Source organism: Heptranchias perlo, chromosome 7, assembly GCF_035084215.1.
Source record: "Heptranchias perlo isolate sHepPer1 chromosome 7, sHepPer1.hap1, whole genome shotgun sequence".
Lineage (NCBI taxonomy): Eukaryota > Metazoa > Chordata > Chondrichthyes > Hexanchiformes > Hexanchidae > Heptranchias > Heptranchias perlo.
The window spans coordinates 11545852-11667747 of NC_090331.1; the positions used below are offsets into that span (position 1 = coordinate 11545852).

Consider the following 121896-nt stretch of genomic DNA (forward strand, 5'->3'; position numbering starts at 1 on the left):
CAAGGGGGCAAGCCATACTAAATTTAGTAATGAGTAATGAACCAGATTTAGTTAACGGCTTAACTGTGCGCAAACATCTATCCAATAGCGATCATAACATGATCGAGTTCAGTGCAGTGTTTGAAAGGGAAAAAAGTGAGTCAGCTGCCAAGATTCTAGACTTGGGTAAGGCCGACTTCAATGGGATGAGACAGTAAACTGGGCAAATCTGTTAATGGGTAAAACGACTGATGGTCAGTGGGAAATGTTTAAAGAAACATTTAACGAGATACAGAACCGGTTTATACACCTGAGGGGCAAGAACTCTACTTGCCAAAAAAACAGCCATGGATAACTAAAGAGGTAAGGGACAGTATAAGACATAAGGAAAGGGCATATAAAAAGGCAAAAAATGGCACAGATCCTGGTGAATGGGAAAGATACAAAGATCAACAAAGTGTCACAAAACATATAGTAAGAGCTACAAAAAGAGAGTATGAAAAGAAACTTGCAAGGGATATCAAAACCAATGCAAAGAACTTTTATAGTTATATAAAGAAGCAGAGAGTTGGGATAAATGGTACATTCTCGGACTGGCAACCTGTAGCCAGTGGTGTTCCGCAGGGGTCGGTGCTGGGTCCCCAACTCTTTACAATCTATATTAACGATTTGGAGGAGGAGACCGAGTGTAACATATCAAAGTTTGCAGATGATACAAAGATGGGAGGGAAAGTAGAGAGTGAGGAGGACATAAAAAACCTACAAGGGGATATAGACAGGCTGGGTGAGTGTGCGGAGATTTGGCAGATGCAACACAATATTGGAAAATGTGAGGTTATTCACTTTGGCAGGAAAAATCGGAGAGCAAGTTATTATCTTAATGGCAAGAAACTGGAAAGTACTGCAGTACAAAGCGATCTGGGGGTCCTAGTGCAAGAAAATCAAAAGGTTAGTTTGCAGGTGCAGCAGGTGATCAAGAAGGCCAACAGAATGTTGGCTTTTATTGCTAGGGGGATAGAATATAAAAACAGGGAGGTATTGCTGCAGTTATATAAGGTATTGTTGAGACCGCACCTGGAATGCTGCATACAGTTTTGGTCTCCATACTTAAGAAAAGACATACTTGCTCTCGAGGCAGTACAAAGAAGGTTCACTCGGTTAATCCCGGGGATGAGGGGGCGGACATATGAGGAGAGGTTGAGTAGATTGGGACTCTACTCATTGGAGTTCAGAAGAATGAGAGGCGATCTTATTGAAACATATAAGATTGTGAAGGGGTGGATGCGGTAAGGATGTTCCCAAGGATGGGTGAAACTAGAACTAGGGGGCATAATCTTAGAATAAGGGGCTGCTCTTTCAAAACTGAGATGAGGAGAAACTTCTTCACTCAGAGGGTAGTAGGTCTGTGGAATTTGCTGCCCCAGGAAGCTGTGGAAGCTACATCATTAAATAAATTTAAAACAGAAATAGACAGTTTCCTAGAAGTAAAGGGAATTAGGGGTTACGGGGAGCGGGCAGGAAATTGGACATGAATTTAAATTTGAGGTTAGGATCAGATCAGCCATGATCCTATTGAATGGCGGAGCAGGCTCGAGGGGCCTATTTCTTATGTTCTTATGTTCTTATATTAGGAAAAAGAGGGTGGTCAGGAGCAGTGTTGGCCCCTTAAAACCTGAAAGTGGGGATATTGTCATTGACAATGGGGAAATGGCGGACATGTTGAATAATTACTTTGCGTCAGTATTTACAGTAGAAAAAGAGGATAGCATGCCGGAAATCCCAAGAAAACTAATATTGAATTGGGGACAGGGACTCGATAAAATTAACATAAGTAAAGCAACAGTAATGAAGAAAATATTAGCACTAAAGAGTGACAAATCCCCAGGACCAGATGGTTTCCATCCCAGGGTTTTAAAGGAAGTAGGTGAGCAGATTGTAGATGCCCTAACTATAATCTTTCAAAGTTCTCTAGATTCAGGAACTGTCCCTCTAGATTGGAAAATTGCACATGTCACTCCGCTTTTTAAGAAAGGAGAGAGAGGGAAACCAGGGAATTATAAACCAGTTAGCCTAACATCTGTTGTGGGGAAATTGCTGGAGTCTATAATTAAGGATAGGGTGACTGAACACCTCGAGAATTTTCAGTTAATCAGGGAGAGCCAGCATGGATTTGTGAAAGGTAGGTCGTGCCTGACAAATCTGAGTGAATTTTTTGAAGAGGTGACTAAAGTAGTGGACAGGGGAATGTCAATGGATGTTATTTATATGGACTTCCAGAAGGCATTTGATAAGGTCCCACATAAGAGACTGTTAGCTAACTTAGAAGCCCATGGAATCGAGGGAAAAGTACGGACTTGGTTAGGAAGTTGGCTGAGCGAAAGACGACAGAGAGTAGGGATAATGGTTAATTATTCACATTGGCAGGATGTGACTAGTGGAGTCCCGCAGGGATCTGTCTTGGGGTCTCAATTATTCACAATATTTATTAACGACTTAGATGAAGGCATAGAAAGTCTCATATCTAAGTTTGCCGATGACACAAAGATTGGTGGCATTGTAAGCAGTGTAGATGAAAACATAAAATTACAAAGGGATATTGATAGATTAGGTGAATGGGCAAAACTGTGGCAGATGGAATTCAAAGTAGACAAATGTGAGGTCATCCACTTTGGATCAAAAAAGGATAGAACAGGCTACTTTCTAAATGGTAAAAAGTTAAAAACAGTGGATGTCCAAAGGGACTTAGGGGTTCAGGTACATAGATCATTGAAGTGTCATGAACAGGCGCAGAAAATAATCAAGAAGGCTAATGGAATGCTGGCCTTTATATCTAGAGGACTTGAGTACAAGTGGGCAGAAGTTATGCTGCAGCTATACAAAACCCTGGTTAGACCGCACCTGGAGCAGTTCTGGGCACCGCACCTTCGGAAGGACATATTGGCCTTGGAGGGAGTGCAGCGTAGGTTTACTAGAATGATACCCAGACTTCAAGGATTAAGTTATGAGGAGAGATTACACAAATTGTGGTTGTATTCTCTGGAGTTTAGAAAGTTAAGGGGTGACCTGATCGAAGTTTATAAGATATTAAGGGGAACAGATAGGTTGGATAGAGAGAAACTATTTTAGGAGTAGGGGGCACAGTCTAAAAATTAGAGCCAGACCTTTCAGGAGTGAGATTAGAAAACATTTCTACACACAAAGGGTGGTAGAAGTTTGGAACTCTCTTCCGCAAACGGCAATTGATACTAGCTCAATTGCTAAATTTAAATCTGAGATAGATAGCTTTTTGGCAATCAAAGGTATTAAGGGATATGGGCCAAAGGCGGGTATATGGAGTTAGATCACAGATCAGCCATGATCTTATCAAATGGCGGAGCAGGCACGAGGGGCTGAATGGCCTACTCCTGTTCCTATGTTCCTATGTTCCAAACAGCCAATGAAGTACTTTTTTGAAGTGTAGTCACTGGTAATGTAGGAAACGCAGCAGCCAATCACAAACAACAATGTGACAATCACCAGATAATCTGTTTTTAGTGGTGTTGTTTGAGGGATAATTATTGGCCAGGCGAATGGGGAGAACTCCCCTACTCTTCTTCGAAGGAGCGCCATGGGATCCGCCTGGGAGGGCAGACGGGGGCCTCGGTTTAACATCTCAGCCGAAAGACGACACTTCTGCAGCACAAGGTGCCGTCTCTCCCTCAGTCCTAGATTCTGTGCTCAAGTCTCTGGAGTGGGATTATGAACCCACAACTTTTTGACACACAGGCAAGCATGCTACCGCTGAGCCATGGCTGACAGCGTGAAAAAAAATTATGCTGTGGACATTAGTTGTGGGCAGAATCAGACTTGCCTGTGATATCCTTCACAGGCATGGAGCCTGCCTACATGGGAATGAAAACGGGGAGAGATGTACAACGGGCAGCTGATCGGTTATCGCCCGTTTTACACTATCGCCAAAAGTCATAAATTATCCCCACTCTCTCAGCTCAAGTATGGCTTCTTAAGTAAGGTATCAGAGGGCTGGCAATACCCATAGACCAGTACTCCAGCAAGATCTGTTTAACGTCTTTCGGATGAGACGTTAAACCAAGGCCCCGTCTGCCCTCTCAGGTGGATGTAAAAGATCCCACAGTACTATTTCGAAGAAGAGCAGGGGCGTTCTTCCCGGTGTCCTGGTCCAACGGTTATTCCTCAACCAACATCACTATAAACAGATTGTCTGGTTATTATCATATTGCTGTTTGTGGGATCTTGCTGTGTGCAAATTGGCTGCTGCGTTTCCTACATTACAACAGTGAGCACACTTTATAAAAAAGTACTTCATTGGCTGTAAAGCGCTTTGGGACATCCCGAGGTCGTGAAAGGCGCTATATAAATGCAAGTTTCTTTCAAGAGTCAACATTTTCAGGAGAGGAGGGGAGAAATTTGGTGGAATTTTTTTTATTATTAAAAACCTCCAGAGTTTAGATTAATCTCTGAGGACCCAGCTCCTGACCTGCGCTCAGCTGAAGAAACTGCCAAAATCCCAAGGGAAGTGAGATCCGATCTAATCCAGCAGCAGCTCACATAAATTAATTTTATGTTTGATTAATGACAGTTTGCTATTCTTTTCCATAACTGCAGATGTTTTCTGTAACAGCTTCTGTCCTGAACTCCCTGAAGTCCTGAATTGGTATAATTAGAGAAGGAGAGCAGCCAGGCTCTTGATTAGATACAAAGGCAGACATGTAATTAAGGCAGAAAGAAAGAACTTTTTGCTCAAAGTATTCTCCTTTTTCTAAAAAAAAATAATGGCCAATCAATATTTTTATAGTTACTTTGGACAAAATGTATTTTTCCTAAGTTGGCCCCCTTTTAAATAACATTACTACCACGGGTACGGTAATGTAGTGGTTATTTCAGAGAACGTGAGTCCAATTCCTTCTATGGCAGCTTGAGACTTTGAATTCAGTTAAAAAAAAATCTGGAACGAAAAAAGCTGGTATCAGTAAAAGTGACAATAAAGCTGTCAGATTGTCGTAAAAACTCACCTATGTCTTTTAGGGAAGGAAACCTGCTATCCTTACCCTTATGTGACTCCAGTCCCACACCTACGTGGTTGACTCATAACTGCCCTCATAAGAACATAAGAAATAGGAGCAGGAGTAGGCCAATCGGCCCCTCGAGCCTGCTCCGCCATTCAATAAGATCATGGCTGATCTGATCCTAACCTCAAATCTAAATTTATGTCCAATTTCCTGCCCGCTCCCCGTAACCCCTAATTCCCTTTACTTCTAGGAAACTGTCTATTTCTGTTTTAAATTTATTTAATGATGTAGCTTCCACAGCTTCCTGGGGCAGCAAATTCCACAGACCTACTACCCTCTGAGTGAAGAAGTTTCTCCTCATCTCAGTTTTGAAAGAGCAGCCCCTTATCCTAAGATTATGCCCCCTAGTTCTTGTTTCACCCATCCTTGGGAACATCCTTACCGCATCCACCCGATCAAGCCCCTGCACAATCTTATATGTTTCAATAAGATCGCCTCTCATTCTTCTGAACTCCAATGAGTAGAGTCCCAATCTACTCAGCCTCTCCTCATATGTCCACCCCCTCATCCCCGGGATTAACCGAGTGAACCTTCTTTGTACTGCCTCGAGAGCAAGTATGTCTTTTCTTAAGTATGGACACCAAAACTGTATGCAGTATTCCAGGTGCGGTCTCACCAATACGAAGGCTTAGTTTATTTTCAGTTAAGTTTAGTTAGTAATCTAATAAATCAAGACATGGCAGGGCACGTCAATCCCGCCGAATGCACATCTTGTGCCATGTGGAAACTCCAGGACCCTTCCTGTGTCCTGGACAACCACAGGTGCAGGAAGTGTCATCAGCTTGAGGAGCTCGAGCTCGAGGTTTCGGAGCTTGAGCAACAGCTGACGTCACTGCAGTGCATCCGCAAGGTTGAGACCTTTCTGGAGGTGGTCACCCCGCAGCTTAAGAGAGTGCAGGCAGAGAGGGACTGGGTGACTGCCAGACAGGCAAGGAGGACCAGGCAGGTGGTGCAGGAGTCCCCTGAGGGCATCTCACTCTCCAACCAGTATTCAGTTCTGAATACTGGTGAGGAAGAGGGTTCCTCTCAGGAGTGCAGACAAAGCCAAGACCATAGCACCACGGGTGGCTCAGCTGTACATGGGGCGGGGGGGAGGAGAAAGGTCAGGAGAGCAATAGTGATAAGGGATTCTATAGTTAGGGGAACAGACAGGCATTTCTGCGGCTGCAGACGTGATTCCAGGATGGTATGTTGCCTCCTCGGTGCCAGGGTCAAGGATGTCACCAAGAGGCTGCAGAACATTCTGGAGGGAGAGGGTGAACAGCCAGAGGCCGTGGTCCATATTGGTACCAACAACATAGGTACAAAGAGGGATGAGGTCCTGCAGGCAGATTTTAAGGAGTTAGGAAAGAGATTAACAAGCAGGACCTCAAAGGTAGTAATCTCCGGATTACTCCCGGTGCCACGCGCTAGCGAGTATAGAAATAGGAGGATAGAGTAGGTGACTGTGTGGCTGGAGAGATGGTGCAGGAGGGAGGGCTTTAGATTCCTAGGATATTGGGACCAGTTCTGGGGGAGGTGGGGTCTGTACAGGTGGGACGGGTTGCACCTCAACGGAGCTGGGACCAATGTCCTCGTGTGGAGGTTCGCTAGTGCTGTGGGGGGGGGGGGGGGGGGGTTTAAACTAATTTGGCAGGGAGATGGGCACCAGGATGTACCATTGGAAAGGAGAAGCAAGGTGCACAAAGGATTGGGTGAGAAAGATAGAACTACAATAAGAAATAGTACAGTATTAGTATGAGCCCAGTCTCTGGACCAAGCTCGGGCCCAGACTCCGGACCGGGCTCGGGGCCCAGACTCCGGACCGGGCTCGGGGCCCAGACTCCGGACCGGGCTCGGGGCCCAGACTCTGGACTTACACTGCTAGTTCAGCATAAATGTGGAATGCAATTCGCTTTGCGCCAATACTAAACTTGCTGTGTAATCCACCCTTACAAAACAAGGAATTCTAACGGGGGAAAGTCCTCTTACAGTAATATTATTAAAAAGGGTTACTTACAAGACCCACTGGCTTTCAATCACTACTGGAATCATATGAACAGGAGGAGGCCATTCAGCCCCTCGAGCCTGATCCTCCATTCAATTAGATCATGGTTGATCTGAATCTTAACTTCATCTACCTGCCTTGGTTCCACAACACTTAATACCCTTGCCTAACAAAAGTCTTATCAACCTCAGTTTTCAAATTTTCCACTAACCCTCAGCCTCAACAGCTTTTAGGGGGAGAGAGTTCCAGATTTCCACTACCCTTTGTGTGAAAAAGAGCTTCCTGACATCACCCCTGAATGGCCTGGCTCTAATTTTAAGGTTATGCCCCCGTGTTCTGGACTCCCCCCACTAGAGGAAATAGATTCATAGAATCATAGAATGATACAGCACAGAAGGAGGCCATTCAGCCCATTGTGCCTGTGCCGGTTCTTTGGAAGAGCTTTCCAATTAGTCCCACTCCCCTGCTCTTTCCCCATAACCTTGCTAATTTTTCCCCTTCTCGTATTTATGCAATTGCCTTTTGAAAGTTATTATTGAATCTGCTTCCACCAACCTTTCAGGCAGTGCATTCCAGATCATAACAACTCAATCTACCTATCCTAGCAATTCCTTTAATCATCGTGAACACCTCAATTAGAGCACTCCTTAATTTTTTATACTCAAGGGAATACAAGCCTAGTCCATGCAACTGGAGTTAGTGATTGAAGCAGAAACCATGTCAACGTTTATAGAATAGGCTAGATAAGCTGTTCAAAGAAAGGGGGATAAAGGGACATGAGAACACGGTGGGCACATGGGATTAGGAATTACTGCACACGTGGAGGATAGACACCGATGTGGACAGGGTTGGGCCGAACGGCCTGTTTCCATGTTGTAATTCTTATGTAATTCATGGGTTTCGCTCCTGTTCTAGAGCCTCTCTCTACTAGGGCGGAGTGGAGAATTGGACGTGAAGGTCAGTCCATCTGATTCATGATGCTCCTGTTTCTCTGGGAATCGGGAGGGCTGACTGCCACACCAGATTTTCCAACCCGTGCTCCCGTCCAGCAGTCTTCCAAGAGCGAAACCTCAGAAAATCAGCCTTAAATTCCCAAATGCTATTTACCACATCAAACCACAAAAAAAAATCTTTGCAGAAAGAAAAATAGAGCAAAAGCAGCAACTGTAGAAGAAGGGAGTCCACCTAAGCTCTGGCATTAGCCTGTTAAACCCTCCTCCTATAAGGCCCTTCTTAAAACCAACCTCTTTGACCGAGCTTTTGGTCATGCCTCCTGGCAATAGCCTCAGTCGACAAGTCATCACTGGTCAATGGAGCAGAAGAGCTTAAAAGTGATGAAAGTAGAGAAGGTATTGGATAAATTAAAATTAAAATTAAAGACAATTCCAAGCAAGGAAAGAAGGGTTGAAAGGTTACTCGGGAAATAACACTAAAGAACTAATATCAGGCTCAGGACCTCACTACAGGAGCATTACAGAATACAGAGGAAGATGTTGGCTGGAGGAAAGAGGCGAGACAAGGAAGCAGACTCATAGTCGTTGTAGGAGATTTGTTGCTGAGAAAGTTGCATGGCCGTGTGCGTCACAAAGATAAAACCTACAGGGTAGCAAGTTGCCTACCTGGAACTAGAGCTGCACACATTGCAAAAACAATAGTAAAGATTACTGATGGGACCAAAAGCCGAGGTAGTGGCGGTGGTCCATGTAAGGGTTGACTACAATAGGGAGAATTAGCACAAAGGTCCTCAAGGACGTCTTTGCAAAGATAACCTCAAAACTTAATAGGGGACATAAAGTAATGTTGCCAGGCAAATTTACAGTGTCTGGAAAAAGAGATGAGTTTATAAGGAAAATAGACAATGTCAACAAATGCAAGTTCATTCTTTTGTTTTCTTGATAGATTGGCAGCTCAGAATAAGAGGAAGGGCATAGTGAAGAGACAAGTAGGATATGTGAAAACAACAAGGTTGCATTAAATGGGATTCCAAACTTGGGCATTGCCCAAGTGGCCTGGAGTCAGAACTGGTAATTGCAATGCATGATTGCCTCACTGAAATCACAAGTGGCAGTTCTCAGCTCAGTTTAGTAATGATAGTGACCTTGACAGCGTACAGCAAATGGAAGTCATGGTACCTCTGGATGATAGTGACCACAACCTGATTAAGTTTGATGTGACTTGGGATTTGACTCTGCCAACATCCAGGTATGCAGTTTCATAAAGAGTCAGCCATAAGGGTGTGAGGGGAGAGCTAAATTTGATTGACAGGTGAAAATTGTTTAAGGCCTCAGTTGAATATGAATGGAATATCTTCAAAGATATATCAAAGAGCATGGAGGGCAAATACATACCCAAGATTAGCAACTATAGACTCGAAAACATGGCTGTAAATGTATTAGCAAGATACCTTGAAGGGAAATTAAAGAAAACTGAGCTTCACAAAATTTGCAGAGAGGAATGAAGTATATAGGAAACTTCAGACAAATGTCAGAAGGTTGATTAGAGGTGCAAAGTGGGAACTGGAAATGAGTACAACTGCAGACACTAAAAACTACAGAAAGAAACACTTAGAACAAAGTACTGCAGATGCTGGAACTTTGAAACAGAAACGGAATAGGCCTGGATCTGTGAAAGACAAATCGGAATATTTTCTCAATAGGGAGAGACTAGGAACTGCGGAGGAGCGAAAGGAATTTAGGTGTCCATGTACCCAAATCACTAAAAGCTAGTGCACAGGTACATGAAGCAATCAGAAAGGCTAATGGAATGTTGGCCATTATCTCGAGGGGGGGTTGGAACACAAAGAGGAGGAAGTTATACTTCAGCTGTACAGAGACATGGCCAGACCCTATCTAGAGTACTGCGTTCAGTTTTGGGCACCGCACCTCAGGAAACATACACTGGCCTTGGCAGGGGTACAGCACAGATTCACCAGAATTATACTAGGGCTAAGAGTTAAATTATGAAGACAGGTTGCATAAACTTGACATGTGTTCCCTTGAGTTTAGAAGGTTGAGGGATGATCTAATCAAGGTATTTTAAATGATAAAGGGATTTGATCGGGTAGATACAAGGAAACTATTTCCTCTAGTGGGGAAAATCGGAACAAAGGGGCATAATCTTAAAATTAGAAATAGACCGTATAGAAGGGAAATCAGGAAGCACTTTTTCACACAAAGGGTAGTGGAAATCTGAAACTCGCTCCCCCAAAATGCTGTGGATGCTGGGGGTCAATTGGAGCTTTCAAGACTGAGAATCGATAGATTTTTGTTGGGTAAGGGGAGCAAGGGATATGGAAAAAAGGCAGATAAATGGTGTTGAGGTGCAGATCAGCCATGATCTAACGGAACAAGCTCAAAGGGCTGAATGGCCTTCTCCTACGTTCCCATGGAAACACTCAGCAAGTCAGGCAGAATCTGTAATGAAAGGAAAAACAAAGCATTTCAGGCATAACCTTTCATCAGAAGTACAGATGTGTTTCCAGCATTTTCTGTTCTTGTAGCAAGAAATACTTCCAGTACTATAAGAGCAACAAAGCAGTCAGCGGTGAGTTAAGGACCTTAAAGGTTGCTAGTGGGGTTGAAACAGATGTTAAGCAAAGAAAGTAAATATTCTCAACATTTTAGGAAGATTGTCAAGAACTTAGAGAGGGTGCAGAGGAGATTTACAAGAATGGTACCTGGGATGAGGGGCTTCAGTTATGTGGAGGGACGAGAGAGGCTGGGATTGTTCTCCTTAGAGCAGAGAAGGTTAAGGGGAGATTTAATAGAGGTGTTCAAAATCATGAGGAGTTTTGACAGAGGAGATGGGGAGAAACTGGCAGGAGGGTCGGTAACCAGAGAACACAGATTTAAGATAATTTGGCAAAAGAACCAGGGGGAATAAGAGGAGAAATGTCTTTATGCAGCGAGTTATTATGATCTGGAATGCACTACCTGAAAGGGTGGTGGAAGCAGATTCAATAGTAATTTTCCATAAGGGAATTGGATATATACTTGAAAAGGAGAAATTTGCAGGGCTACGGGGCTTTAGGGAAAGAGTAGGACTAATTGGATATCTCTTTCAAAGAGCTGTCACAGGCACGGTGGGCCAAATGGCCTCCTTCTGTGCTGTATGATTCTATGATTTACAAGTATTCATTAGAGATGACAACAGTAACATGCCCATCATCAATGGAAATAATTCAAGCAGATTTACTGACTAACATCAATAAGAAAGAGGCTCCAGACATGTGCTCTGGGATAGATAGTATGTTTTTTTTCAGGGTACCTAGAAAGTCTAGAGATGAAACTTATAGGGTGCTGACAACGATCACTTAATGCTAGGAAAAAAGAAAAAAAGGAAAGACTTGCATTTATATAGCGCCTTTCATGACCTCAGGATGTCCCAAAGCGCTTTACATCCAATGAAGTACTTTTTGAAGTGTAGTCACTGTTGTAATGTAGGAAATGTGGCAGTCTGTTTGCACAAAGCATGCTCCCACATACAGTAATGAGATAATAACCAGATAATCTGTTTTTAGTGATATTGATTGAGGGATAAATATTGGCCAGGTCAACTCCCCTGCTCTTCTTCGAATAGTTCCATGGGATCTTTTATGTCCACCTGAGAAGGCAGACAGGGCCACAGTTTAACATCTCATCCAAAAGATGGCACCTCCAACAGTGCAGCACTCCATCTGTACTGTACTGGAGTGTCAGCCTGGATGATGTACTCAACTCTCTGGAGTGGGACTTGAACCCACGACTTTCTGACTCAGGGGCAAGAGAGCTACCAGAGAGCCACGGCTGACATGAGCTAATCATAGTAGCCATATTCAAAAAACGGAACAAATCTAATTCAGACCCATCAGTCCTACATCAACAACTGGGAAAATAATGGAATCAAGGACTTTCTTTATGACAATAATCCAGTGAATAACAGTTAACACGGCTTTAAAATGGGAAGAACCTGCCTCAGCAAGCTCTTTAACTTTTTTTGTGGGAGTGAATATCCCAAGCGTATATGGTGAGCTGTATCCAGGTTTCCAAAAAGCCTTTTCACAAAGGGCTACTACTGATTCAAAAACTCATCGCAATTCAAAGCAAAACCTGGATGTGGACAAGAAATTGACCGAAAGAAGGAACGATGATAGGGTGGAGGTGGGGGGGGGGGGGTAGAACTTATTAAAGTGCCCCAGAGATTCATGCTGAAACTCCCATTGTTACATTATATATTACCAACATATTATTCATAAAGGCAACGCAAACTAGTCAAATGAGTGGGGTTGGAAGTGGCTAATGGCGTCCCACAGGGTTCAGTTCTAGGACCACTACTGGTCACGATGTATATGAATGATTTGGATCTAGGTCTAGAGGGAGTGGAGTCAAAATTTGCAGATGATGCCAAAATAGGAGGCATAGTTAATTTCTTAGAAGGCCAAAGGAAGCTGCAGAGGAATATTAATAAGATGGGGAAATAGGCTGCAAAGCTCTAAATGAAATTCAATGTCAGTAAGTGTGAGGTGTTGCATTTTGGTAAAAAAAAAGTAGCAGTAGGTAATTATATTGTGAATGGAAGTGGACACGGATTGTGGTGGAGCAGATGGATTCGGGGCTACAGGCTCCCAGGACATTAAAGGCAGCACCTCAGGTTGAGAAAGCTGTAAAAAAAAAACGAATGGAATTCTAAATCAAAAAAGCTATAGACTATAAAAGCCAAGTGGTAATGATAAGTCTAGAATAAAACTTAAATAAGACCTCGTTACCATGCTGTGTGCAATATTGGGTTCCACTCTAGAGGAAGGATATTGAAGCTTCAGAGGGTACAACAAAGATTCACTCAGATGATGCCTGGTATGAGGCAGTACGAATATGAAGAAAGACTTGACAATCTTTTTTTCATGTTAGAACATATTACTGGGCAATATAGAAGAACTTGCATTTATATAGTGCCCTTCACAACCTCAGGATTTCACAAAGTGCTTTATAGCCACTTGTGAAGTATAGTCACTGTTGTAATGTAGGAAATGCAGCAGCCAATTTGCACACAGCAAGGTCCCACAAATAGCAGTGAGATATGTGCTCAGATAATCTGTTTTATTGATGTTGGTTGAGGGATAAATATTGGCCAGGACTCCGGGGAGAAACGATAATCCGGGATAGAATAAGCAGTCACTTGGACAAGTGTGGATTGATTAGAGAGAGCCAGCACGGATTTTTTAAAGGCAAATTGTGTTTAACCAACTTGATAGAGTTTTTTGATGAAGGAACAGAGAGGGTCGATGAGGGCAATGCGGTTGATGTGCTGCATATGGACTTTCAAAAGGCGCATGATAAAGTGCCGCATGATAGGCTTATCATCAAGATTGAGGGGGCAGTAGCAGCATGGATACAAAATTGGCTAAGTGACAGGAAGCAGAGAGTAATGGTGAACGGTTGTTTTTCGGACTGGAAGAGGTGTACAGACCCAGGGGTCGGTACTAGGACCACTGCTTTTCTTGATATATGTTAATGACTTGGACTTGGGTGTACAGGGCACAATTTCAAAATTTGCAGATGACACAAAACTTGGAAATGTAGTGAACAGTGAAGAGGATAGTGATAGACTTCAAGAGGACACAGACAGGCTGGTGGAAAGGGCGGACATGTGGCAGATGAAATTTAACGCAGAAAAATGTGAGGTGATACATTTCGGTAGGAAGAATGAGGAGAGGCAATATAAACTAGAGGGCACAATTCTAAAAGGGGTACAGGAACAGAGAGATCCGGGGGTATATGTCGTTGAAAGTGGCAGGGCAGATTAAGAAGGTGGTTATAAAAGCATACAGGATATTGGGACTTATAAATAGAGGCATAGAGTACAAAAGCAAGGAAGTCATGATGAACCTTTATAAAACATTGGTTCAACCACAACTGGAGTATTGTGTCCAGTTCTGGGCACCGCACTTTAGGAAAGATGTGAAGGCATTAGAGAGGGTGCAGAAAAGATTTATGAGAATGATTCCAGGGATGAGGGACTTTAGTTATGTGGATAGACTGGAGAGGTTGGGGTTGTTCTCCTTGGAACAGAGAAGGTTGAGAGGAGATTTCATAGAGGTTTTCAAAATTATGAAGGGTCTAAACAGAATAGATTTTTTTTTATTTGTTCATGGGATGTGGGCGTCGCTGGCAAGGCCAGCATTTATTGCCCATCCCTAATTGCCCTTGAGAAGGTGATGGTGAGCCGCCTTCTTGAACCGTGTGGTGAAGGTTCTCCCACAATGTTGTTACGTAGGGGGTTCCAGGATTTTGACCCAGCGATGATGAAGGAAAGGCAATATATTTCCAAGTCGGGTTGGTGTGTGACTTAGAGGGGAACGTGCAGGTGGTGTTGTTCCCATGTGCCTGCTGCCCTTGTCCTTCTAGATAGTAGAGGTCGCGGGTTTGGGAAGTGCTGTCGAAGAAGCCTTGGCGAATTGCTGCAGTGCATCTTGTAGATGGTACACACTGCAGCCATGATGCGCCGGTGGTGAAGGGAGTGAATGTTTAGGGTGGTGGATGGGGTGCCAATCAAGCGGGCTGCTTTGTGCTGCATGGTGTCAAGCTTCTTGAGTGTTGTTGGAGCTGCACTCATCCAGGCAAGTGGAGAGTATTCCATCACACTCCTGACTTGTGCCTTGTAGATGGTGGAAAGGCTTTGGGGAGTAAGGAGGTGACTCACCCGCCACAGAATACCCAGTCTCTGACCTGCTCTTGTAGCCACAGTATTTATGTGGCTGGTCCAGTTAAGTTTCTGGACAATGGTGACCCCCAGGATGTTGATGATGGGGGATTCGGCGATGGTAATGCCATTGAATGTCAAGGGGAGGTGGTTAGACTCTCTCTTGTTGGAGATGGTCATTGCCTGGCACTTGTCTGGCACAAATGTTACTTGCCACTTATCAGCCCAAGCCTGGATGTTGTCCAGGTCTTGCTGCATGAGGGCACGGACTGCTTCATTTTCTGATATTCATTGTCTTATTATAGATAGAAAGAAACTGTTCTCATTGGCAGAAGGGTCAAGAACCAGAAGACATAGATTTAAGGTGATTGGCAAAAGAACCAAAGGTGACATGAGGAAAAACTTTTTTTACGCAGCGAGTGTTTAGGATCTGGAATGCACTGCCCCAGGGGGTGGTGGAGGCAGATTCAATCATGGCCTTCAAAGGGGGACTGGATAAGTACTTGAAAGGAAAAAAACTTGCAGGGCTATGGGGATAGGGCGGGGGAGTGGGACTAGCTGGATTGCTCTTGCATTGAGCCAGCACAGACTCAATGGGCCGAATGGCCTCCTTCTGTGCAGTAAGCTTTCTATGACTCTAAGATTCTAATTCCCCTGCTTTTTTTAAAATAGTGCCATGGGAGCTTTTATGTCCACCTGAGAGGCCAGACGGGGCCTCAATTTAATGTCTCATCCGGAAGACGGAACTTCCGACATTGCAGCACTCACTCACTGGAATGTCATCCCAGATTTTGTGCTCAAGTCTGTGGAGTGGGGCTTGAACCCAGAACCTTCTGACTCAGAGGCAAGAATGCAATCAACTGAGGCAGGGCTGGCATGTAAATTAGCACCTTATCACATCATTAAAGCAAATCAAAGTGCTTCACACAATGACTTACTTTTGGAGCCCAGTAATGTCATGTTGGTAAAATTGGCAGGCAGCACAGAAAAAGGCCATTTGGCCCAACAGGTCTGTGCCGGTGTTCATGCTCCATCCGAGCCTCCTCCCTCCCTATTTCATCTAATCCTATCAGCATATCCTTCTATTACTTTTGCCCTCATGTGTTTATCTAGCTTCCCCTTAAATGCATCTACGCCAGTTGCCTCAACTATTCCTTGTGGTAGCCAGTTCCACATTCTAACCACTCTCTGGGTAAAGAAGCTTCTCCTGAATTCCCTGTTGGATTTATTATGGTATTTATGGTCCCTAGTTCTGGTCTTCCCTGCAAGTGGAAATATCTTTTCTACATCTATCCTAATAAACCCTTTCATAATCTTAAAGACCTCTATCAGTCTTCCCTTTTCTAGAGAAAAGAGCCCCAGCCTGCACAATCTTTCCTGATAGGTATAACTTCTCAGTTCTGGTATCATCCTAGTAAATCTTTTTTGCACTTTTCTAGTGCCTCTATATCCTTTTCAATAATATGGAGACTAGAATAGTTCAAAGTACTCCAAGTGTTGTCTAACAAAGGTTCTATACAAGTTTAACATAACTTCTCTGCTTTTCAATTCTATCCTTCCAGAAATGAACCCCAGTGCTTGGTTTGTTTTTTTCATTTTACCTGAGGAAGGAGGAAGCCTCCGAAAGCTTGTGAATTTAAAATAAAATTGCTGGACTATAACTTGGTGTTGTAAAATTGTTTACAATTGTTTTTTTCAGGCCCTTATTAACCTGCGTCGCTACATTTAGTTATTTGTGTATCTGTGGCCCCAGATCCCTGTGCTCCCCTATCCCATTTAGACTCTGATTTTCCATAACGTGTGTGGCCGCATTCTTCCTACCAAAATGTACCACCTCACACTTATCTATATTGAAATTCTTTTACCAATTACACGCCCATTCTGTAAGTTTATTAATGTCTTCCTATATTTTGTCGCAGTCCTCCTCAGTATTAACTATACCCCCCAATTTGGTATTGTCCACAAATTTTGAAATTGTACTTCCGATTCCCGAGTCCAAGTCATTTGTGTAAATGGTGAACAACAGTGTTCCCAGCACCAATCCCTGTGGAACACCACTTCCCACCTTTTGCCAGTTCGCGTAGATGCCCTTAACCGCTACTCTCTGTTTTCTGTTTTGTAGCCAGCTTGCTAACCATACTTGCCCCCTGACTCCACATGCTCTGACCTTAGTCATGAGTCTACTATGTGGTACCGTATCGAAGGCCTTTTGAAAATCCAAATATATTACATCTACTACATTACCTTTTTCTACTCTTTATGTTACTTCTTCGAAGGATTCAACAAGATTAGTCTAGCATTTAGAAATCCGTGCTGACTATCCTTCATTATATTTTTGGCTTCAAGATGCTTTTCTATTACATTTTTGAGTAAGGATTCCATTATCTTTACTCCCACCGACATTAACCTCATTGGTCTATAGTTCCCTAGACTTATTCTATCTCCCTATTTAAATATAGGAATCACATTATCAGTCCGTCAGTCCTCTGGCACTATTACCTTTTCTAATGAATTTTTATATATATGAAATAGTGCCTCTGCCATCTCATCCCCAACTTCTTTTAATCTGTGTGGATGCAATCCATCTGGATCAGGGGTTTTATCCTCTCGAAGTTTGGTTAGCTTATCAATCATCTCACCCCTTTCTATCCTAAATGTCTTTTTTTAAATCTCTTCTAATGTCATGCCCACCTTGTTAGTCTCCCTGGTGAATATTGAGGCAAAGTAATTATTTAATATGTCTGCCATTTCACTGTCATTATCTGCGAGTTATTGTGTGTATCCCTTAGTGGCCCTATCCTTGTCCTGATTTTTCTTTTGTTATTTATGTGTCTGTAGAATACTTTACTATATCTTTTTGTATTCCTTGATAATTTAATTTCGTAGTTTCTCTTTGTCGTCCTAATTGTTTTTGTGACTTCTTTCCTAAGCTTTTCATATTCCCTTTTGTCATCCTCTCCTTTGTTGTCTATGTGTAGTGCTGAAGACTTGTGCTCCAGAACTAGCTGCACCTCTAGCCAAGCTGTTCCAGTACAGCGACAACACTGGCATCTACCCACCAATGTGGAAAATTGCCCAGGTATGTCCTGTCCACAAAAAGCAGGGTAAATCCAATCCGGCCAATTACAGTCCCATCAGTCTACTCTCAATCATCAGCAAAGTGATGGAAGGTGTCGTCGACAGTGCTATCAAGCGGCACTTACTCACCAATAACCCGGTTACCAATGCTCAGTTTGGGTTCCGCCAGCACTACTCGGCTCCAGACCTCATTATAGCCTTGGTCCAAACATGGACAAAAGGGCTGAATTCCAGAGGTGAGGTGAGAGTGACTGCCCTTGACATCAAGGCAGCATTTGACCAAGTGTGGCATCAAGGAGCCCTAGTAAAATTGAAGTCAATGGGAATCAGGGGAAAAACTCTCCAGTGGCTGGAGTCATACCAGCACAAAGGAAGATGGTAGTGGTTGTTGGAGGCCAATCATCTCAGCCCCAGGACATTGCTGCAGGAGTTCCTCAGGGCAGTGACCTAGGCCCAACCATCTTCAGCAGCTTCATCAATGACCTTCCCTCCATCATAAGGTCAGAAATGGGGATGTTTGCTGATGATTGCACAGTGTTCAGTTCCAATTGCAACCCCTCAAATAATAAAACAGTCCGTGCCCAAGACCTTGACAACATCCAGGCTTGGGCTGATAAGTGGCAAGTAACATTCGCGCCAGACAAGTGCCAGGCAATGACCATCTCCAACAAGAGAGAGTCCAACCATCTGCCCTTGACATTCAACAGCATTACCATCACCGAATCCCCCACCATCAACATCCTGGGGGTCACCATTGACCAGAAACTTAACTGGACCAGCCACATAAATACTGTGGCTACGAGAGCAGGTCAGAGGCTGGGTATTCTGTGGTGAGTGACTCACCTCCTTACTCCCCAAAGCCTTTCCACCATCTACAAGGCACAAGTCAGGAGTATGATGGAATACTCTCCACTTGCCTGGATGAGTGCAGCTCCAACAACACTCAAGAAGCTCGAGGACAAAGCAGCCTGCTTGTTTGGCACCCCATCCATCACCCTAAACATTCACTCCCTTCACCACCGGCTCACCGTGGCTGCAGTGTGCACTATCTACAGGATGCACTGCAGCAACTTGCCAAGGCTTCCTTGACAGCACTTTCCAAGCCCACGACCTCTGCCACCTAGAAGGACAAGGGCAGCAGGCACATGGGAACACCATCTGCACGTTCCCCTCCAAGTCACACACCATCCCAACTTGGAAATATATCACCGTTCCTTCATCGTCGCTGGGTCAAAATCCTGGAACTCCCTACCCAACAGCACTGTGGGAGAACCTTCACCACATGGACTGCAGCGGTTCAAGAAGGCAGCTCACCACCACCTTCTCAAGGGCAATTAGGGATGGGCAATAAATGCTGGCCTTGCCAGCGATGCCCACATCCCATGAACGAATAAAAACAAATGTACTTAGTGTGTGCCTTTTTCTTCAGTTTCAATTTTACCCTTATTTCTTTATTCATCCATCGTGTGTCTTTACTGGCTAGTTTGTTCTTGCTTTTTGGTGGGATATATTTCTCTTGGACTCTATTGATCACCATTTTGAATGTTTCCCTCTGCTGTTCTATTTCTTTGTTTGTGAGTAAATTTTCTAGTTTATTTTCCCCCAATTCCATTCTCATCCCCCTACTTTGGTCTTTGTCTTACTAATGTCCTTCTCAATCTTTATCTTAAAATTTATTATGTTGTGATCGCTATTGCCTAGATGTTCCCCAATGCTTACTTTTCTTATCTGTTCTGGTTCATTTCCCATCACTCGATCCAGCAGTTCTTCCTCTCTTGTTGGGCTTTTTACATATTGGGTAAGAAAGGAGTCCTTCACACATTATAAAAACTCCATTCCCTGTTCCCCATTACCTCCCTCTTCTTGCAAGTTTATTTGGGCGTAGTTAAAATCTTCCATGAATATTATTCTATATCCTTTACTCAATTCACATATATGTTTACATATTTCTTCTTCCACTGCCTTTCCACTATTAAGTGGTCTGTAGTATACCTCTATTAGCATGATCAATCCCTTCTGATCTCTTATTTCCTGTGGAGTTGAGGTAGAAGATCAGCCATGATCTTATTGAATGGCGGAGCAGGCTTGATGGCCCATATGGCCTACTCCTGCTCCTATTTCTTATGTTCTTATGTTCAATCCATATGGATTCTGTTTCTATCCTTCTGTTAGTCATGTCCCTTTTCTCTGCTGCCATTATATTATCTCTAATTAGTACAGCTACTCCACCCCCCACTCTTCTTCTTTCCCTATCCTTTCTGATTATGTTATAACTTGTAATATTTAGTTGCCAGTCCTGTTCTTTAAGTAGCCATGTTTCAGTTATTCCTACTATATCTGGTTCCTCGCTACGGATTATTGCCTCCAGTTCCCCCGTTTTATCTTGAACATTGCTGAACAGGCAGCTTGGTTCATATTTAACAGTTTTTCCTTTTACTTTATTTTAAACAGTGTTTTTATACTTCTGTTTTATAAGTGTATTTGTTCCTTGACCATTTATGTTATCTTTATTCCTTCCCCTGGTCTGACCTTTACACTCATCTCCTGTTTCTTTTATCTTTAGGCTTTTGTTACTGCTACCAGATTCCTCCCCCCCCCCCCCGCCCCACATCTTGCTAGTTTAAAGCCTTATTCACCGCCCTATTTATCCTTTCCGCTCGGACTCTGGTCCCATTCTGGTTCAGGTGAAGCCCATCCCAGTGGTGCAGCTCCTTCCTGACCCAGTACTGGTGCCAGTGTCCCATGAAATGGAAACTCTCCTTCCCGCACCACTTATTAAGGAAGTAGTAGCAGGACATTTGGAGACTCATAACACAATCAAGGAGAGTCAACATGGTTTTATGAAGGGGCAATCGTGTCTGACAAATTTATTAGAGTTCTTTGAGGAAGTAACGGGCAGGGCGGATAAAGGGGAACCAATGGATGCAGTGTATTTGGATTTCCAAAAGGCATTCGATAAGGTGCCACATGAAAGATTACTGCACAAGATAAGAGCTCATGGTGTTGGGGGTAATATACTGGCATGGATAGAGGGCTGGCTAACTAACAGAAAACAAAGAGTCGGGATAAAAGGGTTATTTTCAAAATGGCAATCTGTAACTACTGGAGTGCCGCAGGGCTCAGTGCTGGGGCCTCAACTATTTACAATATATATCAATGACTTGGATGAAGGAACAGAGTGTCTTGTGGCCAAATTTGCTGATGATACAAAGATAGGTGGAAAAGCAAGTTGCGATGACAACACAAAGTGACAGGTTAAGCGAAATGGGCAAAAATTTGGCAGATGGAATATAATGTGGGAAAATGTGAAATCATCCACTTTGGGAGGAAAAATAAAAAAGCAAAATATTATTTGAATGGAGAAATACTACAAAATGCTGTGGTACAGAGGGATCTGGTTGTCCTCGTACATGAAACACAAAAAGTCAACATACAGTGCAGCAGGTAATCCGGAAAGCAAACAGAATATTGGCCTTTATTTCCAGGGGGATGGAATATAAAAGCAGGGAAGTCATGCTACAACTGTACAGTGTGCTGGTGAGACCACACCTGGAGTACTGCATACAGTATACAGTTCTGGTGCCCTTATTTAAGGAAGGACATATTTGCATTGGAGGCAGTTCAGAGAAGGTTCACTAGGTTGATTCCAGGTATGGAAGGGTTGTCTTATGAGGAAAGATTGAACAGGTTGGGTCTATACTCATTGGAGTTTAGAAGAATGAGAGGAGATCTTATTGAAACATACAAGATTCTGAGGGGACTAGATAGGGTAGATGCTGAGAGGATGTTACCCCTCATGGGGGAATCTAAAACTAGGGGGCATAGTCTCAGAATAAGGGATTGCCCATTTAAGACGGAAATAAGGACGAATTTCTTCTCCCAGAGGGTCGTGAATCTTTGGAATTCTTTAGCCCAAAAAGTAATTGAATACATTCAAGGCTGAATTAGACAAATTTTTGATCAGCAAGGGAGTCAAAGGATATGGGGAAAAGGCAGGAAAGTGGATTTGAGGTAAAAATCAGATCAGCCATGATCTCTTTGAATGGCGGAGCAGGCTCAAGGGGCCGAATGGCCTATTCCTGCTCCTATCTCTTATGGTCTATTATGGTCTTTCAGCCACACATTCGCTTTACTGGTCTGCCTATCTCTAAGCCCATTAGCACGTGGCTCAGATAGTAATCTTGAGATTACCACCCGTGAGGTCCTTCTTTTTAACTTAGTTCCTAGCTTCTGATATTCCCTTAGTAGGACCTCCTCCTTGTTCTTCCTTTGGTCATTGGTGCCGACATGGACCATGACAACTGGATCCTCTCCTCCTTTTCCAAGTTTTTCTCCAATCGCTCTGAGAAGACCTTTACCCTTGTACCAGGTAGGCAACACATCCTCCTGGACTCTCGGGCACGACTGCAGAGGACGCTATCTATCCCCCTGATTACAGAATCCCCTGTGACTACAATCTTTCTATTCTGATCCTCCCCCCTTGGACTGCCTCATGCTCCACGTGCCATGGTTAGCATTCTGGGCATCCTCCCTCCAGCTTTCTTCCTTATCCTCAAAGGTATCAAGTACCTCGTACCTGTTAGATGGGACCGATGTCTGCAGGACCTCCTTCTCTACCTCCCGCTCCCTTATGTGTCGGAGTGACTCTGAGCCGGAGCGTCTCAAGCCGGAGACATTTACTGCAGATGTGGCAATCTGGGACAGTGTCACTGTCCACAAACTCCCACATATTACTGTCCCGTCCCACGGCCTGTACTGCCATTTCTAATCTTTATTTATTTATTATCTGTAGTTTATTTCTAGGACTAATAGAATGTCTTGAGGTCTAGATTTAGTAAATGGATTTAGCTTGACTTCAAAATAAGGAGTAATTACTTGGTCTTTTTTTATTTTATGTTTTTTTTAATTTAAGTTTTATTTTTATTTTAGTTAATAGTCCCTTGATTTAATTCACTTAGTATCTCCTTCCCCCTCTGCGCCTAATTCCCACACTCACCAAATTCCCAGTTGAAAGTCCTCACTCTGTTAGCAATTCACCCTGTTAGAAGTTCACTCTCTGTCCTCACCAACCTCTGTGCACAAACAGCACTGAGAGATGAGAGGAAGTCAGTTGCGTGCAATCAGATGAACTGGAGGCGTACAGGACAAAATAAAAGGACATCTCTTTAAGATAAATTCAACTAGATCTTTATTTAACGTTGTTTAAAAATCTTAGCGGTGCACCGTAAAATTAAACTAACCGCAGGAGGTCACCGCAGGCAGACTGCGTCGGAGTATTAATTACACTACAAACAACGGCTACAAGTTCACTGTATAAAAGTAATCCAAGAAAAATACAAAACACTTCCTCTAGAATGAAGTACAAAATAAACATTCTTAAATATATCAAACCTTACTCCTAAGACACATGAATGTAGAAAGTTATAAATACAGACGACAGAAGTTCTTTTCTGGCGGAAGTTCATAAAACTCCCGAACAAAAGTCTAACTTGAAGATCAAGAAATAAAATTGGAAGAATTTTGCCTACAATGAAATAAAATGCCATCTTTATTTAGACGTTCTTGGTTTCTTATTACGATTGTAGCCACACACTGAAGCAAAATATTTTAAAATAGGTTGCAGATTGTGGAGATTTAGAACTTTGCTCTAAGCAGGCCCTCACCAAGCAGATGCAGTGTCTTTAAAAGGCCTGGGCACATTCAGCACCACTTGCATCTAGCACGGGTTCTGATGCTACCCGTATCTGCTTCAGATATACGAGATACTTGAATATTGAATGATACAGATCTGTGACCTCAGCACCCCTAAAATATAAGCTTTATTATACGATCCACCTGTATTTTTTTTTATTCGTTCATGGGATGTGGGCGTCGCTGGTGAGGCCAGCATTTATTGCCCATCCCTAATTGCCCTTGAGAAGGTGGTGGTGAGCCGCCTTCTTGAACCGCTGCAGTCCGTGTGGTGAAGGTTCTCCCACAGTGCTGTTAGGAAGGGAGTTCCAGGATTTTGGCCCAGCAACGATGAAGGAACGGCAATATATTTCCAAGTCGGGATGGTGTGTGACTTGGAGGGGAACGTGCAGTTAGTGTTGTTCCCATGTGCCTGCTGCTCTCGTTCTTCTAGGTGGTAGAGATTGCGGGTTTGGGAGGTGCTGTTGACGAAGCCTTGGCGAGTTGCTGCAGTGCATCCTGTGGATGGTACACACTGCAGCCACTGTGTGCCAGTGGTGAAGGGAGTGAATGTTTAGGGTGGTGGATGAGGTGGCAATCAAGCGGGCTGCTTTGTCCTGGATGGTGTCGAGCGTCTTGAGTGTTGTTGGAGCTGCACTCGTCCAGGCAAGTGGAGAGTTTTCCATCACACTCCTGACTTGTGCCTTGTAGATGGTGGAAAGCCTTTGGGGAGTCAGGAGGTGAGTCACTCGCCGCAGAATACCCAGCTTCTGACCTGCTCTCATAGCCACAGTATTTATGTGGCTGGTCCAGTTAAGTTTCTGGTCAATGGTGACCCCAGGATGTTGATGGTGGGGGAATTCAGCGATGGTAATGCAGTTGAATGTCAAGGGGAGGTGGTTAGACTCTCTCTTGTTGGAGATGGTCATTGCCTGGCACTTGTCTGGCGCGAATGTTACTTGCCACTTATCAGCCCAAGCCGTTGTCCAAGTCTTTCTGCATGCGGGCTCGGACTGCTTCATTATTTGATGAGTTGTGAATGGAACTGAACACTGTGCAATCATCAGCGAACATCCCCATTTCTGACCTTATGATGGAGGGAAGGTCATTGATGAAGCAGCTGAAGATGGTTGTGCCTAGGACACTGACCTGAGGAACTCCTGCAGCAATATCTCAAATATGTGAAAGTGCCTAGCTGTATCCCAGTGGAGAGCACTCTTGACTCTGAATCAGAAGGTCATGGGTTCAAGTCCCACTCCAGAGACTTGAGCGCATAATCTAGGCTGACACTCGCGGTGGAGAACTGAGGGAGTGCTGCATTGTCGGAAATGCCGTCTTTTGAATGAGACGTTAAACGGAGGCGCAATCTGTCCTCTCAGGTGGACGTAAAAGATCCCACGGCGCTACTTCGAAGAAGAGCAGGGGTGTTCTCCCCGGTGTCCTCACCAATATTCGTCCCACAATCAACATTTAACACAGATGATCTGGTCGATAGCTCATTGCTGTTTGTGGGATCTTACTGTGCACAAATTGGCTGCCACGTTTCTGACATTACATCAGTGATTACACTTCAAAAATTATTTCATCGGCTGTGAAGCGCTTCGGGACATCCTGAGGCCAGGAAAGGTGCTTTATAAACGCAAACCTTTCTTTCGTTCTGATGAAAGGTTGCATCCAAAATGTCGATCCATATTTCTTTATCAGATGCTGCCTCACCTGCTGTGCATTCGGTATTTTTCATAGGATCATGGAATCGTTACAGCACAGAAGGAGGCCATTCTGCCCATCGAGCCTGTGCCGGTTCTTTGTAAGAGCGATCCAGTTAGTCCCATTCCCCACGCTCTTTCCCCGTAGCCCTGCACATTTTTTCCCTTCAGGTAATTATCCAATTCCTTTTTGAAAGCCATGATTGAATCTGCTTCCACCGCCCTTTCATGATGTGGAGATGCCGGTGATGGACTGGGGTGTACAAATGTAAGGAATCTTACAACACCAGGTTATAGTCCAATAGTTTTATTTGAAAATCACAAGCTTTCGGAGGCTTTCTCCTTCGTCAGGTGAGTGTCGGTTTCCTTGAAAATTACCGCATATATAGTCATAGAACAATGCCCGGTGATTACAGATAATCTTTCCAACTGCCCGTTATCAAGGCAATCAAAGGAATTGATTAGTGTTCAGACAGAGAAACATTAGATACCAGACTACTGAATATACAAATGGCCAGAACCAAAGACAGAGAGGGAGAGAGAGAGAGAGAAACATCCGAAAGGAAGAGAGAGAGAGAATGACCAGTTGTATTAAAAACAGATAACTCTTTTTTCGCTGGTGGGGTTACGTGTAGCGCAACATGAACCCAAGATCCCGGTTGAGGCCGTCCTCATGGGTGCGGAACTTGGCTATCAATTTCTGCTCAATGATTTTGCGTTGTCTTGTGTCTCGAAGGCCGACTTGGAGAACGCTTACCCGAAGATCGGTGGCTGACTGTCCTTGACTGCTGAAGTGTTCCCCGACTGGGAGGGAACCCTCCTGTCTAGCGATTGTTGCGCGGCGTCCGTTCATCCGTTGTCGCACCCTTTCAGGCAGCGCATTCCAGATCATAATTACTCGCTGCGTAAAAAACCTTTTTCTCATGTCGCCTTTGGTTCTTTTGCCAATCACCTTAAATCTGTGTCTTCTGGTTCTGGACCCTTCCGCCAATGGGAACAGTCTCTCTTTATTTACTTTATCTAAACCCTTCATGATTTTGAACACCTCTATCAAATCTCCTCTCAAACTTCTCTGCTCTAAGGAGAACAACCCCAGTTTCTTCAGCCTATCCACGTAACTGAAGTCCCTCAACCTTGGAACCATTCTCGTAATCTTTTCTGCACCCTCTCTAAGGCCTTCACATCCTTCCTAAAGTGCGGTGCCCAGAATTGGACACAATGCTCCAGTTGTGGCCGAACCAGTGTTTTATAAAGGTTCAACATAACCTCCTTGCTTTTGTACTCTATGCCTCTATTTATAAAGCCCAGGATCCCATATGTTTTTCTAACCACTTTCTCAACCTGTCCTGCCACCTTCAAAGATTTGTGCACATATACCCCCAGGTCTCTCTATTCCTGCACCCCCTTTAGAATTGTACCATTTAGCTTATATTGCCTCTCCTCGTTCTTCCTGCCAAAATGTGTCACTTCGCACTTCTCTAAATTAAATTTCATCTGCCATGTGTCTGCCTATTTCACCAGCCTGTCTATGTCCTCTTGAAGTCTGTTACTATCTTCCTCACTGTTCACTACATTTCCAAGCTGCTTTTCGTTCTTTTTCTTTTTGTGCTTTGTTGCTGTTCAATCGTAGGATATGGGCAGGGCTTGAAAAGGAAGATGTTGTTGTTCCTGGTTAGATAAGAACATAAAAACATAAGAAATAGGAGCAGGAGTCGGCCATACCGCCCCTCGAGCCTGCTCTGCCATTCAATAAGATCATGGCTGATCTTCGACCTCAACTCCACTTTCCCGCCCGATCCCCATATCCCTTGATTCCCCTAGAGTCCAAAAATCTGTCTATCTCAGCCTTGAATATACTCAACGACTCAGCATCCACAGCCCTCTGGGGTAGAGAATTCCAAAGATTCACAACCCTCTGAGTGAAGAAATGCCTCCTCCTCTCAGTCTTAAATGGCCGACCCCTTATCCTGCGACTATGCCCCCTAGTTCTAGACTTTCTAGCCAGGGGAAACAGCCTCTAAGCATCTACCCTGTCAAGCCCCCTCATAATCTTATATGTTTCAATGCGATCACCTCTCATTCTTCTAAACTCCAGAGAGTATAGGCCCATTCTACTCAACCCCTCCTCACAGGACAACCCTCTCATCCCAGGAATTAGTCTAGTGAACCTTTCTTGCACCGCCTCTCAGGGAAATATATACTTCCTTAGATAAGGAGACCAAAACTGTAGGCAGTACTCCAGGTGAGGTCTCACCAAAGTCCTGTACAATTGCAGTAAGACTTACTTACTCTTGTACTCCAACCCCCTTGCAATAAAGGCCAACATGCCATTTGCTTCCTAATTGCCTGCTGTACCTGTATAATAACTTTCTATGTTTCTTGTACGAGGACACTCAAGTCTCTCTGGACACCAACATTTAATAGTTTCTCACCATTTAAAAAATATTCTGTTTTTCTATTCTTCCTACCAAAGTGAATAACCTCACATTCCCCCACATTATACTCCATCTGTCACCTTCTTGCCCACTCACTTAACCTGTCTATATCCCTTTGCAAACTCTTTGTGTCAACCTCACAGCTTACTTTCCCACCTAGCTTTATATTGTCAGCAAAGTTGGATACATTGCACTCGGTCCCTTCATCCAAGTCATTAATATAGATTGTAAATAGCTGAGGCCCAAGCACTGATCCTTGTGGTACCCCACTAGTTACAGCCTGCCAACCTGAGAATGACCCCTTTATCCCTACTCTCTGTTTTCTGTCCGTTAACCAATCCTCTATCCATGTTAATATATTACCCTCAACCCCATGATCCCTTATCTTGAGTAACAACCTTTTATGCAGCTCCTTATCGAATGCCTTTTGAAAATCCAAATATGCTACATCCACTGGCTCCCCTTTATTTACCCTGCTAGTCACATCTTCAAAAAACTGTAACAAATTTGTAAAACACAGTTTCCCTTTCATAAAACCACGTTGACTCTGCCTGATCATATTATGATGTTCTAGGTGCCCTGTTACCACTTCCTTAATAATGGATTGCAGCATTTTCCCGATGACGGATGTCAGGCTAACTGGCCTGTCGTTCCCTGTTTTCTCTCTCCCTCCTTTCTTGAAAAGCAGCGTAACATTTGCACCACTTAGCAGCATGAAGGTGCTTTCTTACTTGTATGTAAACAGAGGAAATGGACGATAAGAGTTATCAAAGTTCCAGGATTTTAAGAAGGGGGCAACAATAACATTTAGCCTATTTTTGAAAACTAAAGCCCCTTATAATAAAGTGATGAGGTGCTTTCAGTTATCTGGAGAGACTGGAGAAGCTGGGATCGTCATCCTTTGAGAGCAGAGAAGGTTAAGCGGAGATTTGATAGAGGTGTTCAAAATCATGAGGGGTTTTGATAGAGTAAATAAGGAGAAAATGTTTCCACTGGCAGAAGAGTCGGTAACCAGCAGGCACAAATCTAAAATAAATGGCAAAAAAGCCAGGGAGCAGATGAAGAGAATTTTTTTTTTAAACTCAGTGAGTTGTTGTAATCTGGGATACACTGCCTGAAAGGGCGGTGGAAGTAGATTCAGTAGTAACTTTCAAAAGGGAATTGGATATATTCTTTAAGGGGAAACATTTGCAGGACTGGGGGGAAAGAGCAGGGGAGTGGGACTAATTGGTAGCTCTTCCAGAAAGCTGGCACAGGCACAATGGACTGAATGGCCTCCTTCTGTGCTGTGTAATTCTATAACAAGACCAAAGTTTTTTTTACATTGATGTCCCCTCCGTTTTAAAAAAATTGCATTAACCTTATGAGTAGGAAGAATGAGGAGAGGCAATATAAACTAAATGGTACAATTTTAAAGGGAGTGTAGGAACAGAGAGACCTGGGGGTGCACGTACACAAATCTTTGAAGGTGTCAGGACAAGTTGACAAGGCTGTTAAAAAGGCACATTGGATCCTGGGTTTTATTAATAGAGGCATGGGAAGCAAGGAAGTTATGCCATACCTTTATAAAACACTAGCCTCAGCTAGAGTATTGTATTCAGTCCTAGGCACCACACTTTAGGAAGGATGTCAAGTCCTTAGAGATGGTGCAGAAGAGATTTACTAGAATGGTACCAGGGATGAGGGACTTCAGTTATGTGGAGAGACTGGAGAAGCTGGGATTGTTCTCCTTGGAATAGAGAAGGTTAAGGGGAGGTTTGATAGAGGTGTTCAAAATCACAAACAGTTTTGACAGAGTAAATAAAGAGTAACTGTTTCCAGTGACAGAAGGGTCGGTAACCAGAGGACACAGATTTAAGATAATTGGCAAAAGAGCCAGAGGCAACACGTGGAAACATTTTTTTCCGCAGAGAGTTGTTATGATCTGGAACGCACTGCCTGAAAGGGTGGCGGAAGCAGATTCAGTAATAACTTTCAAAAGGGAATTGGATAAACACCTGAAGGGAAAAAAATAACAGGGCCACGGGGAAGGAGCAGGGGAATGGAACTAATTGGATAGCCCTTTCATAGAGCTGATAGGCACGATCGACTGAACGGCCTCCTCCTGTGCTGTACCTGCTATGATACTATGAAATGGAGACCCAGTAGAATAAATACCATCGCTATAGACTCAGCACCTCACCTTGAGGTTAGGAATATCCCTTCTGACAGTGAGTCACTCCCACCTCACCCAACACCATGTCACAGGCTTAGTTTTGTAAAAGTTAAAATTTAAGGATGTGGTGGTTGCATTGAGGTAAGTGCCAGCCGTGGCTCAGTGGGTAGCACTCTCGCCTGTGAGTCAGAAGGTTGTGCGTTCAAGGCCCACTCTGGAGACTTGAGCACAAAAATCCAGGTTGACGCTCCATTGCCAGTACTACGGGAGTGCTGCCGCCTTTCTGATGAGATTTTAAACCGAGACCCTGTTTTAAAATCAGAGGGGGAAGTTAATGTTAAAAAAAAACTTTGGTCTTGCGAGAGAATCATAAAATCAATCCTCTCAGCTAGATATAAAAGTTGTGACACTATTTCGAAGAAGAGCAGGGGAGTTCTCCCGGTGCTCTGGGCCAATATTTATCCCTCAACCAGCATCACGAAAAAAAAATTATCTGGTTATCACATTGCTGTTTGTGGGATCTTGCTGTGCGCAAATTGGCTGCTGTATTTCCTACACCACAACAGTGACTACACTTCAAAATTGTACTTCATTGGCTGTAAAGCGGTGTGGGACATCCTGAGGTTGTGAAAGGCGCTATATAAATGCACGTTCTTTCTTTTGTTCTCGTGGGAACCATCGTCTCCTTTGTGCAACTCTTCTCCTTCCCTTCTACCTCCCCACCCCACAACACATTCTATCAGTGAACTCAGTCAGCTGGTCAGGAATAACCCTTCTGACAGCGAGTCGCTCCCAAGAAAGCATTTATGGAAAGGGCCACCCTGCATTAAACACAATACAGAGAAGAGAAAAGTGCTGGTGTTTAACATGTTGCCGGCCAAAGTGGTAGGACGTGGGTTTACCCCTATTCGCCTACGGGGATCAGGCAGGAAAGCGGAGTTGAGGTCGAAGATCAGCCATGATCTTAGTGAATGGCAGAACAGGCTCCAGGGGCCGTATGGCCTAATCCTGCTCCTATTTCTTATGTTCTCTCCAGCCACCAGATGAATCTAAAATCGAGTCTCTGTGATATTAGTGTCTGATACGCTGCTGTGATATTCCTCAGTCCATTATTTGAGCAGAGGGCCGTTGTCGCAGATGCATTAATCCATTATAACAAATCTGTTAACACCTCTGGTGAAATGACAGTGGAATGTTACACTAAAGCGTTAAGCATTCATCTGCTAATACTGCAAACAGCAACTTCTCGGCTATATTTCTTAATGTTAACCCAGCAGAATATGAATGATCACCCACAGCAGTTAACTACTCAAACATTTACGAACGTACAAAAACGACGGGCAGGAAACAATGAACTGGTCCATCAAACCTGCCCCGCGCTCATGATGGCTGGAGCATTGTGACTAGGCACTTCCTACTCCCCTAGAAGCCACGGAATCTCCTGAGAGAGGCAAAAAAACCCAGGGGCCAATAAAGGGGGAAAAAAAAAATCCTCTCCGGCCCCCTCAGGCGATCGAAACCAATCCAGGAGATCACGTTGACCACACATACATTATCTGTTAATCTTTCTTTCTATATGAAGCAATCTCTTCCGTGCTAGTTTGCATTCAAGAGAATGAGGACTAATAGAGGCAATGATTATTTGCAATTTGTCTGCACTTAAATGTGCCCATCGTGTCATTCTCCACATATGACTCCTTGACCTGGCAAACGTGACCAGAATATTTGACAGAAAATGCATAGTAACCTGCCCCTGACTAATTTGCGAGGCGGGTAGTGAAAAAAAAAACGTCGGGAGGCCCACATCTGGCCAGCCTGTGGTTATCTCCTGGCACCTGGCTACGGGGGGAGGGGGCTGGTCGCTAACAGCAATCTGGGAAACGGCCAACCTGCTTGGTGATGGGAGTTAGAGTTAGATGAAGATGAGGGGATTAAATAGAAAATAAAGAGAAGGAAATAGAAGGAAACATGTCCATAAAAATAAACTTTAAAGAACCTTTATTAGACAGAGCTGGGGAACGTACATTTTTTGTATTGAATCCCTATCCCTCCCTGCGGAGATTGTGTGCTGTGCCATAAGGCCCAAGACAGATTGGTCTTTCACTCACGTGAAAGAAAGAGTTGCATTTCTATAGCGCCTTTCACGGCCTCAGGACGTCCCAAAGCGCTTTAGCGACCAGCCCCCTCCCCCCGTAGCCAGGTGCCAGGAGATAACCACAGGCTGGCCAGATGTGGGCCTCCCGACGTTTTTTTTTTCACTACCCGCCTCGCAAATTAGTCAGGGGCAGGTTACTATGCATTTTCTGTCAAATATTCTGGTCACTTTTGAAGTGTAGTCACTGTTGCAATGTAGGAAACGCAGCAGCCAAATTGCGCACAGCAAGCTCCCACAAACAGCAATGTGCTAATGACCAGATCTGTTTTATTGATGTGGTTTAGGGACGCCGGGGACAACTCCCCTGCTCTTCTTCAAAATAGTGCCATGGGACCGTTTACGCCAACCCGAGAAGGCAGACGGGGCCTCAGTTTAACGACTCATCTGAAAACTCAGAAATGCACCATCTCCAGCGCCATATCTCACTCATTCTGTGGGTTCTGGGGTTGATTACAATGGAAAAATGTTTAACCACCTTGGGATAAACATGAACCTTTATTCTGGGAATAATGCAGATGTAAAACTTGGCAGGAAAAAAAAGTTTTGAAACAAACATTTAGTTAATACACTCAGAACAGAAGGAAATGATGAGCCTGTGAAAAGCTTAATGCACCAGGACCATAATAAACAGTTGGCTCAAAAAACAAAGAACTTCAGTAAAAGCAGAGAAGCAGCTTTTTCTTGATTAGTTAAGACGTGATCTGATTATTTCATTAGTCACATGCAGAAATAAAGAATTAGAAAATAGTTTGACGTACAATTAAAACGTGCGTTAGAGCAGCTCCTCCATAAATTAAGGTAACGGCATGATTATTGACACCACTGCATCAGCCAATGAGTTGGAGGTGGGGCGGGACTTACAGAGAGTCTATTTAAACAGAGTCTCTACAAACTGCAGCAAACAGAACTCATGACCGAAACTACAGCAACTTCTCCCGATAAAAGCAGGCTTATCTCTCCAGCAAAATGCAGTGAGTGGAGGATAGTTACATAATGTAAATTGTCTGCGCAAAATCAATCCCAGTCACTTACAGCAGTGCGGTCTCCAGGTGTGATTGACGGGGGAATTACCCAATCATCTCCATTCTGGGACTTGTGGTGCCACTATCTGTAGCCTTAAGATAATTTATTTGGGAGAAACGCCAGCTTAGAAGGGATATGATTGAAGTTTTTAAAACAATAAGTGGATTGTACTGAACTGGATAGGGATGGTATCACTAGACTAAATGCCAGGAAATATTCCTCATCATAGAGAGTCATCTCCCTCTGGGATAAACTGCTGGGACATGTAGTGAGTATGGAATTGCTCGTCATTTAAAAGGGAACCAATTATAAATCACTGGTTAGAACTCAGCTGGAGTATTATGTCCAATTCTGCGAACCACACTTTAGGAAGGATGTCAAGGCCGTGGAGAGGGTGCAGAGATTTATCAGAATGGTACCGGGGATGAGGGACTTCAGTTACGTGGAGAGACTGGAGAAGTTGGGATTGTTTTCCTTATAGCAAAGAAGGTTAAGGGAAGATTTAATAGAGGTGTTCAAAATCATGAGGCTCCTGAGGGATGAGGACATTTCCAGGCATCGGGAAGGGATTGTTTTCAGTTGAGATTGCACTGATTTATGCGCCACCACAGTCTCCTGGAGCTTGCTCGATTGCCTTGGGGAGTCTCAGAGGAATTTTCCAGAGTTTTTTTTCCCTGAATTGGATACAGGCTCGTCTTTTTTTAAAAAAAAAAACAACTCCAAGTAGAGTTCACTGCTAGGCTAGAGGAGGTGGCTGGACAATGAATGAGATTGCATCATCAACTGTTTGGGAAGTACTCGAATACCTATCCTTGCTTTTTCCATATGCAATTCACAAGTTTTAATTGTAGTTAAATTATTCCCTTTTTAGCAATATATTGGCAAGGTCTTCGAGCAGAGTATTTATAATGTATCATATAACTTATGATTCAGAAACATGTATTTGGTGCAGGTGTGAGATGAGAAACTAATTCACTTTGTGGAAAATGGTCAAAATTTATAGGCTTTCCAGTTGCTAAAGTCCCAAAGATCTGGTAAATGTGAACTTCGAATTAGTGAAGCTGTGCAATAAACCTGCCCAAGCTCATAAAGAGTCAGCCACAGACACAACGTAATTCAGCAGAATTAATGCACAGTAGAAGAGTTTGTTGTTCCATCCAAAAAAGATTAACAAGTCACTTGGAAAGCAACAGGAGAGCTGGCGTTTTTCAAAACCCACGCAATGGCGGCAGAAACAACTGTTCTCTTTACCTACATTAGCTCCCGGTTAACCAACACCTCAACTTCAAAGTTCTTATCCTCGTGTTGAAATCCCTCTGTGGCCTTTCCCCTCCCTATCCCTGTGACCTCCTCCAGCCTCATAGCCCCCTGAGATCTCTGCATTCCTCCATTCTGGCCTCTTGTGCAACCTTCACTTTCACAGCAGTGCCTACAGACACCTCGGCCCTAAGTTCTGGAATTCCCTCCCCAAACCTCTCCGCCTCTCTACCTCTCTCTCCTCCTTCAAGACACTCCTTGAAACCTACCTCTTTGACCAAGCAGTTGGTCACCTGTCCTAATCGTAGAATCATTGAATGGTTACAGCACAGAAGGTGGTCATTCGGCCCATTGAGCCCGTGCCAGCTCTTTGTAAGAGCGATCCAGTGAGTCCCATTCCCCCGCTCTTTCCCTGTAGCCCTGCCAATTTTTTTCCTTCAAGTATTTATCCAATTCCTTTTTGAAACCCATGATTGAATCTGCTTCCACTACCCTTTCAGGCAGTGCATTCCAGATCATAACTACTCGCTGCATAAAAAAGTTTTTCCTCACGTCGCCTTTGGTTCTTTTGCCAATCACCTTAATTCTGTGTCCTCTGGTTCGCAGCCCTTCTGCCAATGGAAACAGTTTCCCTTTATTTACTTTATCTAAACCCTTCATGATTTTGAACACTTCTATCAAATCTCCTCTTAACCTTCTCTGCTCTAAGGAGAACAACCCCAGCTTCTCCAGTCTATCCACATAACTAAAGTCCCTCATCTCTGGAACCATTCTAGTAAATCTTTTCTGCACCCTCTCTAAGGCCTTCACATCCTTCCTAAAGTACAGTGCCCAGAAATGGACACAATACTCCAGTTGTGGCTGAACCAGTGTTTTATAAAGGTTCAACATAATTTCCTTGCTTTTGTACTCTATGCCTCTATTTATAAGTGTAAACAATTTTACAACACCAAGTTATAGTCCAGCAATTTTATTTTAAATTCACAAGCTTTCGGAGGCTACCTCCTTCCTCAGGTGAACGATGTGGAACGATGTGATTTCCACATCGTTCACCTGAGGAAGGAGGTAGCCTCCGAAAGCTTGTGAATTTAAAATAAAATTGCTGGACTATAACTTGGTGTTGTAAAATTGTTTACAATTGTCAACCCCAGTCCATCACCGGCATCGCCACATCATGTCTATTTATAAGGCCAGGATCCTGTATGCTTCTTTAATTGCTTTCTCAACCTGTCCTGTCACCTTCAAAGATTTGGGCACATATACCTCCAGGTCTCTCTGTTCTTGCACCCCATTTAATTTATTTTGCCTCTCCTCATTCTTCCTGCCAAAATGTATCACTTCGCACTTCTCTGCGTTAAATTTCATCTGCCACGTGTCCGCCCATTCCACCAGCCTGTCTATGTCCTCTTGAAGTCTATCACTGTCCTCTTCACTGTTCACTACATTTCCAAGTTTTGTGTCATCTGCAAATTTTGAAATTGTGCCCTGTACACCCAAGTCCAAGTCATTAATAAATATCAAAAAAGCAGTGGTCCCAGCACCGACCCCTGGGGAACACCACTGTACACCTCCCTCCAGTCTGAAAAACAACCGTTCACCACTACTCTCTGTTTCCTGTCACTTAGCCAATTTCGTATCCATGCTGCTACTTCCCCTTTTATTCCATGGACGTCAATTTTGCTGACAAGTCTATTAAGTGGTACTTTATCAAACGCCTTTTGAAAGTCCATGTACACAACATCAACTGCACTATCCTCATCTACCCTCTCTGTTGCCTCATCAAAAAACAAAGTTAGTTAAACATGATTTGCCTCTAACAAATCCATGATAACTTTAGAAAAATTAATCCACACTTGTCCAAGTGACTATTAATTTTGTCCAGGATTATCATTTCTAAAAGCTTCCGCACCTCCGAGGTTAAATTGACTGGCTTGTACTTGCTGGGTTTATCCTTACACCCTTTTTTGAACAAGGGTGTAACATTTGCAATTCTCCAGTCCTCTGGCACCATCCCCGTATCTAAGGAGGATTAGAAGATTATGGCTCATACCTCTGCAATTTCCACCCTTACTTCCCTCAGCAACCTAAGATGCATCCCACCCGAACTGGGTGACTTATCTATTTTAAGTACAGCTAGCCTTTCTAGTACCTCCTTTTTATCAATTTTTAGCCCATCCAGTATCTCAACTACCTCCACTTTTACTGTGATCTTCTTCCTTGGTAAAGACAGATGCAAAGCATTAATTTAGTACCTCAGCCATGCCGTCTGTCTTGATGCATAGTTCTCCTTTTTGGACTCTAACTGGCTCATCCCTCTTCTTACTACCCGTTTACTATTTACATACCTATAGAAGACTTTTGGATTCCCTTTTATGATAGCTGCCAGTCTATTTTCATTCTCTCTGCCCCTCTAACTTCCTTTTTCACTTCCTCCTCTGTACTTTCTATATTCAGCCTGGTTCTCACTTGCATTATCAACCTAACATCTGTTATATGTCCCCTTTTTCTGCATCTTACTCTATCTCTTTTGTCATCCAGGGAGTTCTGGTTTGGGCTGCCCAAGCTTTCCACCTACTGGGAATGTACCTAGACTGTACCCGAACCATCTCCTCCTTAAAGGCCGCCCATTGTTCGATTACAATTTTGCCTGCTGATATTTGATTCCAATTCACCCAGGCCAGAGGGTACGGTAGCCTAGTGGTTATGTTACTGCATTAGTAATCCAGAGGCCTGGGGACTAATAATCCAGAGTCATGAGTTCAAATCCTGCCATGGTAGCTGGGGAATTTAAATTCAATTAATTAAATAAAATCTGGAATAAAAAAGAACTTGTATCAGTAATGGTGGCCATGAAACTACCAGGTTGTTCTAAAAACCCATCTGGTTCACTAATGCCCTTATAGGGAAGGAAACCTGCCGTCCTTACCTGGTCTGGCCTATATGTGACTCCAGACTCACAGCATTGTGGTTGATTCTTAATCACCCTCTGAAATGGCCAAGCAAGCCACTCTGTTGTACAATCTCACTACAGAAAGTCACAATAAGAATAAAATCAGACTGACCACTAGGCACTGGACATGATAGAGGAAGTGAGAGACCTTGGAGTGCATGTGCACAGGTCCCTGAAGGTGGCAGTACAGGTAGATAAGGTTGTGAAGAAGGCATATGGAATGCTCTCTGTTATTAGCCGAGATATAGAATACAAAAGCAGGGATGTAATGATGGAACTGTATAAAACGCTGGTAAGGCCACAGCTGGAGTATTGTGCGCAGTTCTGGTCACCACATTACAGGAAGGACGTAATTGCTCTGGAGAGATTGCAGAGAAGATTTACAAGAATGTTGCCATGGCTTGAAAATTGCAGCTATGAGGAGAGATTGGATAGGCTGGGGTTGTTTTCCTTGGAGCAGAGGAGGCTGAGGGGTGACTTGATTGAGATGTACAAAATTATGAGGGGCCCAGATAGAGTAGACAGGAAGTACCTGTTTCCCTTAGCGGAGAGTTCAAGAACTAGAGGAGATAGATTTAAGCTGATTGGTGGAAGGATTAGAGGGGACATGAGGAAAAACTTTTTTACCCAGAGGGTGGTGGGTGTATGGAATTCGCTGCCCAAATTGGTGGTAGAGGGAGGGACCCTTAATTCTTTTTAAAAGTACCTGGACCTGCACCTAAAGTGCTGTAAGCTGCAGGGTTACGGACCGGGTGCTGGAAGGTGGGATTAGAATGGGCACCTGGTTCCCATTCGAGCCGGCGCGGACACGATGGGCCGAATGGCCCCCTTCTGTGCTGTATCTTTTCTATGGTTCTATGGTTCTATTTTATGAACCCTGCAAAGTCCTCCTCACTAACATCTGGGGACTTGCGCCAAAATTGGGAGAGCTGTCCTACAGACTAGTCAAGCAACAGCCTGACAGAGCCATACTCACAGAATCATACCTTTCAGCCAATGTCCCAGACTCTTCCATCACCATCCCTGGGTATGTCCTGTCCCACCAGTAGGACAGACCCAACAGGGCTGGCGATACAGTGATATACAGTCAGGGGGGATTGGCACTTGGAGTCCTCAACATTGACTCCGGACCTTAAGAAATCTCATGGCATCAGGTCAAACATGGGCAAGGAAACCTCCTGCTGATTACTACCTACTGCCCTCCCTCAGCTGATGAATCAGTCCTCCTCCATGTTGTGCACCACTTGGAGGAAGCACTGAGGGCAGCATAGGCACAGAATGTACCCTGGGTGGGGGACTTCAATATCCATCAAACAAGAGTGGCTCGGTAGCACCATTACTGACCGAGCTGGCCGAGTCCTGGAGGACATAGCTGCCTGACTGGACCTGCGGCAGGTGGTGAGCAAACCAAAACGAGGGGAAAAACCTACTTGACCTCGTCCTCATCAATCTACTTGTTGCAGATGCATCTATCCATGACAATATTGGTAGGAGTGACCACCACACAGACCTTGTGAAGTTCCGTCTTCACACTGAAGACACCATCCAACGTGATTTGTGGCACTACCACAGTGCTAAATGGGATAGATTCAGAACAGATCTAACAGCTCAAAACTGGGCATTCATGAGGCGCTGTGGGCCATCAGCAGCAGCAGAATTGTATTCCAGCACAATCTGTAACCTCATGGCACGGCATATTCCTCACTCTACCATTACCAACAAGCCAGGAGATCAACCCTGGTTCAATGAGGAGTGTAGAAGAGCATGCCAGGAGCAGCACCAGGCGTACCTAAAAATGAGGTGCCAACCTGGTGAAGCTACAACACAGGACTACATGCATGCTAAACAGCGGAAGCAACATGCTATAGACAGAGCTAAGCGATTCCACAACCAACAGATCAGATCAAAGCTCTGCAGTCGTGCCACATCCAGTCGTGAATGGTGGTGGACAATTAAACAACTAATGGGAGGAGGAGGCTTTGTGAACACCCTCAGAGGGTGGTAGGTCTGTGGAATTTGCTGCCCCAGGAAGCTGTGGAAGCTACATCATTAGATAAATTTAAAACAGAAATAGACAGTTTCCTAGAAGTAAAGGGAATTAGGGGTTATGGGGAGCGGGCAGGAAATTGGACATGAAGCTGAGTTCGGATCGGTCAATGCCCTGTGGGTGGCGGAGAGGGCCCAGGGGCTATGTGGCCGGGTCCTGCTCCGACTTCTTGTGTTCTTTAGATTTGTGGTTGGGATCAGATCAGCCATGATCTTATTGAATGGCGGAGCAGGCTCGAGGGGCCGATTGGCCTACTCCTGCTCCAATTTCTTATGTTCTTATGTTCATCCCCATCCTCAACGATGGTAGAGCCCGGCACATGAGTGCAACCATCTTCAGCCAGTAGTGCTGAGTGGATGATCAATCTTGGCCTCCTCCCGATATCCCCACCATCACAGAAGCCAGACTTCAGCTGATTCGATTCACTCCACGTGATATCAAGAAACGACTGAGTGCACTGGATATAGCAAAGGCTATGGGCCCCGACAACATCCCGGCTGTAGTGTTGAAGATTTGTGCTCCAGAACTAGCTGCGCCTCTAGCCAAACTGTTCCAGTACAGCTACAACACTGGCATCTACCCGACAATGTGGAAAATTGCCCAGGTATGTCCTGTCCACAAAAAGCAGGACAAATCCAATCCGGCCAATTACCGCCTCATCAGTCTACTCTCAATCATCAGCAAAGTGATGGAAGGTGTCATCGAAAGTGCTATCAAGCGGCACTTACTCACTAATAACCTGGTCACCGATGCTCAGTTTGGGTTCCACCAGGACCACTCGGCTCCAGACCTCATTACAGCCTTGGTCCAAACATGGACAAAAGAGCTGAATTCCAGAGGTGAGGTGAGAGTGACTGCCCTTGACATCAAGGCAGCATTTGACCGAGTGTGGCATCAAGGAGCCCTAGTAAAATTGAAGTCAATGGGAATCAGGGGAAAACTCTCCAGTGGCTGGAGTCATACCAACACAAAGGAAGATGGTAGTGGTTGTTGGAGGCTAATCATCTCAGCCCCAGGATATTGCTGCACGAGTTCCTCAGGTCAGTGTCCTAGGCACAACCATCTTCAGCTGCTTCATCAATGAACTTCCCTCCATCATAAGGTCAGAAATGGGGATGTTCGCTGATGATTGCACAGTGTTCAGTTCCATTTGCAACCCCTCAGATAATGAAGGAGTCCGTGCCCACATGCAGCAAGACCTGGACAACATCCAGACTTGGGCTGATAAGTGGCAAGTAACATTCGTGCCAGACAAGTGCCAGGCAATGACCATCTCCAACAAGAGAGAGTCTAACCACCTCCCTTTGACATTCAATGGCATTACCATCGCTGAATCCCCCATCATCAACATCCTGGGGGTCACCATTGACCAGAAACTTAACTGAACCAGCCACATAAATACTGTGGCTACAAGAGCAGGTCAGAGGCTGGGTATTCTGTGGCGAGTGACTCACCTCCTGACTCCCCAAAGCCTTTCCACCATCTACAAGGCACAAGCCAGGAGTGTGATAGAATAGTCTGTTTACCCCGTGTACAAAATTATGAGGGGCCTTGATAGAGTGGATTGGAAGGTCCTATTCCCCTTAGCGGAGGGGTCAATAACCAAAGGATAGAGATTTAAAGTGATTGGTGAAGAATTAGAGCGGAAATGAGGAAAACATTTTTCACCCAGAGGTTGGTGGGGGTCTGGAACTCACTGCCTGAGAGGGTGGTAGAGGCAGATACCCTCAACTCATTTAAAAAATACCTGGCTGTGCACCTGAAGAGCCGTGACCTGCAGGGCTAAGGACCAAATGTGGGAAAGTCGGATTAGGCTGGATGGCTCGTTTCTCAGCCGGTGCGGACACGGTGGGCCGAATTGCCTCCTTCTGTGCCGTAAATTTTGTATGATTCTCTCCACTTGCCTGGATGAGTGCAGCTCCAACAACACTCAAGAAGCTCGACACCATCCAGGACAAAGCAGCCTGCTTGATTGCCACCCCATCCACCACCCTAAACATTCACTCCCTTCACCACCGGCGCACTGTGGCTGCAGTGTGTACCATCCACAGGATACACTGCAGCAACTTGTCAAGGCTTCTTCGACAGCACCCCCCAAACCCGCGACCTCTACCACCTAGAAGGACAAGGGCGACAGGCACATGGGAACAACACCACCTGCACGTTCCCCTCCAAGTCATGCACCATCCAGACTTGGAAATATATCGCCGTTCCTTCATTGTCGCTGGATCAAAATCCTGGAACTCCCTACCTAACCACTTTGTGGGAGAACCTTCACCACACGGACTGCAGCGGTTCAAGAAGGCAGCTCACCACCACCTTCTCAAGGGCAATTAGGGATGGGCAACAAATGCTGGCATTGCCAGCGACGTCCACATCCCATGAACGAATAAAAAAAAATCCGTTCTCAACCCACTGAAATTGGCCCTCCTCCAATTAAGTATTTTTACTCTAGATTGTTCCTTGTCCTTTTCCATAACTAATCTAAGCCTTATGATACTATGATCATTGTTCCCTAAATGTTCCCCCACTGACACTTGCTCCACCTCATTCCCCAGAACTAGATTCAGCAATGCCTCTTTTCTCCTTGGGCCTGAAACGCACTGATCAAGAAAGCTCTCCTGAACACACTTCAGGAATTCCTCCCCCTCTTTGCCCTTTACACTATCCCAGTCTATATTAGGATAGTTAAATTCCCCCATTTTCACGGTTCTATCGTTCTCGCACCTCTCTGTAATTTCCGTGCAGATTTGCTCCTCTATATCCTTCCCACTAATTGGTGGCCTATAGAATTCACCCAGTAATGTAATGGCACCTCTATTGTTTCTTAACTCTAGCCAAATAAAGTCTCCTTCTTTGGCTCAGTGTCAGTTTCTGTCTGATTACGTTCCTGTGAAGCGCCTTGGGACGTTTTACTACGTTAAAGGCACTGTACAAATTAAGTTGTTGTTTATATTAGGAGGGGGAAGCATATGGTTTTTGGTCATGCTTCACCAGCAACAGAACAACAGCTGCTTATTAGCATGTAATATTTTTCTTCAGATAGGGGGCTGGGGTTAACTCAGATTTATTCTAGCTTGGGTTATTAGATACAGACAAGCTAGGTTCTACCAAGTGTTGGATTATAGTTTGCCTCCTGCTAAACTACAGAGATTCCCAATGCATGGACAAGCAGCAAGTTTTCAGGCTTGGCTCAGTGGTAGCACTCTTGCCTAGGGGTCAGATGGTTGTGGGTTAAAGTTCCACTCCAGAGACTGGAGCACATAATCCAGCAGCATTCTGAGGGAGTGCTCAACTGTTGGAGGTGTCAGATGAGACATTAAACCGTCTGCCCTCTCAGGTGGTGTAAAAATTCCCATGGCATTATTCAAAGAAGAGCAGGGTAGTTCTCCCTGGTGTCCTGACCAATATTTGCCCCACAGCCAACACCATCAAAATAAATTATCGGGTCATTTATCTCATTGCTGTTCTTGGGACCTTGCTGTGTGCAAATTGACTGCCAGGTTTATAAGAACATAAGAAATAGGAGCAGGAGTAGGCCAATCGGCCCCTCGAGCCTGCTCCGCCATTCAATAAGATCATGGCTGATCTGATCCTAACCTCAAATCTACAGTACAACAGTGACTACACTACATTTCAAAAAGAACTTAATTGGCTGTGAAGCACTTTGGGATATCCCGAAGTCGTGAAAGGCACTGTAGAAAGTTCGTTCTTTCTTTCTTTCAATTTGTGGTTCACATGAATAACTTTTTGAAAGCTATGATTTTTAAGCTTGGTCCATCTTACTGTATCGATTCAGAATGGAACTACTCAACCTGGATACCCATTTCAAATGTTGATCATTCTTTGTGTAAAGTGTTTCCTAACATCTGTCCTAAACCAGTTTCAACCTATGCCCCCCTGGGTCTAGTATTCTGGCACATCTTGAAGGGGTGCACTGGATTAATCTTTTCCATGTGCATTTCACTCATATGATGCCAACTCAGACGCCTTGCGTCTCTTCTCTGCTCTGCCTCCAATTTAACTGTTTTCCCTTTGTCTTGGTGACCAATACTGAACGTAGTCCTTAAGGTAAGGTCTGACCAAGATACTGTACAATGTCAGCATGACAGTTTGACAAACAGTCAAAAACGACCTGGCAATATCATTCAGCATTCTGTTAGTTTTATTCCTGCTTCACAGGGATATGACATGTTAAGTGCTGAATGTACAATGACCCCAGATCCCTTTCCACCATTACAGGTTATTTCCACAGTGTAATATGAAATCCCTTTCTCCCTTCCAATGCGCGTTACCTTACATTTGTTTGTATTGCATTTCATCTGCCACAAATGTACTCATTCGTTTTTTTCGCAATGATCTTTAACCAGATTTTTTTTTGAGAACGGATGAAAGTTAAAAAAGGGTCCAACAGATTGTAAGCTACCCCCACGTAAGGATCAATGCAGATGGGAATTATACCCGAAAAGTGGATGCTATTGCTCTCCACTGAATGGATTAGGATAGCATGACTACGTTGTGGAGCTTAAAAACAAAAAGGGGGCAAGCACTTTGATGGGAGTGTACTATCGACCCCCAAACAGTCAGGGGGAGATAGAGGAACAGATATGTCGGCAAATCTCAGAAAATTGTGCAAATAATAGGGTAATAATAGTGGGGGATTTCAACTTCCCCAATATTAACTGGGATACTCAGAGTGTAAAAGGCTTAGAGGGTACAAAATTCTTAACGTGCATCCAGGAGAGCTTTTTGAGCCAGCATGTAGAAAGTCCTACAAGAGAGGGGGCGGTACTGGACCTAATTCTAGGGAATGTGGCCGGCCAAGTGGAAGAAGTGCTAGTAGGTGAGCACTTTGGTGACAGTGACCATAATTCGGTGAGATTTAAGGTGGTCATGGAAAAGGACAGGGAGGGGCCGGAAATAAAGGTTCTAAATTGGGGGAAGGCCGATTTTAATAGGATAAGGCAGGATCTGGCCAAAATGGACTGGGATCAGCTGCTTGTAGGAAAATCCGCATCGGAGCAATGGGAGTCTTTCAGAAGGGAGATTGAGACCATACAATGGCAACATGTTCCCGTAAAGGTCAAGGGTGGTTCCAAGAACTCCAGGGAACCTTGGATGTCAGGGGATATACGAGAATGGATTAGGAAAAAAAGGAGGGCTTTTGGCAGATACAAAAGGCTAAAGACGGAGGAAGCCCTAGAGGAGTACAAAAAGTGCAGGGGGATACTTAAAAAGGAAATTCGGAGATCAAGGAGGGGCCATGAAAAAACACTGGCGAGCAAAATAAAGGAAAATCCTAAGATGTTTTATAAGTATATTAAGGGTAAGAGGATAACTAGGGAAAAAATAGGGCCCATTAGGGACAAAAATGGCAATCTGTGTGTGGAGCCGGAAGATGTAGGAGGGGTTCTAAATGAATTTTTTGCATCTGTTTTCACTATGGAGAAGGACGATGCAGACATAGAAATACGGCAGGGGGACTGTGATATACTCGAACATATTAACATCGAGCGGGAGGAGGTATTGGCGGTTTTAGCAGGCCTAAAAATGGATAAATCCCCAGGCCCGGACGAAATGTATCCCAGGCTACTGTGTGAGGCAAAGGAGGAGATTGCGGGGGCTCTAACACATATATTCAGAACCTCTCTGGCCACAGGAGATGTGCCAGAGGACTGGAGAACCGCTAATGTGGTACCATTATTCAAGAAGGGGAGTAGGGAAAAACCGGGGAACTACAGGCCAGTGAGCCTAACATCAGTGGTAGGAAAATTATTGGAAAAAATTCTGAAGGACAAAATTAGTCTCCACTTGGAGAAGCAAGGATTAATCAGGGATAGTCAACATGGCTTTGTCAAGGGAAGATCATGTCTGACTAATTTGATTGAATTTTTTGAGGGGGTGACTAGGCGTGTGGATGAGGGTAATGCAGTGGATGTGGTATACATGGATTTCAGTAAGGCCTTCGATAAAGTCCCACACAGGAGACTGGTCAAGAAGGTACGAGCCCGGTCAAGAAGGTACGAGCCCATGGAGTCCAGGGTGCCTTGGCACTTTGGATACAAAACTGGCTTAGTGGCAGAAGGCAGAGGGTGATGGTCGAAGGTTGTTTTTGTGACTGGAAGCCTGTGGCCAGTGGGGTACCACAGGGATCTGTGCTGGGTCCCTTGCTGTTTGTGGTCTACATTAACGACTTGGATATGAATGTAAAAGGTATGATCAGTAAGTTCGCTGATGATACAAAGATTGGTAGGGTGGTAAATAGCGAGGAGGATAGCCTCAGTCTGCAGGACGATATAGATGGGTTGGTCAGATGGGCGGAACAGTGGCAAATGGAATTTAACCCGGAAAAGTGCGAGGTGATGCACTTTGGAGGGACTAACAAGGCAAGGGAATACACAATGAATGGGAGGACCCTAGGCAAGACAGAGGGTCAGAGGGATCTTAGTGTGCAAGTTCACAGATCCCTGAAGGCGGCGGAACAGGTAGATAAGGTGGTAAAGAAGGCATATGGGATACTTGCCTTTATTAGCCGAGGCATAGAATATAAGAGCAAGGAGGTTATGATGGAGCTGTATAAAACACTGGTTAGGCCACAGCTGGAGTACTGTGTGCAGTTCTGGTCGCCGCACTACAGGAAGGATGTGATCGCTTTGGAGAGGGTGCAGAGTAGATTCATCAGGATGTTACCAGGGCTGGAGCGCTTCAGCTATGAAGAGAGACTGGGAAGACTGGGTTTGTTTTCCTTGGAGCAGAGGAGGCTGAGGGGGGACATGATTGAGGTCTACAAAATTATGAGGGGCATAGATAGGATGGATACTAAGGAGCTTTTTCCCTTCGTTGAGGGTTCTATAACAAGGGGGCATAGATTCAAGGTAAAAGGCGGGAGGTTTAGAGGGGATTTGAGAAAGAACTTTTTCACCCAGAGGGTGGTTGGAGTCTGGAACTCACTGCCTGAGAGGGTTGTGGAGGCAGGAACCCTCACAACATTCAAGAAGCATTTGGATGAGCACTTGAAATGCCATAGCATACAAGGCTACGGACCAAATGCTGGAATATGGGATTAGATTAGACTGGGCTTGATGGCCGGCGTGGACACGATGGGCCGAAGGGCCTCTATCCATGCTGTATAACTCTATGACTCTCGGTCCAGCAACGCCTCAAATTTAAAATGCTAATCTGTGTGTTTAAATCCTTCCATTGACTCGCCCCTCCCTATCTCTGCAACCTCCTCCAGCCCTACAACCCTCAGAGAACTCTTGGGCATCCCCGGTTTCCTTCGCCCCACCACTGGTGGCTGTGCCTTCAGCTGCCTAGGTCCTAAGCTCTGGAATGCCCTTCATAAACCTCTCTGCCTCTCTCTCCTCCTTTAAGACGCTCCTTAAAACTTACCTCTTTGACCAAGCTTTTGATCACCTGTCCCAATATCTCCTTACATGGCTCGATGTCAAATTTTGGCTAATAAAGCTCCTGTGAAACGCCTTTGGGCATTTTTACTATGTTAAAGGCGCTGTATGAATGCAAGTTGTTGTTGTTATAAGGCAGAAGACGCAATAGGTTGGTTTAATTAATATTCAGCACATTACTACAGGATTACATCACATGAAGCACCACCACTCTTCGATGAACTTCATATGGTACTTCAATGACACAAACAGTGTGTAATTTCCTGTCTTCACCACTATTTTCCCCAATAGCTTAAATCATTCTTATAGCACCAACTTCAGGATGTGATTTCATGGACTGAGAGCCAAAACCTTGACTCACTTATCTTAGGAGGTGTAAAAATTTTTACACCTCCTAACAGCCATGAACTATTCATCCTTTTAACACATTTTGGGGCAGTGAAAATAAGTCTTTCATCATCTGAAATTTCTGCTTTAAGAATCTGATTCCAGCCCAATTCATGGAAAAGCTCTAAAGAATTTAAACTAAAACCAGCTAATTCAGTTTCCAGGAGTAAATTTAACACCCACACATTATGCAAGTATGCCTGTAGGAGCCAGAAGGAGCAGTGGTTGGCTTTATAAAGCAAGTTCTTGGGAACGGTCTCCCTGCACCTCAGAGAAATAAAATTTAATGAGTACAGCCCTTTATTGGGTTTGAGATGACACATTTTAAGCGAGCAATTTAGAGAAATGATGAGGACGACTCGCATTTACACAGCATCTTTAATGTACAAAACATCCCAAGGCACTTTACAGTGAATTAGTAAGAGGAACGGAATAGCAAGCTGCAGGTGAGTTTAGGAGAAATGAAGGGTTTTGATGAGAGCAAATAGGGAGAAAACGTTTCCACTGGCAGGAGGATTGGTAACCAGAGGACACAGATTTAAAATAATCGGGAAAAGCCAGGGTTAGGGGGAAGGGGCGAAGGAGATTACTTTTTTTTTTAAACTCAGCGAGTTGCTTTGATCTGGAATGCACTGCCTGAAAGGGCGGTGGAAGCAGATTCAATAGTAACTTTCAAAAGGGAATTGGATAAATACTTGAAGGGGAAAAATTTGCAGGACTATGGGGAAAGAGCAGGGGAGTGGAACTAATTGGTAGCTCTTTCGGAGAGCCGGCACAGGCACGATGGGCCAAATGGCCTCATTCTGTGCTGTATGATTCTATTATAACTGAAGGCTTAGGCGAGAAGGCGGGTTTTGAGAAGGCGGGTTTTGAGAAGGCTTTTAAAGGAGGAGAGAGAAGTAGAGAGATGGCGAGGTTTAGGGAAGGAGTTCGAGAGAGCGGGCAGATGAAAGCTTTTCCACTAAAGAAGGGATGAAGGTTAATGGGTACACCACAGGTGATCTTAATGTTTTTTTTTAAGATGGAAGAAACAACAGGATTTCTTCAGGTATCTGCTACAGAGTGAATTGTGCTCACATAATAGCATGGATAACGTTGGATAGAAAGAGGGGCTAATTAGTAAGCAACCATTCTCCGTGCCACTGGAGATAACTTTTTGGAATGGATTCTGTTTTCAGCAAGAAGCTGGGATCCCTATGTTTGGGAACAGTTTTAGCAATAGCTTAGCAATCCCAAATAGCATTTGAAGTAAAAGTTACACTTGAATTTGAACCTGCGTACAAAAAGGAAGAAGGAACCTTAAAAGATTAAACTTCAATCGGGGTTGAAGGGTATTACTCTATGGGACCAGCCAGGGTTGCAGAATTCTTTCACAGTCTTGTACTTGCCTTGGTTCCTTGAATACTGTACGGACACCAAGTTAAAAAGCAGTAACTTCGGCTGCAATTATACAGCTAATCTCACACTGATGCCAAGTAGTTTTGCGTGGTCATTGACGCAAACATGGAAGTATTAACTCAACGTCGGGTCCTGATCAGACTCAAACGTACTAAAGCCCAGTGATGCATGACCCCTCCTCCCCCAAATCATTTGACAGCATGCTGAATGTGAAGTTGGGTTTTAAATTTTAAAAAAGTGCTCAGGAGGCCATTGGCCTCGACAGGTGCTTTATAAACTTACTGCACAGCCATTTTACGTTGTGATTTTTAAGGCATGAATGTGGCGATGCCAGCAAGGCAGCATTTATTGCCCATTCCTAGTTGTCCTGTGAAGGTGGTGAGTCTTCGTGTAGCAATTGTATTTAAACTGACTGGCTTGCTCGGCTATGTCAGAGGTCATTAAGAATCAATCATATAATGTGGGACTGGAGCCACAGGTAGGCCAGACTGGGGGTAGGGGTAGCAGGTTCCTTTCTCTGAACGACAATAGGGAACTGGTTGTTTTTCCCCCCCCCCTCTGGTGCCACCTCACATATTATCAGATTTACTGAAATTAATTTCACAACTTGCCATGGTGGGGTTTGAACTCAACCTCTGGGTTGCTAGTCCTGTACCACACACTATACGACTGGACCATTGGTGAAAGCAGATGCTCCCAATCATCTCTCCTTCAATGTTACAAAAAAATCACTGAGAGAGCAGAGCTCTTTGCATGCATGAACGTGAGGATGTGCAGAGCTCCCTCCTGGCAGGAGAAGCATGATGTGTAATAATACAACTCGGGTGCTGCTGGCTTGACATTGCAGTATATTGGCAACTCTACTCTCAGGAAGGCTGTAACTAGTGGGGTGCTGCAAGAAGCGGTGCTTGGGCCTCAGCTATTTACAATCTATATTAATGACTTAGATGAAGGAACCGAATGTAATGTATCCAAGTTTGCTGACAATACAAAGCTAGGTGGGAAAGTAAGCTGTGAGGAGGATACAAAGAGTCTGTAAAGGGATATAGACAGGTTAAGTGAGTGGGCAAGAAGGTGGCAGATGGAGTATAATGTGGGGAAATGTAAGGTTATTCACTTTGGTAGGAGGCATAGAAAAACAGAATATTGTTTAAATGGTGATAAACTATTTAATGTTGGTGTCCAGAGAGACTTGGGTGTCCTTGTATAAGAAACACAAAAAGTTAGCATGCAGGTACAGCAAGCAATTAGGAAAGCAAATGGCATGTTGGCCTTTATTGCAAGGGGGTTGGAGTACAAGAGTGAGGAAGTCTCACTACAATTGTACAAGGCTTTGGTGAGACCTCACCTGGAGTACTGTGTATAGTTTTGGTCTCCTTATCCAAGGAAGAATATACTTGCCATAGAGGTGGTGCAATGAAGGTTCACTAGACTAATTCCTGGGATGAAAGGGTTGTCCTATGAAGAGAGGTTGAGTAGAAAGGGCCTATACTTTCAGGAGTTTAGAAGAATGAGAGGTGATCTCATTGAAACATAAAAGATTATGAGGGGGGTTGACATGATAGATGCTGAGTGTTTAGAACTAGGGGCATAGTTGCAGGATAAGGGGTCAGCCATTTAGGACTGAGATGAGGAGGAATTTCTTCACTCACAGGGTTGTGAATCTTTGGAATTCTCTACGCCAGAGGGCTGTGAATGCTGAGTCGTTGAATATATTCAAGACTGAGTCAGATAGATTTTTGGACACGAGAGGACTCGAGGGATATGGGGATTGGGCGGGAAAGTGAAGTTGAAGTCGAACATCAGCCATGATCTGATTGAATAGCGGAGCAGGCTCGAGGGTCGTGTGGCCTAGTCCTGCTCCTATTTCTTATGCTCTTAAGACTGATTTCAGAGGCATGGCAAAATTTCAAACCATGAGGAAAGGAAGAGGTGGGGGGGGGGGGGGGGGGAGGGGAGGGGTTGTGAGTGGGTATGGTGGTGTAGTGGTTATGTTACTGGACTAATAATCCAGTATCATATGAGTTCAAAATCCCACCATGGCAGTTTGAGAATTTGAATTCAGTTAAAAAAAAATCTGCATAATAAAAAAGCTGGTATAGTTAAAGTGATCATGAAACTGTCGGATTGTCGTTAAAAAACTAACTTTAGGGAAGGAAACCAGCCGTTCTTACCCAGTCTATCCTATATGTGACTCCAGTCCCTCCCCAATGTCCTTGACTCTTAACTGCCCTCTGAAGTAGCCCAACGAGCCACTCCGTTGTATCAAACCGCTACGGGCAGTTCGAAGGTGATGACCCAACAGGGGTAACTCGGGATGGGCAATAAATGCCAGCCTTGCCAGCGACACCCACATCCCGAGAATGAAAAAGATGGGAAAAGAACAGCAGCAATCTTTGCAGAAGTGATTGGAATCTCAACCAGAAGGCAGCTTCTGCATTTCTAATTGCTAGCGATGTCTCACTAAGGTTAAAGGAGGCCTCTGGGATTTGAGTGTTGCACAGCCAGCCGAAGAAACGAACTGACATTAGTAGGGGTTCAGCTAATTTAGTGCTCAGCCAGGTGGCGAGAGGATGGAAAGATTAGAATTCTAATGAATTATGTAAAATTGCACAGATTTCTTGGCTGCAGATTAAATTAAAATGACATGTAACCAAAAACCAAGATGCTGAGGGTAAAACCATGAGGGTAAAACTCATGATTAATATTTGGATTGTCTGATCTTACCACAAATGGAGAAAATGGCAGCTGAGCTCAGAGGCAGCAGTTACCTTACTGAGATTTGAGGGTTTCACACTGCCCGACGGAAAACCCTCCCTCCCAGCAACGAAAACCCACTGTTGCATTTATTGCGTCAGAAAGGGAAAACTGCTCGCCTTGCAGGCAGCTTCCAGCTGCATTTAAGGAAATCCAACATGCCACTGAGGAGATTTCAACTTCAATTTTAGCACAAATGTTAACCCTTTTGGCACGAAACAGGAACTGGGTGGTAACAAGTGCAGGGACTGGTATCTCAAGTTGAAAAAGATAAATAGAAAATGCTGGAAACACATAGGAGAACAGATGAGTTACTGACCTGCTAACAGATGACGAATGACCCAGGCTCCAGACCATGTTGGAAAACCTCAAAAATTAACTTTTTTTTATTCATTCATGGGATGTGGGTGTCGTTGGCGAGGCCGGCATTTATTGCCCATCCCTAATTGCCCTCGAGAAGATGGTGGTAAGCCACCTTCTTGAACCGCTGCAGTCCGTGTGGTGAAGGTTCTCCCACAGTGCTGTTAGGGAGGGAGTTCCAGGATTTTGACCCAGCGACAATGAAGGAACGGCGATATATTTCCAAGTCAGGATGGTGTGAGACTTGGAGGGGAACGTGCAGGTAGTGTTGTTCCCATGTGCCTGCTGCCCTTGTCCTTCTAGGTGGTAAAGGTCGCGGGTTTGGGAGGTGCTGTCGAAGAAGCCTTGGCGAGTTGCTGCAGTGCATCCTGTGGATGGTGCACACTGCAGCCACAGTGCGCCGGTGGTGAAGGGAGTGAATGTTTAGGGTGGTGGATGGGGTGCCAATCAAGCGGGCTGCTTTGTCCTGGATGGTGTTGAGCTTCTTGAGTGTTGTTGGAGCTGCACTCATCCAGGCAAGTGGAGAGTATTCCATCACACTCCTGACTTGTGCCTTGTAGGTGGTGGAAAGGTTTTGGGGAGTCAGGAGGTGAGTCACTTGCCGCAGAATACCCAGCCTCTGACCTGCTCTTGTAGCCACAGTATTTATATGGCTGGTCCAGTTAAGTTTCCATCAATGGTGACCCCCAGGATGTTGATGGTGAGGGATCCGGCGATGGTAATGCCGTTGAATATCAAGGGGAGATGGTTAGACTCTCTCTTGTAGGAGATGGTCATTGCCTGGCACGAATGTTACTTGCCACCTATCATCCCAATCCTGGATGCTGTCCAGGTCTTGCTGCATGCGGGCTCAGACTGCTTCATTAGCTGAGGGGTTGCGAATGGATCTGAACGCTGTGCAATCATCAGCGAACATCCCCATTTCTGACCTTATGCTGGAGGGAAGTTATGCCTTTTACAGAGAATATACAACACAGAAACAGGCCAGTGTTTATGCTCCACACGGGCTACATCCTACCATACTTCATCTAACCCCATCTGCATATCCTTCTATTCCTTTCTCCCTCATTCCTTCCTCCCGGATTATCGTAAAAACCCATCTGGTTCACTAATGTCCTTTAGGGAAGGAAACCTGCTTTCCTTACCAGGTCTGGCCTATATTTGACTCCAGACCCACAGCACTGTGGTTGATTCTTAATTGCCCTCTGAAATGGCCGAGCAAGCCACTCAGTTGTAAAATCTCGCTAAAAAAAGTCATAAGAATAAAACAGGACGGACCATCCGGCATCAGACCACTGGGCACCGGACACGACAAAGGCAAACCAAGCTCAGTCGACCCTGCAAGGTCCTCCTCATGAACATCTGGGGACTTGTGCCAAAATTGGGAGAGCTGTCTCACAGACTAGTCAAGCAACATAGACATAGCCATACTCACAGAATTATACCTTTCAGCCAACATCCCAGATTCTTCCATCACCATCCCTGGGTATGTCCTGTCCCAACGGCAGGACGGACCCACCAGAGGTGGCGGTACAGTGATATACAGTCAGGAGGGAGTGGCCCTGGGAGTCCTCAACATTGACTCTGGACTCCATGAAATCTCATGGCATCAGGTCAAACATGGGCAAGGAAACCTCCTGCTGATTACCACCCACCGTCCTCCCTCAGCTGATGAATCAGTCCTCCGCCATGTAGAACACCACTTGGAGGAAGCACTGAGGGCAGCAAGGGCACAGAATGTACTCTGGGTGGGGGACTTCAATGTCCATCACCAAGAGTGGCTCGGTAGCACCACTACTGATCGAGCTGGCCGAGTCCTGAAGGACATAGCTGCCAGACTGGGCCTGCGGCAGGTGGTTAGCGAACCAACACTAGGGAAAAACTTACTTGACCTCGTCCTCACCAATCTACCTGTCGCAAATGCATCTGTCCATAACAGTATTGGTAGGAGTGATCATCACACACTCCTCGTGGAGACGAAGTCCCGTCTTTGCACTGAGGATACTATCCAACGTGTTGTGTGGCACTACCACCGTGCTAAATGGGATAGATTCAGAACAGATCTAGCAGCTCAAAACTGGGCATCCATGAGGTGCTGTGGGCCATCAGCAGCAGCAGAATTGTATTCCAGCACAATCTGTAACCTCGTGGCCCAGCATATTCCTCACTCTACCATTACCAACAAGCCAGGGGATCAACCCTGGTTCAATGAGGAGTGTAGAAGAGCATGCCAGCAGCACCACCAGGCGTACCTAAAAATGAGGTGCCAACCTGGTGAAGCTGCAACTCAGGACTACATGCATGCTAAACAGCGGAAGTAAATGCTATAGACAGAGCTAAGCGATTCCACAACCAACGGATCAGATTAAAGCTCTGCAGTCCTGCCACATCCAGTCGTGAATGGTGGTGGACAATTAAACAACTAACGGGAGGAGGAGGCTCTGCAAACATCCCCATTCTCAATGATGGCGGAGTCCAGCACGTGAGTGCAAAAGGCAAGGCTGAAGCGTTTGCAACCATCTTCAGCCAGAAGTGCCAAGTAGATGATCCATCTCGGCCTCCTCCCGATATCCCCACCATCACAGAAGCCAGTCTTCAGTCAATTCGATTCACTCCACGTGATATCAAGAAACGGCTGAGTGCACTGGATACAGCAAAGGCTATGGGCCCCAACAACATCCCGGCTGTAGTGCTGAAGACTTGTGCTCCAGAACTAGCTGCGTCTCTAGCCAAGCTGTTCCAGTACAGCTACAACACTGGCATCCACCCGATAATGTGGAAAATTGCCCAGGTATGTCCTGTCCACAAAAAGCAAGACAAATCCAATCCGGCCAATTACCGCCCCATCAGTCTACTCTCAATCATCAGCAAAGTGATGGAAGGTGTCATCGACAGTGCTATCAAGCGGCACTTACTCACCGATGCTCAGTTTAGATTCCGCCAGGACCGCTCGGCTCCAGACCTCATTACAGCCTTGGTCCAAACATGGACAAAAGAGCTGAATTCCAGAGGTGAGGTGAGAGTGACTGCCCTTGACATCAAGGCAGCATTTGACCAAGTGTGGCACCAAGGAGCCCGAGTAAAATTGAAGTCAATGGGAATCAGGGGGAAAACTCTCCAGTGGCTGGAGTCATATCTAGCACAAAGGAAGATGGTAGTGTTTGTTGGAGGCCAATCATCTCAGCCCCAGGACATTGCTGCAGGAGTTCCTCAGGGCAGTGTCCTCGGCCCAACTATCTTCAGCTGCTTCATCATGAGGTCAGAAATGGGGATGTTTGCTGATGATTGCACAATGTTCAGTTCCATTCACAACCCCTCAAATAATGAAGCAGTCCAAGCCCACATGCAGCAAGACTTTGACAACATCCAGGCTTGGGCTCATAAGTGGCAAGTAATATTCGTGCTAGGCAATGACCACCTCCCCATGACTTTCAGTGACATTACCATCGCCGAATCCCCCACCATCCATATCCTGGGGGTCACCATTGACTAGAAACTTATGGACCTGCCATATAAATACTGTGGCTACAAGAGCAGGTCAGAGGCTGGGTATTCTGTAATGAGTGACTCACCTCCTGATTCCCCAAAGCCTTTCCACCATCTACAAGGCACAAGTCAGGAGTGTGATGGAATACTCTCCACTTGCCTGGATGAGTGCAGCTCCAACAACACTCAAGCTTGACACCATCCAGGACAAAGCAGCCCGCTTGATTGGCACCCCATCCACCACCCTAAACATTCACTCCCTTCACCATCGGAGCACAGTGGCTGCAGTGTGTACCATCCACAGGATGCACTGCAGCAACTCCCCAAGGCTTCTTCGACAGCACCTCCCGAAACGCGACCTCTACCACCTAGAAGGACAAGAGCAGCAGGCACATGGGAACAACACAACCTGCACATTCCCCTCCAAGTCACACACCATCCCGACTTGGAAATATATCGCCGTTCCTTCATCGTAGCTGGGTCAAAATCCTGGAACTCCCTTCCTAACAGCACTGAGGGAGAACCTTCACCACACGGACTGCAGCGGTTCAAGAAGGCGGCTCACCACCAACTTCTCAAGGGTTGGTGGTGGGCAATAAATGCTGGCCTCACCAGCGACGTCCACATCCCATGAACGAATAAAAAAAAATGTAGTTATCTAGCTACCCTTTAAATGCATCTATGCTGTTCACCTAAACCACTTCACGTGGTCGCGAGTTCCACACTCTAACCACTTTCTGGGTAAAGACACTTTGTGCTTTACCATTGAAGGAAAGCGGGACGTGAATGAGCCAGAGTCAGCTTTCATAATTGAAATGAAGATTTACAACCAAAAAATGAGGCTGCTGTAGCAGTACTGACACTCCTTATAACATCAATATTACCACCTCCCAAACACTGGCTGCTCATGAGCTCTCATTACATTATCCTATTCCAACTTTGAGATTCTGCTTATAACTGTGCTTTTCTTTTTATACTCTCGCAATATATATAATAAAATTATTAGTTGGATGCAAGATTGGAAATCAAGCACAGCGATGCATCATTCATGCAACAAAATACTGGATTGCATTGGCACAAGCCCCAATCCATAACAACCCTTTCTCTGGTTTACGATTTAATTATACACCCCAAACGACCTGATCCTTATGCTGCTCACATCATAAGATATGAAGATAATATTTCACCTACCTGTTTCTTGTGTACCTGAGACAATGTCAGTGATTAGTAATGATGTGGAGATGCCGGTGATGGACTGGGGTTAACAATTGTAAACAATTTTACAACACCAAGTTATAGTCCAACGATTTTATTTTTAATCCCACAAGCTTTCGGGGGCTTTCCCCTTCCTCAGGCGGTGTGGAAAAGACCGCCTGAGGAAGGGGAAAGCCCCCGAAAGCTTGTGGGATTAAAAATAAAATCGTTGGACTATAACTTGGTGTTGTAAAATTGTTTACAGTGATTAGTAAGTGTGTGATGCAGTGGTGCAACACAAGAGTGGTACAACAGGCTTGGAACTGCTATTTGTGCACTGGATTTCTTGAATGGGAGCCTAGAGGAACTGTTTTAGATACGCCTTACCTACCGAAGAGGCCAATGACAAAGCAGAGGGCAGGGGATTATGCCCTGAACCATACCCTTGGATGGGGAGTGGCGAGAAGGAAGCAGCATAATCTGCAACCTGATTGATTATGGGTTAGATTCAGGATAATTAACTACAGCTTCCACAATGTCCACAAGTTTCTTCCAGTTTCCAAACATTTTATTTACACTTAGTCACATTTTGAAAACTTGAGTTATGATTTGTCCAGCAGAACACATACACAAAATGTATACTGCAATTCCTTAAGTTCAGTGAAATATACACGACTTTGTGCAACGGTTTAAAAACACTCATCTATAAGTCATTTTACAAATATTGTAACTTAGATGAAAGAAATAAACCTAGTCCACAGCTGCTCTAAATAGCAAATATTAGAACAATATCTAATGCAACTTCATTTTAAGGACACAAGACTTAAAAAACCTGTTAAAATTGTACTTTAGGAACCAATTACAAAATAGAACACCCATCATATAATGGAGGGGAACAGAAAGGCAAAGTCTACTTCTGATAAATGTTTTGTAAATTCATTGTAACGTTTGATTGGGAAAGGTTAGAATTCACACTTACAAAATGCTACATTTTACAATTCAGATGAGTCTCCAAACGCACATCCTGCTTTTACTGTTGGCATAGTAGGGACGACAGCTATGGTGGTACGCAATAGAGAGTTGCAGGGCAATAGAGAGTTGCAGTTACCACTGGATTTCTCCAGCTCACTCGAATACCTGCATCAGATTTAATGGCAATTGTTGGTCAAAGTTCCTGCTCACTCTCTAGACTTGGCAGGGGACGGGGTGGAAGGAAAGAGAACTGCTTTTTTCATGAGGGGTCGGGGAGAGGGCACGCGACATCTGAAAATAAGACAGCACGGTGAAGGACGAGAGATTTATTTGTTTGGGGAGACGCAAGACAAAGTAGCCACTTCCCTTTCATTAAAGACTTGCCAACCCGCAGTAGCATTCAACAAATGAAGTTTAAAAGCCCATGAAGGAAGGTATCGTCTCAGTCCGCAGTAACGCTCATTGTTAAGGGTGGTGCACAAGGTTCACATTTCCTAGAGCAGTCTCCCAGTTTTTGCACCGGGGTTACCAGCATACAGGTATATAATCCTTTTAAGAATACATTTCAGATTTCTCATCTTACATCCAAGATAGCAGCACTTGACATCATTTCTTAGGATTCACCACTAGTTTACAATACACATTCGAAACCTTGATCAGAACACCTCCTAATTCTGTAAACAAAACAAAGCTGCTAGTCTCTTACAGACCTCTCCTGTGTCGATTTGCAGTTCCAGGCTAGTGTCTTGCTCAACCAACTCTGATAGGAAAGAATTGCATTCTCTGGGACCTCGTTACCTGAGCTTTAACAGAAACTTTAGAAAACATTCTCAAGTAATTTTGCTTCTACTGTACTGGCACAGATAGGAGTTCCTTTTCATGGAGGATGGGGCGATGGGTAAGAGAACACGATTATTAGGAGAATACACAAGAGGACACCTACTGTAAAATCCGGCATTGTAGAAAAACAGCTACAGAATCCTAGACTTGGTATCAGTACTCCAAGCTGAATTAAGTAACTCGGGAATATTTATGGACCAGTTTGCTAAAATTTTTTTTTTTTTTACAAACACTGAATCCTGACAGTGACTGTAAGCACTCAATACTTTTGCAAGTGAAAAAAGAATCTCTATACAAGGTGATGTGAGTGAACAAGAGTAGGCTGTCAGTCTGAGTATTAACCTGTCCCTTGGTATCAGTGCACCTGGAATGCCCTCGTCTTTAAGCCATTTTTTCCATCACAATAGTTTAAGGGCATTAGTAGCTCGTGATTACTTGTCAGTGACAACTACACCAGACTGTGCCAAAAAAAATAACGCAAACTACAACTGACTGAGAAAATAAAAAATCCACATTAGGTTTGGTGACACGTGCCAGCGAGAACTGGCTAGATACAGCAATCTCTCGGAGATAATTATCAGTGTAAGCAGTACACAATATCTGAACCCATTTCCAAGAGCAACTATTAACTTTGCATTCAGTCCGTTGCTAACATCTGCCATTGGCAGTTCCAGTGTAATGCAATCTGCAGTAAGCACCTGTCTATACTGGCCATCTATTGGCAGGTCAGGACAGTAAATAGTTCAGACTTGAACCTGTTATGGGAAGTTGCCTGTGCCTCTTAAATAGAAGCAGGAAGAACGTACTTGATATCATCAATAAATATTTCACCACCAACTTTCCTCAATCTTATCAAAACACAATCCTTCACCAATAGCCTGTTCAGCTTCAAGAGCGGCATTTGCCACAATGAGATTGAGAGGGTGATTATTCAACCAAATGAGAACATCCTTAAATAGCCCCATCATTCACGGAACACACAAGTCAGCTTATTTTGTTTCACACACATCTCCAATTTTACAATGTTAATTAGCAATTCCAATTTCTTAACAGTGAGTTTGAATTAAAAAAACAAAAAAACCACTAGTGGAAAAAGCCACAGGTCCGAGTAATCCATTCCCTTCCTTTTTTAAAAATGTGCAATTCCAAGCAAGTGTGCTTTCCTATTCCACAAGGAGTTTTCAGTCTTTTCAAAATCCGTCCAGTCCCTCTGTCTATACAACATCAGACAGAGACTAAGACATCGAGGTAGAGTCTATCGTAGGATTCCCTGAATAGCAGAATAAGGAGGAGGCTGAACAGACATGATCCTGTCAGGCACCAATTCAACCAGTAAACATCTGAAAGACAAACAGAGAACAATGTTAGTGTCATTAAGGACCACCACCCAGCTCCTTGAGAAGTGTAAGTGCTTATACACGGAGTTAAATCTGGCCAGGACTTCTACTCAGCCACTAGATGAGGGCCATTTTATGAAAAGGATGGTGAGGGCAGGATTAGTCCCATGGACCAAATCCCTCAACACTCACTGTCCAAGCTTTGAGGATGTCCATTTGGGTGAGCTACCACAGGAATTCTGGCACCTTTGGAACTATATCAAAACATAAAGTTACCAACTACATGAGAAAGTAAGCAAGGAGAGAAAACAGGGGGAAGTTAACATTGCTGTAGTCTATTATTGCTTTTGAAAACTTTTTAAGCTTTCAAATTGTGCTGAAGCATTCTCCCAACAAAAAAAATGTTTCTTCCCAATATCTCGTCTTCTCCTTATCCCTACCCCACGTTTTACTTTTGGAGCCACATGATGCTGAGAAATGTGAGGGGATATATTTTGGGAAGAGTAAGGAGAGGACATGTACGCTAAATGGTAAAACTGCGATGCCTTGTGCATCACAATATATAGACTCCGTACCCCACTCGAAAGCCAGGTGATCTCCTGGGAGAGGCGAAGAACCAGATAAAAACCCAGGCCAATTTATAAAGGTGCGGAGAGACTGAAGACTTAAAAGTGAAGGACAAGTTAATAAAGCTGTTTTAAAAAAAAGGCATATGGGGTCATAGATGTTATAAAAACAGACATCAAGTACAACAGCAAAGAGGCGATGCCAAACCTATACAGGTTATTGCAGTCAGAATACTGTGCCCAATTTTGGGCGCTCTACTTTAGGAAGGATGTTGAGGCCATGAAGAGGTCATAGAAGAGGTTCATCTGATAACCAAGTTGCAAAGCTTTAGCTATGAAGAAGACTTAAGGAAATGGAGACTCTTTCCATTGGACTAGAAAAGGTTAAGAGTCGGTCTGAAAGAGGTGCTCAAAATTATGAGAGATTTTGACAAGGTAAATAAAGAAAAATTATTTCCACTGGTCAGCAAATCAGTAAAGTTATCAAAGGAATGAAGGGAGAGGATAGGATTTTTTTTTTTAATATAGAGGGTTGTTGGGACTTGGAATGACCCACCATAAACAACGGTCGAAGCAGAATCCATAATAGCTTTTAAAATGGAAATAGATAAATATTTGAAAAAGAAAAAATTTAAAGGATATTGGCAACAGGACTAAGTGATAGCTCTATCGGAGAGAAAGCACAGGCTTGATGGGCTGAAGAGCCTCCTGAGCTGTACAATTTTAATAATTCTACGACATGCATATAGAAATAGTTTATTTTTGATCTTACAACATCACACTGGAACAAAATGTTAAAGTAGTTACAAACCGTCTAGAATAGGTTAGTGTCACAACCAAGAAGCCATCCATGCTTTCTCTCCCTTTTGTTTTAAAAATTTCTCATTCTTCCTTTTATTTCACACACCATTCTAACTATAATGCAGGTAGTCTTAAGTTAAGCACTCAACTGATTGATCACCATTCTTGACCAAAAATCAACCTGTCCACCAAGTTGCTCAGAAATAGGGATTTGTAGGATCTCGAGTTATTCAGCTGAGATTGTGAAGGTGCACGAGGGGGGGAAAGCAGCCATGAATACCAAAACATACTGAGCCGCTGAGATCTTTAGACCAGGCGTTTATACAGGGAATGCGTGAAGGTTCAGAACTGTAGTGTACAATGGCTACACGAAGGATCAGGATCAAATCAAAAAGTTGAGACCTCAATTCAAAACTTCACCTAGAACCCTCTCTGATTACTTTCTGATCAAAACCCTAATGAATCTTGCCCTGGAACACTTTGCTCTGCAAGTATAGTAGTTTCAGCTCAAGTCATGACGAATGCGTTTAAGAAGAGAAACAGACACAAGAGTTGTTGCCCTATTTACTAAGATTGTAACTTACAAAAGGACGTTGATCCCTGCAGCGTTTAAATTAACTATTCTGCAAAGAGTGTACTGAACCTCAAATAGAAATCGAAGAGATTTATTTTTTCATCCACTATCCCTCAACCCTAAAATCCTCCCAAGTCAGCCTCTAACAAGCACACATATGATTCAATGGTCCAGCCTGAAGACACATGGACATAGCCATGGATATGGGTCCTCTCTCTCCCCCACTATTCCCCGCCAAGGCAAGGTCAGAGATAAGATCAGGTCAGGGCATCAATCAAGAATCCATTTGTGCTCTTTAGGCAAAACTCCTATAAACTGCGGAACTAGTCAGCAGTTACAGTTGTAATGTGCAGTTTAATCAACAGTCTGAATCTTTTAATGGTACAAGTCTACTTTAAGGGCAGGGGAGAGGGACGAATTGGATAGCTCTTTCAAAGAGCCGGCATAGGCATGATGGGCCGAATGGCATCCTTCTGTGCTGTATCATTCTATGATTTAGCTGGAATCCGTAATTAGCACTATTTAATGGTCTTTAGAATACTGAGGTATAAAAAATTGCTCATACGGTTCTTCCATTTAACCAGCTTTAATAACGCACTCCATTAACACGTCATTTCATTCTAGCTTTTGAAATCTGGAGCTCTGTTTACTTTAATGCTTTATCACTGCCATACATTCAGCGAAGGAATAACAATTTATTCAGACTTGGACATGACCTGAGTGAGCATTACTAGTGCATGCTAAACACTTCCTTCATGCCTAAATGATCAGACAGAAAGTTTCAATGCTGCCTTGGGAAATCCATAATGCATGAGATTGCAGTCGAAAGTTTCAATCTGGAGTTTGGAAGGGGGAAAAAAAAAAGGTCACGACACAGGTAGACAACCTGCAAATTAGTCTTGTGGGCTTAACTCTTTCAAGACTGATACTATACACCAGAAAATGTTGAATTATCCACAGCTACATTCCACATCTACTCCAATGCATCACAAGACAGATTTCCAAAAGCAGTTTGCAGTGAATCAAAAATTAATGGGAGCTTTAGAATTTATAGATTTTCATGCATGCATTGGAGCTTTGCCCAACGCAGATTTGCCTGGAAATAGAACAAAAAACATGCTCTGCACACAGAAATAGGAGATTTTTAATATTTTTTTTTAAAAAATGGTTCAGTATGCATCATTTGATCAAGTGGACATGAGCTTAGATACTCTGCATGCCATAACTTTATACGGGCGGCAGTGTGTAGATTAACAGGTGCACAGCCTCATGTCATGTGGCATGCGGCATGCTAACGCATCAATAAATTATTAATCTTCAAGACAGCAAATCTGCGTCAAAGAGATTCAAATACACGCCAACCCCGTTTATGTACCCAAAGCTACAAGCTACTGTTTCAAGACCATACATAACAAACAGAACAACCTATGCTTAAAACGTATTCACAAGTTTAAAGGAGCCATCTGTCTAGATAGGCCCTAAAACCAATTACTGCCCCCAGGGCATGCAGGCACAAATGGTTAGTCCCAGCAGCCGATGTACCACTCAATGGTGAGGAGAATTAATGAGATTCAATAGTGAGCCAACAGAGTCGGCCCGTGTACAAACGCCACCAGGTAACCAGGGTCAAGCAGCAAACAGCAGTCACTGCTCTCTACAATTGTACAGTCCCAAGATAGTGGGTGTAGAAGCACAACAACAACATTTTTCCTTTGAAAAATGCTTAATTTGTAACAAGGTCTGTAGAATCACCGTACCGCCAAGAACATTCTTAACAGGTTAGCTCCTTCGAAATGCTGAACAAAATCCTTGATCAATACAAGCTTAATTTAGTGTAAGTGGATTTATATTTTAACATAAATACATTTAAGTATAGGCTGTATTCTACAGCGTTCTGATACACTGTTAGAGACCGTCAAAGACAGGTTCTCATTGTTAGGGCAGTATACTGGTGCAACTCAACACTGTAAAAAGTGCCTTGGGATGTTTTACTACGTTAAAGGCGCTATATAAATGCAAGTTGTTGTTGTAAAAATCACAAATACTATCAGCAACTGCCTACCTAAATTCATTTGCCAATTGGCCAGCAGTGGTGAGGAGGGAACATTTACTGACCAATTTGTTTCTTGCAAGGTCAGGTGCTGGTCAACTTTAGATAGGCTGTCACTGATGTATTTACGCAGTCTTTATAGCAATGAGAGGTAGCAATATACGGTCTGAAGATGCCGGTGATGGACTGGGGTTGACAATTGTAAACAATTTTACAACACCAAGTTATAGTCCAGCAATTTTAATTTGAAATCTACAAGCTTTCGGAGGCTTCCTCCTTCCTCAGGTAAAGGTCTGAAGATGGAAGAGGTATGTTTTCCAAAAGTTCAACCCATGAGTTAGAACGCTAAGAGAAAACCCACCTATATTTAAATTACCCGTGCCTCATTTTACTTGTATATAAGTGACACATCATTAGACAACCCAAAGAATCTACCACAGATTTTCCGCACCTTCAAGCCTTTTCAGATATGTTATCAGCCACAACCAAATGGCACAAGACGAGTGCACAAAATTGCAGTAATTCATGAAATTTCTCTCCCTACTTTCTTTACCTACCCAGGCTTAGCACTGCCACTAGTGACAAAGGTGGGTAATTTGCTCCTTGGTCTTGGTCAATGTCACCGAGGAAGCAGCTGGCAATAGCCATTCCCAGCTGCTGCATGAGGAATTCAGTCGTGTGGAAATATCTAACCTTCACCACTACCCTGGGGCAGTGCCTTGAAGCTCCAAAGCTGTGTGTTGGCTCAATCCCAGTCAATGCTAAATGTTTGCCAATAATCTTCTTCCAGGATAAACTAAGCAAAGGCACACGAGACTCCTTCAAAATGTCAAACATATTATAGTGTCCATGATGTGGAGATGCCGGTGATGGACTGGGGTGGACAAATGTAAGGAATCTTACAACACCAGGTTATAGTCCAACAATTTTATTTGAAAATCACAAGCTTTCCTCCTTCGTCAGGTGTGTGAAGGTTTCCATAAAAGCACCGCATATATAGTCACAGAGCAATTGTTCTGTGACTATATATGCGGTGCTTTTACGGAAACCTTCACACACCTGACGAAGGAGGAAAGCTCCGAAAGCTTGTGATTTTCAAATAAAACTGTTGGACTATAACCTGGTGTTGTAAGATTCCTTATATTATAGTGTGCCACCTACTTTCCGAGCAGGTGTAACACAATCAACTGCAGAGGACAACTTTGAGTCTGCACCAACAACCAACCTCAAAAGAGCATCTCCCACGGAACCAGTGCTACCTTCCAATTCTTACATGATTTTACCAGTCAAGTTTTAGTCGTACACTCTTGGTACAGAAAAATGCTCATACTCTGAGGCATGAGGCTATTAAGGATTCAGTCAGTACGTTTTGTAATAAATGTCTTCTTGTCGTGACCTCCAAGTCAATAAACCAGAGTTTGAAAATCACCAGAGGGTTAGAGGTCATGACTTTGCGAATAAACGACAGGATGTAAAGAAAACCTGATGGAATTGTGGAAGCTTCCCATTTTGTCCGAAATGAACTTTGAAGCAATTCCAGATGTTGGAGATGCAGCACAGTAATCTTGAGTTACTGGAAGTGAGATCAGGTTCCTTCCTGGATACCTCCCCATGTTGTGCAGCAGCCCTATTGGGAAGGCAAGCAACTTGCTGCTGTCATCTGCTGTGAGAAGGTTTGTGCTCACCGTTTGTCCTTCTTTCAGATGAGACTTTAAACCAAGGCCAAATCCATCTGTTCAGGTGGATGTAAAAGATCCCAGGGCAGTACTCGAAGAGAAGGAGTGAGCTCTCCCAGTATCCTGGTCAACATTCCTCTCTCAACCAAACACCACCAAAAACAAGTTAACTGGTTATTTATCTCATCTGCTGCTTGTAAGAGCTTACTATGTGAAAATTGGCTGCTGCAATTGCCAACATAACACATCAAATGTGCTTCATTGGCTGTGAAGATCTCTGGAGTGCCCTGATGATGTCAAAGAAGGAACTTGCTTTTATATAGTGCCCAAGAAAGAATATCTCATCTTTGCTGGTGGTAAAGCCCCGAGCATTTTCTCAACATTGACAGATTAAGAATTTGACAGATTAAGAATTCACCAGATCAGGCATTCTGACATAAACCAACCACTGTGACAGATGGAGGAGGCCCTTCAGCCCATTTAATCTCATTATACCAGAATACAAACCCTATCGTCATAGCATCATAATAAGTACAGCATAAGAGGCGGCCATTCGGCCCAGCTTTGAAAGAGCTATCCGATTTTTTTCCCCCTTCAAGTATTTATCCAATTCCCTTTTGAAAATTACTATTGATTCTGCTTCCACCGCTCTTTCAGGCAGTGCATTCAAGATCATAATAACTCGCTACGTTAAAAAAATGTTTCCTCATGTCACCTCTGGCTCTTTTGCCGATCACTTTAAATTGGTGTCCTCTGGTTACTGACCCTTTTGCCACTGGAAACAGTTTCTCCTTATTTACTCTATCAAAATCCCTCATGATTTTGAACACCTCTATCAAATCTCCCCTTAACTTTCTCTGTTCTAAGCAGAACAACTCCAGCATCTCCAGTCTCTGCACATAAATAAAGTCCCTCATCCCTGGCACCATTCCAGTAAATCTCTTCTGTACCCTCTCCAAGGCCTTGACATCCTTCCTAAAGTGTGGTGTCCAGAATTGAATACAATACTCCAGCTGAGGCCTAATTAGTGTTTTATAAAGGTTCAGCATAACTTCCTTGCTTTTGTACTCTATGCCTCTAATAATAAAGCCCAGGATCCCATATGCTTTTTTTTAAAAAAACAGCCTTCTCAACTTGACCTGCCACTTTCAGAGATTTATTCATGTGAACCCCCAGGTCCCATTTAGTTTATATGGCCTCTCCTCATTATTCTACCAAAATGCATCACTTTACATTTCTCTGCGTTAAATTTCATCTGCCATGTGTCTGCCCATTTCACCACTTTGTCTATGTCCTCTTGAAGTCTGTTATCCTCCACATTGTTTACTACATTTCCAAGTTTCGTTGTCATCTGTAAACTTTGAAATTATACCCTCGATACCCAAGTGCAGGTCATTAATATATATCAAAAAGAACAGTGGTCCTTGTACTGACCCCTGGAGAATACCACTTGATACTTTCCTCCAGTCTGAAAAACAACCGTTCACCACTACTCTCTGCTTTCTGTCCCCTAGCCGATTTTGTATCAATGCTGTCACCATCCCTTTAATCCCACGTCTTCAATTTTGCTAACATGTCTATTATGTGGTACTTTATCAAATACCTTTTGAAAGTCCATATATACACATCAACCGCACTACACTCATCAACCCTCTCTGTTACTTCATCAAAGAATGCAATCAAGTTAGTCAAACACGATTTTCCTTTAACAAATCCATGCTTTCATTTATTAGCTTTTACATATTTTTCTAAGTGCCAATTTGTCCCGGATTATTGTCTTAAAGTTTCCCTACCACCAATGTTAGGCTGACTGGTCTGGAATTGCTGGGTTTATCCCTCTCCCATTTTTTGAACAGGGTGTAACATTTGCAATCCTCCAGTCTTCCGACACCAGCCCCATATCTAAGGAGGATTGGAAGATTGTGGCCAGAGCTTCCGCAATTTCCACCCTTACTTCCCTCAGTAACCCAGGATGCATCCCATCTGGACCACGTGACTTTTCTACTTTGAGTACTGCCAATCTTTTAAGTATCTCCTCTATCTATTTTTATCCTATCTAATATCACTACTAACTCCTCCTTTACTGCTACAATGGCAACATCCTCTTCTCTAGTGAAGATGGATGCAAAGTATTCATTTAGTGCCTCAGCCATGCCCTCTGCTTCCACAAGAGCATCTCCTTTTTGGCCCCTAATCAGTCCTATGCTTCCTTCGACTACCGTTTTACCATTTATATATGTTTATAAAAGACTTTTTTGGCTTCCCTTTTATGTTAGCCGCTAATCTATCCTCATACTCTCTTTTTGCCCCTCTTATTCCCCTTTTTTGGATCTCCTCTGTACTTTCTGTATTCAGCTTGGTTCTCTACTGTATTATGAACCTTACATTCGTCATAAATCTCTTTTTTCTATTTCATTTTAATCTCTATATCTTTAGTCATCCAGGGAGCTCTAGCTTTGGATGCCCTTCCTTTCTCCCTCATGGGAATCCGTCTACTCTGGAATGGGCTGATCTTAGTGTAGTTGGTGGATAAATCCTAAATCAGAACACAAAAGATCTGTATATATATGCAAATTATTGAGAACACGGTTTTAAACTTTACATGTTGCCCCTGAGGCTCCATGGAACATATCTGCATGGCACACAAAGACAAAAGCTTAGACAACCCCAGCCTAGAAAGTGAATTTGCACAGGCTATAAGACTGTGGGGGACCCCTGTTATTTTAATAAAATTGCTGGAAAACATTGAATAACCATTCTAGCAAATCACTTCTTTAAAACAAAAATTAGTTTAAGACACTTACAACATACAGCTTCTTTAGTGTCTAAGAGTGCATTTATGTGAAAGGCACCATATAAAAGTGGATCTTTTTTCAGAACCAAGAAAGAATCTCTCTCACATCTAACAACTGTGGCTGTGTGCACCGCAGTTATAGCATGAATTTAACCAGCCTCCGGAGTCAGGGCCCCATCTGACACCATAGCGAGAGGGAGAACTCCTGCAGGAGGGAGTCTCACCCTACTTTGCACTGGAGTCAGTTCAGGCCTCAATATCTGATTAACATTCCACAAGCTTAGTGCCAGTGCAAAGCCAAAGCCACAGCACATCGCAGCACGATTGAACTTGTAAGATCATAAGAGCATAAGAGATAGGAGCAGGAGTAGGCCATTCGGCCCCTCGAGCCTGCTCCACCATTCAATGAGATCGTGGCTGATCTGATTTTTACCTCAACTTCACTTTCCCCCATATCCTTTGACTCCCTTGCTAATCAAAAATGTGTCGAACTCAGCCTTGAATGTATTCAATGACTCAGCCTCCACAGCTTTTTGGGGTAAAGAATTCCAAAGATTCACGACCCTCTGGGAGAAGAAATTCCTCCTCATTTCCTTATTCTGAAACTATGCCCCCTAGTTTTAGATTCCCCCATGAGGGGTAACATCCTCTCAGCATCTACCCTATCGAGTCCCCTCAGAATCTTGTATGTTTCAATAAGATCTCCTCTCATTCTTCTAAACTCCAGTGAGTATAGATCCAACCTGTTCAATCTTTCCTCATAAGACAACCCTTCCATTCCTGGAATCAACCTAGTGAACCTTCTCTGAACTGCCTCCAATGCAAGTATGTCCTTCCTTAAATAAGGGCAACAGAACTGTACGCAGTACTCCAGGTGTGGTCTCACCAGCACCCTGTACAGTTGTAGCATGACTTCCCTGCTTTTATATTCCATCCCCCTAGAAATAAAGGCTGATATTCCATTTGCCTTCCAGATTACCTGCTGCACCTGTAAGTTGACTTTTTGTGTTTCATGTACGAGCACACCCAGATCCCTCCGTACCACAGCATTTTGTAGTATTTCTCCATTCAAATAATATTTTGCTTTTTTATTTCTCCTCTTCTACTGTGAAGACAGATACAAAATGTCTGTTCAATTCCTCTGCCATTTCCTTGTTTTCCATTATTATTTTCCCAGTTTCATCCTCTGAGGGACCAATGTTTACTTTAGCTACCCTCTTCCTTTTTATATACTTGTAGAAGCTTTTACTGTCAGTTTTTATATTTCTTGCTAGTTTACTCTCAATTTATTTTCTCCCTCTTCATTATTCTTTAGTCATCCTTTGCTGGTTTTTAAAGTTTTCCCAATCTTCGGGCTTACCAGTAATCTTTGCCATGTTGTATGCTTTTTCTTTTAACCTGATACCATCCTTGACTTCCTTAGTTAGCCATGGTTGGTTCACCCTTTTTGTGGAGTCTTTCCTCCTAGCAGGGATATATTTTTGTTGCGAGTCATAAAATATCTTTTTAAATGTTTGCCACTGCTTATCCACCATCATACCATCTAATCTGTTTACCCAGTCCACTTTAGCCAATTCCACCCTCATTCCTTTATAATTGCCCTTATTAAATTTAATACAGTAGTTTCAGACCCAAGATCCTCGCTCTCAAACTGGATGTGAAATTCTATCATGTTATGATCACTGCTTCCCAGGGGATCCTTTACTTTGAGATCATCAATTAATCCTGTTTCGTTACCCATTACCAGATCCAAAATGGCCTGTTCCCTGGTTGGTTCCCTGACGTATTGGTCTAAGAAACAGTCCCTAATACAATCTATGAACTCCTCCTCAGGGCTATTTTTGCCAATTTGATATGTCCACTCTATGTGAAAGTTAAAATCGCCCATGATTATTGCATTACCTTTTTTTGCAAACCCCCCCTTATTTCCTGATTAATATTTTGCCCTATAGTGTAGCTACTGTTAGGGGGCCCATATACTATTTCCACCAGTGATTTCTTTCCTCCACCCAAATTGATTTGACATCTTGGTTTTCTGAGCCAAGATCATTTCTCACTATTATACCAATTTCATCCTTTATTAACAGAGCTACCCCACCACCGTTACCATTTTTCGTATCCTTCCGAAATGTTAAATAACCCTGAATATTTAGCTCCCAACCTTGGTCACCTTACAACCACGTCTCTGTAATGGCCACGAGATCATACCCATTTGTTTCTATTTGTGCTGTCAATTCATCTGTCTTATTACGAATGCTGCGCGCATTCAGATAAAGGACCTTTAATTTTGTCTTTTTTACCATTCTTTCCTACCGCAGCCCCATTCGCTAGTGCACTCTTATGTTTGTACGCTCTGTCCCTTCCTGACACATTCTGTTTATCATCACCCCCATCACTTTCCTGTACTACTTCCTTGTCTTTTCTCTTTATCAATCTAAACTTCACTCCAACCTGAGCCCTCCCCCACTCTATTTAGTTTCAAGCCTTCTCTACCGCCCTCGTTATTCGGTTTGCCAGAACACTGGTCCCAGCATGGTTCAGGTGAAGCCCGTCCCAATGGAACAGCTCCCTCTTTCCCCAGTACTGGTGCCAGTGCCCCATGAATCGAAACCCACTTCTCCCACACATGTAATGGAAATTTATATTTTAAAAAAAAGTAGATTTTCAACTCTGCAGCTAAGTTTGATGCAGGGAGGTGTTCACAGTGTCAGCAATGTCCCTTTAGAATGGGCACTCACCTTGCGTTGTCCAATTAAAATGGATTTTTTTTTGTTGTAAATGTTTGATGTCATCCTATAAATGTATTTCTATTCATCGAGCCAGTCAAATGAAGAATGCATTTGTTAAATAATGCAACTGCTAAGATTCATCTGGAAATATCACTTCCACTCCAGTGAATTGTTAAGGCATGGGAGCACACTGAGCTATTGTTCCATGGTAATGCAGAGTAACAATTTTGTCACTCATTGTGTCTTTGGAACAGGTAACCAGCAGGGAAACTAGATCCTTTCCTCAAGGGAGGCAAAGCCTGTTTCTGTGTCAGCTGAAGATCAGGTAACCTGAGTGTTCCATCGATGTATTCAGCATGGGGCCCTAAGGCTACATTTAAAAAGGGAATAAAATCAACTCAAATGGCATCAGTATAGCAGCATACCAACTCTGGAAATAAGAAAGCTTCACAAGAAAAAAAAAGCATATGTACAAGTCATACTGAAGCCTAAAGCCTTTCAGACTCAGTCCATCCCCTTTGCACCAAGCTCTCATTTCCAAATACATATATTAATATAAAAACAGAAAATGCTGGAAACACTCAGCAGGTCAGGCAGCATCTGAATAGAAAAACAAAGTTAACGTTTCAGTTCAATGACCTTTCATTAGAACTACATAAACATATGAAGTAACGGAGAGGGTTGATGAGGGTAGTGTGGTTAATGTTGTGTATATGGACTTTCAAAAAGGCGTTTGATAAAGTAGCACGTAATAGGCTTGTTAGCAAAATTGAAGCCCATGGGATTAAAGGAGCAGTGGCAGCGTGGATACAAAATTGGCTAGGGGACAGAAAGCAGAGGTGAACTGTTATTTTTCAGACTGGAGGGAAGTATACAGTGGTATCTCCCAGGGGTCGGTATTAGGACCACTGCTCTTTTTGATATATATTGATGACCTGGACTTGGGTATACAAAGCATAATTTCAAAGTTTCTAGATGACATGAAACTCAGAAAAGTAGTAAACAGGGAGGAGGATGGCAGCAGGCTTCAGGAGGACACACAGACTGATGAAATGGGCAGGCACATGGCAGAAGAAATTTAACGCAGAGAAGTGTGACATGATACATTGACATGATATAATTACAATCTAAACAAAGGAAACTACGAAGGTATGAGGAATGAGTTGGCTATGATAGATTGGGAAGCTTCATTAAAAGGCATGATGGTGGATAGGCAATGGCTGACATTTAAGGAACGAAAGCATGAATTGCAACAATTATACATTCCTTTCTGGCGCAAAAACACAAAAGGAAAAGCAGCCCAACCATGGCTACCAAAAGAAATTAAGGATAGTATTAGATCCAAAGAGGAATCATATAAAGTTGCCAGAATAAGTAGCAAGCCTGAGGACTGGGAGCAGTTTAGAATTCAGCAAAAAAGGACCAAAAGACTGATTAAGAGGGGAAAAATAGAGTGAGAGTAAATTTGCAAGGAACATAAAAGCAGACTGTAAAAGCTTCTGCAAGTATGTAAAAAGAAAGAAGATTAGTGAAGACAAATGTAGGTCCCTTACAGTCGGAAACGGGAGAATTTATAATGGGTAACGAGGAAATGGCAGAGCAATTAAACAAGTATTTTGGTTCTGTCTTCATGGAAGAGGACACAAATAACTTTCCAGAAATGCTAGGGAACCAAGGGACTAGTGAAAAGGAGGAATTAAAAGGAAATTAGTATCATTAAAAAAGTGCTGGAGAAATTAATGGGACTGAAAGCTGATAAATCCCCAGGGCCTGATAATCTGCATCCAGAGTACTAAAAGAGACAGCCATGGAAATAGTGGCTATATTAATTGTCATCTTCCAAAATTCTATAGATTATAGAACAGTTCCTGCAGATTGGAGGGTGGCAAATGTAACCCCACTATTTAAAAAAGGAGGGAGAGAAAACAGGGAACTACAGATTGGTTAGCCTAACATCAGTAGTAGGGAAAATGCTAGAGTCTATTATAAAGGATGTGATAACAGGACACTTAGAAAATATCAATGGGATTAGACAAAGTCAACATGGATTTATGAAAGGAAAATCATGTTTGACAAACCTACTGGAGTTTTTTTGAGGATGTAACTGGTAGCATAGATAAGGAAGAACCAGTGGATGTAGTTATTTGGATTTTCAGAAGGCCTTTGATAAAGTCCCACATAAGAGGTTAGTGTGCAAAATTAAAGCACATGGGATTAAAGGTAATATATGGCATGGACTGAAAATTGGTTAACAGACAGGAAACAGAGAGTAGGAATAAATGGATCTTTTTCGAGGTGGCAGGCAGTGACTAGTGGGGTACCATAGAGAACAGTGCTTGGATCCCAGCTATACACAATATATATCAATGATTTGGATGAGGGAACCAAATGTAATATTTCCAAGTTTGCTGACAACACGAAACGAGGTGGGGGTCATGAGTTGTGAGGAGGATGCAAAGAGGCTTCAAGGTGATTTAGACAAGTTGAGTGAGTGGGCAAATACATGGCAGATGCAGTATAATGTGGATAAATGTGAAGTTATCCACTTCAGAAGGAAAAACAGAAAGGCAGAGTATTATTTAAATGGTGATAGATTGGGAGCTGTTGGTGTACAAAGGGACCTGGGTGTCCTTGTACACCAGTCACTGAAAGCAAACATGCAGATGTAGCAAGCAGTTAGGAAGGCAAATGGTATGTTGGCCTTCATTGCAAGAGGATTTGAGTACAGGAGCAAGGATGTCTTACTGCAGTTATACAGGGCCTTGGTGAGATCACACCTGGAGTACTCTGTGCAGTTTTGGTCTCCTTACCTAAGAAAGGCTATACTTGCCATAGAGGGAGTGCAGCGAAGGTTCACCAGATTCCTGGGATGGCAATTGATGGATCTCATTGAAACATAAAATTCTGACAGGGCTAGACAGATTGGATGCAGGGAGGATGTTTCCCCTGGCTGGGGCGTCCAGATCGAGGGGTCACAGTCTCAGGATACGAGTAGGACATTTAGGACTGAGATGAGGAAAAATTTCTTCACTCAGAGGGTGGTGAACCTGTGGAATTCTCTACCACAGAAGGCTGTGGAGGCCAAGTCACTGACTATATTTAAGGAGGAGCTAGACAGATTTCTAGACACAAAAGTCATCAAGGGGAGAGAGCGGGAACATGGTATTGAGATAGAGGATCAGCCATGATCATATTGAATGGCGGAGCAGGCTCGAAGGGCCGAATGGCCTACTCCTGCTCCTATTTTCTGTTTCTGTTTCTGGAAGGATGAGGAGGCGCAATATAAACTAAATGGTACAATTTTAAAGGGGGTGGAGGAACAGAGGTTGATAAGGCTGTTAAAAAAGCATAAGGGATCCTTGGCTTTATAAATAGAGGCGCAGAATAGAAAAGCAAGGAAGTTATGCTAAACCTTTATAAATCACTGTTTAAGCTTCTGTTGGAGTATTGTGTCCAATTCTAAGTACCACAGTTTAGAAAGGATGTCAAGGCCTTGCAGAGGGTGCAGAGGAGATTTATTAGAATGGTACCAGGGATGAGGGACTTCAGATACGTGGAGACACTAGAGAAGCTGGGGTTGTTCTCCTTAGAGCAGAGAAGGTTAAGGGGAGATTTAATAGAGGTGTTCAAAGTCATGAAGGGTTTTGTTAAAGTAAACAAGGAGAAACTGTTTCCAATGGAAGAAGGGTCAGTAACCAGAGAACACAGATTTACAGTAATTGGTAAAAAAGCCAAAGATGAGGAGAAATTTTTGTTACGCAGTAATTGGTAGGATTAGAGGGGAGCTGAGGGGAAATTTTTTAACCCAGAGGGTGGTGGGGGTCTCACTGCCTGAAGGGGTGGTAGAGGCAGAAACCCTCCACTCATTTAAAAAGTACTTGGATGAGCATTTGAAGTGCTGTAACCCACAGGGCTACGGATCAAGTGCTGGAAGGTGGGATTAAGCTGGATAACTCTTTTCCCGCCAGCACGGACACAACGGGCCGAATAGCCTCCTTCTGTGCCGTAACTTTCTATGATTCTATCTGGAATGCATTGCCTGAAAGTGTGGTGGAAGCAGATTCAATAGCAACTTTCAAAAGGGAACTGGATAAATATTTGTAGGGGAGAAAAATGCAGGGCTATGGGGAAAGAGCAGGGGAGTGGGACTAATTGCATAGCTCTTTCAAAGAGCTGGCACTAGCACAATGGGCCGAATGGCCTCCTTCTGTACTGTCCAGATTCTACGATCCTATATCAGCACAAGCAGTGTTATTCCTGCCTCTATGACTGCACCTGTTGTGATTTACTATAAATGCTGGCCTTGCCAGCAGCACCCACATTCCATGAACGAACAAAAAAAAAGTAAATTTAAAATCAGAGGGAGAATATTGCTTCTCAGTTTCTTTATGTTGCTCAATGTTGTACATTTTCACTGGCTATTATACATGTGATGGAGTATTGAGATTTTTGATTTATTAATATGTTTATTTATTTCCTAAGTAAACATTGGTTACAGTCTTTGGAGAGAGTTAAGCAATAAGCAAGTGAAAATATAGATGGCCGTAATCAGCACAGAAGCTGGACTCCAGTGGTTGCTCTAAGGATAGAAAGAGTTGGAGGAATGCAAAGGGGGTACTAATGGGCAATTAAATTTCTAATAGTCTAACACAACAACAACTTTAGTTCAGCAAATAATGGCCAACTCTGCATGCAAGCAGCAAAGTTCACATCTGTGGAGCACTCCCAGATGGTGAAGCTTCATCATTAGCTTTCCACATGGGCTTTGGCTTAATGCAGAACAGAGTTTAGCAGCAGCTCTTGTGTACTTGCAATAACAAGGAAGTACAGTCTAAACTCGAAGTCCCTTTCGAGGACTGAAAGCTCAGCCATCTCAAAAGCTTGGAGGTAACATTCCAGTGCTTTTACGTTTCACAGACATCTGCGGAATCAGACACAGACACAGTGGCACAGGATGATAAATTAACGCTGCTCATCTGAGCGCCATTTTGATTCCAAACTCAACTTCAACTCCATTATCGTTGTATTATGAGACTACCAGGATGGTAGAGAGCGAACTAGATGGACCATGGGTCTTTTCTCATCTAGCAATTCCTATGTAATCAATAGAGGTACAGTACACATCTCAGTTGGAATCAGAGACCTGCACAATCAAAAGCATAAAACCTAATTAGGGTTTGCGGATGAAGCAGTAAGTAATTGAAATGTCAGCCTTGGCCCAGTGGCAGCACTCTCGCATTCAAGTCTGAAGGTCATGGATTCAATTCCCATTCCAGAAACTCGAGTACATAACCTGGGTAGTCACTCCAGTGCAATATTGAGAGAGTGCTGCACTGATGGAGGTGTCACCTTTTGGATGAGATGTTGAACCAAGGTACCTCCCGCACTCTAAGGTGGAGGTAAAAGGTCCCGTGGCACTATTAGAAGAAAAACAGGAAATTTTCCCACTGGTCAATATTTATCACTCAACCAACACCACCAAAAACAGATTATCTAGTCATTCATCCCATTGCTGTTTCGGGACCTTGCTGTGCGCAAATTGGCTGTTACATTCCCCTACTATAGGGGAATGTCCTGGCCAATATTTATCCCTCAACCAACATCACTAAAAAGAACAGATTTGGTCATTATCAAATTGCTGTTTGTGGGACCTTGCTGTGAGCAAATTGGCTGCCTATATTACAACAGTGACTACACTTCAAAAAAATACTTCATTAGCTGTAAAGCACTTTGGGATCTCCTGAGGTTGTGAAAAGCGCTATATAAATGCAAGTCTTTCGTTATTACAACTCTTCTTTGTTGCCTTTTCTGCAATGTCATTTTCATCTGCTGTTAACACTCTGTGGCCTTCAGAGTGTGAAATGCTAACCTTCACAGTATATTTCCAGACTGTGCCAGCTTTGGCTAAACGTTCCCAGGTTGAGATGAATGTCACACCCCTTAAGTCTGGACTTCGGGTGGTTATGCTTGAAACATTTCCTCTGACCGACTTCTGTCCTTTTTCCAGTCATCAGCTAGCTGCAGAATATGGCCTTCAGAAGCGGTTCATCTGACTTGTGGTAACATAGTATTTGACCCATTGAGCCTGGCCTGTATAACCATGACTTTAATATTACTGGCTTTTGCTACCTAACTTTTTGAGGTTGTGCATAACTTTCGTGGAATCTTTCTAGTCGCGACGGAGAGGGTTGATGAGGGTAGCGCCGTTGATGTTGTGTTCACAGACTTTTAAAAGGCATTTTGTAAAGTACCACATAATAGATCAGTTGGCAAAATTAAAGGGATAATGGCAGCGTGGATACAAAATTGGCTAAGGGACAGAAAGCAGAGAGTAGCGGTGAACGGTTGTTTTTCAGACTGGAGGGAAGTATACAGTGGTGTTCCCCAGGGGTCGGTATTAGGACCAATGCTCTTTTTGATATATGTTGGACTTGGGTGTAGAGGGTATAACTTCAAAGTTTGCAGATGACACAAAACTCAGAAATGTAGTAAACAATGTGGAGGATAGTAACGGACTTCAGGAGGACATAGACAGACTGGTGAAATGGGCAGACACATGGCAGATGAAATTTAATGCAGAAAAGTGTGAAGTGACACATTTTGGTAGGAAGAATGAGGAGAGGCAATATAAACTAAAATGGTAAAATTTTAAAGGGGGTGCAGCAAGAAAGAGAAAAGCAAGGAAGTTATGCTAAACCTTTATAAAACACTAGTTAGGCCTCAGCTGGAGTATCATGTTCAATTCTGGGCACCACACTTTAGGAAGGATGCAGAAAAGGTTTACTAGAATGTTATCAGGGATAAGGGACTTCAGTTATATGGAGAGACTGGAGAAGATGAGGATGTTCTCCATAGAACAGAGAAGGTTAAGGGGAGATTTGATAGAGGTGTTCAAAATCATGAGGTGTTTTAATAGAGTAAATAAGAAGAAATTGTTTCCAGTGGCAGAGGACAAAGATTTAAGATGATCGGCAAAAGAGCCAGAGGCGACATGAGGAAACATTTTTTTATGTAGCAAGATATAACAATCTGGAATATACTGCCTGAAAGGGTGGTGGAAGCAAATTCAGTAGTAACTTTCAAAAGGGAATTGGATAAATACTTGAAGGGAAAAAAATTACAGGGCTATGGGGAAAGATCAGGGGAATGGGACTAATTGGATGGCTCTTTCAAAGAGCCAGCACAGGCACAATGGGCTGAATGGCCTCTTCCTGTGCTGTAGCTACAATGATACTATTATACCAATGGTAAAGAGCTCTGATTTGACAGCCATATAAAAGTGTAGAGAGTGTACAACTATACTGTACACAACCATGTCTCATTGATGGCAGGTGATTGTATGCTGCACTGGCCTCTGATGCAGGCTGTGGTTGCATTGCTGCCACAGCAATCTACTTTCGAATGGAAGGGGAAGGTTCATGAATCCAGTCTACTGCATTGCAGAACAATTGCAATTTCTTACGTAACCACATTGAGGTTTCAATCCAAATTCCATTACATCATGCTAAGTAACTGGGTCTGTATTTAAGATTTCATCAATATATACTGCAATTTAACTTCATGAATTTAATAGCAAACCAGAAATATCACAGCACGCCATTGCACAGATGCTTAATGTGAAATCCTGTGATACAAAACCTATTCACCATGTAAGTCTAAACTCCTTGCATCCAGAATACTTTTAATAGTGGTAGAATCATACATGACACACAAAAATTCATGATGCATTTTTGCTCAGATTTCAAAAGAGCACACTTTATAGTCTGGAAAGCATCAATACACACAAAAACAAATTATCCATAAAAGAAAAGGTTTAAAGTTACCTTTGTGATAAAATGCCAGGAACATTAATAGTAATCCCATGAAGACGTTGCTTAAGGTGGTCACAAATCCACAGGTTATCCCCTCTGGCACTGGGTATACAGTCTCCACAAGAAGTTCAAAGAAGAAGGGAACACTGCTGATTATGAATACTCCAATTAATATGCACGATGTATATAAAGTTGCTGCAATGTCAAATAAAACCAGTTAATAAAATGATCATGAAACAGCAACATTTACCATTTACACTAGAGTGACATGAACATGCTGTCACTGAACACTGCAGCAGACATGTAGGTTAGTTAGTGTAGTGATATGCCACTCCTTGCTATCATTTCTCTTCCTCTCCCATGAAGACCTGTGCTGCAAATCAAGGAGGTTGGGAGGGGAAGAGAAGAAATAAAGAGGGAAGGGGGAAGAGTGTGCAAGCAGGCGGAGGGGGGTGGGTGGGGGGAGCAAAGAGAGGGAGCCAGCAAAGAAAGAGAAAGTAAGAAAGAAAACGAAAGAAAAAAAAAGAAAAATAAAAGCTTTAATATTTACTTTAGCCACTTTAGACCGTAACTTCCCTCTCTTCCCCACCACCCTCCCCACCCTTGCCCCCCGTCCCTTGTTCTGTTCCTTTTCAAACGCTGTTCATCTATAATATCTTCCAGTTCTGAGAAGGGGTCTTAAGATGTGTAATATGGATTAACTGATTTTTCTTCTCCCATGGATGATATCTGGTCTTCTACTTACTCAGTTTTTGTTTTTAGGAATCTGACTGTCATATACTGAAATCCTATGTCACAAAACAAAGATGGTGCACAAAGTTGTATTCAAAATGAGAAACAGAAATGCCTACATTCCATTGCCATGTTGAAGCAGTATAGAATAAAATGAGGTGGGGTGGAGGGGGGGGGGTGGGGGTGTTCCCAGGGTGATAAAATATCCTATTGTGTTACTTCTCTGTGGCCCGACAAGGGAAGTGTTTAGCAACAAACCGAAAGCATGATCAACGTGCTCTCCACGCTGAAAAATTAGGATTTAAATACAATTTAAGAACAAACTAAAACCCTTTTAGTATAAATCATGCAGATTTTAAAATCTGGAAATGTAAAGTACAGCTTACATAGGTCAGTAAAAGGAAGCTTGGTCTCTGAAGAAACCCGAAATGAAATTTATCTGAATACATTATGCATAAGTACCTGGTGTTACAGGCAGGTGAGTGACACTGTTAAAGCAGGTGAGGGCAAACCATGCAGATGCCAGTGTGGCTCCAGAGAACAGCAGCAGCAGGATAAGCTTTAACATTCCTCTGAAGAAGTCTGCAAACCTGCAATAACAAACAGAAAAGATGAGTCTCTCTAGAATTACTGAATCAAATTCGGCACAAGGGAAATGTTAAAAAGTAACACTCTTGTGCAGTGAAGAACTTGTATTTATATAGTGCCTCACCATGTCCAAAAACATCTTTAGAGTCAATGGATTGCTTTTGAAGTGCAATCATTGTTATGTAGGCAAACATGGCACCCAATCTGCACACAGCAAGGCCCAACAAACAAACGATCAGATAATATGTTTTCGGTGACAATGCTTGAGGGAGGAATGTTGGCCAGGACACAGAAGAACTCCCTCCTCTTCTGTGAATAATGACAGGCATCGGTTTAACGTCTCTTTCGAAAGACGGTACCTTCGACAATACAATACAGCCTCAGTACTGCGCTGAAGTCCCGGAATAGATTGTGTTTTGGGGACAAACCACATCCTCTGACTCAGAGGTGACAGCGCTACCAAATGAGCCTGGCTGACACAGTACTCCAGTGATATTAGTCATAATTGACGCTTCTTCCTCTCACTCTACAGAAAAACTTCAAAACTCTACTGCAAAGTTCAAGCATTTTAAAGAGCTAGGTTAGAAAAAAAATCTTTACGCACAGCAAGTGGAATTCTCTGCCACAAACCACTGCTGATGCAGAGTCCATAAATTAGAACCATATAGCACAGGAGGCGGCTATTTGGCCCATCATGCGTCTGCTGGCTCTTTGAAAGAGCCATCCAAGTAGTCCCACTCCCCCGCTCTTTCCCCATAGCCCTGCAATTTTTCCTCCTTCAAGTATATATCCAATTCCCTTTTGGAATTATTTTTTTTTAGGAGAATTAGATAGTGAGCTGAAAGAGAGAAATATTTGTGTGCATTTACACAACAACTATAGTGTCAGCACCAATTCTTCAGCCGTAGTCAATGCAATCTGGTATCAGGGCCCGACCTGACGCTGGAACGAAGCAGAGTAAGACACTCTAGGGGAGGAGACCTCAATCTGCTTTGCTTCAGACCCAGGTTGGACATCAACAACCAATTTATATTACGCAAGCTTAGAGTCAGTGGAAGTCCGTAGGACAAATGCTCCATAAACTTTCAAGTCCCACTCCAGAGACTTGAGCACCTAATACAGGCTGACACTACAGTGCAGTACTCTCCACTTGCCTGGATGAGTGCAGCTCCAACAACACTCAAGAAGCTCGGCACCATCCAGGACAAAGCACCCCGCTGGATTGGCATCCCATTCACCACCCTAAACATTCACTCCCTTCACCACCGGCGCATCATGGCTGCAGTGTGTACTATCCACAGGATGCACTGCAGCAACTCACCAAGGCTTCTTTGACAGCACCTCCCAAACCCGCGACCTCTACCACCTAGAAGGACAAGGGCAGCAGGCATATGGGAACAACACCACCTGCATGTTCCCCTCCAAGTCACACACTATCCCGACTTGGAAATATATCACCGTTTCTTCATCGTTGCTGGGTCAAAATCCTGGAACTCCCTACCTAACAGCACTGTGGGAGAACCAACACCACACGGACTGTGGTGGCTCACCACCACCTTCTCAACGGCAATTAGGGATGGGCAATAAATGCTGGCCTTGCCAGCGACGCCCACATCCCACGAACGAATAATGAAAGAAGTACTGAGGGAGTGCTACACTGTTGGAGGTGCCGTCTTTCAGATGTAATATTAAACCGAAGCACCGTCTGCCCTCCAAGGTGGATGTAAAAGATCCCATGGCACTATTTGAAGAGCAGGGGAGTTCTCCCCGGTGTTTTGGGCCAATATTTATCCCTCAACCAACATCACTAAAAAAAATTAACTGGTCATTATCACATTGCTGTTTGTGGGCCCTTGCTGTGTGCAAATTGGCTGCCGTGTTTCCTACATTACAACAGTGTCTACACTTCAAAAGTACTTCATTGTTTGTAAAGCGCTTTGGGCATCCTGAGGTCGTAAAAGGTGCTATATAAATGCAAGTCTTTCTTTCTTTCCAAGCATATGGGGAGCAAGCAGGAAAGTGGGATTATTTTAGGTTAAATAGAGAAAAATATTGATGTAGATGTGATGTGTTGAATGGCCTTTTTTTGTGCTGCACCCTTCTTTGATAGTAACAGAATTAGAAAATATTTCTACTACTCCTACTACATGTATATGTACAGCACCTTTTATGTAATTAAACATCCCAAGGAGCCTAATATAGGAGAGAACGAGCCAAGTGGTAGTAGCAGCATTTGGAAAGTTGACCGAAAGCACGATTGAGAAGATTAGTTTTGATGAGGCTTTTAAAGGTGGGGAGGGAAGTAGCAATGAGATGAGGTTTAGGGAGGGAATTCCAGTGAGTTGGATGTAAACAGAAAGTTCCACTGGCAGATATATTGAAGAAGGATAACATGTCATCTTAGATGTGCTTGGGGGACTTTGACCAGGCAGATTGGATGCAGTGGTAAGGGCAGAAGCCTGAATGTAGGCATTCAAAGAGAGAATTTGGAGAAGCGAGTGTGAAGATGGATGGCAACAACACATTCAAAGGCCTTGGAGAGAAAAGGAAAGTTAAATGGACAGTAGAATACAAGTTAACAGCAGTTATGCTAAGGCTTCACAACATACTGCCCAGACCAACAAGTACCGTGTACAATTTTAATCATCACACAAAATAAATGTATTGGAGAGACTGCAGAGAAGAGCAACAAGAGTGATTCCAAGTGCAAAGAGAATAAGTTATGAGAAAGAGCAGAGAAACTGGAGTTTCACAGTAGGGAAAGAAGAGACCTCATCAAAATATTAAATATTATAGATAAAAGGTCTCTGAAAAGGTGCCTCGTCTCCAATTGTCATCAATAACAGAAAGATACTACTGGGGTAGTTTCCGTGTGGAGGATGAAGATTTGCAGCTGATTATTATACAGTTCAGAGTGATGAAGCACCAATCTTTAATTATGCATAATGGACGTAATTGATAATATATGATGGAGTGTTGTTTTGGGCAAAACCAGGGCATGGAAATTAAAAAAGATAACTGGAAGCTACAGGATCCCATGCTGAAGCTGAGGAATATCTGCCTTCACACTTCATCTTGTAAAAGAGAGAATTATCTTATAAAACAGATGCCGAGCCTCAAAGGGAAATGGATCTGGATAGGGATTAAAAAAAAATTGTGCAAATTAAATAGCTCATTCATCTGAAGGTCCAATCTGCCTAATTGGTCCCAAAATTATATATTTTGTCCATCCACACTTGGGCTGAGAGCATGTTTTGAGCTGTGCGGTATACTTATCCCATACACAATGTTCTTAAAGTGACAGCATCCTAGAAAACTTTACGCTCACATGAACAGGTTTGAAAGTGAAACTGGACAGTATCCATGTATCTGTGTTATTAAAATACATACAAGTCTCTTAGTTAGGTAAATGCAAATAGAACTGACCTTGCAATCACTATTCCAACAATACAGCCACCAATTACTGACCAAAATCCAATCCAGCCAGCATCAACCTAAAAAGAGAAGTTAAAGAATTGCCAAAGAACGCAATGAACTGGTTTACTTACTACTGCCTCTTTCAAAACAAGATATTGTTCAGATATCTCTATAATGGACTGCCCCAAGAACAATAATGTTGGACTCTACAATTACAGGTGGTGTTCTAGTTGAAAAAGGCATCTGTTGCATAGGAAATATTACCCTGAAGTATAGGATCGAAACCTATTTTTAGACCCCCTTGGGTCTCTGGGCCGTGGGCCATTCAGAGAGGGTGCAGCAGGTCACTTGCTCCCGGGCTTCAGGGAATGTAGTTCTTAATCTGTTCACTAGGAGACACATCAGGACCACCCAAGGTGACTGACCACTAAATGTGACCTTGCTCAATAAGCGTTCTGCACTCCTGTAAGGCTAGAGTACATAGCACCAATGGTTTTTAAAAGAAACATTCATCTATTTGCTTTCGTTCATGTGACTTAAAACTGAGAGTTTACAAATTTCAGGACGACCTTAAAGACAGATGCCCACATAAACAAGGGAATGAAGATAATCCTGAAGTAACGACCTGGACAATTACATCTGGCTAATTCTTCGAGGTAACCTAGGCACATTACTCTAAGGAGCGGTACCTGCACTCTGTAGAGGAGTTGGTTATATTAGAATTGTTTTAGAGAATGATTTCTGACCTATTGATCAAAGGGGAATCTTGAAAGATTCCAATTTCTTACCTGGCTCACTTTCAGAGGTGTTACAATTACGTCCAGTACTCCTGACCAGCCTGCTAATATTCCCAGAGGCACAGCAAAGGCCAATGCAATCATCAGAAACCTGAAATTGCTGTAGTGGCAAAAAATAGAAAAGAATACTCAAAACATTATTTGCAAGTCAGGCCTGTGTATTATTTGACACTGAACCAAACTTGCATACAACAACTAAGTTGCCTCTTACTGTAGGGAGTTGTTTGAGGTTTTATCTTTATGACATTTAGAAGCCTTACTAAACAAAATGTAATCAGTGACAAATGTTCTTTAAGGGGATCCCTTATTATAAAGAATACATGTGATTTCAGAGAAAGCCACAGACCCAATGGCTCAGTGGGTAATCACACTGCACAGTATGTTACTGAGCCATACAGACCAGGAAGCTTCTAGGTTTGATTGCTCCATTAGCTGATCTCAACCACAGCAGCAGATGGGGACCCCTGGGTGGGGTGTCAGCCAGGGTTCCTACTTATGATTATTAGACAGTGAGTCAAGCTAGAAAGTGCATACGCATGGACAGAATGGGTTTGGCTGCTATGTCTCCTCCTATTGGGTCAGGAGAGGAGTGATGAGAAACACTTTCTCAGGAGGTGTAGGGAAATAAAGGGAGTAAAATCAGCAAGAACGTGAGATGGTTTTCTGAATGCCACAACTGCATTCACCATCTTCTAATGCCATATTTAGCACATTAAGATTCGGGCGTTCAAGTGACTAATTGAATTTTTCTTGAAAGATCATTCAAAAGGAAAAAAAAAATCTGAAATATTTTTACAATGATATGGTAGTGTACAAGATTAAACCACAAAGTTAAAATGGATAGAGATTTAATAACAAAAGCAAAATATAAAGGAGTTAGGAAGAAGCTCACAGCCAGCTTTAATTCCGATTCTGGATTCAATAACCGATGTGCACAGAGCGCGTTTCAATTTAAATATTTAATTACACAATCTTCAAGACTGATTAACAGTGTAGTCACAGAAGCATGTTCAGAATATATCTAACCTGACAGCATCAAGGGATATTTCAGAAATGTTTCTAGGTGCCTGAAGGAATGATTTTTCCCCCATCAGTAATGATTTGTGGATAAAGTTACTCTACATTTCAACAATGGCACAAGGCTCTTGTCAATCACAGATCACCTGGAGCTACAAAAGCTCTGCTCATCAAGATCTTAACAAGATCTGACTATGTCTCGTACACAGAATTCTCAGCACAACAGACTGCGCTGCCTGAATGTAAATTACCCAACACTATGCAGGACAAACTTACCCAAGAAGTCTGCAGATGCTACTTCTGTAGTTAAGCCTCTGGCTTGCAGCAGCTATACTGGGTGGAAGAGGAGGGTGAGATGGGAAGTAGGCTATCACAACAGCCAACAGCAAAGCACTCACACCAAATTCTGGAAGAAGAAAAAAGTTGGGAGTGACGTGAAATACACCGACACTGATTGGCGAAATCCATTCTCATGGAATGAATAAGACTTGGTGATCAAATCTAATTTGGACAAAGAATCTTAGCATCAGCATGCTAACCACACTGCTGCACTGTTAGTATTACTCTGCCTCAGAAAGTATATCCTTTCTTCCTCCCATGTTAAAAATAAAGTTTTCTTGATGTTTAGATTAAAGAAGTAGCAAAAACATGTAGCTCCTAAATGATATTAACGACAAGGTAATGCAAACACTTGAAACAGGTTGGTTTATCCAAATCACACTGCATTATACTGACGGCCAGGATACTCTTCTGGAAATATTTTCTCAAGAGTACCTACTCTGCCAAATGCTCTGCACAAACCATTCTCCTCCTCCTCCTCCACCTACAATTCCCAACTCCCAGAATTAAGAGCTTTTTTTAAAAAAAAAGATGAGATCTCATCGCAAAAGGTTGCAAATTAAGATCGACAGCGATAAATTCAATATTACTGTACAAGCTATCAGAAGGGTGCTGGCTGACAATACCAATTTATAGATACAGCTAACAGATCAAGAAGTCTTGATGGTGCTCCCTCTTTGAAGACAAGAAAATAAAAGTTAGAACCAAATAAAAGCTTTCCCCCCCCACCCCCGCATTTAATTTGATAAAGTTAAATATCAAATGTGGGCACGAAGGCAGGTTATAGAACACATGGTGAGGAACCTGCTGAAATAGAGCTGTAACCCAGGCTGCCACAACAATCAAGTCATTTCAGTCGCAATTATTGTTTCAGCAACCATGCACGATTGGCTTGGCAACTAAGACAGCCCGGTTGTCTTTAACACTTGCCTTTCAAGCAAGAGAGATATTCAAAAGGAGAACGGCACTGTTTCAGGAACTCTGTTAGCTGATTAGAAGAACTCAATTTAAATTAATGACAGTTCAGCTCTGATTCTCTTGCTCTGCAGAAGTGGACATTTAAGAGCTTCACATTAATCACCCACTTAATTTCCCCATTAGGGTTTCAGTGGGAGTGCAATTTTTGGCATCATGAAAACGTATAGCAAAAGGACTACTGGATCTTGTTCAAAAATGTGGCAGTTTTAGTAGAACTGCAACTTCGGAATAGACAGCACAAAGAGCATTTAAACATTTGAGAGCGCACGATGCAATCAGCGCAGAACACAATCAGTTCAGAAGAAAAAAGTTGCGGTTGCTAAGCTGAACAGACGTTCCTTTCCAGTAAGCCAGCACATCCATATACTAACTGCTTAAATTGTACAAAATTGCTACTGAGTAACTATTCTGATAATGACCTTAGTAAAAATGGGATTTAAAAAGAAAAAGTTTGGTCATAGGGCATGGATTGACAGAACCTATTACAGGGCCACGAGATACAACAGTGAGGTGAGATTGAAATAAATTGTAGGAATACATAATGGAGGAAGGGCTTTTCACCGAAAGGGCTTTTGAGTCAGTTATTGGCACTAGCAAGCTCCATTAATGCCATTAATTTGGGGCATGAAGGACTGCTGTCAATAGAGGTGTTCTAATTGAGGTGATTAAAATGATAGAAGGATTCAAGAGAGTAGATACCGAGAAGCTATTCTCTGGTGGGGAAATCCAGAACAAGAGACACTTTTTCACATAAAGGGTAGTTGAACTGTGGAACTCCTTCCCCCCCGCTCTCCCACCCACCCCCAAAAAAGACTATGAATGCTGGGTTAATTGAAATTTTCAAGACTGAGATCAATAGATTTTTATTACGTAAGGGCATCGAAGATATGGATCAAATGTGGGTAAATGAAGTTGAGGTACAGATCAGCCGTGATCTATTTGAATGGCGGAACAGGCTCAAGGGGCTGAATGATCTACTCCTGTTCCTATGTTCCTAAAAAGAGACAATGACGAATTCCATGATACAGTAATCATACATAAACTCTGAATGGAGCAAGATTTGTGGACTGAATGGATTTTCACTGTTGCCGACTTAATGTTATATTCCAATTATTTGGGACAGTACACAACTGTGCACATCATATGTGCACAAATTAACATCTACTACATTCAACAAGATCTGAAGTTTATCCAATAAGTGGTATATGTGTTCAGTCAGTTAAGTGTATAAACTTGTCAGCAAGCACACCATGAAAAACAGAGATGCATGGAACCAGCAGACATGCTATTAATTTATATCCAAAGCCCCGGTCTGAAACAAATTCCCTTGCATGCCAAAAGACCTTAGTGTCTGGAGAAGCCACTTAAGACATTTGCATGATATACATGACTAGGTAATAACTTCCAAAATACTAGAATGCCTAACAGAAAGGGGTGGAAAGAGATAAGAGTCAAAAAGCAACAGAAGTATTCACTAACTAAGTTTCAATTTATTCATTAACTATGCTTGGTTTCTTTACATGTTATAACCTAGAAACATATGTTTTGTACCAACAGGGAGGTATGGAGAGTGTTTCGCATGATAGATATGGAGGAGGAGGGTTGTTCGGACAAGGAAAAAACAATTTAGTTTTCCCCTCCCTCCACCCACCAACAGCTGTTTTGTAAGTGATTCCAAGGTTCCTTTAATCACTCTGCATAAACAACTTCCTGACAGCAAGAAGTTTAAACCTGTCCACTTGTTTTATTGTCATTGTTTAACTTGAAATAGTGTTCCAGATATAACTTTTCTATACTGTTTATTCCTTTACATACTTCTATGAGCTTCCGGTTTTAGCTGGTTTATTTCAAGACTGAAGGTTTACATACGAACATACGAATTAAGAGGAGTAGGCCATTAAGCCCCTCGAGCCTGCTCTGCCATTTGATAAGATCATGGCTGATCTGACTGTGACCTCAACCCTACTTTCCCGTCTAACTACTATAACCTTTGACTCCCTTGTTAATCAGGAATCTATCTAGCTCAGCCTTAAAAATATTCAATGACCCTGCCTCCATCGCTCTCTGGGGAAGGGAGTTCAAACAGACTCACGACCCTCAGAGAAAAAATTTCTCCTCATCTCAGTCTTCAATGGGAGACCCCTTATTTTTAAACTGTGGCCCCTGGTTCTAGTCTCTCCCACAAGGGGAAACGTCCCCTCGGCATCTAACCCTTCAAGTCCCCTCAGGATCTTATATGTTTCAATAAGATCACCTCTCATTCTTCGAAACTCCAGTGTATATAGGCCCAACTTATCCAACCTTTCCTCATAAGATAACCCCTGCAGCCCAGGAATCAGTTGAGACAAGCTTCTCTGAACCGCCTCCAAAGCAATTATGCCCTTTCTTAAATGAGGAGACCAAAACTGCACACAGTATTCTAGACGTGGTCTCATTAATGCCCTGTACAACTGTAGCAAAACACCTCTACTTTTATATTGGCACTTACTCACCAATAACCTGCTCACCGATGCTCAGTTTGGGTTCTGCCAGGACCACTCGGCTCCAGGCCTCATTACAGCCTTGGTCCAAACATGGACAAAAGAGCTGAATTCCAGAGGTGAGGTGAGAGTGACTGCCCTTGACATCAAGGCAGCATTTGACCGAGTGTGGCACCAAGGAGCCCTAGTAAAATTGAAGTCAATGGGAATCAGGGGGAAAACTCTCCAGTGGCTGGAGTCATACCTAGCACAAAGGAAGATGGTAGTGGTTATAGGAGGCCAATCATCTCAGCCCCAGGGCATTGATGCAGGAGTTCCTCAGGGCGGTGTCCTAGGCCCAACCATCTTCAGCTGCTTCATCAATGACCTTCCCTCCATCATAAGGTCAGAAATGGGGATGTTCGCTGATGATTGCACAGCGTTCAATTCCATTCGCAACCACGCAAATAATGAAGCAGTCCGAGCCTGCATGCAGCAAGACCTGGACAACATCCAGGCTTGGGCTGATAAGTGGCAAGTAACATTCTCTCCAGACAAGTGCCAGGCAATGACCATCTCCAACAAGAGAGAGTCTAACCACCTCCCCTTGACATTCAACGGCATTACCATCGCCGAATCCCCCACCATCAACATCCTGGGGGGGTCACCATTGACCAGAAACTTAACTGGACCAGCCATATAAATACTGTGGCTACAAGAGAAGGTCAGAGGCTGGGTATTCTGCGGCGAGTGACTCACCTCCTGACTCCCCAAAACCTTTCCACCATCTACAAGGCACAAGTCAGGAGTGTGATGGAATACTCTCCACTTGCTTGTTGGAGCTGCACTCATCCAACACTCAAGAAGCTCGACACCATCCAGGACAAAGCAGCCCGCTTGATTGGCACCCCATCCACCACCCTAAACATTCACTCCCTTCACCACCGGCACACAGTGGCTGCAGTGTGTACCATCCACAGGATGCACTGCAGAAACTCGCCAAGGCTTCTTCGACAGCACCTCCCAAACCTGCGACCTCTACCACCTAGAAGGACAAGAGCAGCAGGCACATGGGAACAACACCAACTATACGTTTCCCTCCAAGTCACACACCATCCCGACTTGGAAATATATCGCCGTTCCTTCATCGTCGCTGGGTCAAAATCCTAGAACTCCCTTCCTAACAGCACTGTGGGAGAACCGTCACCACACAGACTGCAGCAGTTCAAGAAGGCGGCTCACCACCACCTTCTCAAGGGCAATTAGGGATGGGCAATAAATGCTGGCCTCACCAGCGACGCCCACATCCCATGAACGAATAAAAATAAATTATATTCCCCTTGCAATAAATGACAACATTCCATTTGCCTTCCTAATCACTTGCTGTACCTGCATACTAACTTTTTGTGATTCACATATTAGGACACCCAGATCTCTCTGTACCTCAGAGTTCTGCAATCTCTCTCCATTTGAATAATATACTGCTTTTCTATTCCTCCTGCCAAAGTGGACAAGTTCACATTTTCCCACATTATACTCCATCTGCCAAATTTTTGCCCACTCACTTAACCTATCTATATCCTTATGTCCTCTTCACAACTTACTTTCTTACCTACCTTTGTGTCATCAGCAAATTTAGCAACCATACATTCGGTGCCTTCATCCAAGTCATTGATATAGATTGTAAATAGTTGAGGCCCCAGCACTGATCCATGTGGCACTCTATTCGTTACATCTTGCCAACCTAAAAATGACCCATTTATGCCTACTCTCTGTTTCCTGTTATCTAACCAATCCTTTATCCATGCTAATATGTTACCCCCTACACCATGAGCTCTTATTTTGTGTAGTAGCCTTTGATGTGGCACCTTGTCAAAAGCCTTCTGGAAATCCAAGTACATCACATCCACAGGATCCCCTTTATCCACGTTGCTCATTACTTCCTCAGAGAACTCTAATAAATTAGTCAAACACGATTTCCCTTTCACAAAGCCGTGTTGACTGATTGCATTGAGATTTTCTAAGCACCCTGCTATAACCTCCTTAATAATAGATTCTAGCATTTTCCCTATGACAGATGTTAAGCTAACTGGCCTGTAGTTTCCTGCTTTCTGTCTCCCTCCTTTCTTGAATAGAGGAGTTACATTTGCTATTTTCCAATCTGATGGGACCCTTGCTGAATCTAGGGAATTTTGGAAAATTAATACCAATGCTTCTACAATTCCTCACCATCACAACTAGGTCCACATGAGAAAGCACAGAGCAGAGGCTAGGTCTTCTCATAAGGAGGTAATACTGGAAGATATATTGCATACACCTCTGGGTATTGAGCCACACACCAGCAAAGATCAAGAACAAGGAAACAAAGAATTTTTAATGTTAATGTTATTCACCTGCGTAGAGTAGAGCTTGAATACGATCCTTTATAGAGTTAATGTAATGGTTGGAGGCAGTAAGCAGGGGCGTAGTACCATTGGGTGCCGGAACTATCAAAGGGCCTACCAAAAATGCACAAGCCCCACCAAAGTAGTTGAACAGCGATGCAATGGCAGTGGCTGTAGCCCTCTGGTCTGGAGGGAACCAGGTTGTTGAGAGAAACGGAGGAGCGTTCACAATGACAGGCCCAGCTAATCCATTGAGCAGCTGGCCAGTGTGGATCAACCTAAAAGCGCAAAACAAAAATTACAGTGAATAGATGCTAACATCTACTATGCATTTAACACCTATGAAATTTCATTCAGAATAATGTTCAAGAATCAGATTTTCAACAAAAAAAATGAAAGGCAATATTAAATTAAAACAAAGACTGTACAAGTGAGTAAAGCCAGCTATGAAGTGAACTTTGAAATTAGCAGCTCTTCAGAAGCAACAAATAACTCTCAGACCAAAGCCAGAAGGTGCTCCAGTCTAGTCCAGTCGGGACTAGCTATTCATCCAACAGGTTTAGTATCTTATGCTTGTAATAATAAAGAACTGTCCAATAAAGACACGGTGCATTAAAGTACGAAAGCTCCTTTGTTGAAACTACCTTCGCCATTGTTACCAAGCCAAATCGTTGACATAGCATTTTTGGAAACATTTCATCTTGCACGATGCCAAGAACATTTTCAAAAGGCTTCAGTCATCCTTGGTTGGCCAGGACAATCGCAGCTTTGTCATCCCTAACAAAATGGCTACTCAATAATGCCTTAAACCCCATGACAACATGTTGACAAATCAGTAGATTACTGAAGCAGTGATGAAAAATCTTACAGAACATACTCCACTACAGTCCGGCATTGCTGGGGAATGCACTCAACGCTAGGTACCACTGACATTTCTTTTCAAGCTCCCATTCACAAAAAGAAAGGAGCCTGTTACTGCAACTAGAACATCTCAATAAATTCACTGACCAAAAGGCATACTAGTATACCTGAAAAGGGACAAAATTCTTACTTTTTAATTTGCTAGTACAATTTGTAGTCGGAAATGGAATCTACCATCACAAGGATTACCAGCATCTCACAACAGAGCCCACTAAAGAAAGTGATGTACACAACACTATGGATGTTGGGGTAAGGATTTACCAGAAACGTGAACAGAAAAATAATTCCATCAAACAATAAGTTTGTGGAATTCCTTAAGAGAATGCGAGCTGTGCACACACAAAAATAAAACAAGCATCACAGAAACTGAAACTTGCCCGTGCAATTTGCAGAATGGTGCAATTCCTTTATATACTTGAAATTTTAGTTACAAGATGCCAGGACAATATGTTGGGTTCAGATAGCAGTTGGCAATATGAGTGGGCCAAGTGATTTGTTATGGCGAAATGTCCTGTGAATTTCCATACTTACTGGGTTTTGTGTAATTGCTGCCCAAATCCTTGCAGCAGTGAAAATGCTGGCATCTGAGTGCATTTGTGCAATAACAGATCACTTGCCACTGCAAATCATTTCCTCTAACAACAAACGTCAGGTGCTAATTAAAATAAGCACTTGTAAAGTAATGCCGTAGGCCAGGTGCCTGACAAACACAGAAACAGCAGAGGCTCTGACCATCATTTTCCAATCCTCACTGGATACAGGCACGGTGCTGGAGGATTGCTAATGTTGTAACATTGTTTAAAGAGGGAGCAAGGGATAGACCGAGTAATTACAGGCCAGTCAGTCTAACCTCGGCGTTGGGCAAATTATTGGAATCAATTCTGAGGGACATGATAAACCGTCAATTAGAAAGGCATGGAGTAATCAAGGACAGTCGGCATGGATTTGTTAAAGGAAGGTCATGTCTGACTAACTTGATTACATTTTTTGAGGAGGTAACAAGGAGGGTCGATGAGGGTAGTGCATTTGATGTTGTCTACATGGATTTTAGCAAGGCTTTTGACAAGATCCCACGTGGCAGACTGGTCAAAAAAGTACAAGCCCATGGGATCCAAGGGAGAGTGGCAAGTTGAATCCAAAATTGGCTCAGTGGCAGGAAGCAAAGGGTAACGGAACACGGGTGTTTTTGTGAATGGAAGGCTGTTTCAAATGGGGTTCTCCATAGGGCTCAGTACTAGGTCCCTTGTTTTTTGAGATATATATTAATGATTTGGACTGAAATGCAGGGGGCATGGTTAAGAAGTTTGCAGATGATACAAAAATTGGCCGTGTGGTTGATAGTGAGGTAGAAAGCTGTAGACTACAGGAAGGTATCAATTGACTGGTCAGGTGGGCAGAAAAGTGGCAAATGGAATTCAATCCGGAGAAGTGTGAGGTAATGCAGAGGGTACAGAAGAGATTTACTAGAATGATTCCAGGGATGAGGGACTTTAGTTACGTGGATAGACTGGAGAAGCTGGGGTTGTTCTCCTTGGAACAGAGATGGCTGCGAGGAGATTTGATAGAGGTATTCAAAATCATGAAGGGTCTAGTCAGAGTAGATAGAGAGAAACTGTTCCCATTGGCAGAAGGTCAAGGACCAGAGAACATGGATTTAAGGTGATTGACAAAAGAACCAAAGGTGACATGAGGAAAACCTTTTTTTTTTACAAAGCGAGTGGTTAGGATCTGCAATATACTGCCCGAGGGGTGGTGGAGACAGATTCAATCATGGCCTTCAAAAGTGAACTGGATAAGTACTTGAAAGGAAAAAATTTACAGGGCTATGGGGAAAGGGCAGGGGAGTGGGACTAGCTGAATTGCTCTTGCATAGAGCTGGCATGGATTCGATGGGTTGAATGACCTCCTTCCGTGCTGTAACCTTTCTATGATTCGAAGTGACGGACCTTGGAGTGCATGTCCACAGATCCCTGAAGGCAGCAGGACAGGTAGATAGGTTGTTGAGAAGACATATTGAATACTTTCCTTTATTAGCCGAGGCACAAAATATAAGAGCAGGGAGGTTATGCTGGAACTGTATAAAATACTGGTTAGGCCACAGCTTGAGTACTGCGTACAGTTCTGGGCACCACATTACAGGAAGGATGTAATTACACTAGAGAGGGTGCAGAGGGAACTTACGAGGATGTTGCCAAGACTGAAGAATTTTCGCTATGAGGAAAGATTTGATAGGCTGGGGTTGTTCTCTTTGGAACAGAGGAGGCTGAGGGGTGATTTAATTGAGGTGTACAAAATTATGAGGGGCCTAGATGGAGTGGATAGCAAGGACCTATTTCTCTTAGTGGAGAGGTCAATAACCAGACGGCACATATTTAAAGTGATTGGTAGAAGGACTAGAGGGAAGCTGAGGAAAAATAGGGTACGGGTCTGGAACTCACGGCCTGAAAGGGTGGTAGAGGCACAAACCCTCAACTCATTTAAAAAGTACCTGGATGTGTACCTGAAGTGCCGTGACCTACAAGGCTACGGACCAAGTGCTGGAAAGTGCGATTAGGCTGGGTGGCTCATTTTCGACTGGCCCGGACACGATGGGCCGAATGGCCTCCTTCTGTGCCGTAAATTTTCTGATTCTATGAAACCCTTTACTATGCTTAAGAATCAACTGAGAAATCAACATCGGTAGGGTTCCAGTTTTTTTTGACAAGGCGTGCACACACGGCCTGTAGAGAGAGACTCCACTTGCCTAGGTCCAGAGAGCTGAGGCGCAGGTTGGCAACAGCCAAAACCTTAGGAGCTCCAAGTGTGCATAGGGCTCCTGTCTGTGTTTCACCAGCTAAAAGTAGGTGGAAGAAGCAGATTCAATAGCAACTTTCAAAGGGAATTGGATAAATACTTGTAGAGAAAAAATTTGCAGGGCTATGGGGAATTGAATAGCTCTTCCAAAGAGTTGGCACAGGGCACGATGGGCTGAATGGCTTCCTTCTGTGCTGTATCATTCTATGATTCTATGAAAAGCTTCCGGCTTAGCACACAAAACACTGGTACTTATCCTGCTGGATGTCCCTACCAGTTAGCTTGCAGAGTTACCTGGAGCCAAAGTGGAAACGGGTCTTTCCCTCCAAGTCCCGTTAATGAGCCAGATTAGCTGGTAAACCACCAACAGCACCCTAGACTACAGACAGAGGATTGTCTTGATTCCAATCTTACAGGATTCATCAGAAATCATTTCTTTTTGTTTTAAATAGATGAGGGAGGAAAAGAGATCAATGTAAAGTGTCTAATCTTTTTTTTCCCCATTAGGTGAGGCACCAAGAAAGTCTTTTTTGGGAGTGGTGGACACACTTTGAATTAAGGCTAAACAAAGAGACCCACATTCAGGGTCTCACCTCAGAAATTGTGGTCCGGATGTAGTGAGTTTTAGATTAAGGGGAAATCAAAGTTTGGGAATGTAATTTATATTCAAAGTTCTGCCCCTTAGATGAACGTTGGCAGGTCTTTGACAGTGTCTGTACCTTGCTGGGCAGTCTGATGACATCATTGGAGGGGTGCTTCCCAGAACGGCTTCTTAGAAGACTGAAGGCTCCTTACTATCTTCAATTTCCCCAAAAGAAGCCATATTGTCTTGGATTCAAGAAGAGCAAATCCAGTGGTCTCTTCATATTACAGTTATTTAAGTGCAAGCAGAGATCTTTATTTTTTAAAGAAAATTGGAGTGCCTTGAACAAAAACAATCCAAGATTTTCCTTCTCGTCGAAATACACGAGAGAAGATATTCCTTTGCTACAGCAGTGGCATTGGATGGAAATTGAGGTGGGGAGCCTATCACTGGATCTAAGCATGAAAACTGGTGGCAGAAATTTAATTGACAGCATGTGACCTAAGGAAACTAGCCAATTTCCTTGCTTTCCCAATGCAGTCCTGCCGACACCAGGTAGCACCAGAGGAGGGACGGCGGAAAATGTTGAGGCAGCAGCAGGAAGACCACTGATGGCGGGAGAGGGCCTGGTCGATCATTATACAAGTCATAAAATCAATCATGTTTGTTCTTAAGATTACAGAGTCCTTTAAACAGACATAATTTAATATTTAAACATTTAATGATTTTGGTTAAATCCAAGAACAATTGTCTAATAAACTGTAGTTTTGTTCTATACTACAGATTTCCTCGCCTTATACAATCAAATTATAAATATTCCTACAGATTAAACATCACCATCTACATTCATGTTGGTGCAGATAAAAAGGGACATTATTGGTTTTGTTTAAAAATCAAGTCAAATTTAATTCAACACATTGCACAAAAGTAAATATAGAGACTTTGGTTTTTAATATACAAGATTATCATTCTTGTTCGACTATGTGGAACTATAATTAGGTTTCAAAATCCATTTACTTTAAATATGAAACCTCGGTGCTCAACTGAAGGTTTGCCAGTTCGACTAGATTTGTTGAAAGGTTAAGTTTCAGATACGTCAGAAGTAATATAAAAGGTAAATTCTTATTCCGAGAAATTCCAAATTCCAGGATGAGCCTGCTCTGTCGATTCTCCATCTTTTTTTCCTATATGGTATTACACAATTTCATTTTTTAAAAAAAGTTTCTAAGACTGTCAACTGTTAGTTTTGCACTCAACCTGTGATGTTTCAATGTTGTTAACTCTGACTGAGGCATCCTCCAAGCATGCATCTGAATGTACTTATAGCACCCCAAAGTTCACTTATGTCTCCAGATGAGCCTAGGTAGTTGTGCTCATGTGTTATTGTGATACAATACTCACTGTACACTTTACTTTAGCACTAAATTATGTAAAATGCCAGGATTGCCTTTGAGAATGTTCTAGAAGCCCATACCTTTCCCTCACGTTAAATTGTCAACTTAGAAAAGAATATTTGGATAGGATACAGAAGGGGTAATTCTGCACCCGTGCTCGCTGTGGGGAGCTATGCTCGCTGAACCAGGGTTACAATGTAATGGCCCTATCTGGAAGCCATGCTCCCCCGCTAGGAAGGTAGGTTGGAGAATTACCCCTATAGACAATTTGCACAAATTTTCCATAAAGATAGTTACAGGATAGACAATACTGGTGAACTAACCCACATCACACAAATAGCCAATACTATTTCATTCAGTACCAACTCACCCAACCCAAAGAAACTCTTACCATTTTTTAATTGTTTGGTTATTGATGGGGATACACCGAAGCAAGGCACCAGCCGTCATAAATAAGGCAGTGAGAACCACGGTTAGTCGCAACCCTGTGAAGAAAGCACAGTAAAAAAAAAGCTCAATCGCACTACACAACACTTTACAAAAAAACAGAATGGAGAGCACTTAATGAGGGGGGGGGGTTTCCAAACAAAAAAATCAATTCCTACCACCCCCCCCCTCCCACCGATAGTGGGAGTGAGGAGGAAATGCATTAACTTTGTAAATTCAAGAGAAAAACAGAACAAACCCTGGGGAAAGTTAAGAGCTACGTGCAGCTCATGAACCACAGCTTGCAAATGACCTCCCCAATATATAGTGGCAGAAGACCAGTTTCCCACACATGTTACACTATGAGAAGCATTTTCATCTACTATATCTATTTGTAGATCTCCAGAAGGACCAAGATATAAATAAAGCGCTCCATAAAAGAAAAAGAGGAGCAAGTTCAACATTTTCCATCTATTTTTTGTGTAGAAGTTCGATAGATGCTTTCTCTACTTGGTGCAGATAAGAATCATAGAATTTTCAGTACAAAAAGAGGTTATATGGCCCATTGTGCTAGTACTAGAGCTTCATTGGAGCTACTTGCTCTAATCCAAATTTTCAGCTCTTCCCCAAAGCCTTTGTTAATTACTTTCCTCAGGTATTTATTCAATTCCTTCTTAAATGTAATGATTGGCTCCGTTTAACAACTACACGCATTTATAAAAAGGACCGCTAACATAGCAAAACATCTAAAAGGCAAAAGCAAAATACTGCGGATGCTGGACATCTGAAATAAAACAGAAAATGCTGGAGAAGCTCAGCAAGACAGGCAGCATCTGTGGAGAAAGAAACAGAGTTAACGTTTCAGGTCGAAGACCTACTTGCTCTGTACTTGCTTAAAAACTGTTAACTCTTTAACATCTTCCAATTCTGACGAAAGGTCATCGACCTGAAATGTTAACTCTGTTTCTTTCTCCACAGATGCTGCCTGACTTGCTGAGCGCTTCGCCAGCATTTTCTGTTTTTACATCTAAAAGACACATCACAAAGGTGAAAATTGATATTTCAGTGTGGGAGGTAACTGCCTGTATTTATCCTGCCCTAATTCCCACCCCCAATCACTCCTAATCTTGTCAACCTTCATTAGCTCCTCAAACCCAATTGCATTGATTAAGGCATTATTGTCCTCGTTTAAAACTTCCTCCGTATGGGAGGTAACTGAAAGTACGGTCAAAAGGGCAGGTTTTGAGGGGGACTTTGAGTTGGGGAAGGGAAGTAGTAAGACAAAAGGGTTTAGGGAGAGTGTTCCAGAGTGAGAGGCCAAATGGTTGTGTGGAAGTGCATGAAGGGATACTTGACCATATTAACTCTTTATTAACTCACATAATAGGTTTAGCTACAGCACACATAGAAGCACAATTGTGTAATTACGTTTGAGCCTTGGTATGTTGATAATTAAGCCTAGTACAGCCTGGCCTCCCTTGAGATAAGGATGTAGCTGACTACAGAATATAATAAGAATAGAGTTTGTGAACGGCCATGTAGCCTTGAGACTGGCTTCAGCCTTACTGATAACAAGAAACAGGAATGTAGAGAAAAGAGATAACTGACATCTGCTCAGGCCTACGTGCAAGGTAACAAGATGGCTATGGATGTTCGGGGGCAGGCTCACTACTTGATTGACCAACTACCTGAGCCAATAAAGAATGTACGTATACGCCCATATTCTGTAACAGGTGGGCGTTGTCTACTGAATTGTATAAACATGAGCTATTTCATTGACTCGGCGAAGTTGTACCCTCAACCATTGTTTGAGGTGCTCTTCCACTTGTATACAAGTTGGGGTTCAATAAAGTTTCTCTTTGTACTACTTTGTTTGGGTGTTAATGCATTTGTATAGTGTTAAGTTTCGACAGTTGAAGGCTCGATCTCTAAAGGAGGATTGAAGGGATGGAGTATGCAAAAGGGGTCATTGCGAGCAGAGTGGAGGCTGCATGTTGGCATATAGGCCAGAGGAGGTTAGCGGCGAGGAGCAACAAAGTCACTGAGGAAGTTTTAAATGAGGACAATAATGTCTTAATCAATGCAATTAGGTTTGAGGAGCCAATGAAGGTCAACAAGAATAGGAGTAATTGGGGTGGGAATTAGGACAAGATAAATGCAGGCAGCAGAGCTTTGGACAAATTATCATTTTATGTAGGATGGAACTCCAGAGTGAAGTTAAGCTTGAGGTGACAAAGGCATGGATGAGGTTTTCCATGGCAGTGGAGGCAAGGAAAGGATGGATGAGGGAGAATGATGTAGAAAATTAGTACAGCCACACGCAGTCACAAGTCAAAGGGGTGGGGCTAAGGGTAGCTGTGTTTTGGGGAGTTGATGTACAGGGTGAGTTCAAGTGAGTACAGAGAAACTTGGTAAGGGTCCAAGGGAAATTTAAGTAAAAGTTAAAATCACTAAGGATAAAGGAGTCACCCTGTGCAAAGGCTGAGGAGAGAAGACTTCAGTGACAAAGCTGCCAGCGGACTTGTAAGAATAAGAGGTCTGAAGATGAGGTGGTAGAGTGTGAAATGTTCAAAGGAAAACAAAGTGTTGCAACAGTACAGGAACAGGCCAAGATGGAACCTGGCGATGAGAACTATGCTGCTGTCCCAACAACTAGGGCAAAGCACAAGGTGAAACATGCAACTAGGCAGGGGGGCTCAGCAAGGGGGAACAAAAATAATTAATAAAACTACTGGAATAGAAGCAGAAGGTTTCGTTGAAATAAAGTGAAAAATTCTCAAGAGAAGAAATGGAAAGAGGCCATGAGTTAGAGAGATCAAAACACTGCTGTATTTTTGATATTCTTTTTCTTGTAAAAGAAGTGATAAATATCAACATTCTAAAAAATTGGAGTCTGGATTGAGTACTGTGTGTGTGAATGTACAAAGTATTTGAAACAAAATTGAAGCCTTAATAACTATGAAGGGACAGGATATAGTGGGTGTAACAGAGATGTTGTTGGCCAGAGGCTGCAGAAGACTGCTGAGCTGAATTCGAAGTGCTAACAAAGACTCTGACCTTTTGAACTGAGGTGACCTGGAGTTCAGTCACTGGTCTGAACTGGCCAGAACCGGTTTGAATTTGTTCCGCTTCTTACAGAGACAAAGGAACGGTGATGCTACCTGGGCCCTTGGAACAGAGCCAATCAGGGGATGACATCGGTCACTCCAGCAACTTTGAGCCAACCGGAGAAGACAGCATCGTTCGAAAAGACAGACTTGGGGAATAAAAACTGAAGAGTTGCTGGTTTGGTCCGAGTGTGTGTCTTTGTTTGTTTGTGAGCAAGAGAGTGAGACAGTGTGTGTTTTTGTTGGTGTGTGTTTGTGTCTTTGTTTGTGAGGGAGACTCTGGGAGACTCTGGAGACTAACCCTCGTGGAAGTGAATACCTTACGTCAGGGACGTAAAGACTGCGTCAGGGACGTGGAGACGACGTCGGGAGTAAGAGGGAGAATTGCCTGGCCAGCAGCGTCTCTCTTTTCCGGGTAATATAATATCCTTTCTATTCTGGGCCCACTCCGGGAGTGTTGTCAGGAAAACCTAGTGGGTGTGCGTTTAAAGCCTAATACTCGGGGAGTATTACTAGAGAAACCTAGTGGGTTTGCGTTTAAAGCCTAATACTCTGGGAGTATTACTCAGGAAACTTAGTGGGTGTGCGTTTAAATCGTAGTTAAACGGAGTATAAACCTGTATAACCTGCTGTAAACTACATGCCTATATCTAACTAGACGTATAAGTGGTGTGTACATGATCTAATAACGTTAATAAAGCGAATTGAGAATTAAGAGAGAATTGACTCTTCCTCTGTGTACTAAGCCAAAACCGTTAACCGGTGACTTCCGGTCAACAACGTTATTGGGAAATAGCAATCACAACATAGGTCGATGTAATAATAGAAAAGGACAATGATGAGGCAAAGTTCAATTGAGTTAAGAAGGTATCAGATCCAAAGAGACTGGGCAGAGAAGTCAGCAAACAGGTCGATGGATCAGCAGCGGGAAATCTTCAAAAGTGAAATGGTTAGAGTACAAAGTAAATCTATTCCTAAAAGGCAAAAAGGGGGTGCATTAAAAGATTAGAGTTCTGTGGATAAAGAGAAAGAATATTAACTACACAAACTTAAAAAAGGAGGTATATGATAAAGTTAGGACTAACAATACTAAAGATAATCTTAGGGTACAGGAAGTGTAGTGGGAAGGTTAGGAGGGATAAAAGAAAAGGAAATAGGTTAGCAGGAAACAGTAAGGGCTTTTATAAGCATATAGAAAGTAAACAAATAGTTAAAGGGAGGGTTGGACCACTTATGGATGAAGGAGGGTGTCATGGCAGAGAATTTTTTTTAATTTGCATTGGTCTTTATAAGATGATAGAAGTGACAATGTAGACGTATTAGAGGAAGATACGGAACAATTTTTAGAGATAACAGTAGAAAAGGAATTGGTTCTAAAAAGAAAATCAGAACTCAAGCTGGTAGTTACTGGTATGATAGTGTAGTGGTTATGTTATTGGACCAATGATCCAGAAAACACAAGTTCAAATCCCACCATGACAGTTTAAGAATTTGAATTCAATTGTTCTTGAAAATTCCAAAATAAAAAACTAGTATCAGTAAAAGTGACCATGAAGCTGTCGACTGTCATTAAAAACCCAACTGGTTCATCAATGTTCTTTAGGGAAGGAAACCTGCCGTCCTTACCTGGCCTATGTGAGCCCAGTCCGTAATTGTTCTCTGAAGTGGCCTAGCAAGCCACTCAGTTGCATCAAACCGCTATACTGCAGCAGCTCAAGAATAAGGCCCACCACCTTCTCAAGGTGTCAGCAGTGGCTCAGTGGTAGCAGTCTCGCCTCAGTCAGAAGGTTGTAGGTTCAAGTACCACTCCAGAGACTTGAGCTCAAATCCTAGTCTGCGCTTCAGTGCAGTACTGAGGGAGTGCTCCACTGTCAGAGATGCTGTCTTTCAGATGTGAAATTAAACCGAGGCCCCACCTGCCTTCTCAGGTGGGGGTAAAAGATCCCATGGCATTATTTCGAAGTGCAGGGGAGTTCTCCCTGGTGTCCTGGCCAATATTTATCCCTCAACCAACATTACTGAAACAGATTATCTGGTCATTTATCTCATTGCTGTTTGTGGGAGCTTGCTGTACATAAACTGGTTGCCACGTTTTCCTACATTACAATACTTCATTGGCTGTAAAGTGCTTTTGGATGTCCTGAGGTTGTGCAAGGCACTATATAAATGCAAGTCTTTCTTTCTTTCTTTCTTTCAAGACAACTAGGGGTGGCAACAACCCATTGCATGAAAAAACTTCTTCCCTCCTTACGCTTCTAATAGTAATCCTAAATTTATGCCCTTTGTCACTGATTCACTGACATGTATTTCATTAGTCCCCTCTCAACATTTTGCAAACTTCCATTAAATCTCTCTTTAATCTCTGTGCTCCTGTGAATACAGTGCTAGTTATTCAAGTATATTGTAGTTACATCCTCTTATTCCTATCATCCTAGTGAACCTACAATGAAAGAATATCTATCAATATTCACTAAATTATCACATTTAGGCAGTGTTGCTAAAAATATATTTTGGTAGCGGAAGATATTGCAACACAAGGCTTGTGAAAGTCCAACGAGAGTCATGCGAATATTTTGTTATTACACAATTCAACACGTGATGTATGAGGCTTGGAGAAATTGGTACGGCCCGCCTAGTGTCTCTTGCAAATAGTCAGTTTTCATTTTTTCTCCCACATGGTTTTAGTGTGTTGTAAGTGTTAGAAACAGGAAGGGGCAGGCAGTTACACGGTTTCACAATTAGAAGTGGTCCTTCGGGGAAAAAAAAAGACCAAGCATGTCATTTTCATTATGTGAGCAGGCCTATTGCAAACAAGAGATGCATCCACGGTGCATCGATTTCAAGAAAGAATGACATTTTCGACTATTCAGTGAGCTTCAGTTATTGAAGATAAATAAAATGAAAAAGTGTGTATATTTTTTGAAAACACATAATGCCTGATTTTCTATGAAGGCCCACCACCACCAACAAGGATGGGCAATAGATGCGGCCTTCACAGCATTGTCTACATGTCGAGAACAAATAAAAAAAGACTGGTTATAAAGCACTTTGGGACATCTTGAGGATGTGATAAGGTGCTTTCTAAAAGCAAATTCTTTCTTCCTTCCTTAGATGCCATTACACTAGTCCTGGGTTTGAACCCGGCAGTCAGATGTGGCACTGAACATGCACTTCTAGCAAGGGTCATTGGATAGCAGTTAGGAATGGCAAACGGGGCTAATTCCCCTATGCTGGTACTACTGAGGTCAAACGTAACAACCGCACTGTTACACTTGACGCACCCCCACCCCCCCCAACTCCCTTCCCCCAGCCACACAGAGCAATGATCAAATCTGGAACATTTCTGGTCTATACAGCTCAAAACCATATCATGTAGGGAACTTCTTTGCTGAACTGTCTAATTTTTTAAGCCCTTTCTTAACCTCTTCAAAATGTTAACTGGTTATTTGTAGAAGCTGAAAATGTCAGGAATACAACTCAAGAGCCACATGTGACATTTATAATGATTCGACTGGTATCAATTATGGGTGTTCCTCATTTGTCTCGCATGCTAAAGGCAAATGCTGCAGTATCAGCAACCTGTTCAGAGTGAATCCTGAATTAAGCTGGGTGTTTTACAGATTCCCGTCACGCGATCACAGACACACCCCTTTCATGGGCAAAACAGAATGGTGCAGGAGAGTTTTTTTCCACTCCAGTCTATTTAATTACCCAACCTAGGTATATGGCACAAGTTCTTCTATATTTCATTACGCAGAAGGTATTTAATCAGATGGCGTAATAGAACAAGACAGCAGGAACTGTCAACACAAAGGTGCACTGTTGTACCTTATGCATATACTGGTACCTATAAAAACTCATGAAAGGTTCTTGTGCATAGGGGAAAGTAACCTGTTGGCACTGGCACCTATTCACTAATCAATCCATCAAGCCATTCATATTGCCAGTGTAAAAAATTTCCACACCGAGCTTCGAGTCCCTACATTGTAGCATGAAGTTGTATAACTTGGGCAGGTAGGTGGGGAGAGAATGGAAATAAAAGTCAGAACCTCTGGACCTGGGATCTCTGTGGACAAAGTCAGCTCTCTCTCTTGGGAGTTGCATAGGATCTTTATGAAATATGTTTGTGCAGTGGCAACGTATGTCTCCATTGTTGCAGATTCACAGTATAGTTGGTGCTGGTCCATGATATAAATTAGACAAGTCAGAGGCCATATGGAGTGCTGGTGTAGGAAAGAGAGAAAAATAAATGATACCAGTGCAGTTGTATGGGGTACTTTGTGGTTGAATGTTAAGGGTATGCTTTATTTTAAATTGATGACCAATAATAACCCACTTCTCAACTGTAGAATATAGGAATTGCCTTTTCACCCCATCAAAAACTCTTCATATTTTCTACTCACCCTATCAAAACCCTTCAGAATTTTAAAAACCTCTATTAAAGCTCCTCTTAGTCTTTGCTCTAGTGAATATAGCCCCAGCATCTCACGTCTCTGCACATAATTATACTTCATCATCAAATAGTACCATGGGATCTTGGACATTCACCTGAATAGACAGCTAGAGCAGTGGTTTAACGTCTCATCCAAACCACGACACCTTTGACGATGCAGCACTCCCTCCGTACCGCACTTAAGTGATGGCGTAGATCCACAGAGCAGCTTGAACTTACAACGTTCTACTCAGAGGCTACCAACTGTGCTAAGCTGATACTAGCATTAGAACAGGACTTGTACTGTACAGGTATTGGGCATCTCCACTTACATTGGCTTTTGAGGTAACCATGCTTACCTTGTTCGCTGTACAAACACTGGATTAATCAGATTCACATGCAAACTCTTGCATCCACTTTCCTATCACTTCATGAGTTCATCCTATTTATGCCATGGTGCAGTTTCATAATCCATCACAATAGGAAAGGGTACCATTCCCCTCAACTCCCATGCAGTGGTTTTCTCCTAATCAATGTGCATAAAGGCAATAATAAAGGGCTGGAAGAATTTAATTGTCCATGCATCACTTGCTCAATTAGAAGGGCAGTCATCCTCAATCTACACTCTCATATGCATTGAGCAGAAATCTGGAACCAGACTGCCGGTGGACACCCTTGTGTAGTTTGGAGGAGGGGGGTGGGTAAAGAATAAGACAAAAGCCTTTTTAAAAACTTTTTTTTTTGAAATGACCAAAAACTATTAAAATAAGGAGTAATGAGAGTCCACATTTTTAAAAGTTAAATTTTAGTTGCTTGGCAGTCATTAAGACTTACCGCACTGTTAAAACTTAGTTTAGATCTGTATTTTTAAGCATACCTGTTCGGTGGTCTAATTAGTTACTTTCCAGCTGGGCAGATAAGCAAGTTTGCACTTTTTCAATGATCTCCCTGATTGCAGCAGGCGATGGCCCTTTAATTTGAAGCTGGCATATCGCTGGCGAACCACTAGGAGTAAGTTCCGGATTTCGGCATTTCACTGTGCATGTGCAAACGCCACTAACAACGGAGAGTGCTGTTGAGCTCTCCGTTATTTTGAGAGCGATTTCTGTCCCAATGTGTTTGTATCAAATTACCTTTTCCATTATTTTAATAGAGTTGGCAAACCATTTAAAACAAACAGGTTAATTCCACCATTAAAATAGTAAAGATGTGAATTTGATAAGAGTTTGCATGATAACATAATTTCCAAGCTCAAGAATTTATTCTGTTTAAGATTTTCACTGTTAATTGTGTCACTTTTGTGATGGTGTGGGAATTTAAATTCTTGCATCCCTTTATTATTGCCTTTGTGCACATTAATTAGGAGAAAGCCACTGCATGGGAGTTGAGGGGAATGGTACCTTCTATGTTGGGATTATGAAACTGCACCATGGCATAAATAGGATCAACTCATGGAGACAGGAAAGTGGATTCAAGATGTAAGGATGTTGTTGCCAAGTTCCCGAATGTTATGTTGCACTACTGGTCTGAGACCAGTAGCTGCAGAGAGCTGCTTGTAGTTGGCAAAAGATGACAGACCTCCCCCCTGCCCTTCCTTCAACTGCTTTCAAGTCTCAGCTTGGTTCAGTTGGTTAGACTCCTACTTCTTTGTCAGAAGGTCGCAAAGTCGAGGTCCACTCCAGGAGTTCAGCACATAATCCAAGCAGATCCTCCAATACAGTACTGAAAGAGTGTTGCTTTGTTGGAAGTGTAGTCCTTCAGATAAGATGTTACACCAAGAGCTCATCTGTACAGGTGGATGCAAAAAATCCCATAGCACTATTTAACAACAACTTGCATTTATATAGCACCTTTAACTTAGTAAAACATCCCAAGGCGCTTCACAGGAGCGATGCGTCAAACAAAATTTGATACCAAGCCAGATAAGGAGATATTAGGACAGGCTTGGTCAAAGAGGTAGGTTTTAAGCAGTGCCTTAAAGGACGGGAGAGAGGTACAGAGGCGGAGAGGTTTAGGGTGGGAACTCCAGAGTTTAGAGTGGAGGCAGCTGAAGGCACGGCCGCCAATGGTGGAGCGATGAAAATCGGGGATGCGCTCCTCCAATTCTGGCTTCTTGCGCAGAGATTTCAGAGGGTTGTAGGGATGGAGAAGGTTACAGAGATAGGGAGGCGAGTTCTCTCAGTGCCTTGGCCAACATTCCTTCTTCAAACTCCAAAAATATGTTTATTGATCATTCATATCATTGTTGTTTCATGAGGCCCTGTGTGGAAAATGGCCGGCAGCTGCTGTATGTTGCCATTATAATAGTAACTGCACTTCAGAATAATTTATTGTGCGTGACGAACTTTTGAGATGTTTCGGAGAGCCATGTTGAGACACCATGTAAATGCAAGTTCGTTCTTTCTCGGACTTGAAAAGTATTAACTCCACTATGGTGTCAAGCCAGCTCCTAAACTGGACCTCCTAGCCAGTTAAAAAACATACTTCTGTTTAAGTCAAAGAAGAAATGTTTTGAATGCACAAATGCTTCTACCTACCTTCGCAGAAGATTTAAAACCCACTCGCCTGCCAGCACAGGTCTGCAAATGTGTTTAAGCGCGTGACGGTGAAACTGCAAATCACAACAAAGAGCATCCTGCTGTATAACATGGGTCTTACCAGCTGCAAACTACGTGCTTCTACTGGTCTCAGACACTAACACAGTATAACCACAGCCTTTAGGAGGAAATTGTCAACTCAAACCGAGCTTCCTAAAATGCTGACGTGATGACAAACAAGAGGTGCCCTTGGGGCATCTGACCAAGTTCTACTGAGTTATATAGTTTCGAATGAACTGTTGTACAGCAATTTTTATGAATATGAATTTTATTTATATCCTAGTTCTCATCCCACCCCCACAGTGCATTTTATTTTTAACTTGCCTCATATTTACATATTTCTGGGTAAGTAAACAACAGGTTACTTAAATTGCTCAGAACACAATATAACAGGTATACAGGGGTATTTTTTTTTTTGGGGGGGGGGGGGGGGGGGAAAGAGGGGGGGGGGGAGAGGGGGGAGTTAAATTCACTCATGAAAGATCTGCCTAAAGCCAAGGTTCACTGTTATGTTCCATTTTAAATAGATTTATTTAATGATTTTTTTAAGTAGATAATTTGAAAAATTATAGGACCAAGCTGATATTAAATTACACTTTCCACAGAAACCCCCACAGAAGTGCTTCAAGCAACCACATTTTGTCTCAGAATGCTCTGGAAACTTTATTTCAGTTGTCAAATTACAACAATTCCCAGGAAAGAGATACAGAAAAGGGTTACTGAATTAATCATGCAAAGTAAGATATGTAACAGATCACTGAACAATGAAGGCCATTTTGAAAACATGTACCTCTTCCCCCTCACCCCAGTACGTCACAGGTGTCACACCATATTTATAGTAGAATGGACATCATAATCTAAATGGTTCATCTTCAGAATGAAGACGATGAGGTCTCTATTAACAAAAACTTACAATTATATAGCGCCCTTAATGGAGTAAAACGTCCCAAAGTGCTTCATAGGAGCATTATCAAACAAAATTTGACACTGAGCCATACAAGGGGATATTAGGACAGGGTCACAGAGGTAGGTTTTAAGGAGTGTCTTAAAGGAGGAGCAAGAAGTAGGAAGACAGAGGGGTTTAGGGTGGGAATTCCAGAGCTTAGGGCCCAGGCACCTGAAGGCACGGCCGCCAATGGTGGAGAGATGAAAATCGGGGCTGCGTAAGAGGCCAGAATTGGAGAAACATCGAGATCTCGGAGGGTTGACGAGCTGGAGGAGGTTACAGAGATAGGGAGGGGCAAGGACATGGTGAGGTTTGATAAAAAAGGATGAGAATTTTAAAATCGAGACGTCGCTGGACCAGGAGCAAATTCAGGTCAGCGAGCACAGGGGTGATGGATGAACAGGACTTGGAGTGAGCTAGGATACGGGCAGCAGGGTTTTGGATGAGCTCAAGTTTACATAACTTAAGCAGGCAGAATCCCATACCATTCAACACAGCACTCCCCCTCCCAGTTCTCAGTAACTTTTGATGCAGCAGTGAAGGGAAGAAAAATAAAAACAACCAAGGGTAGCTCCTGATCACTGCACAGTTCTATTTGTATAGATTGCTCCATCAGCCACGAGTGAAGTCCAAGCACCAACAAGGTAGGATTGGCATCCATTTAAATTAGAGGGCGCAAAGGAGCCTGAACCACTATTTTCTAGTGTATTTTAAAAGGAGCACTCTCTTCATGAAAGTGTTTGCAAACCTGTTACCAAATTCATTCTAAATACACAACACACTTCACAACACATCAGCTGCATGACCGCCACAACAAGAAGTCTCACAACTCTTCTCAACGCTAAACTTCAACAGGTAAGGCTTGCAACTTGCTTTTTCAATACCCTCACGCTCCTCTTTCTGCTGCATGATTCTCTCTTTCCCTTTCCTTCCCCAACTCAACAACACCAAGACACAGTGATTAGCATCTTGCATAAAACCTTTTAGTTTGAAAACATAGCAGAAGCAGCAACTCAAGTTCCCAGAAGTCAGGTTACCACCTGCAACCCAGGGTGTTCTACAGAAACTTATATATTTTTTAATTACTTTTGCCTTCATGTCTTATTAAAATTGAAATCCATTATTTCAGTTGGCTTATGTTGGGGGGGTAGTGCTTTAAGATCTTTTTGGTTGATTTTCACATGGGAGATGAAATTTAGCATTGAGAAGTGTGAAGTGATACATTTTGGTAGGAAGAACGAGAGGCAATATAAACTAAATGGTACAATTTTAAAGGGGGTGCAGAACAGAGTGACCTGGGGGTATAAGTACACAAATCTTTGAAGGTGGCAGGACAAGTTGAGAAGGCTGTTAAAAAGGCATATGGGATCTAGGCTTTATTAAGAGTACTAATCCTTTACAAACACTGGTCAGGCCTCAGTTAGAGTATTTTGTTCAATTCTGGGCACCACACTTTAGGAAGGATGTCAAGGCCTTAGAGAGGGATTTATTAGAATGGTACCAGGGATGAGGGACTTCAGTTATGTGGAGAGACTGGAGAAGCTGGGATCGTTCTCCTTAGAGCAGAGAAGGTTAAGAGGAGATTTGATAGAGGTGTTCAAAACCATGAATGGTTTTGATAGAGTAAATAAGGAGAAACTGTTTCCAGTGACAGAAGGATCGGTAACCAGAGGACAAAGAATTAAGGTGATTGGCAAAAGAACCAGAAGCGACATGAGGAAACATCCTTTTTTACGCAGCAAGTTATGATCTGGAATGCACTGCCTGAAAGAGTGGTCGAAGCAGATTAAATAACAACTTTCAAAAGGGAATTGGATAAATACTTGAAGGGAAAAAATTTACAGGGTTATGGGGAAAGAGCAAGGGAGTGGGACTAATTGAATAACTCTTTCAAAGAGTCAGCACAGGCACGATGGGCCAAATGGCCTCCTTCTGTGCTGTATCCCACTATGATACTATGAATTAAGAGCAATACACCTTCACGTTATGATCCCAACACCTGCCCCCACAGCTCTAAGAAAAAGAATTGCATTTATATACAGCCTTGCACAACTTCAGGACATGCCAAAACACTTTACAGCTAATGAAGTACTTTTGAAGTGTAATCACTGTTGTAATGTAGGAAACGCAGCAGGCAATTTGTGCACAGCAAGGTCCCACAAACAGCAATGAGATAAATGACCAGATAATCTGTTTTTAGCGATGTTGGTTGAGGGATAAATATTGGCCAGAACACCAGGAAGAACTCGCTCATTCCCTTTCCCATCGCCCTCCCCCCCCCCCCCGCCCCCAACACAATCGCCCTCCCTCCAGCCGCCCGACCCCCCCACACAATCGCCCTCCCTCCAGCCGCCCGACCCCCCCACACAATCGCCCTCCCTCCAGCCGCCTGCACCCCCTGCAACACAATCGCCCTCACTCCAGCCGCCTGCCCCCACCCCATCGCCCTCCTACCAACCGCCTGCACCCCCCCCAACACAATCACCCTCCCTCCAGCCGCCTGCACCCCCCCAACACAATCGCCCTCCCTCCAGCCGCCTGCCCCCACCCCATCGCCCTCCTACCAACCGCCTGCACCCCCCCCAACACAATCACCCTCCCTCCAGCCGCCTGCACCCCCCCAACACAATCGCCCTCCCTCCAGCCGCCTGCCCCCGCCCCATCGCCCTCCTACCAGCCGCCTGCCCCCGCCCCATCGCCCTCCTACCAGCCGCCTGCCCCCGCCCCATCGCCCTCCTACCAGCCGCCTGCCCCCGCCCCATCGCCCTCCTACCAGCCGCCTGCCCCCGCCCCATCGCCCTCCTACCAGCCGCCTGCCCCCGCCCCATCGCCCTCCTACCAGCCGCCTGCCCCCGCCCCATCGCCCTCCTACCAGCCGCCTGCCCCCGCCCCATCGCCCTCCTACCAGCCGCCTGCCCCCGCCCCATCGCCCTCCTACCAGCCGCCTGCCCCCGCCCCATCGCCCTCCTACCAGCCGCCTGCCCCCGCCCCATCGCCCTCCTACCAGCCGCCTGCCCCCGCCCCATCGCCCTCCTACCAGCCGCCTGCCCCCGCCCCATCGCCCTCCTACCAGCCGCCTGCCCCCGCCCCATCGCCCTCCTACCAGCCGCCTGCCCCCGCCCCATCGCCCTCCTACCAGCCGCCTGCCCCCGCCCCATCGCCCTCCTACCAGCCGCCTGCCCCCGCCCCATCGCCCTCCTACCAGCCGCCTGCCCCCGCCCCATCGCCCTCCTACCAGCCGCCTGCCCCCGCCCCATCGCCCTCCTACCAGCCGCCTGCCCCCCGCCCCATCGCCCTCCTACCAGCCGCCTGCCCCCCGCCCCATCGCCCTCCTACCAGCCGCCTGCCCCCGCCCCATCGCCCTCCTACCAGCCGCCTGCCCCCGCCCCATCGCCCTCCTACCAGCCGCCTGCCCCCGCCCCATCGCCCTCCTACCAGCCGCCTGCACCCCGCCCCATCGCCCTCCTACCAGCCGCCTGCCCCCGCCCCATCGCCCTCCTACCAGCCACCTGCCCCCCCGCACAATCGCCCTCCTACCAGCCGCCTGCCCCCGCACAATCGCCCTCCTACCAGCCGCCTGACCCCCCGCACAATCGCCCTCCTACCAGCCGCCTGCCCCCCCGCACAATCGCCCTCCTACCAGCCGCCTGCCCCCCCGCCCCATGACCCTCCTACCAGCCGCCTGCCCCCGCCCCATGGCCCTCCTACCAGCCGCCTGCCCCCGCCCCATGGCCCTCCTACCAGCCGCCTGCCCCCGCCCCATGGCCCTCCTACCAGCCGCCTGCCCCTGCCCCATGGCCCTCCTACCAGCCGCCTGCCCCTCCTACCAGCCGCCTGCCCCTCCTACCAGCCGCCTGCCCCCCCGCCCCATGGCCCTCCTACCAGCCGCCTGCCCCCGCCCCATGGCCCTCCTACCAGCCGCCTGCCCCCGCCCCATCGCCCTCCTACCAGCCGCCTGCCCCTGCCCCATGGCCCTCCTACCAGCCGCCTGCCCCTCCTACCAGCCGCCTGCCCCCCCGCCCCATGGCCCTCCTACCAGCCGCCTGCCCCCGCCCCATGGCCCTCCTACCAGCCGCCTGCCCCCGCCCCATGGCCCTCCTACCAGCCGCCTGCCCCCGCCCCATCGCCCTCCTACCAGCCGCCTGCCCCTGCCCCATGGCCCTCCTACCAGCCGCCTGCCCCTCCTACCAGCCGCCTGCCCCCCCGCCCCATGGCCCTCCTACCAGCCGCCTGCCCCCGCCCCATGGCCCTCCTACCAGCCACCTGCCCCCGCCCCATGGCCCTCCTACCAGCCGCCTGCCCCCGCCCCATGGCCCTCCTACCAGCCACCTGCCCCCGCCCCTCCTACCAGCCGCCTGCCCCCCCGCCCCATGGCCCTCCTACCAGCCGCCTGCCCCCCCGCCCCATGGCCCTCCTACCAGCCACCTGCCCCCTCGCAATCACCCTCCCTCCAGCCACCTGCCCCCCTCCCCACCCCTCCCACTTTACTCTTACCTTTTTTGTCCATCAGCCACATGAAGATGAAACAGGGCAGGAAGCCAATGGGACCCCACAGCACCAGCAGCGTGATGTCCAGCGTGGTGAAGCCCAGGGCCTGCTTGGCCGAGTTCTGGATGGGACCCCACGAGTTCCACACCAAGCCCTGCAGGAAGCCCAGCAGGGAGAAGACGGCCAGGATCAGCCAGCGGCGCCCGTACAGCCGGCTGCCCACACAGGCCGCGGCCGGGCCCAGCAGGGGCTGCCTCTCCTCCTCGGGCGCCCACATCACGCAAGCCAGCGAGGGACCGAGCACCCACTTTCCACCAACCCAACAGGCCGAATCAGCCGGACTGTTGCCTAGGTAACCCGCTTCCCCCCACCCCCTCCTCCCTCAGCTGACCGCTCCGCTCTCACAAATCAAAACAACGTCCTTGCCGACCCTCCGAGCATGCGCGCCACAGCTACGCACCATCGCCGCCTGCTGGACCACCACGCATGCGCGCCGCCTGCTGGACCACCACGCATGCGCGCCGCCTGCTGGACCACCACGCATGCGCGCCGCTTGGCCAGGGGGTGGGTTGCAGCTCAGAATCTTTGCCCCCCCTCTCCCTTTTTTTTTTGTTTAACTTCTTTCCAGTCTCTCACCTACGCTGTAAAATTCTTCTTCACGTCAGGAGTGATCAGGATGTGGAATGAACTTCCAGCATTGGCAGCAGCAAAAAAAAAAATCCCTGCAACCAGGAAACAACTGGATGCTTTTTTTTTTATATATTCATGGGACGTGGGCGTCGCTGGCGAGGCCGGCGTTTATTGCCCATCCCCAATTGCCCTCGAGAAGGTGGCGGTGAGCCGCCTTCTTGCTTGAACCGCTGCAGTCCGCGTGGTGAAGGTTCTCCCACAGTGCTGTTAGGAAGGGAGTTCCAGGATTTTGACCCAGCGACGATGAAGGAACGGCCGATATATTTCCAAGTCGGGATGGTGTGTGACTTGGAGGGGAACGTGCAGGTGGTGTTGTTCCCATGTACCAATGGGATGGCCTTAGGATCTATCTGGGGATAGAAGAATCAAGATGGGCTGAATGTTTTTTTTCCGCATAGCCCTGTACCTTCCTTTGAATGAAAAATTTTCCCTTAAAAGATTGCAATGGTTTCTGCTGCAACCACTCCCTGTGGCAAAGCATTCCATGCTCGAACAACCCTCTGTATAAAAGGTTTCTCTTAACCGCTCTCCTGGCTCCTCAGTGAGGATTTAAATTGATGACCCCTCATCACTGACTGTCCATGCAGAGGAAATAGTTTTGCCCTTTTCACTCTTTCAAAACCCATCATAAGTTTAAAAACATCTATTAAATCTCCAAGCCTCCTCTGCTCCAGTGGAAACAGTCCTAGTATCACCAGCCTCTCCTCATAACTTTAGCTTCTCATCCCTGGCACCTTCGTGGTAAATCTACGCTGTATATTCTCTATGGTTTTAATGTCCTGTGATGTTCTCTAATGTAAAGAACCCTATACAAATGTAAGTTTGCTTTTTGGCAAGTAACAGTATATAATAACCCAGACCACATTTCAAATGTGTCCGTACCACAAATAAATCTGTTCCACTTTTCTGATTTCTCAGATATCAATTAAAACAAATTATTTCACAGCGATACTGATTAGCTTAAATTTTGAACCAATCAAAAAGAATTTGATTGGCTCAAATTTTCTGGGAATCAATCAAACAAAAAGACTTTACCACTATTCACTGTATCTAACCACATCTTTCACAAATTTCTACTGTATCCTCCAAGTTACAATGGGAGATCTACTGGTATTCATAATTCATATGACTCAAGCTAATAGTAGCTTATTTGATGGGAGCTGTTCAATACAAATTCAAATTCAGCTTTAAGCAATGAGACTGACCTGATAACCCATGGGCATAGCAGTGTGACGGAGGTCAGAGCCCAGATCTAATATCCTCGCCATGCATTCCATATTATTACACATTGCTGGCTAGTGTGGACAAAGTAACATTTGGAATCTATAATTAATGACAGAGAGACTGAGCACTTAGAGAAATTTTGAGCTGATTAGAGAGAGTCAACGTGGATTTGTAAAGGGTAGGTCATGTCTAACTAACCTAATTGAATTTTTTGAGGAAATACCTAAAGTAGGCAGGGGAATGTCTATGGATGTAGTTTATATGGATTTCCAGAAGGCATCGGATAAAGTTCCACATAAGAGACTGTTAGCTAAAATTAAAGCACATGCAATTGAAGGCAAATTATTGACCTTGTAAGGAGATTGGTTAGGCAGTAGAAGACAGAGAGTAGGGATAATGGGTATGTACTCAAATTGGAAGGAAGTGACCAGTGGTGTCCCACAAGGATCTGTGCTGGGCTTCAACTATTCACTATATTTATTAATAGGATTGAATCATAGAATGGTTACAGCACAGAAGGAGGCCATTCGGCCTGTCAAGCCCGTGCCGGCTCTCTGCAAGAACAATCCAGCGAGTCCCACTCCCTCGCCCTTTCCCCATAGCCCTGCAAGTTTTTTCCATTCAAGTACTTATCCAATTCCCTTTTGAAAGCCACAATTTAATCTGCCTCCACCACCCTTTCAGGCAGTGCATTCCAGATCATAACCACTTGCTGCTTAAAAAAGTTTTTCCTCATGTTGTCTTTGGTTCTTTTGCCAATCACTTTAAATCTGTGTCCTCTGGTTCTCGACCTTTTTGCCAATGGGAATGGTTTCTATCTATCTAGTCTGTCTGGACCCCTCATGATTTTGAACACCTCTATCAAATCTCCTCTCAACCTTCCCTGCTCTAAGGAGAACAATCCCAGCTTCTCCAGTCTAAACACATAATTGAAGTCCCGCATCCCTGGAACCATTCTAGTAAATCTTTTCTGCACCCTCTCTAAGGCCTTCACATCCTTCTTAAAGTGTAGTGCCCAGAAATGGACACAATACTCCAGTTGTGGCCGAACCAGTGTTTTATAAAGGTTCATCATAACTTTCTTGCTTTTGTACTCCATGCCTCAACTTATAAAGCCTAGGATCCCGTATGACTTTTTAATCGCTTTCTCAACCTGCCCTGCCATCTTCAGCGATTTGTGCAAGTATACCCCCAGGTCTCTCTGTTCCTGCACCCCCTTTAGAATTGTACCCTTCAATTTATATTGCCTCTCCTCGTTCTTCCTACCAAACTGTATCACTTGCACTTCTCTGCGTGATACATTTTGGTAGGAAGACTTAATAATGACTTAGATAACACAATAGAGAGCCATATATCCAAGTTTGTCGATGACACAAAGACTGGTGGCATAGTAAGTATTGTGGACGAGAACATAAAGTTACAAAGAGACATTGATAGATTAAGTACGTGGGCAAAACTGTGGCAGTTGGATCTCAACGCAGTTAAGTGTGAGATCATCCATTTTGGATTAAAAAAGGATCGATCCGAGTATTTTTTAAATGGTGAAAAGCTCGGAACAGTGGAGGTCCAAAGAGATTTAGGGGTTCCCATACACAGATCACTAAAATGTAGTGGTCAGGTACAAAAAATAATCAAAAAAGCTAATGGAATGTTAGCCTTTATAACTACAGGGCTAGAATATAAAGGGGAGGAAGTTTTACTACAGCTGTACAAAGTTCTGGTTAGACCACATCTGGAGCTCTGTGTACAGTTCTGGGCACCACACCTTAGAAAGGATATATTGGCCTTGGAAGGAGAGCAGCGTAGATTCAACAGAATGTTACCAGGGCTCCAAGAGTTAGATTATGAGGAGAGATTACATAAACGAGGCTAGTATTCCCTGGAAGGGTGATTTGATTGAGATTTTTAGGAATTTGAAAGGAATTGATAGGGTAGATAGAGAGAAACTTTTTCCACTGGTGGAGGAGTCTAGGACAAAGGGACAAAACCTTAAAATCAGAGCCAGGCCATTCAGGAGAGAAGTTAGGAAACACTTCTTCATGAAAAAACAGTAGAGGCTGCAGTCCTGCCACATCCAGTCGTGAATGGTGGTGGACAATTAAACAACTGACGGGAGGAGGAGGCTCTGCAAACATCCCCATCCTCAATGATGGCGGAGTCCAGCATGTGAGTGCAAAAGACAAGGCTGAAGCGTTTGCAACCATCTTCAGCCAGAAGTGCCGAGTGGATGATCCATCTCGGCCTCCTCTTGATATCCCCACCATCACAGAAGCCAGTCTTCAGCCAATTTGATTCACTCCACGTGATATCAAGAAACGGCTGAGTGCACTGGATACAGCAAAGGCTATGGGCCCCGACAACATTCCGACTGCAGTGCTGAAGACTTGTGCTCCAGAACTAGCTGCGCCTCTAGCCAAGCTGTTCCATGACAGCTACAACACTGGCATCTACCCGACAATGTGGAAAATTGCCCAGGTATGTCCTGTCCATAAAAAGCAGGACAAATCCAATCCGGCCAATTACTGCCCCATCAGTCTACTCTCAATCATCAGCAAAGTGATGGAAGGTGTCGTCGACAGTGCTATCAAGCAGCACTTACTCACCAATAACCTGCTCACCGATGCTCAGTTTGGGTTCCGCCAGGACCACTTCGCTCCAGACCTCATTACAGCCTTGGTCCAAACATGGACAAAAGAGCTGAATTCCAGAGGTGAGGTGAGAGTGGCTGCCCTTGACATCAAGGCAGCATTTGACCGAGTGTGGCACCAAGGAGCCCTAGTAAAATTGAAGTCAATGTGAATCAGGGGGAAAACTCTCCTGTGGCTGGAGTCATACCTAGCACAAAGGAAGATGGTAGTGGTTGTTGGAAGCCAATCATCTCAGCCCCAGGACATTGCTGCAGGAGTTCCTCAGGGCAGTGTCCTAGGCCCAACCATCTTCAGCAGCTTCATCAATGAACTTCCCTCCATCATAAGGTCAGAAATGGGGATGTTCGCTGATGATTGCACAGTGTTCAGTTCCATTCGCAACCCCTCAAATAATGAAGCAGTCCGAGCCTACATGCAGCAAGACCTGGACAACATCCAGGCTTGGGCTCATAAGTGGCAAGTAACATTCGCACCAGATAAGTGCCAGGCAATGACCATCTCCAACAAGAGAGAGTCCAACCACCTCCCCTTGACATTCAATGGCATTACCATCGCCGAATCCCCCACCATCAACATCCTGGGGGTCACCATTGACCAGAAACTTAACTGGACCAGCCATATAAATACTGTGGCTACAAAAGCAGGTCAGAGGCTGGATATTCTGTGGCGAGTGACTCACCTCCTGACTCCCCAAAGCCTTTCCACCATCTACAAGGCACCATCTTTGGCAGGAAAAATCAGAGAGCAAGTTATTATCTTAATGGCGAGAAACTGGAAAGTACTGCAGTACAAAGGGATCTGGGGGTCCTCGTGCAAGAAAATCAAAAAGTTAGCATGCAGGTGCAGCAGGTGATCAAGAAGGCCAATGAAATGTTGGCTTTTATTGCTAGGGGGATAGAATATAAAAACAGGGAGGTATTGCTGCAGTTATATAAGGTATTGGTGAGACCGCACCTGGAATACTGCATACAGTTTTGGTGTCCATACTTAAGAAAAGACATACTTGCTCTCGAGGCAGTACAAAGAAGGTTCACTCGGTTAATCCCGGGGATGAGGGGGCGGACATATGAGGAGAGGTTGAGTAGATTGGGACTCTACTCATTGGAGTTCAGAAGAATGACAGGCAATCTTATTGAAACATATAAGATTGTGAAGGGGCTTGATCGGGTGGATGCGGTAAGGATGTTCCCAAGGATGGGTGAAACTAGAACTAGGGGGCATAATCTTAGAATAAGGGGCTGCTCTTTCAAAACTGAGATGAGGAGAAACTTCTTCACTCAGAGGGTAGTAGGTCTGTGGAATTTGCTGCCCCAGGAAGGTGTGGAAGCTACATCATTAAATAAATTTAAAACAGAAATAGACAGTTTCCTAGAAGTAAAGGGAATTAGGGGTTACGGGGAGCGGGCAGGAAATTGGACATGAATTTAGATTTGAGGTTAGGATCAGATCAGCCATGATCTTATTGAATGGCGGAGCAGGCTCAAGGGACCGATTGGCCTACACCTGCTCCTATTTCTTATGTTCTTATGTAAGTCAGGAGTGTGATGGAATACTCTCCACTTGCCTGGACGAGTGCAGCTCCAACAACACTCAAGAAGCTTGACACCATCCAGGACAAAGCAGCCCGCTTGATTGGCACCCCATCCACCACCCTAAACATTCACTCCCTTCACCACCGGCGCACTGTGGCTGCAGTGTGTACCATCCACAGGATGCACTCCAGCAACTCGCCAAGGCTTCTTTGACAGCACCTCCCAAACCCACGACCTGTACCGCTTAGAAGGACAAGAGGAACAGGTACATGGGAACAACACTACCTGCACATTCCCCTCCAAGTCACACACCATCCCGACTTGGAAATATATCGCCATTCCTTCATCGTCGCTGAGTCAAAATCCTGGAACTCCCTTCCTAACAGCACTGTGGGAGAACCTTCACCACACGGACTGCAGCGGTTCAAGAAGGCAGCTCACCACCACCTTCTCAAGGGCAATTAGGGATGGGCAATAAATGCCGGCATCGCCAGCGACACCCACACCCCATGAACGAATAATAAAAAAAAATTAATAATTTTAAACTGAGATCGATAGACATTTGCTAGCCAAAGGTATTCACGGATATGGATTCAAGGCAGGTGGATGGAGTTAGGATACAGATCAGCCATGATCTCATTGAATAGAGATCATGCTCGAGGGGCTGAATGGCCTATGTTCCTATTTGTTTCTTTCAAATTTTGAATATTTTAAATACAAAATGTATAGGCAAAAGGTGGCACTGAACATTCAATTCAACATCTGGCCCAGTGTCCTAATTTTGCTTGATGACTGAGTTAGGAGGCACATTAAGTTGTGTAAATGGGAGCAGGCAGTTACAAAGGACGTGGACAGATTAAGTGAGTTGGCAAAACTATGGCAGATGGTGTCCAATGTGAGGAACTGTGAGGTCATCCACTTTCGATTTGAGAAAGAAATATTGGAATATGTTCTTGATGGTGAGAGAGACGAGGAGCTGTGTAGGAGCAAATGGATTTAACTGACCAGTTACACAAATTACTGAAATCTAGTGCACAGGTACAAAAATCATCCAAATCGCTATTGGAATTTTAAAAAAAAATTTGTTCATGGGATGTGGGCGTCGCTGGCGAGGCCGGCATTTATTGCTCATCCCTAATTGCCCTTGAGAAGGTGGTGGTGAGCCGCCTTCTTCAACCGCTGCAGTCCGTGTGGTGAAGGTTCTCCCACAGTGCTGTTAGGAAGGGAGTTCCAGGATTTTGACCCAGCGACGATGAAGGAACGACGATATATTTCCAAGTCGGGATGGTGTGTGACTTGGAGGGGAACGTGCAGGTGGTGTTGTTCCCATGTGCCCGCTGCTCTTGTCCTTCTAGGTGGTAGAGGTCGCAGGTTTGGGAGGTACTGTTGAAGAAGCCTTGGCGAGTTGCTGCAGTGCATCCTGTGGATGGTACACACTGCAGCCACTGTGCACCATTGGTGAAGGGAGTGACTGTTTAGGGTGGTGGATGGGGTGCCAATCAAGTGGGCTGCTTTGTCCTGGATGGTGTCCAGCTTCTTGAGTGTTGTTGGAGCTGCACTCATGCAGGCAAGTGGAGAGTATTCCATCACACTCCTGAGTTGCCATGATGTGGAGATGCCGGTGATGGACTGGGGTGGACAAATGTAAGGAATCTTACAACACCAGGTTATAGTCCAACAAATTTATTTTAAAATCACAAGCTTTCGGAGATTATCCCCTTCGTCAGATGAATGAGTGAAAAGGTTCTCAAATCGCATATCTTATACTATGTTGGGACAGCATCACACCAATCAAAAGGTGTCGTTGTTATTCAAACAGGCCAGTCACAGAGAACAGCACGTCCCAGTACACTGGATATACATTGTGTCGATTACACAGGCAGGCAGAAAGAAATTCAAAATGGCAGAGAGAGAGAGAGAGAGAATATTAAAAAACATATAATTTTTTTCCCCCTTTTTGCTGGTGGGGTTACGTGTAGCGTGACATGAACCCAAGATCCCGGTTGAGGCCGTCCTCATGGGTGCGGAACTTGGCTATCAACTTCTGCTCGACGATTTTGCGTTGTCGTGTGTCTCGAAGGCCGCCTTGGAGAACACTTACCCGAAGATCGGTGGCTGAATGACCTTGACTGCTAAAGTGTTCCCCGACTGGGAGGGAACCCTTCTGTCTGGCGATTGTTGCGCGGTGTCCGTTCATCCGTTGTCGCAGTGTCTGCATGGTCTCGCCAATGTACCATGCTCCGGGGCATCCTTTCCTGCAACGTATGAGGTAGACAACGTTGGCCGAGTCACAGGAGTATGAACCATGTACCTGGTGGGTGGTGTCCTCTCGTGTGATGGTGGTATCCGTGTCGATGATCTGGCATGTCTTGCAGAGGTTGCCGTGGAGAACAGCATCCACGACACCACACAACCCTGCCACGGCAACCTCTGCAAGACATGCCAGATCATCGACACGGATACCACCATCACACGAGAGGACACCACCCACCAGGTACATGGTTCATAGTCCTGTGACTCGGCCAACGTTGTCTACCTCATACGTTGCAGGAAAGGATGCCCCGGAGCATGGTACATTGGCGAGACCATGCAGACACTGCGACAACGGATGAACGGACACCGCGCAACAATCGCCAGACAGGAGGGTTCCCTCCCAGTCGGGGAACACTTTAGCAGTCAAGGACATTCAGCCACCGATCTTCGGGTAAGCGTTCTCCAAGGCGGCCTTCGAGACACACGACAACGCAAAATCGTCGAGCAGAAGTTGATAGCCAAGTTCCGCAGCCATGAGGACGGCCTCAACCGGGATCTTGGGTTCATGTCACGCTACACGTAACCCCACCAGCAAAAAGGGGGAAAAAAATTATATGTTTTTTAATATTCTCTCTCTCTCTCTGCCATTTTGAGTTTCTTTCTGCCTGCCTGTGTAATCGACACAATGTATATCCAGTGTACTGGGACGTGCTGTTCTCTGTGACTGGCCTGTTTGAATAACAACGACACCTTTTGATTGGTGTGATGCTGTCCCAACATAGCATAAGATATGCGATTTGAGAACCT

General features: G+C 44.0%; 1 protein-coding gene across 2 annotated transcripts; it reads right to left on the reverse strand.

The window, feature by feature from the left end:
- Nucleotides 1-57116: 57116 nt before the first annotated feature.
- On the reverse strand, nt 57117-113239 carry slc49a4 (solute carrier family 49 member 4). 2 transcript variants are annotated; one of them, XM_067987082.1, is made up of 9 exons: nt 113203-113239; nt 97138-97231; nt 91065-91333; nt 85172-85301; nt 83870-83978; nt 83091-83158; nt 79539-79666; nt 78357-78539; nt 57117-59346 (listed from the first exon to the last, which is right to left on the reverse strand). In XM_067987082.1, exons 1-9 carry the CDS (start codon nt 113228-113230, stop codon nt 59231-59233), a joined length of 1125 nt encoding a protein of 374 aa, XP_067843183.1. In that variant the 5' UTR covers nt 113231-113239; the 3' UTR covers nt 57117-59230. The 2 variants fall into 2 exon arrangements, with proteins under 2 accessions (XP_067843183.1, XP_067843182.1); XM_067987081.1 differs by lacking the exon at nt 113203-113239 and adding an exon at nt 112749-113139.
- Between the last annotated feature and the right edge of the window lie 8657 nt (nt 113240-121896).

Bases quoted from the DNA above. Each gene is read 5' to 3' on its own strand.
- slc49a4 (XM_067987081.1), bottom strand. From the start codon at position 113,019: ATGTGGGCGCCCGAGGAGGAGAGGCAGCCCCTGCTGGGCCCGGCCGCG. The intron at 85,302-91,064 runs GTGAATAACATT...TTCTTCTTCCAG, and splicing joins TCAAGCTCTACTCTACGCAG to AATTTGGTGTGAGTGCTTTG. The intron at 79,667-83,090 runs GTCAGTTCTATT...TTGTTATTGCAG, and splicing joins GTTGGAATAGTGATTGCAAG to GTTTGCAGACTTCTTCAGAG.